Source organism: Diadema setosum, chromosome 21, assembly GCF_964275005.1.
Source record: "Diadema setosum chromosome 21, eeDiaSeto1, whole genome shotgun sequence".
NCBI lineage: Eukaryota > Metazoa > Echinodermata > Echinoidea > Diadematoida > Diadematidae > Diadema > Diadema setosum.
Window position 1 is genome coordinate 19,275,750 of NC_092705.1, and position 144,179 is coordinate 19,419,928.

Consider the following 144,179-nt stretch of genomic DNA (forward strand, 5'->3'; position numbering starts at 1 on the left):
ATGCTTTTTATCAAAATTCCTCCAAACTATCATTATTCCGCATTTCCCCTTATGGCTGGAAAAAGCGTTATAAACATTCTTACGTTACAAGTTTTCACATATGATATAAGTTATTTCCTTTACAAAAAAATGATATCAAATTCACATGTGGAATAAGGTTATAGGCCTACATTGAAAAAGCAGAAGCTTAATGAAAGGGTAGTACCACGTGTACAAATAACTGTCTGATTAATTTTCTTTGGCCGTTTTCTTTTTCTTGCTCTAGTTGCTGCAAAACCCTCAATGGAAGAGCATTTACTGGTCCGTGAAAAGTTACCACATCCAGTGAACTGATGTTTCTGAACATTACATTTTTACGTCGTAACCCGCATAAACCACGTATGACCACATCATTGTGATTTAATTTGATTCGATTTGATTTGCTTCGTGCATTTTGAAATAAATATGTATGATACTAAGGATTTGTAATAGATAATCAGTGGTCTATGTTCCAAAACGTTTAGGTCATATGAGATGCAAAAAGAACGAAATACATGATTACAATTTAGAATTTTGGCTCAACTAAACTGTAAAGTTCCGTTCGTTACTCAAGAATCTTTGGTGTAATGTGACGTACTGATGTAAATTCATTTATATATAATTATGTCATCGACTTAGATGCATAAGACAGCCATTTTAAAGGGATGGTATAGTATTGGTTGAGGTGAGGATTGGGCTTTGAACTTTTTGTGAGATACCAAAAAACTACTTATTTAATAGTACAGAGCATACCATTCTAAGAGGAATTCAAAGTTTTATTTCATGGAAATTGGTTTTGGAATGGCTGAGATATCCAAAAAACAAAGTAGAACAAAGCCATCATAATAAAAGGTGGGTCCCACCTTATATTCCGGTCGCTCTGTTTTGGGTATTTCAGCCTTTTCAGAACTAATTTTCATCAAATTAACTTTGAATTCCTCTTGAAATTACGTGCTCTTTCATATTTCATAAAAGGTAATTTCATTATCTCAAAAATTTTTTTAGAAACCTGAAGTTAGGTCTCAACCAAAACTATACGATCCCTTTAAAAAGATGCTTGGTGTGAAGTTGCACCCAATACAGTTATCACATCACACACTTCCTTCTGTAGAGAAAGAAGAATATCTATGTATATCAAATAAAAATGTATTCTGTTCTCCTTAAATCACTACATCGACGCCTCTGTTTTTCTCTCTCCGAGCACTACAACAAACGACAGGACTTTTCGTCTCGTATTTATACACCAAAATTCAAGCAGCTCCAAACCGTCTTTTTCCCGTCATAACTAATATGTACGATGTTTTAACACGAGACATTTTCACGAGATTTTCACTCTGGTCTAAAGGTTTTCAGTCAGATATTTCCCAGAAAACAAAAAGTAAAAGACATTCAGCATTAACTAATTGTAAATAAATATGAGACAAGGATAAATCAATTATTAGTGAACTCTATTTCGCTATTCCCAAGCTTCATTTACTACTGATTACAGTTGAGTAAATGGGAGCAGCAGACATCATATTCGTGTAACGTCAAGTGCTATGGAGAGCCTTATTGGTGGAGGAAAACTGATAACCCCGGGATTTGGCTATGTACATATTTTGCAATTACGTCATATATAGTACAAAACGTCTACCCAGCGTATAAACTTTGATGCCAATTTTAATCAACTAGCAGTATTGTTTTGCCCGTTGATCCTTTGCGATTCTCGATGTCCTGGTGACTGGCAATGACGTCATCCAACTTGAATGTCCCACCAATGTAAGGCTTCAACCAGCCATCCTCTGTACCCCGATAGAGAACTTCATGCATGGTGTTTCTTGCTTCCTGTCAAGGGGATGAAGTGAAATCACACGCAAATAATCAGGCTACATTGCCGTGTTTTGCTATAGGCTAGGAATTTCATTATAGCTTCGTAGCAGCTGGTCTTGCGTGTATGTTGTATAAGTGTGAAGGATGGGCTATTGTGACACTTTTGTGTAACATTATGTTTATATGTATATGATATACGTATATACCTCTCCTTGAGAATTGGGAGATATACCCATCTACTAATTGTTAAACAGTCTCATGATTCCACACATAGACTTGGCAAAATGGCCATTTTCAACCATCCGAAGGCAAACAAGAACATTTTCTCTTTTGTGTTAACGCACTCGCTATCAAGACTAGATAATGTCATTTCCATCCGTCAATCAGCCTTAACTGCAACTCCTGTATATTGTCACCTGTATATCAGCATATACAAGTAACCTGAAGAAAAATGGTAAAAAAGTACTATAAAATATATGGCACATATTTAGATATAGTCTTATATAATCACAGAACAGATGATCAGGGTATCATGAAACAATACAAGTCAACATACATTTGTACTTCATAGTCCCTTTACTCTACAAGTTCAGATTTGTCTTTGGGCCAAAAACGTCGTCCAATATTTTCAGACAAGGATGTTCTCAGAAATGACATTACTGTTAAAATCAGTAGACCTTTAACAAAATGGACCTCCAGGCATGAGCAAAATTTCGAAAGCTTTACCGTGTCGCAAAAGAAGAGAGCACTTCCGGTTACTGTGCTTTCCTTTGTGACCATGTCTTGCGGGGTACAAGTCGCTTTTCCTCTTTTGCCCACAATCTGTCCGGGAAATAAAGCATCACAGGAAAGGGAAATAGTTAGTCTATGGATATATCAAATTAATAAATTGCCAAAGTTGTTACAAATACCCTAAGACATTCTTTTCAGTGTCCAGAAAGAAACATAACATGGTTATTCAAAGTTATCTCAGAGCTATTCGTAATAGGCAACTCCATCAAGTTAGAAATTATGAATGTTGTAATCATTGTCACTATCTCGTTACTATCTAAATTTGTATCATATATGTGTTACGTAGATGCTAAGAAAGCAGTGACTTAAGTATTAAGCAAGCAACCACGGGACAGACGGTTGTAATTCCTCTCTAAATGCCCAAGCGAAGAGGATAAACCTACCATGCCCAAGGGCACAAAAGCTGCAACCAGGGGACTAAAAATACGAACTTCAGATTGACAGTATGTTTTCTTTTCAATTGACCCATAACAACTCCTCAAATCATTTTTTTTTTTTTTTTTTAGCTGAGACTATCAATTTGATTTTGCTTCTGTTGGTTTACCACTAATTACTGTCACTTTTTCGTAACCATGACAACGTACCACGATGTGACCATGCTTGCTGATGAGCTCCAGATCCATATCAAAGTTAACGTCGACATTAGTTTCAAGGATTACATGAACTCCCATTGGACCGATGGCATTCTGTGAAAGAACGGGTGTAAACAAAATCGTTGCAGTATTCAGAATCTGTCATAGCTCATTCAACTCAGTGAAACTGAAAATAATACTTTAGAATTTATTATGGATGGCAAATTATGCGTTGATAAAGATCAATGACAGTCTCGACATGCGTGATTCTTTCTGACTGATGATGTTCAAAGCTGTGTTTTACTGTTTCGCTTTGTGATCAATCGCACATTTTTGTTTTCTTGTGACAACCGCCACTAAGATTTCTGGCATATCCAGTAGAAAATTCTGGGACACCGTGTATAATTTTAGTCTTGACAGGTAGAAACAAGAGAATGTAGGGAATCAGCTTAAAACTTTGCAAAACCTGTATGTGTCGAGCATTACCCGTATTAAAAAGGCAAAGAGTTCAGACACTTCCTTCGTTAGTATTTTCTCTACAAAACGAAAGAATGACAATTAGTGGTATTATCAAAATTAGAGATACTTTGTAAAATACTGTCTTGATGGAGAATTTATTTGAACGAGAGGATTCAAAACAAAAAACAAAAGGATAACGTCTACATTAATCTTGAAAGAAAAAAATACACATTCCTGGCTCTCGCATTTATGTTGGAAAACCATCTACCTAATCTCAATGTTTCTTCACGAGGTAACATTTAACGCTGTTTTCTTTGGACATAGGCTAAATTTTAATTCATCTAGCTGCTAAGCCTTGTTCCCCTCAATGTGATTTACAGTCAAGAGAAACATGATGAGATTCTAGTCGAAGACTGATTTGTCGTGTCATGCAATTGGTTCTTTAGTGGACATGGGAAATGAATTCACATCAACAAAGTAATTTAATTATCTGTGTGCTACATGAGATTTATCTGTTTACTATATGAGATGAATCTCATTTTCATCTATACTCGTGATCGAGGAAATCTTGTATTGTTACTTTTCTAGGCTTAAAGACGTAGAGAATATTGTAATGATATCATATCGAAAGATATCAAAATCACAAAATACTAAATTTAAGCAGAAATTACGAAAAGTGAAACTGCAAGATCTTTCATTTGTCCATTACATTTTCTTGACTTGATGAGGAAAAGGCAGCTATATATAATAAAACGAAGTCAAATGAACAAAATGTATACCTTTATTTCTTTTCTGAAATCAATAGCCTTATAGTCGAAAACTTCATCTGCTCCCATCTCTTTAACAATCTGGCGCCCTCTCTCGGTGCCGGCTGTGCCGAATATTTTCGACGCACCAAGTCCACGCGCGAGCTGAATTCCAGCCAGACCCACCTGTGGGAGATAAACAGAAATCGGTGTATTTGTTGCATTGTCTAGTTCTCAGTACTCTTAACACATCAATTTTTATAAATTCATGACAAATTACTTATCAAGCTTTCTTTCCGAAGGACCTATATATTTGAACATTAAAAAGTACTCAATCAAAGTTAAACATAAGGTTGCTAAAGGAAATGATTTTATCTAAATATAAAGACGAATGTGTTACAAAAGAAAGCGTTATAGAAACGTTCTTACAACTGTCCTGAGAAATGCTACAAGGAATTACTATAGTCATCTGTTTGAAAGTCAAAAGAATACAAAGCAAACTTAGAATTCAATCAATGAGTGAAAAGTTCTATTGTCTCAGACGGAAATATGTGAAGCTTTTAATGGCTATTTTGTAAATGTTAGATCAGATTTAGTTGGGAAAATTACTCATAAAAATAGCACAAAATCTTTTTAAGAGAGAATGGGGGAGGACACAGGAGTGTTTATTGATTTCCGGAATCATTATTTTGATACTATAAATCATGATATTATATTGCGCAGTAAATTAAAACAGTATAGAGTCAGAGGCATACCTCTCCAGTGGCTGCGATGCTATTTGAGTAATAGATATCAATATCTTAGTTATGATGGGAAAATGTCTCCCAGACGACTTATTACTAAATTGTGGCGTTCCTCAGGAATCTATTTTGGCCCCAACAGTTTTGGGCCCAACGCTGTTTCTCAACTATATGAATGATTTGCCGGATTCAATTGATTTCTTTAAATTCGGGACTTTTGCAGATTACACTAATTTATTTCATACTTTCCCATTCAAAGACAGCAGAGTAGATATGTCTCAAGTCAGTATGAATGTTTGTGAGGTAGTTAACTGGTGTATATAATGAATTGACGATTAACTTATCAAAAACAAACTGTTTAGTATATCATTGCTAGGGGAAGACATCGATCGGTCAAGATCAAAGGGGAAATTAAAATATAGCAAATGATGTGATTACAGAAGTAGATGTTCATCATTTGTTAGCCTGCATGTTGATAAACATTTGAATTGGAAAACTCACATTAAAAAGGTAAACAGAAACATGAAAAGGGTTGGTGAATTATTTCGACTAAGGAATTATGTGCCAAGGTATGTTTTTACACTGATGCAAAATAAGACACTATTGCAACCTCATCTTGCATATGGGATAGAAGTTTGGGGGAGTACTTATGAATCAAATTTAAAGTGCCTGTATATTACCCAAAAGAGGACAGTAAGAGCCATATTTTCTTTCAGCCTTATTATGAGTGCATCAATGCCAATATCTAAAAATCTATGGCTTCTCAATATTTTTCAATTACATAACGATAAGCTGCAATATGCGTCTGTTCTTTTATATAATAATCCCGAGAATAATTACTGTATATGAGAACACAGTGAACACCAAGCTGATGATGGTTGCTGCTGGCGACTGCTGTGATAGCATCGTAACTTTGACGTTTGTTGGACGTTGGATTATTTCTATCAATGATTAGGACTTGTATAAAGGGTTCTCCTTGCTGAACTATTCCACTTGTAAAATAAATCGAACAAGAACAGCATCTTTTAGGGTTCACTAGTCAGTAATTATTTGGTTAGAAACAGTGTGCAATCGAACCGTACGTGAACAAAATATTTTACTTACCGCACCGCTAGCTCCTTGGACCAGCACGCTGTCACCTTTCTTAAAATTAGCTCTGCAATTTGATTAACAAAGCATGGAAATCAGTAAGCATGGTAAACAAAACAAAGACACCACTCAAACACATGTAAAACTCAAGCTTACTATCATATTATATCGTGACAGTACTTCTGAACATCCGATCCTACATGCAAATGCGTATTATTAAGTTATTTTTCTTGAGGATCAATGCTAACTTTCTGCAAACAGTAAAATCAAATCCTACTGCAATGTGTTCTCAGATCTGATTTTTTTATAATTTATGTTGATGTTTGATAATTCTAATTTTCCATTCATTCCGTTCTTATAATATCTCTAATGGTACCACAAGCATTATTTGGCACCAAACGTTTTCAAATAGATATGATTCGTCTTCCCAAAGCGCAGATGGATACGGGGATCCACTTTAACCCACCTCGTCAACGCTCTTAACGCACTGAAATAGGGAATTGGTAGAAGGGCACCCTCTTTGAAAGTCAGATCCTCGTGAAGTTTGTATACTCGGTCTGCATCTGCTAGGCAATACTGAGCGTACGTTCCCGTTATCGGTTGGCACACATAAACACGGTCTCCAGGCTAGTAAGAGGGAAAGGAAAGGAAAAGGGAAAGGAAATATCATAATTTCAAGTGACTTGGTAGGAAAAAAGCTTGGAGTGGTATGGCAGCAGAAAAGAGAATTACAAAATTCTGTTCCTCTCTGTGCAAGCTCCTAATATCAAATTTTTAAGAACCACCTTGGTAGGGGTGCAACCCTGAAGTATTCATGTTGGGGAAACGGTGTGTGCAACCATCCCTCCCATATTTAGGAATTGAATGAAATGTACGGATGTGCAAAGTGAAAACGAAAACAACATTTTCAAAAAAAAAAATGATCTTGAAATTAGCCAAGTTCTTTTCGCCCGATCACTTCTTAGTCGCACATCAACGTATACCAGATTGTGTCATTATTCCTTACCAATGGAGTAGATTTACAACCACATATCACAGACTTAGCACTAGATTTTATTCATCACAAGTGCACGTTGACTTTATTAGGAATATAAATAAGTAAAAAGATTTCCGCACGAAACGAGATATGGAGTAAAGTCATATAGATTACGTTACTGAGTATTTGCTAATCGTTAATCTTGTCAAAGGGCCCCGAATACATCAACTGAGTTTTGAAAATAAAAGACAACATCATTCTTAGCTCACTTGCTCTCGGAATATTCTCGGAATATTGGTGTTATCAACAGAGTAAAGTTTCACCTCCTAATTATTTCGCTGCTTATGCTGTATTCCTCTCTGATATTACCCTATTTACATAACGGTTTGTTGGCTTGGGGCAACACCCATCAAAATCTGTAAGATATATAGATTGCTGCTTCCGCAAAAAAAAAAAAGAAAAAAAAGTGTCATATTCAACTCTTTAATAAAATCTCACACAGATCCATTATTTGTTGTTTTTTTTTTAAAGAATAAGTTGATAAAAATAAAAGATTTATATTATTTTCAATTGGGTCAGTTCATGTTTAATTAAAAAAAAAACCGGGACTTTACCTCCTTTATTTACTGATATGTTTCATAAGAATTTGTCCATTCATAAATACCCCACCAGACGATCTGAAGAATATCATTTACCTTTGTTAAGGTCCATGTTAGCACAAAATACGTTCATATATGAGGGGACAAGATTCTGGAATGCAATAAGTTATAACATTAAAAATGCCCCACCATTAGTTGTATTTAAAAGAAAACTGAAGTGGATATTGTTGCAATTATTATGATGTAAACAAAATGTATGAGTGTAAGTTTATGGATTAGTATAATCAGTATTATTATTATCAAACCATAGCCTGCTCCGTGCATTTGAATGCCTCTACCACATGTCTTTCCTCTCTCCCTTCTTTCTTTTCTCCTTTCTCGACACCCGTCTCGATTTTCGTTGTATTATTGCCTTTGTAGTGTTTTGTTCGTACTTCGGTGAGTCAAAGACCCCGTTTACAGTGCGGGGCTGGGCCGAGCCGCGGCCGAGCCGCGGCCGAGCCCAGCCTCAATTGCGGGGCCGAGCCCCGCAATTTTGTCCGTTTACACTGCCGGGCTCGGCCCAAAGAGATTTTCCCCAGTGGGGAGGAGAAAAATCTCTTTGACCCTGTTTACAGTGCGATGCTCGGCCGCGGCTCGGCCGCGGCCGAGCCCACCTTCATTTCAGTGTAAACGCGCAAAAGGCCAAATGCGAGACCAAAATTGGCCGCGCATTTGGCCACGCTCTGGTGGTGGTCTCGGCCGCGGCTAGGCCGCGGCCGAGCCCGGCCTCTTCTTGGTGTAAATGCAAACTGGGCCAAATGCGCGGCCAATTTTAGTCTGGCTTCCAAACCATCTGCCTGTACTATTTCGCTATTCAGGATATGAACCCCCTCAACGTCGAAACCTAGTATAATCTAAGGTGGTTTTGCCCTGCAAAGGATTTTTCCTTCGGCAAAGGCCTTTGCCCCAACGGCGACTTCTTCGCCACGGAATTCAGTTGGCAAAGGGTCTGAAAACAATACCAAATTGCGTTTGTTTACAAGCAGAGCGCCACTACGACAAAATATTGCCGAGCCCGGGAGTGTAAACGGACAAAATTGCTGGGCTCGGCCCCGCAATTGAGGCTGGGCTCGGCCGCGGCTCGGCACTGTAAACGGGGTCTTAGTTCATGTACTTGTCTTGTATCTCGTTTGTGCTGTTAGTCTCGTCTCTGCCGGGTTTTTACGTTTCATTTAGTGTATCACCCCTATAAAACAATACAGACTTATGTATGTATTCATGTTTAATTTAGCTAATATTCTTCAATCAATATGAATTGAATTTGGTGACCATATGCATATCTTCCTTTCGTAAGTACATTGTATATTGCAACGGGGGGGGGGGGGGGGGGAGAGGGGCACAATCTACAAGCTTGGCTTTTCAGTGCCCCCCCCCCATCTCCCTAATATGCCCTAATATAGGTTTCCCCGCCCGATTTCATAAGATTTGCACTCGACTTAACGATACGATCATTCAAGTTCAATTGAATTTGAATGATCAATGAGATCAACATTTAGAAAGGTAACTAGTTCATTCAGTTTAATATCGTCAGCACGCAATTCCACGAGTTTCTCAAATAAACGTGTAAAAGGGCGTTCAAATTAAAAAACGCATGTTTAACACATTTAAATTCGCATCAGCACCGCCGTGAAGAACGTTAAGGAATTTAAATTCACGATAAGGCAAACATTTCCAACATATATTGGCAGTGTTTTTCGTTGTTGCTTATGTTCTTTGTACTTAGTCATCTGTTTGAATATGCAAACTTAATCGTACCTTGAAATGAGACTTTTGACTTATACTAGGTGTTACGAAAACATATCTCATTTTTTATCCTTAATAGTTCAAAAACTATATATCAGATAGCACTGTCATGGATGTGAGTAATTGCTGAATAGTGTACAATTTAGTTGGATGTGATTCGAATATGAAAGCATAAATCAGTTTCATGATATCCATGATTAATTTTGAAGTTAGGTTCCAGATTTTGGTCAAATTTTAACCTGTACAAAACTTGAATTTTAAGCAGGAACCAATGATGTATATGTGAGTGTGTGCTTACAATAGGCGTTTTCACATCAGCCCGATGTTTCGAAATAGCGTGCTATTTTCTGACTTGGGAAATTAACCCGATCACGAAATAGCGCGTTATTTGATAATAGGCGTTTTCACATCAGCCCGATGTTTCGAAATAGCGCGCTATTTTCTGACTTGGGAAATTTACTCGATAGCGAAATAGCGCGCTATTTGATAATGTGAACACAAATTAGTGCGCTAATTGTATCGCTCTGATCGAGAAAATTTCTCGAGTCCAACTTGGGAAATTTCTGAAATAGCGGGATAGTAGCGCGCTATTTGATAAATGTGAAAACGATTCGAGAAATTAGCGCGATGCATCCCATCATGCCTAGCGTGTGTGACCCGATCGATCGAGGCAAACTGCACTCAAATATGAGGAATTTTTGAAATTGCACACATTACTGATGCTGTTTGCACATGCTCAGCTGTCGAATTAGCTCGAAAAAAAATTCGGGTAATTCTCTTCGGGTTGATGTGAATAAAAAATGAAATAGCGCGCTAATTCGCAATCGCGAAAAATATCTCGAGCTTGGTTTTTATCGGGCTGATGTGAAAACGCCTGCTGTTAATACAAATTAGCGCGCTAATTGATCGAGAAAATTTCTCGAGTCCAACTCGGGAAATTTCCGAAATAGCAGGATAATTAATGCGAACTAGCGCGCTATTTGATAATGTTCGGGCTGATGTGAATAGGAAATGAAATAGCGCGCTAATTTGCGATCGCGAAAAATATCTCGAGCTTGGATTTTTATCGGGCTGATGTGAAAACGCCTATTGACTCTGAACATTGAACATGAATACCACCTGTTCAGAGCTTTGCTGACTAGGCTTCTGGTCTCTTGTTCCAAGGCACATGAATACTTTATTGATAATTCATGATAGATTGCCCCGGGCACTGCTAGTCTGAATTCATGGTAAAGGGTGAAATGAATACACATTGTAAGCATATGTGTCAATAGCCATGTTCAGACGTATTTCTAGTCGAAGTGAAATTTTATGGCACCGTGGAGGGTCGGTGTAACTTCCGGAAGTGTAAGCGCCGCGCACATCGACCATACGATTTTTTTTATTTTTTATTTTTTTTTTTACCAGCGGCATTTATCTTCTCTTTTCTTGTTGATGAGAATTTCTGAGCGCTAGCTTCTTCGTCGCGATCGGCTCGGTTAGAGTTGTACTGCACGCGCACGTGTACTCGCAAAATATCAACATTGCGATTTGACCCCGCAAGTTTTACCTAGGCTGTATGGTATGTAAGGTCATAGATACTCCGACTTGGTCTCCGAGGGCTTGTCCGCACGGGCAATTTACTCCGACCGGCTAGTCGTGGTAGCGAGATACTCCTGAGAAAACTCAGGAGTATCTTGGTCGGAGGAAGAGGTCGTGGTAAGTTCCCCCGACCGGAGGAAGTTACCACGACCTTGTTCAGACGGGCACTACTCCGCTGTGATAGTGAAATTCCTCATGAATAAATAATAAAGCATTCAATCCCTGGCCATTGCCCAGGACCATTGTCTGGGTGTTAATCACACACTCTCATACACAGCAATTGACCCCTGTGCAAAGTGAAGGTTTTGTACAGAGGGTTCAGAGCAAAATCTTCACCCTGACTTAAAAATTAATATTTAATTTAATGAAACTGATTTATGCTTTCATGTTCAAATTACCTCCAACAAAATTGTACACTATTCAGCTACTGCTCATATCAATGTTAGTGTTATCTGATAAATTATTTTCGAACTATTAAGGATCAAAAGTGGGAAATGGTTTTTTTTTGTAACACCCAGTACTAGCAAATAGTCCGTATAACTCATCTTTCATATACATACATGTACATGTTATTTATACACAACTTTAGCGGCTGCTAGAGCAGAGTATACATGAATATTTCGAATAAGGATAGAATTAGTGGGTGAAACATTTGACAATCAGCAAGACTATATCATTGGCGATAGTCTTGAATGAAACGGGTCTGTACAGCTGAGCTGATTGTGGCAACTTATGATACGGACACTGGGAAGGCAGGAATGGAATCAAGAATGCAAGTATGCATGTGGACATCTAACAAATTCTGAGATGTAGCCATTCCCTAGATGTTGCGTTCATACTGTTATGGGATAGATTAAAAGTGGAATAAAGGTTGACAGGAAAGAAATACGTAAAATACTATTGAAATGAACTGATTACATGAAACTTTGAAATGAAAATACAGGTATATAATCCAATATAACTGGGAAAACAGACGCGTAAAAACGCGTAAAAACTTAATTATGTTGATTGAATTCGAACGTTCATAGGGCGAAGTTGTGTTCCTGTAAATGAACCTGAAATAGGTACAAGGGACGCAATTGAATGCTCAAAGAATTAAAATGAACTATAACAGTAGAGTTGTGGCGAAAATCGCTTGAATTGAACAATGTTTTATTTATCAATTCGAATGCAAATCTTATGAAATTGGTTGGAAAACCTTTATCATCCCTGCAGTCACACTATCTTTAATGTGGTAGAACATTTAGGACATTATGGCTATGTTTGTTCAAATACGAATATTATCGGAGCATTATTGAAATACATGATTATGATAACATACGCCCGAAATGTCATCCTTTCAATTATCATTTGCCAAAGAGCTTTGATAAAAGAACTAAAACAGTCACATTTGCAACGGGAATAATAGATGGTATGTTCAGAAATGAGGTCGCACACTACACTGTTTCGAATACATTTGAAACATGACAGCGTATAATTATGATGAAGAAAAAAGAGGTACAGACTGCAACATCCCCCCCCCCCATAGTCGACAACGGCCGATTGACAATGAACAATTCCTGAGCTTGCACAATTCGCTCGCACTGATGAATATCTGCTCACTTTCGTTGTCATAAAACCATACACATGAACACTTGGATCGCTTTTTCACAGAAATTTGGAATATCCTGTCAGAGGAAACATTTTCGGAGCAGTATGAAATATAAGCAAAATACTCACCTTGACATTGATGACTCCATCGCCAACCTCGTCGACGACACCTGCCCCGTCCATTCCAAGGATGAATGGCGTCATGAATCCTCGCCATCCCTTCGCTCTGATACGAATCTCTAACTCGTTGACACCAGCTGCCTTAAGGCGGACCAGGACCTGAACGGTGATCAGACACACAAATACTGTCAAACATTTTGTTGGCAAAACATTTATATGTTATTCACTAAAGCCGGCCCCTGGGACCCGGGAGTTCCCGGTGCTGCAGAGCCCCTAAAGTTTTGGCTTAGGAGCGGGAGCATAGCACCCAATGCATGTCAAAAGTGAAATTGGGGGATGCACCACAATAGTTGCTTGTCCATGTAATTGACTGTATAGGTTTTTGCGGTCTATTTCGTAAATTCGCCAGTCAAATTGATACAGCGATCGTTCAATTTCGGGGGTTTTGGCCATACTGTTTTGTCGTACAAATTCATTTTCGATCAGTCAAATTTTTATTCCTGTCAATCAAATCTAAAAAGCTGTCGTGTAAATTCGTGGAAAGTAATCCAACTATGCGCAAAGCGGTCATTCAATTTCTCGCGAGACGGGAATGTGATTGCGTGGTGCAGCTATTCCAGCATTAAAATTCGCTTCGGAGCAATCTATTTAACATTTCGAGCAATCAAATTAGCACGAAAGTATTCTGACCAGCTCATAATCATTGGGCAATTGTGTGTCTTTATCCATTCTTTATGCTTTAAGCACTTATTGTCCCTGGTGGAAAGAACACAGTGTCCCACACAGTGTTCACACAGTCGGCTACAGGATGAAGATGATTTCACACTCACTGGTGTGGTTTTTCACAGAGTTGTCGCATAGTAATGTTCCGTTTTACACTGAATTGATGATTCACAGTATGTTCACAATGTTGAAACACTCGAATTCAACAATATGAAGAGATTTCTCACTGCGTTTCACATCCTGTTTCACACTGTGAGACACTGTGTTCTTTCCAGGAGACCTGCCCATGTCTTTTCTATGTTTCCTTTTATTTTTGCATGGATATACATGAATCTATATGTACACACTTCATGAAATCCCTTTCCATCATTTTCATTGTCACTCACAATTACAAGAAATGCCCATTTCCATTGATTTGAGTACTTCAAATACGCCAACCCTTTGCTACTGAAATGAATAAAAGAACTCCGAACTCGAATGTTCACGTGCTCGAAAAGACGCTCGCATTCCAACGAATTTAAATGCTCTCGACGGGCATGGTAATTTGAATGGTGTTACTGCTAAAATTGTTTGACCGAAGCGCAAAACTGATTGATCAAAAAGTAAAATTGAATGACTATCTTCATATGGCACTGTCTTTTTGCGCGAATTTGTATGATCTCAATATCAAATTGAATGAGAAACGCACGAGAATAATTGCAAAAACCTATAATGTGTGTACATTATGCAGTGTCTATTTTTCTCCTAAGTCTGGAAAAAAAAAAAAGTCGTTTCAGTGAAAATTTGGCCTACATGTTATGGCAGATACAATGACAAGAAGATCTAGAACTTTGACTGAGCCCATTGAAAAATGATGTGTGTGTGTGTGTGAGTGTGTGTGTGCGTGCGTGTGTGTGTGTGTGTGTGTAAGTCAGTTTCTTTTCGTGCACATTATTCTTATAAGTCTCTGTGTATGTGCCTGTTATACTGGAGCATGCCCTGTTACACCTATTATTCTATGCATAATTCCTGGTTTGACAAGAGCATGGCAAGGTTATGAGTAGCCCTATCCAAGCAGTATGAGTACGATGGTATTGACATAGACGTAGCCTACAGGATGCTGCGCCCCTGCCAGTATCAGCCAGCCGATGGTTTGCAAACAAATAATGTTTGTCTCTTACATGCGCTACATAAGGACTGTATTATTATTATTGTAGTTTGTTATCAATCTTTGGTAATAGAGGTGCTTATAAAGTGACATTTTTGAAAAGTCACCGACCCCCCCCCCCTCAAAAAAAAAATGTTATGTTGAAGGTCTTCATTGCTGAAAGTCTTTTTTCGAATGACATAAAAGATATCTAAAACGGTCTTCTGCTAATTTGGAGAGCACAAATCTGTTTTCATGAAGGCTATGAAAATTATGTTGTGCTGGAATTAGTTGTGCATTTTGGCTGTCACTTTTATTTTCATTATAAATTTTGAAAGACTTAGCCCATAGGCTAGTCCACTTTCATAGATACTCAGTATACAGTCTCTCAAAAACAAGAAAACTGCATGAGGACAATATAATATATATCATAGCCCAAGTACAAGGAGCGGTACACTCGAAGAAATTTTCATGAATTAATTGAAAAGTTGCTTTTCAAATAATTTACGCAACAAGAATTTAGTGTTTTTTTTTTGTCTTTTGGTTTGCTAATTACATTTCTCGCTACCCTATTGCGAGAATACCAAGAGATTTTTCTCCTCTCCATATAACCTCTTTAGAGAATACATATGACACTATCGTGACACCTGTTGCCACTCCGTGCTTTTACAGCCATTATTTTGTCACTGCTGGTGAGCTGTGCTACTTAATATTAGTCCTAGAAATACAAAGAGTCTCTCCATTCCCATGGGATTAGGATACATCCCCTCCCCTTTGATCCTCATCCGTATACTTCATGCACAGTGGAAAGATGCACACGCAAGTGAAGAGTCAAGATTTCACGATTTAGCCATTTTCCCCGGAATATCATTATTATTTTTCGCTATACACACAAACCATGCACCAAATCTTTGAATTTTATTTCTAAAAAGTAAAAACTTTCTTGTGCTAAAGGGAGGACACTCCTCCCACACCCTCCCTTTCGTTGCCCCGAATATTAATTTTCCTTGCTTTTTTATTGGAAACTGTCCAAATGTGCAATAGATCACTGGATTCGGATTGTGTAAGTGTAAAAGTGAATTTCAGTTTGACATATTCAAAAGTTCACTCGTGTGGGAGGGGGGATACACCCTCCCTCTCCGCTCCACTTCAAACTCGCACAAGCACACGCCATTCAATCAGTGACAAATACCTATTGTTTTAAGTTTTTTTTTATTTTTTTTTATGAATAGCATTGGAAAATTTCCGAACTTTCCACAGGTGTGCACCAGGTTGTTGAATTTTGCTAAAATGCAAGAAAAAATAAAATAAAATAAAATAAAATAAACATATCTCATATAGGGGGGGGGGGGTGGGGGGAGGGGACTCCTTCGCTTGAATGTTCCCACCCCCGTAGAAATTCCTGCATATAGCTATGCATGTATACATTAATCTATTTTTCATCATTAGGTAATATTGCATATTGCTTATATGGCACAAGCAGTGGCTCATATCACGAGCGCGATACCAACCAGTCATACTTTCTACAAACTCGACATTATATTCAATTAAAGTCAAATAAATCTAGATAATTTTATTTCCATGTACGTTAATACAAAGCAAGGTTTAGCAATGATAACCACACACATTCTCAGCTTGGACACGATATTTTTTTCTCTCCATTAGTAATAAAGTACAACAGCATAGTATTTACAAGTTGAAAAATATCAATGATATAATAAGCTGCTAGACCAAAATTAAGATAGTCTCATCACTGAAATATTGAATTCCGCATACACGCAAGAATATGAATTGATCTCTTATCTTATCAACCTGCGTCAATAATCACAAGCTGAAGTCATCATCAAATAATGACAGACTTTGACATTATTGCAGGAAATTAAAATGCGTTATTATGTTTGCTGACTGAGTTTATCCTCTTTCATTCCGGCTTTCCGGTGGGGAGCTGCCGCCTTGCCGCCACAAACCAAAGCCAGTCCCACTATAAGTAACAGGATTGAAAGGATCTTGGAACTCATCAGACTACAGTCTGCAACAGCTAACATCAGTATTCCGCTGTTTCATTTGCATATAACTTACAGAAACCCCCCTCGGCCACTTCTATTCCCACACCATAAAGTTCAAGTAGCAAGATAAACTAAAGGGATGTATCAGTTTATTCGCTTTTTATTATAATTATTCTTTCTTGCGCATGAATAGAAAACTGGGTGTAATCAAAGTTGACGCAGCAGTGATGCAGATTAATGATCTGATCTCATTAGTTATCAATATTTTTTTTCAAGATACTAGAAATTTAGTTCTCATCGGACGAATCAACTTCAAGTAACTTAAAAAAAAAGGTTTGCAAAGGACATGGGAGAATTCCAACTTGCACTTTGAAACTATACCATCGTTACACAGATAGAGTTGGTTTAATATAGACATGTGCACAAGCCAATTTAAGCGCCTGTCAACATTTAGGAGAGAACATTCGTGGAATTTAGAAGTGGTTGTGGAAGGGGTCTGTACTGCTGTTGTGTTGATTTCCACAGCAATTACATGGTGGATTTTATTTATCGATCACGACACTCATACTCGATAGGTCAGCAATAGTAGCAGTAGAAGAAAGCAAAAGCAGTGAAAATGGGCGAAGAAATTGTTTAAGCGTCTCAGTCTATATAGTGAGACATGGACGCAAAGTAGTCTCAGTTCACGTCATGACGACCATAAATGATAATGTTAAGAAACATCTATCTTACATCTTACATAGCCCGTAGTTGAGGAGACCATTTTTGTTATGGATGGTTCTTTTGTGAAGCCATTTTGATATCATAATGTGTAAAAAGCTTCTGTTACCTTCATAAACAGCTCTAGAATGGTTTAAAGATTACCTTACTGATAGAAAGCAATATGTTTATTTAAATGGTCATGAGTCTTTTATGAAAACTATTTCTTGTGGTGTCCCCTAGGGTTCCCTACTTGGACCGCTATTATAAATTTTGTATATTATCGACCTCCAAAATTCGTCACAGATTCCTTCTTTCATATGATTTCCTGATGACACAATTTTTTTTCACATCGTAATTCTAACACGCTTATACATATGTTAAACAATGAACTGAAACTTGTTCAGTCCTGGATCCATAAGTTATCACTTAATATTGCTAAGACGCATTAATGCTGTTCAGTAACTCTTTGCAATCTGTTCCTGATCATGTCAAGATTAATGGTCTCAATTTAAACCAGGTCGACAGTACCAATTAAGTTTCTCGGACTGCATATTGATAGCGACCTATCCTGGAAAACCCACATTAACTATTTAGATAAAACTTTATCCAGAAACACAGGAATTCTTAACAAACTGAAAGATTATTTTTCCACACATATATTACAAATTATATACTCAACAATGATTTCCCCATACCTCAACTATGGAATTCTAGCATGGGGCAACTCGTCCAAATTTTTGCTTGATTCACTTTTCCTTCTTCAAAAACGCGCTATCAGAATGATATTTATCTCATACAAATGATTTTTTTTTTCATAAGAATACAATTTTGAAATTGACTAATTTGTTTGATCTAGACATTTGTATGTACAACTCTTCCACGAACGATCTTCATGATGTTTTTCTTCACATATTCAAAAGAAACAACGCAGTTCATAACTATACCCTACCCGTCAACGAGACGCTTATCACCTTCCACGTACTCGAACAATTTTTGCGAAGAAAACTATTATGTATGCAGGACCAAAATATTGGAACGATCTTCCCCCAGAACTCACAGGTTGTTTATCATTTTCATCATTTAAATGCAAATTAAGACAGTATTTACTGACTAACTGCATCACGTAAGCTCATTTAAATTCTTTTCTATTTTGCTAAGGACTGTCCCTCTGTACTGTACTATATTGTTGTTGTCATGTTTATCAGGCTTGAGCCGAGCCATTTGCACTCTCAATTTCTGATATGATAGAGTGTATAATGATAATGATACTGTTTGGACATGTAAAAAAGCAACGAATACTTTGACATCAAACTTAATTTTCCTCACCTTTCCGGCGACGACCTTGGGGACAGGAACATCTTCTTTTATTTTCATTGTGTCCGCGTCTCCGTACTCCTCAATTATGACAGCTTTCATCGTCCGGCCAGCCATTTTCGGATTCCTTTCCTTGTGTGATTCTGTCGGTCAATCACTTCTTTCTCTTTTCATCTGTTTCAACCTCCTTAGGTTCACTATCAAAATTGTCGATGCTAAGCAACTTACCTCCTACAATATAATGATCAACAAGTAAAGAGCGAAGTGACTGAGAAGTGATACGTGTCGTGTGAGGAACACAAGTGCCTGCAACAGTGGGTCTGGCAAGGTCCAAGACATTCCTTTATACGATTACAGCATACCAGCAAATATCACTTAACCGATACTGACAAATGCAAGCATGTAATGACATTTAATGACACTACGTTCTGTGTTTGTGATGTTTTTGAGTATGAAGAGTGTGAGGAAACTTTTTAAAATTTATATCAAAACATCTATTCGAAGGTATAGAAGATACAATTTCCAGAACAGGCAAGAGTCTTGATCGGATATTGGCTCGTATAAGATTGCAATGTCATTTCCTATGCATACATATCATGGTGACGAAATGATAATACCAGATAATTTGGAGCTGTCCGTCACTGGAACTTGAAAATACACGAGTTGTTGGGGATTTTGCAAAGGGTATTATGGCTAGTTGTATACTATACAACTAGCCATATGATTTCTTTCCTCATTTAGCAATATTAGTAGGTAAATTGAGAGCAATTCTGACACACGCATTTACAGTGAGGTTCAAACATATTTGAAGAAACCAGAAAAACAACACTGTATGTACAAGTATTGGTTGTCACACACACAGCTGACATCACTAGAGGGGTAACGCCAATGAAGGGAAACAAGAAAATTGACATGGCGTATAGATATACTAATGATAAGGCCTAAGAAGCGGGATTTCACATGGACTGGTACGAAACAAGAATAACACTTTACGAACATGCACGGTACACGGTACGAAATACACCCTGCCCCTCCGTTGTAAGGGAGTTTTAATAGTACACTAAATATTGAAAGAAAACCATTCTTTTTATTTTGCTTTATGACACTAAAATCGTTTAATGTGAGATTTTACATCATTATAGAATCTGTTATGTCTGTGTTTCAGTCTCGGTTTTTTTTTTTTTTCCAGTGAATTCACCTACCAAATGCAAAGCTTACGTAAGCAACGAAAATCGAGAATGAAGTGACATTTCTTAAGCTGAACAATTGGACTGAAAAGGTAGAAAAGAAACGTGGAAAGTTACTAGTATTTTGAGCAGGTTAAACCAAATCATGTGGGATGAAATCCACTGCGACATTGAGGTATCTAAACTGGTCTTGACGTACTTGTAATTGCTGGGATGCAATTTTCAAGTTGGTAGTGGTGCAGATAGAGCATGCATTATCATATGCCTGCTTAAGTAAAGATATAAAAGATACGGGTACTGTCGGCTGTTTATGCGCTTACATGTTAAGGGTACATAAAAACCCGTGTTCAATCATGTCCATTTGTAACTAGTACACGTGTAATAGCGTATATACCTGCTCTATAATTTACACATGCAACTTGCAGCAATTCGCTTGAACTCAGCTTAAAGGGAAGACAAACCCCAAGAGCAATGTGGATTGAGTGAAAGCAGCAACATTAGTAGAACACATCAGTGAAAGTTTGAAGAAAATCGGACAATCGATGCAAAAGTTATGAATTTTTAAAGTTTTGATGTTGGAACCGCTGGGTGAGGAGACTACTAGAGGTTATGACGTATGAGTGGACAACAATACCAAGAAAATATAAAGAAAATTCTGCAAAAATCCATTTTTCATGAAAATTACAAATTCCATCAACTTGATATTGACATATGTTAAGGGTAGCAATTATTCCCCCTGCTTTCTGAAAGCGGTTGGTCCATTGCTCTTTCATGATTGTAGAAAAGTGAATATTTGTTGAATTTCCTTTATATTTTCTTTGTATTGTTGTCCACTCATACGTCATATCCTCTAGTAGTCTCCTCACCCAGCGGTTCTAACACCAAAACTTTAAAAATTCATAACTTTTGCATCGATTGTCCGATTTTCCTCAAACTTTCACTGATGTTTTCTACTAATGTTGCTGCTTTCACTCAATCCACATTGTTCTTTGGGTTTACCTTCCCTTTAAAGGAGACACAAATTATATCAAATTTCATGAGATAATGAAAGAATTGTAATAACCTGGAAACAAAGATTGGTATTAATGATTATTCTATGCACCATGTATTGACATTTTACAGTGCACGATGTTGACTGTTCAATGTTTTACATACCTTCCGTCCTTCCTCCATTTTGTTTCATTTCATGTATTGTATTGACCCAGTTGTCTTCTGCGTAAAATGCTTACTAAGAGTGCCTCCTATAGTCTGCATTAGCCACAAAGTTAATGCCATCCTTCCCCTTCTGCCTTTTTTTTCACTGTTCTCTCTTTGTTTACTTGATTGTTATTTTTTTTATTATGCATTATTAGTTTCGTTTAGATCTCTTTTGGAGGCCTAAGTTGCAAAATTGCACTGAGGTCAATTCATCTCGACTATTGTTAGATATGTCCTGGGTACGCATATGTTGTTGATATTTTATTTTAGTCGGTGTTGACGCTGTGATTAAGGCTCCAAATTTTAGCGCTCTTTTGCAGTATACTGATTACTCATCTTCACGATACATGTATTCATAGTTCTTATGTGTTCACATATTGCTCTTCCGCTCCTATTTCACTTTTATCTTAATGTTTAGTTCAATTATTCTAATCACTTCCCGAAAATTCTCGAAACCCCTGTCACTAATGCACTGAGGAAATCGAACTTGATAGAATACGAAAGAATTTAATTTAATTCAGTTCAATTTAATTTACTTCCATCAAACAAAAATGCATTATACGAAGTATACAATTTTTTATTCATATTATTGAGCAATTTGAACAACAAAAAATACAAGTGAAATAAAATACAAAATATAAGTGCGGATAATTACACTGAGAAACGACGTTTGTAAAACGTCGATCCCTAAAAAAACAAACAAACAAAAAACAAAACAAAAAACCCCGATAGCATATATATTCAAAATTATTCTAAGTATGTACCGTTAAAGCATTTGAAATTGATATACGCGTATATGATGCTATTGAGATAAAGTACATCGTAAACAGTATTTGTTTTAAATTACAAAAATATATATAAACTTAGACTAACATAACAATGTTACGGTACAGACACTATTCATTAAGTCACGTGTACCAAGAAAATATGGTGTCCAAACAACAGTACATACAGGGGCACACAGGCTGTCACGCAAAAAAAAAAAAAAAAATCACGCATGAAGGAAAGGCGAAATATTGTAACAAGAACGAGAGTGGAATGATATTACAGCACAACAATAGACGAGGAGAAAGAAGAAGGAGAAGAAGAAGAAGAAGAAGAGAAGAAAGGAAGAGGGTTCTGTGAATACGTCATTCCATCGCCAGGACAGATGAAAGTACAAATCTTATTACATAAACAATCTAATTATCTAATATATGTAGAAAAGTTTATATCGAAATGTAATAAGCTAAGAGGATTCTTGTAAGCTGTTATCTATCGTTCCAAAGTCTGGGTCCAGTATATACAAACAAATGTGTTTTAAGTAGGCCTGTGTACATTTCTCATTAGAAGGTGATGGAACTCATGGGATCGTCTTGTGTCGTCCTGTGTATGTGATTATTTTGATGAAATCATTCTTGAAATGTTTTAGGCAACTGATTTCAGTTATAGTCAAACATGAACTGACCAAGGTGAAGTGAATACAAATCTTTTGTATTTTCAAAATTGTATATGTTTAGACAACAAAGCATCAGTATGTGATCACGTATGGAGATAACAGATAATTCTGAGCGCCATCCTTTCCAAGAGAAAATGTTTTTATATTAATGTCTGATATGTATTACCCCAAACAAGGGTTGTATAATTCAAGTACGACAATACAAAACCTGAATAAAGTGTCATTAATGCACATGAAGAAAGGTGATGTTTAAATCTATTCATTACACCTATATTATGCAATACAATTTGTCAATAGGACTAATAGGCCCCTAAGTATGCAAGATTAACCTTGCTATACACTGTAAAATCCATGCAATAGCATAAATTATGTAAAAGATATATTCTAAAGAGAATCGAATCAGTGACATTAAACTACTCCATTTGTAACTTGTACTCGACCTCGAAATACAATGATAGACGGGAAGATGAAATGATAACACACTGTCATTCTAATTAAAGTGGTAATACCCAATACCAGCCTTTTAATGTCTTCCGGTGTAGAATTTCAGGTGAGGACTAGGTTTCTCACGTAGAAATGCTGGTAAGATGTGCAAGCATATCACAAGGCATGGTGCCAGTAATTTTCTCCAATAGACAAAGTGTTAACAGCATGGGTACAGAAAAATTTACTGTACTGCGGGCAAACACATGCATGTACATGAATTAGCTCTAAAATGTTTTTATCCGTTCTTGTACACTGCATGCACGTTTGTACGAAGAATATATTTTAACAAAACATAAGATAATAATATATCAACATTGGATACTTTTTCCATTGATTTTTCGAGACGAAGTGGATGTTATACACAGGAAAGCAATTTTTTTTTTTTTAATTTGAACAGTTTTTTTTTTCTTTGTTTAGTGAGTATATAAATTCACTGCATAAAAAAGGGGAAAAATTAGCTTAGAATTATAATGTCTTTGTCACTCCCAACAACGATGGCAGGAGTGGATGTCCAGAGCTCTTGTTCTATATTGATTGACATAAGTTATTTATACTCAATTTTCTCCTCATTTTTCTTTGATTATTTTATATCACTTTTGTGAAGGACACTGTACAAGAGGTTCACGTTTTTCCTAGTTTCTCCCAGTACCGAAAAAAGGGAATAACTCTTACTACTAGACAGGATTGATATGATACAATGTGTATATCTTTTGCTTCTCTTCCTCCCCATTACTCCTTCGCCATGTACATTCCAAATTGTGATTCGCTAACTATACGATTGGCACTCTCTACTTTAAAAAAATTGCTCTTTACCTTTTTTTTTTATGGATACATTGTTGCTTAACTTTCTTCACGTATGTAAGTCCTATAACTTTCCAACATTCAAACTTTTCTTTTGCTAACTGCCACGTGTTTTCGTGATGGAAACAAAAACATCACAATAACATTGCGACACGATATCGAATGATGACACGGAATTGTGGTGTTGGGCTATGATCTCAACCCCGCATCCAGGAATAGTCAAGCAAGCTCTTTCAGAGACATCAAAATTTCCCAAATTCTTAATTTTGCTACCAGTGTCAGGTTGGGAAAATCGAAATGAATATTGATACTCATTTTGCACTGATGGCCAGAAAACCAAATCAAACAAGATAAAATCAAAACATGTTGATGACAAAATGACAATGTTTATTGTGTTCACACAAGAATTCCATGTTTTGTAAGCTGAAATACATGTACAAAAATTTTTGGCTCGCTCGCCTCGCTCCCTCGCCAAAATTTATTTAAACAAGAAGATAAGAACAAAACGTGATGATGACGCGGACAAAATGACAATGTCTATTGTGTTCACACATGTCATTTTATATTTAGCAGGCAAAATGTTGCACGGAGCAGCGGCTGCAATTTCTTTCGTTCTGAAGCGATCGCCAATTGGATCAAAACAGGGCGCCAACGGTTTCGAACATAGCACGGGGGGGGGGGGGGGTGCAAAAAACAAAGCGTAATGATGACGCGGAAATATACAAATTTCGGCTCACTCGCTCGTACGGATTTAGAGTATTTTTCAAGTCCTCAGTTTCTTGGTATAAATTGTTATCTAGAAGGCTGTCACTATATATCTTGATTAGAATTGTAAGATTTAATAAGCAGAAAATGACAAGAATTCCATGTTAAGTATAAGCTGAAATACAAAAAAAAAAATTGTTGCATTTAAATCACCATCAAAAGACCCCTTTTAAGTGCTTGAAAAAGCATAATATTATCATGTGGACATTTTTTTAAAGTCCCTACCGGGATGGGGTTGGGATTGAACACTTTTTCAGAAATTAGGGGCGCAATTTTTGCGCTTGCCCCGGGCGCCGTTTTCCCTAGATACGCCACGGATATTAATAAGCAGCAGTCGGGGAAATGATGGAAACCAGTATGTATGTGTGTATAGGTGTGTCACGGTGTGTCTGTGTGCATTTTGAGTGTCATTTTAAAGTTCTTATGCTATGTCAGGAAATGTTTTCGCACACACACCCCCTTTAAATTACATCCTATCAAACCCGCCTTTGTTCTTGTGTTCGCACAGGCGTGTGTTCCTTTTGTTGAAATCGCAAGCAATTACCGGGTATTGCTTGTGCTTAGCTAGTCTCGTCTGGGATCCATTCCTTTTTCGTTGGTGCGATATTTTGCCAATGGCGACAAACCAAGAGAGGGCGCAAATTTTCTGATTGCGATATTAAATCGTGAGATTGCGCGCTCAACGAAAAAAGACGCGTCCGGTATAGGGCTCACACCTGTAAATGAAATGGAATATCCAAGACCCCTACAAATTCGTACCAAAGATACCAAAATAAATGAAGCAAAAAATTTAATTAAAAATCAATAATGCAATTTGCCAAAAAACTGAATAGCTGCAGATATTGGGTATGAATTCCTTTACACACTGCATTTGGTTGGAAGATGAAAGCTTTTCTCATGGAATTTGAAGGGACTATATTTCATTGGGTGCATGTACAGAAAAATAGGTGAATGTTTGAGTGAAAAGAACTTGTGGTCTGGCTTTGCAAACCCTTGGACAGAGTTTGAGCCGAGGAACCCCCCTTGGAAATTTGATGGATGAAAGGGTGTAGGCCTATCTCACGTACATCCAGGTTAGTGAAGATGAAACACTTCATTTCTCCCAGCTATTTTACAGAATTTTTTGAATTTTGAATTTTAACACACGTCTCTATGGGGAATTATTTACCCGTGTGAGCCCTGTAGCAGTGGAACGAATTCATTTCGTGATATGTTGCCAATTTGTGGCTTTGCTGCAAAAATGCACAATACACTGTACTACTACAGCAGAGACAGCGCTGGACCCATCATGCATATCCAGGTTGGGTCGAGCGACTTGCCATGACATCATGTAATCAGCTGCATAGCTGATCACAATGACGATGTCATGGCAAGTCAAGCGATTTTCTCCGAAACGGGAGTCCTGTGGAGACGGGAAATGTGCGGATGTCATCAATGGGAAATGTGCAAATCATTTTTCTTCACCGTTATCATGCATAAATATGGTAGATAAACTCAATATCAAAACTGCACCTTTAGTATTTTCTTGATAAAATCCTGGACAGATTTTCACCAAACTTGGCAGGTATCTCCATTATGGTGATAGGATCTCAATTTGTTTAAATTAGCCTCAAAGTCCCGGAACTATGGTTTCATTAAAAAAAAAAATATTCTTCTCTATAAATAAGATAGACCTAGGTTGGTGATATAAAAACATTAATGACTGTAGTTTCAAGTTTAATGGCAGATCCAGGGATGCCGGGCAAGGGGGCCGTTGGGGGGGGGGGGGGGGGGGGGGTCGGAGGTGTCGAAATGTTTACATTTTAGCTTCTTCGTGAAAACGCCCCAACACATTTTCACCAGATGAATTTGGCAGATAGCATCCATTGGAGTCAACGGCGTAAATCCATACTGAGGAGTGGGGGGGATGATCGGCGATAGTCACCATCACCACGATTACAAGCCCATAACCGAACCGGCGCAGCCTTGAGGGGGACGGGGGGGGGGGGGGGGTGAGAGAAGCAGAGCTTGGTAAACCCCCCCCCCACACACACACACACACACACACTTTACAAGGATCGGATGTCTCACTCTTTTGCATGAAATATAAAGTGGGAGGAGAGTGATATATTTCTGACAAACTGTTACAAGCGAGCTTGAAAATTTTGATATTTTACAGTCCCAAAACTGCAGTTTGTGACTGCATTTTGTCCGCTTTGGAAATTAAGGGGGGGGGGGGGGCACCGGGTGAAACTGCCGGCAATTACTGACAGCAACATCAAGAGAATGGCATAACAATTAAATGCGAGCGAGCGAAGCGAGCGAGCTTGAAAATTTTGACATTTTACAGTAAAAAAACTGCCGTTTTGGGCTGTATTTTTTCGCTTTGGAAATTAAGGGGGGCGCACAGGGCGCAACTGCTGGCACGTACTGGCAGCAACAACAGGAGAATGGCATAACGATTAAATGCGAGCGAGCGAAGCGAGTGAGCTTGAAAATTTTGACATTTTACAGTCCCAAAACTGCCGTTTGTAGCTTTTTTTTAGCTTTGGAAATTAAGGGGGAGCACCGGGCGAAAACCATTGGCAATTACTGGCAGCAACATCATGAGAATGGCATAATGATTAAATGCGAGTGTGCGAAGCGAGCGAGCTTGAAAATTTTGACATCTTACAGTCCCCAAAACTGCCATTTGTAGTTATATTTTTCGCTTTGGAAATTAAAGGGGACGCACCGGGCACAACTGCTGTCAATCACTGGCAGCAACATCAGGAGAATGCCATAGCGATTAAATGCGAGCGAGCGGAGCAAGCGAGCCTTAAAATTTTGACATTTTGCAATCCCAGAAAATGTCGTTTGTAGCTGCATTTTTTCGCTTTGGAAATTAAGGGGAGGCACACCGGGCGAAAACTGCTGGCAATTACTGGCAGCAACATCAGCAGAATGGCATAATGATTGAGCGAGTGAGCTTCAAGGGGGCGCACAGGCCGCAACTGCTGGCAGTTCGTACTGGCAGCAACATCAGGAGAATGGCGATTAAATGCGAGCGAGCGAAGCGAGTGAGCTTGAAAATTTTGACATTTTACAGTCCGCTTTGGAAATTAAGGGGGAGCACCGGGCGAAAACTGCTGGCAATTACTGGCAGCAACATCAGGAGAATGGCATAATGATTAAATGCGAGCGAGCGAAGCGAGCGAGCTTCAAATTTTTGACTTATTACATTCCCAAAACTGCCGTTTGGCTACTTTGTAGCTATATTTTTCGCTTTGGAAATTAAGGGGGGAGCACCGGGCGAAAACTGCTGGCAATAACTGGCAGCAACATCAGGAGAATGGCATAATGATTAAATGCGAGCGAGCGAAGCGAGCGAGCTTCAAAATTTTGACTTATTACAGTCCCAAAACTGCCGTTTGTAGCTATATTTTTCGCTTTGGAAATTAAGGGGGGGGGGGAGCACCGGGCGAAAACTGCTGGCAATAACTGGCAGCAACATCAGGAGAATGGCATAATGATTAAATGCGAGTGAGTGAAGCGAGCTTCAAAATTTTGACATCTTACAGTCCCAAAACTGCCGTTTATAGCTATGTTTGTCGCTGTGGAGATTAAGGGGGGAGCACCGGGCGAAAACTGCTGGCAATTACTGGCAGCAACATCATGAGAATGGCATAATGATTAAATGCGAGTGTGCGAAGCGAGCGAGCTTGAAAATTTTGACATCTTACAGTCCCCAAAACTGCTATTTGTAGCTATATTTTTCGCTTTGGAAATCAAAGGGGACGCACCGGGCACAACTGCTGTCAATCACTGGCAGCAACATCAGGAGAATGCCATAGCGATTAAATGCGAGCGAGCGGAGCAAGCGAGCCTTAAAATTTTGACATTTTGCAATCCCAGAAAATGTCGTTTGTAGCTGTATTTTTTCGCTTTGGAAATTAAGGGGAGGCACACCGGGCGAAAACTGCTGGCAATTACTGGCAGCAACATCAGGAGAATGGCATAATGATTAAATCCGAGCGAGCGGAGCGAGCGAGCTTCAAAATTTCGACTTATTACAGTCCCAAAACTGCCGTTTGTAGCTTTATTTTTAGCTTTGGAAATTAAGGGGGAGCACTGGGCGAAAACTGCTGGCAATTTATGGCAGCAACATCATGAGAATGGCATAATGATTAAATGCGAGTGTGCGAAGCGAGCGAGCTTGAAAAATTTTGACATCTTACAGTCCCCCAAACTGCCATTTGTAGCTATATTTTTTTTTGCTTTGGAGATTAGGGGGGGGGGGGGGGGCGCACCGGGCGCAACTGCTGTCAATCACTGGTAGCAACATCAGGGGAATGGCTTAGCGCTTAAATGCGAGCGAGCGGAGCGAGCGAGCTTTAAAATTTTGACATTTTACACCCAAAAAACTGCCGTTTTTAGCTATATTTTTGCGATTTGGTTTGTCCCACTTTTATGGGGGAACCATCCCCCCCCCATCGACGCCTCTGCATATGAGGGAGCTTTTGTTAAGTGAAAGATATGCTGCACACTCTTTGACAAATTAGGGAAATATACGTCAATCTCAACAGTGTACTTATCGAAAGGGATCCAGTATAGCGGAACTTTTGCATGTTTATGATTGGAATTCAACGATTTGGTGCATAGTTCTGGCGGTATTTGGACAATAATTCCATTAAGAAAGTTCGAAATTTGTCCTCATCTCGGATATTGCTTGGGGGATAAATGATTTGCCTGCCTAAACACTTTCGTAGGGGCGGGGCAAATGCCTTTGCCCCCCCCCCCCCGAGATATTTTCGACGCCCCTGATCTTCCCTGTGAATACCCATAGATGTATCTTGACTGAATTATCAGTCACTGTCGTTCCTCATGAATGATTCAGGAAATGGAGGGGGTTCAATTATGGCAATATAGTTTTGTTATTGATTGTTTGTTTGTTTTCGTACATATTTTGCAGATGGTCCCAAGTTACTCTCGTCTTAGCATGTTTACATGTAGGCCTACACTATTTGACGTTGTCAACGTCTGAGCCATACCTTACAGTGTATGTCCATGTCCGCGAGCGAGCGAAGCGAGCGAGCGCTTGAGAAAATTATGCATTCGATTTCCTACAAGATAGAATACTGTTCAGCTCTGTTACCTGTCTGAAGGCCGGCGTACAAACGTCATGCAATATGCCAAAATTGATACAATCACATTTCTGCTTCCTCCATTTTTTTTTTTTCAAAATTCAGGGGGGGATGATTGTACAGGCCATCCCCCCCTCCTCCATTTCAGGGGGGGGGGGGATATATCCCCCCCCATCCCCCCCGGGATTTACGCCCATGATTGGAGTTGTGGATCTCGATCTGTTTAGATAATCAACTCCCGGTTTTGGGAGGAGCCTGAAGATTACGGATTTTTAATCCATTTTTTTTTTATGGTACCATTGGTAGACTTATCATGGACACAATATTATAATAAGTTCGTGTTCACATTGCTGTCTATAGTTTTAAATGTGCTTCTGGTGGACTTCTGCATGTGTTTCTGCACAGGGCGGGGGGGGGGGTGGAGGTATTGTGGATTGTGGCAGAACTCTAACACTTTCAGCTCCTGGTTTAAAATCCTTCATCCGTATGAAGGATTTCCAACAACTCTGGAACATAGCATCCCTCAGGCAATATAATCTCAACTTAGCCATTAAGTATTCAAACCTTTGAGAATGAAGTTGTAAAGAATAATTTTCAGAGGTGCAGGTCTGCTGCGAGATCACTGACACCACATTCAGAGCCAGAGCCTGAAGGCTTTGACGCCATTCAGAGCCTTAGTTCGCCCTCTAGTGGTGGGGAGGAGAAAACTCGCGTTGGCTCTCTCTCGCATCGCATTTTATACACGCACTTTCTGTTGGCGAAGCGCAAAGCAAGAGCGTACACACATGTATGGTACAAACATGTACAGTGTACTTTTTTTTTTGCATTTTGTACGTACACGTACGTCCTTTGCACTTTGGCTTTTTTGCGCACACTGAATATTGAATCCGAAGAAGACCGGCCTGTTACCTGGGTGTCTGTCTCGAGATTGTCGGATTTGTGTGAATTTAAAAACCTTGTCAACGTTAAAAGTGAAGAAGATTTCTGTCAAAGAACTTTCTCATTTTCTTCTCAGGGATGTGCCTGTAAACTTCCTCGCACGGACAGCAAAGACACCATGTGTAGTCCCATGTGTTCTATTTACAGTCTGTTCGGTGTTCACGTAGAGTGCTAGAAAGCTTCTACTCTTGACCTCGCGTCGGCACTGGTCGGTGATGACTAATGTTACGTTAGTCATGTTGCTGATCATATAGATTTAGATTCAAGGTCTATATGTCGAAGGTGTAGGGCTTAGCTTGCCTTCTTCATGCAGTAGAAGGTATATCTCTGAAGTTAACACGCTGAGATTTTCAAGCTAAACACAACGTCGTGTTGCTGTTGTTGAGCTCGCTTGAATTGGATTGGACTGTGGACGCTTAAATGCTTTGTCAGTATGACCACATGACTTTACTGATTGTAAGCATACATGTATATCCAGATGCCCAACTCCCGTTTATTTGTGGTTTCCACTGAACTGTGTCACAGCAGATAAAACAACTGGCAACTTGCAAACAACAGCATCAGACGGTCAAATCATGGAAGAAGAATATGACAGTGGTAAGCCATGCATGCATGTCTTTGCATGTGTTTGTGGTGGGGAGGGTCATTTTTAACAGTATGTTCCACTTTTAATATAATGATGCTGTCGGAGCTGCATTAGGGCAAAAACGTTGAAATCGATATCTAAGCAACAGAACATGAACATGCTGGATGATGAGATAGATCTATTTTCATATTGATGATGATATTGTGTCTTGTGATAGTGTGATGATTCCCCCCCCCCCCCGGCCCCCCCACCCCCCCCCCCCCCCCAAAAAAAAAAAAAAAAAATCAGAAAGAGATGAGACAGTGCGCTGCCACTGAGCTGACACGATTTCATTATAGTCAAAAGTAACAATTTGGAAATGGGAAATCCAGCTTTCAAATGAATTTCTTAAAACCTGTTTTACATTTCTACTGTGTCCGTGTGTGGCAGATACAGGACATAGATGTAGAGTCTAGGGTGGGACATCCCATTAATGGACGCTTTTTTTCATGGCTTTGAATTTCGTATTCGGAGGATGAAATTTCGGCTAAAAATAACCACTTATTCGCAGACTCCTGGAAATTACGAATTCAGCCAACTCGTGTCGATTGTTCGTTCCAGTTTTTAGAAAATATGCTTCAAACATACCCCTCTAAAAAAGTTGTCTTCGAGTCGTCGTTCTCACCGAGCAGATGACAAAGAAAAAATTGGCAAATGAGGTTCAAATTTTGTATTTTACGGTAAAAAATGTCTGTCTTGAACATTTCGAACAGTTGCACGCAATAAAACCTTGTGAGAAATCGACAACTGGTTAGACTCTACTTCTAGTTTACATGCTTTGTCTATGGGAGCTGCAGGCGCGGGTAACAAGATGCGGGCCCCTTAGCGCACTTTGTAACTATTCCGCATCGTTCGCGTTTGAGGACGATAGCTGCAAATTTCTGATATCGATCAGTGAACTTTTGGTTCCATTGGCATCTTCAGCATTGTTCCTGTATGTGAGTGGGATTTCATAGAATTTAAGTTGTGAAATGTGATTCAAACATGCATAAATATTAACTATGTATGACGAGGTGTGGGTCACTCGACTATAAATTTGATGTAAAATGTGAATTTCGTTGTGTTTTTACATTTTATGTTGTGTTTTTAGCGATTTCGGTCCACACAAAGTTCTGTGAGGCTAATCTACGAAGTCTCGCGCGTACAGAATGTCAGTACGCAAAATTGTGCGTGTCTGGTAATATCATGGTGTCCGGTGACACCATGCTTGCCTGTGTACATTGTATATGTGTATGGTACACAAATCAGTAGTGACTGGCATTTAGAATACCGTATTCCTGTCCCTTGGGTGTTCTCCTTTTTAGTACACCATATACAATTAATGTTAGAATATGAATGGGCCATTTTGCCATGGTTGGGTATGTGTACTGTACAATGTACAAATGTGTGTCACAACTACATGTATGTACATTGTACATGTTAGATGCCCACACCTTTTGTAATTGTACATTTTTGAATGAAGAAATTTGGACCATTAAAGATATTGACTGTAAGTGATTCTTCAGTTCACAAATTCATTATTATTATCATTTTTTTGGGGGGGAGGGGGTGGGGAATAATGCCCTCACCCCTACTTACATGTATTTTGCCTTACCGTTGTATACCAAATCCTTGTTAGCTTTCGCATGGATGCATGCTTGTGCGCACATTTAGCAAGTGTGGGGATCTGATATGCATCTGTGTAAGCCAGCAAGGATAGGGTACTAGTAGTGTAGAGTAGTATTGATGCAATATTGATACAATTGATGAACTTTTATTTTCATTTAAAACCTTGTCTATCAGGAAGCAACGGAGGCAGCACACCAGTTCAAGATGAAAGAGAAGATGATTATGAGGTATGTAATCTGACACTGGTCATGACAGTGTGACTGGGAGTAATGTGTGCACACCCTTTCAGCTATATACAGACAACAATTCAGAACAATATTGGTGTGAGTGAAGAAATTATTACCAGTCCAATCGTCAAACATGTAAGGTTACATCAGTTTTTAAGCTACCTTTTTTTTTTGCTTTTATGTCATACATTGTAATGCCAACAATGTGCTGCCTCCCCTGCCATGTGGCAGGGGAGACGTTGCCCTACAGTAAGTAGAAACATAACTGTTGGCCTAATTATAGGAATGTGGTGATTGCCCGCTCTGCGTAACCTGTCCCAGTTTGTAACATCAGAGTAATTGAATTCAGCAGAATTTGCATTACATGATTACCAGTTAGTGTAACAATTACACGAGATATACTACAGTGTATACATAATGTACAATGTACTTGAGTATGTTGAATATTTGGTGTGACAGGAAGGAGAATACGAGTCCCCAGCTGAAGAAGAAGAGGGAGAAGCAAGGACTGTAGCATCAGATCAGCAGCAGGATGGGGAGGAGGAGAGACTGGCCAATGAGGAAGATTACAACAGGAGAGAGCAGAGACCTGAAAGTAGAGAGGACAGTGTAAATGAAGAAGAGGCAGAGGAGGAGGAGGGAGATGAAGATGGCGAGTATTACCAGCATGGAGAAGAAAGATATGAGGATGGGGAAGATATGGAAGAAAGAGACCAAGGCAGTGAAGGACATGGGGATGAGGGACAGTATGAGGGATCTGGTCAGGAAGAGATTGGAGAAGGAAGATACTTGGCTGACAGTGAAAGAGCTCCTAATGAAGAAGAAGGAGAAGAGTTTGATGAAAACCAGGGCTCACATGAAGAAGGGGTAGAACAAGATAAAGGACAAGATTTGGAAGAAGGAGAGGAGCTAGAAGAAGGAGAGGAAGTGGAGGAGGGAGAAGAAATTGAGGAAGGGGAGGAGCTTGAAGAGGGGGAAGAGTTGGAGGAAGGGGAACATGTGGAGGAAGGGAATGAAGAAAGTGACAATGAGAGAGAAAGATACAAGGCAAAAGGGGAAGATAAAAGGAATGTGGAATATAGGGATGATCAAAGTGATGGTGAACTTCCATATGAGGAGGAAGAGGCCGAGGAGGAAGAAAGCACTACAAGACTCCAGCAAATGAGTGATGTGGAGCAAGTTAGTGATGGCGATTTGGATGCCAGTGATGATGAAAGGAGGGAAGAGAAAGGATCAGAGGAAGGAAAAGATGGTGATGATGTCTATGAGCAACAGAATATGGGAAATGACTATGAGCAAATCGTTAGTGATGAAGAGCAGATCGAGGATGAGGAAAGTGAAACAAGAAAGGTGGATCAAGTTCAGAAGAGACATGATGATTTGTATGAACAAATGGAAGATGATGAAGATGATTTTGGAGATATTCTCAACGAAGGCCAACTGAAGACGGAGCGAGGGGCCTTGTCGGATGATGGTGCCCAGTTTAGTGAAGGAGAGCCAGAGGAGGTTGATGATGCCTCAAACAAAGTACCTCTCTATGAAGATCTGGATGATGATGAAGATGACGATCTCCACCAACCACAAACAGAAGAAAAGGATGGAAAAGACGGGATTAGGGAGGAGGCTGAGCAGGAGTTGGAGGAAGAGAGCTTGGACGGAGATGAACCTGAGCCAGAAATAGTTGAAGCTGGAGATGAGCAATTGGAGATGGAGGAAGAGGAATGGGAGGAGATTGTTGATGATGATGATGAAGATGCAGAAGTGGTTGAAGAATACATAGAATATGAAGAAGAGGAGGAGGGAGTGGATGGTGAGGAGGTAGGAGAAGTTGCAGAAGAGCTTCCAGAGGAAGGTGACCCTCACCCAGCAGAGAAAGATGCTGAAGAGGAAACTGGTGAAGGAGTGCTGGCCGATGAAGATGAAGATGAAGATGGAGAGAAGGATCAGATCACAGATGCTGGTGATAACTTTATGGCAGAGCTTCAAGGTATGTGCCTCTGCATTGTTGATGCTATTTACATGTATGTCATTCATGTGTCAGGGTTATTTTATAAATCATGTGAGGAAATAATGCCTATTATTACCCATCAAATCAGACATCTGAGCTATGGTTCTACAAAATTGTAGTCCCTCATATTATGCGTGGGATTACGCGCCAGCAGGGAGAAGAGGGATGAATTTTTCATATTCCCCTCTTTGGCAAATGCCTATGGGATTTGCGTGTTAAAAATGAGGGGTATATTGCATTTGGGCACTTGAGCTCCCTGTGATGAAAGTTTTCTGTTGACAGTTTCTCAAAGAGTGGTTTCATGACAAAGGGCAAATTCTCATACATTGACAATAAAACTAAAGGACAATTGCTGTGACTGCATGAGCTGGCTGTTAATGCGCTTCATACCCAAGTTTTTTGACATGATAAATATATATATTATATATATATATACACATACAAGTGTGTATATATTTATTTATGTCAATACAAAAGAACTCCAGGAATGAGCATGATGTCAATACCGACAATTTATTTGAAGAACACACAAATTTTTGGGCACCCTGCCCTTTTTCAAGCATGATACATACCCTTTTCTGGAGTTTTGTTCTACTACTGATATTATTTGACCAACACATGGACTACAAATTACTTCATTATATATATATACACGTATATATATATATACACACATTGTAGATAGGAGAATGACTCCACCAGGTGCAGGAATAGAGCTGTAAAAAAGCCTCCAAGTGTCCATTGATACGATCATACATGTATACATCTTTTCCAGTATATCACAGGTCAGTTTTGATTCCATTAGTGCTAGGTACATGTAAGCCAGATAATGTAAAAATTGGTATGATTATCTCGCTAGTAATCATATTATAAGATGTCTCATTAAATGCACTTGTCGTGCTTGGTTTTCTGTCTTATCAAGGTGAAGCTAGTGAAGATGATGATGATGACATAATTGGAAGAGCCAAGTCAAGAAGGATCGTCGCAAAAGACAGTGGGGATGAAAGTGAGGAGGAGAAGTAAGTGTCCGGTATATCCATACCGAGTGTTTTTTTGTTTTTGTTTGTTTGTTTGTTTGTTTGTTTTTTTTAAATAATGCCTATTTCCCGTAGTGGTACCAGAAGGGCTGATTATTGTCATGTCTACACTATATGCATTGAATGACAGCGGCAATTTGAGAAAATTATATGCTGCAAAAAAGGCTGTTGCCTCCAATTTAGGAAAACTTCATGCTGCGAAAATGTCTTGCTTTACAGTATGCCTACTCGTACCATTCACCATGAAAACACGAGAATGACCGAAGGTATCCTGGGAGTTGGTATCATATCTTTGTACAAGTGTATGACCATAGAAAAATGAAAGATGAACTATGACAGGTTTTGTCTGTGTGATCTAGGGTCAGTGACTTGGGCCAATGTCAAAGGCCAAATTCACATTCCAAGCAATAATTTTAGGAGTAGTGAATGAAATGCAATCAAATGTGACAACGGTGACCAGAAATGTTAAGAAAATTTAGGTGCATTTGTGCTGCGTCATTGTACCACAAACCATCACACACAGTATGCTGTATTCCTTGTGACTAACATAATTCTGCAGATGTATCAGTACAAAATGTAGTTTGTAAAACGTGTTACTATCATATCCTGGGTTAAGGCTTTGTGTAGCCCCATTGCTGAATGAAGACTACCAACATCACTGCAGGACAATGATATAATGAGAATAAATGAAGAATTAACATTTTTTTTTTTTCATGGCATAATGAAAGAACGCTAGAGTGACCTCTGTTAGAAAGCAGGGAGAATGATATACCCTCAAGATATTGTCGGCAACATCTGTACATGTATCATGGGAATGTGTAATTTTCGTAGAAAATGAAATTTGGCGGAATTATTTTATTATGTCATTGTCCTGCATTGATGCCACAAATTGTAGTCTTCTCATCCAGCAGTGGCAGCACTGAAACTTTACGAATTCATAACTTTTGAACAGATTGTCAGATTTTCTTCAAACTTCACTGATGTGTTTTAATACTTATATTACTGCATTCCCTCAATCCACATGTTTATTTGGATTTCAATTCCCTGTAACGTTATCTCTACTACAGGGAAGAAGCTGTTGGAGAGCTTATAGCTGACATATTTGGCTCAAGTGATGAAGAAGAAGATTTTGAGGTAGCAATTCATTTCTAATAATGTATGAAAGAAAACATTTCATAACTCCTGGTGCTTCATGTGCAGTGTATCTCCCAATCATAATGGATTATGATTGGAAGATACACATCATTAGATATCAGCTATCACAGATTGATTTCTAGTTGTAAAATCTCATTGCTTCAGCAGAAAACGACAGTAGTATGGATATCAAACAAGAAAATGGTAGTTACTAAGCTTAAGCAAAGGAATGTTGAAAGTGATATTTACTGTATCCCTCTTCACTGAATCTGATTTTACATTAGGAATTTGTTTGCATTTAGGTTCCATAATCATGTTACAACATGGATAAAAGCTTGGTTTTACCAAATGTTACACTGTATCATATTTAGTTTTTGTTTACCACTGATTTTATTTTTGAAGAGTGGTGTTGCCATTGTCATGATATATGGAGATTGTTATCATTATTTTTGTTCCTACTACATGTATCATTAAAATTGTACATGTTATCACATGTTGTTTTCAAATTGATTTATATATTCAGCCATTATAAAGGGGGAGCTGGAAGTGTATTACAATGGCAGTGGTGCAAAACATTTATATGTTTTGTTTTGTTTTGTTTTGTTTGTGGTTTTTTTTTTTTTTTTGTCATAGATGTCTCTCATCTCACCCAAGCACTTGCTCATATTTTCTTGATTACAGGGATTTGGCGAAGCAGAGTTACAGCCACAGTTAAAGAAAAAGAAAAGCACAGGTAAGTGTTGATATTTCCAAGTTTTAAAAAATAATGGTGAAATTGGGTGTAAATGTGTAGAAAGTTCAGGGGGTGCACAAACCATACCTGTCCGGTCATAATGGGAAGTTGTTTTAGCACATGGATCCAGCCGGGTACCCGCAAATTTCCCAAGAGATTTTCCAGTTTGTCAAGATTGGAATTGACTGCCTGTAATTGCTTTTCCGATAGTGATTTAAACTTGCTGCTCAACTGTTTTTCACCTGCCTTATCTGCCATTGCCGTTCTGCAGTCGGCTTGGCTAGGTCCAGGTAATTCATGACCTATGCACTCAGTCTGACTTTGTTATCCATCACCATGCAGTTAGATTTTTTTATTTTTCTCAGATTTTGTCTCTCGTTCCTCTTTTTTTTTTTTTTCCAAGGATGTCAATGATATTTTGATAATGAATTTATCCAAGCTGCTAAGAAAAAGGTCAAGAATTTTGATGAATTCTTCTTATAAAATGAGTGACATAGGAAGGGTCTTCCAACCACTCACAGAATGTGACAACAAATAGTTACACTCATGCAGAGCATGATCTCACTATCACCCCTGGAAAAGATGTAGTCCTGATCAGAGGCTTACATGCATGTAATAGAATTAACTCTTAAGTTTGGCTACTGGAGCTTGAATTTTAGTTCAAACACTTTATCACTTTAAAAATCTCTAAAATGCACTCGTAAAGTGGACTCCCATTATACAAAGTCCTTGGGACCGGCAGTATGCTTTCGTTACATTGAAATTTCATTATAAAACCGAACAATAAAAGATATAGAGCCACTGATTTTGCGACCTGGATTTTTATAGCGTTGTACACAGAATTCGTTATAACCGTTTTCGTTATAATGGGAGTGCACTGTATGTGAAATCCAAGACATTCGATGAAAAGGGTTTAGCACAAACGGCACTGACATTGTGAAAAACTCTCCCCAAAAACATTGGACATGATATAGATTTGGTTAGATTTAAATCCATGCTAAAAACTCACCTTTTTGATATTAAGTGAATATTATGATGATGCTATATGAATGTTGTTGGGCCAAATTCTTTCTTATATGATATACACTTACAGAAATCTTGTGATATTGTACGTTTCTGAGAACTGCATATTATCATCATATCATTGAGTACTCTCATGAAAGTTTCTTTTCTTAATTGGGGGCTTTTCAAAGTCTTTTTTATTTTTTAAATTAAGGTGTTAAATTAGATGTGTATCTACATACAGTAAACCTCGGATAAGTCGACGTCGAGTGAGTCGAAAATCACTTTACTCGAAGCAAAATAAAAAGTCCCGATTTTTCCCTATGTATTTTCTCGAAGAAATATTTGGATAAGCCGAAGTACGAGAGTCGAATTTCGGATGTGTCGAAGTAAAACATTCAGTCCCTTTCGTACAAAATACACGTAGTTTACATCACTTGAGCCGAACTTCGAAGAGGATTTGTCTGGCATTCTCATTACATTTAGAGGAGAACAAAAAAAAAAAAAAAATAAAAAATCGGCATGTCGCAGAACGTCGAACCCAGTCCCTGACTTGCTGCAGGTAAGCATGCACACTCACCATACCGCTCCGCACGCATGTCGAATACATACACATGTACCCTGTATACATGTATGCACACAGCACATCGATCCATACTTTATCCATACACACAGCACATCCACACTTTATCCATGTCAAGCCAGAACTCCTTGGTCAACCAATCGCTGCTTTAATATTTTAGTGACAGGCCAAGTGGGCGGAGCTTGTTTGTGCGTGCCCGGCTGGCTGTATAGTTTTGTTCAATGGAGGTGGGATGGGCCTGGGAGAGTGTTTGTCTCAGGGAAGGTTGACAGAGATGGCTACCTATGTTGCACCATAGACATAGCACATGCACATTAGCGCAGACATTCTCAGAACTACGTTTAACTACTAGTATTGATACAAATTCCATGTTCAATTTAGAACAAAATAATAACATTATCTTCAAGAACAGACAAATTTGAACGTAAACACACACACACGCACACACACACACACACACACACACATGCATGCAAATGTACTATAACACATGTACATATTAAGTGAGTCGAAAAAAAAAATCGACTCTCGCGAGAGTCGAAGTTCACTTAAGTCGACGCATTTTTGTCAGTCCCTAGAACTTCGACTCATGCGAGGTTTACTGTACTATATTTATGACTATGCTATGAAAGGTAATTTGTAACCTGTGGTAAATTTGGTCATTGTACAGTTATACTTTCAGTTTTGCAGCATGTAAATAGGAACGGTGGAATGAAAAATATTTTCACCCAATTGTAGGTTATTGAGGGTAGAACTGATATCAGTATGCGCTAGTTCACACTTTATGAACAGTGTATTCTGCTGAGGTAAAATGGTAAGTGCACTCATTTTTTACACACATTTTTTTTATCACATCTGCTTTCCTTCTCATTTTAGCGGTCCTGTCCAGTGATGAAGAAGACAACCCTGAGATGGATGCCTCTGCCATGGAGGATGCAATCCAGAAGATAAGGGATGAGCAGGATGATGATGAGCTAGAGAAGATTGAGGCACCCCCAGGTCCCCCTGCTGGAGACTCTGATTCAGATGAGGGTCTTGATAGGGCCAGCTCCAGGGTGTGAGTTTCCTTGTCTCCATGACATGTCATTCTACCATAATGATTTTATGAGTCCTGATGCAAGATGACACACAAAATCCTTAATCAGGCCTTAGTTGTACTGCATTCACATACAAAATAGCAGGTTACTGAGTGCGCTCAGAAACTCAAGTTGTTTTGCAACCGTTCAGACACTCTGAATTGGCCGGTAAGTGATCGCGCTCGGCATCTCAAGTTTTTTGCAACCGTTCACACGTACAGAGAAATAACCCACTAATTGCCGATCGAGATAACTGCCAAACTTACAAACTGGGTCACACAGCGCGCTTCAGTGCCTGCGCTTTCCTTTCCCTGTTGTTTTTTGTGCATCGCAAGTGGTGTTGTTGTGGTGTGCCAAAAAGTTTAAGGATCTCTTCTTTGAGCCCTCGCTAGTGTGATGTGTGCATTGAATGATGGGACATGAAAACTTGAGTTTCTAAACCCACCATTCACACGTACTGGCGGGGCAAATTAGAGTGCTAATTTAGAAATAAAACCAAGATTTCTTGAGTTTAGCATCGCGCTGCTGATCGTGCTAATTTTCGGGGTTTTTGTGTCCACACATGCAAAAACTCGAGTTTTTTTGGAACCTGCTAATTTATGTACATGTGAATCCCCCTATCGAATTGATGGATTGTGTGTGTGTTTGATTTTTTTGTGTGAACTGAACAATGAAATGCTAGTGGCTTTTAATTGTATATTATGTACACTGTGTCAGTTGTCTGAAGGTGAAAATGCCATGCAGAGGAGTTCCTTATAGCATGGTTGGATACAATGAGAATCTGCTTTTATTGAAGTAAATTGTAGGGTCCCAACTAACTTTTTATGTCAATGTAATGGAATTCGAAGTTTCTTTTATTGCAAAATATATTTCCGCCAAGAAACTGGGGGGAGAATTTGTGCAGATATAGCGAAAAAAATTTTGTTCTCAAACCAAACAGAGGAAGAATTGCATACCATGTCAAAACCAGCAAACTACTGTTAGATAACAACTCTCTATATTCCTCTGTATTATCGCTGCATGCTTGCAGTAAGTGACTACCCACAGTCATAAGCACCATGTGTACGCTCTGTATTATCTGAGCTCTGATTTGCCTAGTGGATGAGAATTATGAGGGTCTGTCCATTGTAGGTTGCATGTTTGTGACATGATTGTTGTCAAATCTGAAACATTTGACAAGCATTTACAAAAAGGATTTGTTCAGGTGTTTTTCGTTGTGCAAAAATATGTTAAAGCGATAGTACAGTATTGGTGGAGATGACAATTTGGCTTTTATCAAGGAAACACTTCTGATATAGTACAGAGCATACCATTTTAAGAGGAATTCAAAGTTTATTTGATGAAAATCGGGTTTGGAATGACTAAAACATCCAAAAACAAAGTAAAACATCCAAAAACAAAGTAAGACAAAGCGATCGTAATAAAGTGTGGGTCCCACACTTTATTAGAATCACTCTTTTTTGATATCTCAGCCATTTCAATACAAATTTTCATCAAATAAACGTTTAATTCCTCATAGAATTACATGCTCTTTCGTATTTCATAAGAGGTTTCTCATTATCTCACAAAAAAAAATGTTAGAAACCTGAAATTAGGTCTCAACCAAAACTATACGATCCCTTTAAGCTTTAACCTGTCACTTTTCCTGTTCATTGATGTTACATCCTACTCTGTATGTAACCCTACCATAGCAGAACGTGTTCATACAGTGAACATTTTTAGGTGTCTTTGCAATGTATGAATGCAACAAAGGTTTGGATATGATGAGGCATGTGAGCTTAACGGTAATAACCTTAATGACCTTGTTGTAATTGGATTCCTGTGTACTATGTGGGTTTGAATGTTGCATTGTGACTCTAGATTGAAAGAGTTTGTGCATTATGAGCCCATTCAATAGGATATCCATTTACATGCTCACGAGCATTTATCTACATGTTTGAGACTGTAGGAATTGAAAATTAGAAAGTGATGACTCCTACCTTCAGTGTGGCATTGAAGGTTCTCTGTAGTTCAGGTACCTCAGTAATAGTAACTGCTATGTTGTGTCATTAACAGGAAATGTATAGAATCGTATACCACTCCCCCCCCCCCCCCCTCCCACACACACACACACACACAAAGAATAACAGCATGAGAAATGATGTCCACAAGAATGCCTCTCAGAATGAGCAAGAAGGATTATGCAATCAACTAGATGTCACTGCAGGTAATACCAGATCAGTGACATAGTCATGACATGTCTCTGTAACAAAGGTTGTTCCTTAAAACCAGCTACCAGAATACATCAATTCTTGTGTAAAGAATTGGATTTATCTTCTGCTCATACAAATTGTTGGTGACATGTGATGAATTATGAAAAATATATATCATGAAAACTCTCAGCAAAACAGGTGTGCAAACTATATTTATACTTGTTGGTCTTCCTGAAAAATACTCAGTAATCTGTAGAGATGGCCAAACCTTGATTCTGCAATTTATTTTGTTCATCTTTTCACACATATACTGACTGTCATCCTTCCATACATCGTAGTCTTGAAGCAGAAAGGGAAAATGTCAGATGTGTGAAGTTACAAACTACTCATGCTTTAAATTAGAATGATATATCTTGACCCAAAATGAGGTTTGAATAAAAGCTGGAGCACATTAATATTAGACACAAATACATGTATCTTGATCAGTTTGAATGCATTACCTCGTATGTGAAATTTCAATGTGTAGATGTAGAAGTGGGGCAAACATAATTAATGTAAAATGATAGAGGAGGTGATTAGGTGTCTTCGTTGTTCAGTGCTTCCTCTTTTTTTTATTGCTCATGTTAGGTTGACCTAGAAATGCATTAAACTTTTTCTCTGGCTTTGTTACAGAGATTTTGTGTCAGACTTTGACCTGATGCTACAGCGGAAGAAAGATGAGAACAGAGGGAGACGGAGAAAACGTGGCAATGATGACTTCATTAGTGACAATGATGACATCATCATAGCAATGATCAAGCAGATGGTTGAAGCAGCAGAGGTACAAGTGTACACTTGTCTCTATATTATCTTTGATATGTACGTAGCATTATTCAGACATTAAGCAATAGCACAGTGCTGCAAAGATGTTTCTTGCCTTGTTGTGTTTTTGTTGTACAGCTGCCAAAAGAAATGTTCGTAGTGAGACTATGCAGAAATCCTATATAAGTCTGTACAGAGACTTGCAAATTTTAAGGTTGATTTGATATGAACTTGAAATGAAATGCTCAATAACATAGACCGTGAGTTTAACTATGAACATTGTTTCTTGAATTTAAACAGCTGACTCACTTACTTGTTGATATGTAATCACACAAGCAGCCATTTGATAAAGATAAGCCAAACTGTAAAGCATGATGCATATCAAGGGTAAGAGAGGTGCACATGTATGGAAGATTCTGTAGATTTAAGTTAATCATGACTTCAGTTAACTATCTCTTTTATTTGCGATGACTAACAGGAGGATCGAAGTTTAAACAAAGAGAGAAAGGCTGCCACTAAGAAGCTCAACATGCTGCCGGCAGTCCTGTCACAACTAAAGAAGTAAGTCGGAACCTTTAATACCATGTGCAGGTATTCCACAAAGTTAACATCATATTGTTTTCCGTTTTGGTCTGCATTGTCATTGCAGATTTTTTTGTTACTGAACGTCACAAATTTTTGGTGTTTCTTTTCACATATGGAAATAATTGATACTTTGCTTTATATTTTACTTGAACCAAGTGCAAGCATTTTTATTTTATTTATCTATTCATTTTTTTTGTCCCCGCCGAACGAGTTCGAGCAGGGGACTATGAAACGGGCTCCGTACGTGTGTGTGTCCGTGTGTCCGTCCGTCCGTCCGTCCGTGTGTCCGTGTGTGCGTCCGTGTGTGATCAAAATCTTCAATTTGCTACTTCTCTGTCATTTATGAGCCAATTTTGATTCTGTTTGCTTTATATGATAGCACTACATGGGAGCTTTGAAAATTCTACACAGAATTTCAGTCGTGACCTTTGACCTTGACCTTTGACCTATATTGTACATTTTGCTACAAAATGCTACTCCTTCGCCATTTCTAACCCGATTTCGATTCCGTTTGCTTTATGTGATGGCACTAGGTGAGGGCTTCAAAACTTCTACACAGAATTTTGACCTTTGACTTCTTTGACCTTTGACCTTGATTTTTGACCTGTATTGTACATTTTGCTACAAAATGCTACTCCTTCGCCATTTCTAACCCGATTTCGATTCCGTTTGCTGTATATGATGGCACTAGTTGAGGGCTTCAAAACTTCTACACAGAATTTTGACCTTTGACTTCTTTGACCTTTGACCTTGATTTTTTGACCTATATTGTACATTTTGCTACAAAATGCTACTCCTTCGCCATTTCTAACCCGATTTCGATTCCGTTTGCTTTATGTGATGGCACTAGGTGAGGGCTTCAAAACTTCTACACAGAATTTTGACCTTTGACTTCTTTGACCTTTGACCTTGATTTTTGACCTATATTGTACATTTTGCTACGAAATGCTACTCCTTCGCCATTTCTAACCCGATTTCGATTCCGTTTGCTTTATATGATGGCACTAGTTGAGGGCTTCAAAACTTCTACACAGAATTTTGACCTTTGACTTCTTTGACCTTTGACCTTGATTTTTGACCTATATTGTGCATTTTGCTACAGAATGCTACTCCTTCGCCATTTCTAACCCGATTTCGATTCCGTTTGCTTTATGTGATAGCACTAGGTGAGGGCTTCAAAACTTCTACACAGAATTTTGACCTTTGTCTTCTTTGACCTTTGACCTTGATTTTTGACCTATATTGTACATTGGCTACAAAATGCTACTCCTTCGCCATTTCTAACCCAATTTCGATTCCATTTGCTTTATGTGATGGCACTAGGTGAGGGCTTCAAAACTTCTACACAGAATTTTGACCTTTGACTTCTTTGACCTTTGACCTTGATTTTTTACCTATATTGCACATTTTGTTACAAAATGCTACTTCCGGCGGGGACATATGTTACGCACCGCGTAATTTCTACTTTTCCTTGTTTCTTTTTGGCTGTTGTTGTGCAGTGTCTGCAGGATTTCATGGTATTGTTAAGGTGAGACTAGTGTTGGGTAGCAGTGACTATGATCCATACTGCGTGCTGGATCTGACTGTTAGTGTTGTTTAGTTCAGTTTTAGGCAAATGTTTTTTGTTTTTTGTTTGTTTGTTGTTATTTTTTAAGATAGTGCAAGTGCAAGCACTTGCACCAAAACTTGAAATCTCCCAGTGTGCTCTGTGTATTGTGACAGAACCTAATAAAACATGTTATAAAATGGATTCAAGAATGTAGCCAATTGGAAGCGCTGAAATGAGTCACGTGTGCGTGCATTAATTTCTTAGTAAATGCACTAAGAAGAGTCTCTCTTCCACCTCCCTGGCCTGACGTACGTCACAATGTTTACACTAGCAGTGCGCACTCAATCAGTTGTTACAAGTGCGTCACACGCTACTATACGCGCTGTCAATCCTGTAAACAACTTCTAGTTCGGGCCGCGGGCTGCCACAACAGCCGGCAGCCTGCCACAACAGCTGGCGGCCTTTCTTGTGCATAACACGTGGCGTACGTATACTCTTATACGTACGTACAGTACTTATGTGCGGGATTTCCGAGTGCGACGTGCGTAAATGTTTGGGACGAACATCTTCGGACATCTTGACTTTTGAGCGAGTACTTCATGTAGCTGACTGGTATTGACCCACAAAGGTACGTGAATAATGCTGTTAGTTTTCGACCCATTTTATAAAACAAATGATGCACAGGATTATTTCAGCACATTCTATCCTGTGCATCATTTGTATATTATCAGTCAATGTGAACTAAGTTTGACTGTTGTGTAGCCCTTACATAGAACAGGACGAGCTGTCTTATTAGTGATTTTTTTTTTTTTTTTTTTTTTTAATGAGCTACAACAAGTTTATCCAATGGTAGGAAAGAGACAATATGTTTCATGTTGTTGGATGAGAAAACAACATGTAATGAGTGCACTGTGTTCTCATTTGATATCATTATTCTGTGCAGGCAAGACCTTCAGATGGCCTTCATGGAGTGTGGAGTTCTTGGTGCTATGAAAGAGTGGTTGCTACCACTGCCAGACAAGAGTCTGCCCCATCTCAGCATCAGAGAGTCCTTCATCAAGATCCTTAAAGGGGTTTGTACACAAGTGTCTGTCCCCTATAATTAATGTTCAAATGGACTTGCAGACATGCAGTCTTTATTTTGGTTAAATTTTACGCTTTAAGTCTTTTATTCCTTTTCTACAACAATGATTTTCTCCTATAATTTTCCACTGGATAACATTTTTATTTATATATATTTATGTTTTATTGTAGCCTTTCTGATACCAGGCTTATGAAGTTTACTGAGTTTTGCTTGTATACCACAGTGTACAATGTATCTTAGAGAAGAAACATGCCATTTGAGCATACTCTTTTGGAATGGGTAGACAAAAAACGGCAAAGGGAATCTAATACTTGAGATAAATGGCATGTTCATGCATACTGCGCATGATGAGTGAACTTGCGTGAGATGTAGTTTTTTCTATGCATGCTGGAAATGCTTTACCCGGTGCCCCTCTCCCCCCCCCCTTAAAATAAAAATGAAAAAATAAAGAAGATATTGATGCCTTTACAATGCGTTACTACTTTCCTTGGTTGAGATGCAACAACCAAAGACTAGATGCTGAGGTCAGTATCACAGATAAGCATAAATTTCCCTGAATGTGCATGTGTATTTTACACCTTAAAATTATATGTAGCAAACAACAACCAGAGAGGCAGAAGTGGGAAAGTCAGTGTCTTGTTAAAATTAGAATGTATGCTTTTATTGCGATCTTCATCGTTGATACAGTAACTTTTAGCTTCCAGTGTATTGAAGTTACCATGGTAGCAGATGTGTAACAGCCAATCAGCTGTGTGCACTTTATATATGGCTGTTATGGATGCATGTTAATGACACATATCTTCATAAAAAGAAGCCTTGATTTTAGGTGTCATGTACTGCCAACACTTCTGATGGATTTGCTACAAAAGTTATTGCACACAACAAGCAATAAAAATACAGGGAAAATGATCACTGCAATATGGCATTTTTATACCCCCACCCACACAGTGTGTAGGGGGGGGGGGGGGGTAAATGGGAATCACTGAGGTCGGGTGGCCGGTCGGGCGTTCGGTCGGGCGGGTGGTCGGTCGGTCGGTCGAGCGGGGGGCGGGCGGTTGGTCCGTTGCAAAATCTTGTGGATCGAACTCCTCTCTCATTTTTTGAGCAATTGACCCCAAATTTGGCATGTGTGACCACTGTCAAAGGAAGATGTGCAAGACACAGTTTTCGTTAGTATCGCATAATGCGTTGTCATGGCAATGGCATATTTTCATAAAAACTTGTGGATCGAACTACTCTTTCATTTTTGAGCAATTAACCCCAAATTTAGCATGTGTGACCGCTGTCAAAGGAAGATTTTTAAAAAATCTTACAAAATATTGTGGATCGAACTCCTCTCCCATTTTTTGAGCAGTTGACCCCAAATTTGGCATGTGTGACCGCTATCAAAGGTAGATGTGCAAGACACCTTTTTCGTTAGTATCGCATAATACGTTGCCATGGCAACGACATATTTTCATAAAATCTTGTGGATCGAATTATCTCATTTTTTGAGCAATTAACTTCAAATTTGGCATGTTTGACTGCTATCACAGGCAGCTGTGCAAGACATCTTTTTCATGAGTATTTCATAATGCGTTGCCATGGCAACGGCAGATTTTCATAAAAATCCTACAAAATGTTGTGGATCAAACTACTCTCTCAGTTTTGTAGCAATTTAATTTGAATTTGGGACATGCGATCAATGTACTGAGTAATGTATAGTTGTGCAAAATACATATGTGTGTGTTAATAAATCTGTTGCCATGAATCATACAAAAATGTGTGGATTAATCTAATTCCTTCAGTTTTTAAGCATTTGACTTGAAAATCGGCACATATGTCCACTATGGTACATAGATATACATACTTACTCTTTCGTCATTGTTGATCAATGCGTTGCCATGGTAACAGCATAATTTGAATGAAAATCATACGGAAATAGTGCGGATTCAGTTAACTCCCTCAGACTTAGAGCATTTGACTTGAAATTTGGCTCACATGACCACTATAGTTTATAGATGTGCAAACTTAATCTTTCGTCAGTGGTGAACAATGTGTTGCCATGGTAACAGCTTTTTTTTTTACCAAAAAGTGTACAAAAATCATTGCGGATTCTGCTAACTCCCTTAGTCTTTGAGCATTTAGCTTGAAATTTGGCACACATGACCACTATGGTATATAGATGTGTAAACGTAATCTTTTGTCAGTGGTAATCAATGTGTTGCCATGGTAACAGCATATTTTGAATGAAAATCATGCAAAAATATTGTGGATTCAGTTAACTCCCTCAGTCTTTGAGCATTTGGCTTGAAATTTGGCACATGTGACCACTATAGCATATAGATGTGCAAACTTAATCTGTCATTAGTGTTGAACAATGCGTTGCCATGGTAACAGCATTTTTTCACCAAAAAGCATAAAAAGATATTGTGGATTCAGCTAGCTCCCTCAGTCTTTGAGCACTTAGCTTGAAATTTGGCACACCTGACCACTATGGTACGCAGATGTGAAACGCAACCTTTTGTTTTTGTTGATCAATGCATTTCCATGGTAACAGCATTTTTTTTAATGAAAATCATACTCAAATATTGTGGATTTAAGTAACTCCCTCAGTCTGTGAGCATTTAGCTTGAAATTTGGCACATGTGACCACTATAGTACAGAGATATGCAAACTTCATATTTCATCATTGTTGAACAATGTGTTGCCATGGTAACAGTGCATTTTGAATGAAAATCATACAAACATTTTAATTCTCCTAACTCTCTCTGTTTTAGAGCATTTTGGCTTCAAATTTGGCACATGTTGCCTCTACATTACCTAGATGTGCAAAAAATCTTTTGTCAGTGTTGAAAATGTGTTGCCATGGTAACAGTATATTTTGAATGAAAATGATAAACTTATATTGTGAATTCAATTAAGCCCCTCAGCCTTTTAGCATTTGGCTTGAAATTTTGCACATGTGATGGCTATGATATAGATATATATAGTTGTGTAAACTTCATTTTTTCTTAATGTCCAACATTGTGTTGTCATGGTAACACAATTTTTAATGAAAGAAATTGTCAGTTTATTTATCTTGCTCACTCAGTTTTTGAGCACTTGACTTGGAATGTCTTTTTTTATGGACTTGGACTTGGGCCGGCCATCTTTTCAAGCAATGCTTACAATGGCGGCCCTCTGCATTATCATTTCTTAAATATAATATTGTTATTGTAATCCCAGCTGCATAGACATGCATACTGTAATATCATTAATTTCCTTTTATATCGTTGTTTATGCAAGTCAAACGACTCTGTTTCAAATATACTTTGTATGTTTCCCATGTTCACGATTATTCAATTTATGTATATATTGATTTGCAGAAAATAAAGTATCTATCAAACAATGTAGGACATTTGACTAACAGTGAGCAATACATTTATTCACTGTTGAACAGTGCGTTGCCATGGTAACATTTTTTTTTCCCATTAAAGAGTAAAAAAAAAAAAAAAAAAAAATTAATCCTGGTTGAGCTAATTCCCTCAGTTGTTGGTGGGGGTATATTAATCACAATGAGTGATAGTTCTAATTTTACTTCTTTTAATGTTGCAGTTTCCACCAATAGAGCAGCACATGTTAAAGACGAGTGGCATTGGCAAGGCTGTTATGTGTCTCTTCAGACACCCGAAGGAGTTGCGACACATCCGTGACATGGCCGGCAAAATAATCAGTAAGTTAGAATTTTGTATACAAGCTGTTGTCCCTGTGTGAGGACAGAGAGAAATTATGAGAAGGTGCTTTTATGTCTTACAGCATAGGATTAGGATTGCCACTGATGTAAAATCAAACCTATTGTACCAAGTGTAACTGCTTTCAGAGCTGTTTTTACCTCACCTGAGCCAAGGGCTCAAGTGACCTATTATGATTATTTTTATGTCTGCCATCTATCATTCATGAAGTGCTTACATTTTTGTATTTTTTTAAAACTCTTGATGAAAACCAAATGTGACAGAAATCATTCCTAGGGGTAGGGGTGCAAAATTATCAAAATGGTTCAAATGTTTGATGAGGCACAAAAGTGAATATCTTCAATGATCTTCCTCTCCAGAATTAGTGCAACTGAGTTACGTGGCATTTAAGATATTCTCCTAGTAAATGTAGAGTGTCAGTTGTTCACGTTGGTGGCATTGGTGGCACCCAAGGAGGGTGTAACACCACTTGAGGTAGCACCCTGTGATTAAATTCTTCATCTTCTTAAGCATAAAGTCTCCATACCGTCAAGCCTCGGCTTATTTTGGAGACCCTTCTGTTTAAGTTCCATAAGCTTGTATGTTTGTATTTGTCTTGTATAATTGTACTAAAAACTATGTGTCGATATACTGTTTGTCATAAATGACATGTACATGATCCTATCTGATGTAACGGAATTAAGCAGAAATAAATCAAATCAAAATCAAATCAAATGCATGATCAAATTTTCACCAAACTGAGCGGGATCAATCTTGGGGAAACAAGGATGCAAAGTTGTTGTAATAGTATAGATGTCCTCCTTAGGGCCCATAGTGCCCAAACCATGAAAATTTCAGTGATTTTTTTTTTTTTTTTTTTTTTTTTTTTTCAGATCAGAAGGGGTGTAAGTCAAATTGCATTTGGGTAGGTACTCTTAGAGGTAATATGCTGGGTACCTGGGTGAGGCCCAAGATTAAAATTTTCATGTCAATCTTTGGGAAAGGTTTGTACAAATGTGTAGATGGTCCTTACGGGGGTATAGAGGCACAGCCCACATGGCCAAATATGTGGAAATCTGAAACTCTCAGACAGGGTTACTGAGACCCAATTACAGTAGTTTTCACGTCAGCATAACAAATGAATTGTACTGTGTGTAGATACCCTTGTATAAAGAATAATATGATGTTATAGTTTGAAAAGGTATTCGTGATTCATGAAGGATGCTGTTTCATTGTTGAATTGTTTTGAGAGTCAACTCGGTCTCGTTTTTTCTGCCTATGAGGACCATCTGTCAAAGGCTGTCTTTGCAGTTTCTGTGAACTTACTACTTATATTTCTTTTCTCTTTTTTTTTACCAACTATGTGTTGCCATTGTTCATTTTGTCTTGCTTGTATTTCTTTCTAGATGAGTGGTCTCGACCTATTTTTGGGGTGGAGGCTAACTTCAGGTCCATGACAAAGGAGGATCGGCAGAAGAGAGACATTGAGCAGCTTGCTGCTTCTAAGAGAAGGAGACTTAGGTGAGAAGGATAGAGACAGTTCAGAGGTCCATAATGGAAAACATTGATGTAAAGTACAGGGACATTCTTTAATTCACCATGTCAAAGAGCAATATTAGTGACATTGATGGACAGGGGTTTGGATGTTCAAGTTTTGCTATAGTTTGGGCTCAATTTTGCACTTCTGTCTTCTTCTTGAAAATTCAAGGTCAGATTTTCACCAAACTTAATGGGAATTTTTTGCTAGGATAATAGAATATGTATTGTAAGAAAGGGCACCATGCCCTATGTTTGAAAAAGTCTTTTGTTTATTTTTCCACCTGAACAGAAGGCTCTAGTGAGCTATTGGGACTTTTCAATTTGCACGTCCATGTCCTGGACTGGGATGTATGATGACGTCAGTTTGCAAAGGCAATGCACATGGGCACCAACTGTCCACACGCTTTCTTCCAAAATCTAGAACGCGTTTTCCTCGATTTTCACGTTGTCTTCAATCTGCGACGGTGGCAGTGTCACCATTCATAATTCACTGTTTATCTGCCACAATAACTGATTGCACTGACTTAGAATATGGATTCAGTTGCCCTTATTCTGCAAAAGTGCAGTGTTGAAAAGGTAAATTTTAAGAGAAGTACACTGTATCCTAGTCTTTGAATACACGTAGAAGAAAATAATTTTGTCCTGCTGCAGAATAGTCCATCCAATCATAGCACTTTGGTGTTGCATCACAAACAAGCAATGAACACAATTTCATGTTGTATCCAGAGTGCTTGGCATCCTTCCTAGCGTCACAGCTACAAAAATATAATGAGTAGAGAAGAATGCATTCATCATTATATGCCACATGGATAAATGCAAGCTTTATCTATTCTGTTTTTCTTCAAAAAATCATTCAGTCTGTGAAGGGTGAAAGTGCCTGCCAAATGTCAGACTGCTTAACTGCAGGTCAAGTTTGTGCTTGTGACTGGCAGCTATTTATGGAGCCTGGCAGAATTATGTTCACGTCATGAACATGCATACAGAAAATCAAAATGGGTTCTGACTGGCTGGACGCAATGAGTGGACCACAACCATTTGGCACTGCTAGAGAACAAGAATGGCATCTTTGTTCACACAATCGAAAAGTCTTTTATGTGATTACTCATCGTCTGGCGTCTGTCGTCCATCATGCGTAAACTTTTTACATTTTAGCCGCCTTCTTGAAAACCCCATGACAGATTTTTACCAAAGTAGGCAGGTAGCATCCCTAGGGGGATAGGATCACAATTTGTTCAAATGAGAACCATGCACACCCCCATGCCCCTGTTCGGCCGTCCGTCCATCTGTCCGTCCTTCCATCCATAATGAATTTTGTGGACAATGTAACTTAAAATCCATTTAAGGTATACTAATGAAATATGTATGAGTGCGCAAAGTTGTTCCTATCAACTTTTAGGTGCATATGCTTAAGGTAAAAGGTCATGGCCAAATTTTCAAAATTGCACTGTTTCCCCCATATTTATGCAATGCCTGAAGGTATTTTCTTGAAACTTAGTGTATACATGTATTACCCAATAAAAGCTCTCCAGGGAAAGTTTGGGGTCATGGGGTGAAAGGTCAAAGGTCATGTGAAAATGCAAAAATTTCACTTTTTTCTCCATATCTCGGAAATGGCTCAAGGAATCTTCATGAAACTTAATACATATGCATGTACTGCCTGTCAGTGATTTTCTGGGAACTCTTTGGGTCGTGGGATCAAAGGTCAAGATCAAATGCTCAAAATTTCGTGATTTCTGCCATGTCCATGCAATGCCTAAAGGTATTTTCTTAAAATGTGGTGTGTACATGTATTACCAGATAAAGATTTTCTTGAACAGTTTTGGGCCATGGGGGCTCATAGGTAAAAGGTCAAAGGTCATGTGAAAATGCTCAAATCCCAGAATACCTGCCCTCTTGAACAATTTAGCCATCCATCCAAATGAAACCTACAGTCTAGTTCAAGGAAAGTCGACACTCGACACATTTGTGACAAAAATGCCATTTTATCTATTCATTAATTTTTTATTTATTTATTTTTTTTTTGCCAATGAAGTGAAAGTGTTGTCTTAACATCGTCAAGATATACTGTAGACTTATCGGAGAACCATCCATTATGGCGGAGGCATACATTTGTACCAGTAGCCATAGCGACATTTCTAGTTGTTTTTATCAATTTGGGCAAATTTTTTTGAGGCATAGTGAATACATCGGGGCAGTTTATACACAGGGGTGTTAAATGCACCTGCAAATACAGGACTTTGTTTAAAGTCAATGTTTACATTGTTTGTTTTTGTTTTTTCTTTTTTCCAAAGCTGCCTATATAGTTTTCATGAACATTCTTTCAAAGATTGCCTCTTTCCTTGTGAAAAGATATGAAAGTGTTTTGGGGATGTATACATAGATGTAGATTCTTCGTCCAGCTAGTATGATAACAATAGGCAATTTCATCTGTTGGACTGGACTTACTTGTCTGGACATCTAAATAACAAAAGCAGTAACATTGCCCATTCATCCCTCACAGGTGAATGCTTGCCAACCAGTAAGAGCTAAGAAGCTGACCCAGTAGCGAAACTGTTCTCTCTATGATTTTCACAAGTAAATCCAGCCAGAACAGATTCAATGTCTTGTTGTTTTGGCTGTGTTTATGAACTATTTATGTTTTTATGCCTCCAGTCATGCTTGAATTTACATCGTCGTAGAGAGATAATGGAACTGTACTGGTCTCTAAAGTGTTTCAATTCAAACGCAATCTGTATTATGTAGCAAGTTTGACAACTGCACTCTTCTCAGTATTATGTGTGCACTGTGCACTTGATTTATTTCTTGTTATCCCATTCAGTTCTGAGGACACACCAACACAGAAAGACATTGAGACTGCATTAGAAGGAGGAGAAGGGTGAGTGCAGTACATTGTGCTATATCCCCAACTGCTTGTTAATAATGTTACTCTCGAGGGCATTTTCCTTATTCATCCAGAGATGTGAATAGATGCAACATTTTCAGTGTCACTTTCTACCTTACATGCAGTACATGCAGTGATTGCAATTTGTATTGATTTGATAGGCATTTTAAATACCTAAAAGAGATATATGGAGAGACTAATAGTCTCTTGATATTTTTGTTTAGAAGTAAATCAAATGTAGGGGCAGTGATTTTCCGTTTCAAAAAATTGCCTTTTCCGTTTCAGGAAATCATGAATTCCGTTTCACAATGGTGAAAAAACGGAAATTCCGTTTTCCCATATGAATTGTACACACAAAAAATGCAAATTCCGTTTACATGTATTTGCATGCAAAAATGAACAAAAATTAAATGATTGCTATTTGAAGTTTGTGTACCTGTGTAATCGTGTATACATTCATACATGTTATGCATAGTGTATACCTGATGATTTTCCAACCTCTGTACTACACATCCATGAAGACAAATGAAATGAAACATCAGGATTACAATTTATTTATTTTGACTGTCAAAACATGCACAGGGCTCTCACTTAACTTTTTTCCTTGGTTGCCAGCCGGGCAACCTATAGAGTTTTTTAGGTTGCCAAAGGGTGGTTTAGGTTGCCATATGGCGGTTTAGGTTGCCACAGTGATAATGTTCGAAGAGTATTGCGTAATGTGTAAATCTGCGAGGTTAATTATGGCGATGATAAAGAGGGCTGTTTACACTGCTGTTTACACGACTGTTTACACTGCTGTCTACAAATTAAAAAAAAAATATACAAAGTGAAATAAGTCTCTGAGTCTCAACTAGTGACTTACTAGTCAAGTGTTTTTATTCCTTAGAAGCTGCAAACAGAATACATTATAATCAGTTTAATAAGCAGTGTTGATAAAAACTTCAGCACTAAAAGAACAATCAATCTATCTAAATCTTTCTTCAGTCAATACGTTGTAATCCAGTTAATCATGCAGTGGGACATTACATATTTGTGTATCACTATCAAAGTCTGGCCTGCAGTATCAACAACTATCATTATGTCCTCTTTCTTGACTTGCTAGTCAAGTGACTTATTACTGTCTAGTCAGGTCTTTTTATTCCTTCAGAAGGTCTAAACAGATAAAAAATTTCAGCACTAAAGGAACAATCAATTTATCTTTCTTCAGTCAATAATCCAGACAAGAAACTAGCACTCATTTCACTCTGATCTTTCCTCATTCTGGCCTCGGGTCCCCCCCCAAAAACAAAACAAAACAAAACAAAACAAAACAAAACAAAACAAAACAAAGAAAAAAAAAAACGAGGTGAGGTGAAACGACATGTTCAAATACAAGAAAAAAACAACAGCAGATATTGATTGAAACTCGACACCCATTCATGCCAGCCAGGCCAGGCTGCCCGACAGCTGGCTGGCAAACCACATGGCAGAGGAATTTGCGCGCGCGTGTAGATTGCTCGACTGGAGGAGGGAGGGCCTGGGAACAGCCCCTTGGTGATTAGTCTGTGAGTTATCAATAGCAGACCTTTTGAACAATTGCAAACGTCATGATACTATTTTGTCTTCCTTTTGGACTGAAAGAAAAACATCAAAGAGACGAGTTGAGTGTCACAAATTTTTACATAGCCATGCAAAAAGATTACTACACTCATGTCATGGCAAGAAATGAATCAATATTCCAAGACAAATACAAAGCAGCCTCGGGTACCTATAGACGGTGACATCGAGACGCCATGCATTCAACCATGCACGTTGTTGGGGAGCTACATGTTGGAGTTGGCAGGGAGAGGTGATCCTTGAGTTTGTGAGAACTTCCCGATATTCAGTGACAACACGCTGATCCTTGTGGTCTCACGCCCAGCAAATCTGCGTGCTACTTCTCAATTCGAAGGAACTTTATCTCTGATCAGTATTCTGTTGAGTTGTTTTTGCTGATTCTTAGGAACTTTTCATGCCTGAAGTTCAAATGGATGGTTGCCAAAAATTTCATGATTCACAAAGCTTCAGAATTTACTGAAATATTGCCTACTTTATTCATATGAAATGTCAAATTTAGAGGATACAAATCAATATGGACGATCATCCACATCTCATATTTCAAATGCATTTAGACAATATTTCAGTAATTTATTTTAGACTGTTGATGCTGCAGTAAAACATTAGAAATTTCATATGAACTTGGAAGTGTTGGGATGAAGACAAAAAAAAAATCTCGGCAGAAAACAAATACAAGTCTTTTTTTATTGTCACTGGTAGTCACACTTGTGTTTTACAGATTGATAAATCAATAGGTATTATAGTATTGTATTACACATCGTTACAATCTCATAAAAAAATGTGACATTCAAACACCTAAATTAAGCTCATCAAATATCGCAGGTGAGTGATTTTAAGGAGCTTAAACGAAAGAAATATAAAATCATTACATTTGTAATCCTGGGTCTTTGCCCTGGGGCTTCGACTTGAGCTATCTTTAATTACCGGTAAACATTCTTTCCCTGTTCATCTCCAACACCCCAGACAGTTCATGATCTCCAAGAATGCGCCAAATACGCGCGGTTTCTTCTGTTGAATGGTCTCTCTCTCTCCACCCCTCCCCATTCCCCAGTCTGGTATCTTGGCATCGTGGGATTTTTCTTTTTTTCTGCGTGAAGTTGGTGTTCACATCATGCATTGTGCTCTATACACACGACACATGTGGAGCAGGCAGGCATAGCAAGTCACCACTCGACTCCCCTGCTGGCAGCTTACCGCGAGCAGAAAACAGCAGTTTCTTCTATTGCCGCTACTTTTACTGCCAAAATACTGGCTTTATCATCACACATTATTCGGCGAGACACACATTGTGTTTTGGAATATAAATGGACTTTCAGTTGGTGTTGGATTGAGTAAGTGTTCGACAGTTATTGAAACTCAAGTCTCCGCAGTCTGTGAATATCGTGGACATGTAATAATGATTAATTTACAGCTTCTGTTGGATTTATTTTTACTTTTATGTGTTTTATTTTGTTGAAAAGTGATTTTCCGTGATTTTCCGTGTGGATTACTTTTTCCGTTTCAAATGGCCGTTTCCGCGTTTTCCGTCCGTTTTCCGCGATCGCGGAAAATCACTGTCCCTACAAATGTTTGAGTTTTGTTAACCCATATCGGGCCATCTAGGGGATATTCCGTAGTTTGTCCAAGCGCCGCAGGGGCCATATACGGAATATCCCGTAGTGAAAGAAATGACATATAAACGACGTCATTCCAAAGTTCTTTCACCTTCTAGCCTTTGACAACATATCCCAGAATGCTTTGCTACACTGTCTGCGATAATTCAAGAAGGATTTGTCAGTCGAACCCCAACAATATCGTAAAAATCGAGAAAAATGTGTGTTTACATGGAATAGCTCGAATAATCACGAAGCATCAGTGGGTGCTATCTACGGCTGTACGGAATGCTCGATTTTGGATTTTCTGCTGCAGTTTTTGAGGAGGTTTATACACTTGCCGGGCGATGATTCGACTGGGATAATAGTCACACATGTACATCTACATGTATATACAACAATTGTATAATTCAGTCGAAACTGACAAGCTGTAGAAGTGTATCTATCGTTCCGAGTTTCGCTTCAATGTCACGTGACAGTCACCTATCATAAATGCAGATACACATTCAACTCGAACTCCAATTTATTATGAACTCATTTGTGTCATATTTTGGTTGAAGAAGATGTTTGTTCACTGCAGTTAGTCTCATGTGAAAACACAAATGACTTTCAGTTCATTCATCTTTTCTGCAAGGGATATGGAATAAAAGCAGGTAGATATCAAGTCAAGAAGTGAAAGATTCTGACATACAGGTGCAGGCTGCCTTACTGGCTAGAAAGCCAACAGTGATGTTGACTACTTGTACATTGAGAGCTAGTAAAAAAAAAAAAAAAAATGTGCAATCATTGTATGCAATAGCTAAGAAATTATATGACTTTGTGTTTATTCTTCAGTGGTTTACGTCCAGGAATGAAGGGATGGGTTGGCAGAGCCAGAGTACCTCTTCCCTCAACCAAAGACTATGTCAACAGGCCAAAATGGAATGTTGAGAGAGAGTTCTCCAAGGTCAGTTTGTTGGGTTTTTTTTTGCGTCACTGTCCCTATCCTCTTCAGTGTTTCCACTGCTCTATCTTTATTATTACCGTAGCATTGCTAGGTATTCACACCTGGGTCAAGAGGGACATGGTGGGTAAAAACATCTTGTCCAAAAGGAATTAAGTACTGGGTGGAAATTGAACTTGGGTCCTGTGATTGGGATTGAATGGAGCAGCACAACTTTGCAGGACAACCAAGAAATTAAGTGAAAATAACATGGTGTACTGCATGGTATAGCAGAATAAAATATATTGCACGAGAAAGTCTGTCTATGTAAACTGTAGTGAGTGGGAAGTGTGAGCCAATTCTTGAGACAGCCAATATAAAGTAAAAATCAATAAAGAAACGACGTATAAAGAATCATTGTATAGCCGACAGACCATTCGGACGCTAATCTCGACCGTTCTGGAAAACGTATAGATGCACAGTTTCCAACTGCGCATGTTGTTATGGTCATGATGTTTCGCTAGTGAGAGGAATAGGGTCACCTTTCTCGCAAGCTCACATTAAGCCCCGGCCAGTTATACCGTTCTTTGATTGCCATACGTTCAGACGCATAACAGACATGATGAAATGCTGATTCGTTATTGAGTTCCAGTTCGAAACGATGCTCTGACCGTTGTTTTGTTATATGCCGTTTCGTTAGTTGTGTTTAGACGTACAAATTCGTTGTATAGCTATACCGTTTTGGTATAGCTACATGTATACCATTTTAATATATATATATATATATATACAGTCAACCTCGGATACCTCGACGTCGGATAAGCCGAATATCACTTACCTCGGGTGCAAAATGAAAGTCCCGATTGTTCCTATGGAGTTTTCGTGTATTAAAATTCGCGTAGCTCGAAGAAAATAACTCGAAGTTCGGTTACCTCGAACAAAATCTAATGTCCCGATCTTAATTAACATTGTTTTTCCCAGCATGTTGCGCGAATCGAAATTGCAACATCACTCAGAATCTCTGATTAAGCGCGCGTGGACAGCGGAGACATGTCACAAATCTTTTCACACTCGACTGTAAATATTCTTAACAATCGTGCGCCCAAAGAAATACCCGGTAGGCCTACACAGCTGACAAGAAAAACTCCCAACACCTACCTACTACACACGTACGCGATATGCACATAGCACCCGTGCCAATGGAGTGCTTACGTTAACACTACGCTCTTTTCTTTAACCACTGTGTTCTGATTTTTGATCGTGATACCGAGTAGTCATACCGTGCGCGTAGATTTCTTAACCGTCGTCGTGGCGCACCTGCTTAGGTGTTGACAGTTATATCTTTGGCATTAATCACGGTCCACTGTTCTAACATCAATCTCCTGCGTAGTGCCTATATTTTAACCTTTTTTCGGCCTTTCACGAAGTTTGTTTCATTTTTTCTTCCACGAGAACGCAAGCACGGGATTTTTTTTTTCCAGCAATGCGATTATGAAAATAGTGTTGTATAATGACCTGGAAGTATAGGCCGAGCATAATAAAGAATGGAATAGACAGGGCTCCACACTGACTTTATCGGGTCATCAATGTCATTGATTTTTATTTTTTGGTGGTCGAAAGTAAAATCTGCTGACGCAAAAAAAAAAACAAAAAAAAAAACGGGAAAAACATTAGAAAAACTAAATCGGTCCTACTAAACATAGAAAAATTAATATTAAACATTATTGAAGTGATGCAGATGCCCATGTCTTAAAGAAATGAATAGAAAATTCAATCATCTTATTCTGTGTTTTAAGATTTAGCAAATTTTGCATAGGCGTAGAGATTATTATAAAAGTTGATGCTTATACTAGGAGGTTAAAACTTACGTTTGAAGTGAGAAAGTGGGAGCATTTAATTTGCTGACATTTGTTAGCATCCGAAAGTTACCGTTATTCATTTCTTATTGTAAAAGCAATCATCCAACATATATTAGTATGTTAGCACCTTACGGAGCCGAATATAACCGTTAATCATTTTCAAATGTAAAAGCAAACAACCGACATTCATTTTACCATTTTGGCGAAGCTGAATGCTATATCCTTATCCATTTCCAAACGTGAAAGCAAACATTCGCTATTTGTTTTAGCATCTAACTGAGTGGATTAATACCGTTAATCATTTCCAAATGTAAAAGCATCAATCTGTTATTTATTTTTGCATCGTCCGGAGCAGAATATTACGGTTATTCATTTCAAATATCCGACATTTATTCTATTATCGTATCCGGAGCCGAAAGGTACTGCTGTCCACTTCCGAAAGTGAAACGAATCATCTGACAATTATTTTATCATTGTACGGAGCCGAATGTTACTGTTTTTCATTTTTGAATGTCAAGGCAAACATCAGACATTTATTTTACCATCAAACGTAGCTGAATTACCGTTATTCATTTCGAAATGTAATAGCAAATATTCCGTATTTTTTTAACATCGTATGGGGCAGAATGTTACCGCCATTCACTTCCAAACATGCCAAACGTAAAAGCAAACATTCGACATGTATTTTAATAACTTCCGGAGCTGAATGTTATTGCCATTTACTTTCTAACGTAAAAGCAAACATACGGCATTTATTTTTTCATCGTACAGAGTTTGATATTGTTGTTATTAATTTCAGAACATCAAAGCAAACATTCAACATTTATTTCAGCATCTTCCGGAGCTAAATGTTATTGCAATTTACTTTCAAATGTAAAAACAAACATCCAGCATTCATTTTATCATCGTTAGGAGTTGAATATTATTGTTACTCATTTACGAACGTCAAAGCAAACATCAAACATTATAATTTTACCATTGAACGCAGTTGAATGTTACTTTTATTCATTTTGAAATTTAAAAGCAAACATCAGAAAGTTATTTTAGCATCGTATGGAGCAGAATATTACTGCTATTCACTTCCGAACATAAAAGTGATCATCTGACATCTATTTTAGCATCTTCCGGAGCCGAATGTTATTGCTATTTCCTTTCGAAAGTATAAAGAAACACCCAAACCATCGTACGGAGTTGAATATTAGTTTTTCATTTCCGAACGTCAAAGCAAATATTAGACATTTATTCCAGCGTCTTCCGGAGCCGAATGTTATCCTTGTTCATTTTCAAATGCAAAATCAAATATCTGACATTAGTTTTAGCACCATACAGAGCTGAGTCTTATCGTTATTCATTTCCAAAAGTATTAGCAAACATCCGACATTTATTTTAGTATCATACCGAGTCGAATATTACCGTTATTCATTTCCAAAATTAAAAGCAAACATCTGACATTTATTTTAGCATCTTACGTAGCCGATTGTTACCGCTATTCATTTTCAAAAGTACAGGCAAACATCCCAATTTTTTTTTGTGGCGCGATCGGGCCACCAAAATCTTTATTTCTGAAATTTTAATTTCAATTCCGATTTTCATTCAATTCATTTATATAAAAGTTGATTCAATTCCAATTGACAAGCATGCAAACAATCAGTAGGCACTACAACATATACCATGTTGAACAACGATAAACTTCGGATAAGTCGAAGAAAATTCGACGTACGCGTACCTCGAACCATTTTCTTCAGTCCCGACGAATTTGAGGTATCCGAGGTTGACTGTATATATATATATATATATATATATATATATATAATTTTTTTTTTTTTTGCATCTGAATAACCTGTTAGTGTAACAGGGGGAAGGAAACCTTAAGTCTTGTTTTTTCCCCCTTTTTTCAGACAATTGCTAATTTTATGGTCAGACCAGTAAAAGTAGAAAAAATGGGTACCTACATTGTACTGGTCTGACAGGGACAGATTGGACCATTAGAAAAAAAAATGGGTTAGTGTGCAGCCCTGTATTGTATTTCATGTTTGAAATGGTCAGGGTTATTGAGTTACTATGTTGAAGAAATACGCTACACCTTTTGAATACACAGTTTCTATAGTTTATTGATTAGAGACAGAAGTTTCACAAATAGATCTGTACAGTTAGTATAGCACAGATCATTTTCCATGGCATAAAATAATGAATACAATAGTTCAGTAGTAATTAAATCTTCATTTATTCTAGGTAATCATTTGAGTGACATGCATGTTCATTGTGCTATTTTGATAGGTGTATGTACAGTTGTATGCTCAGTGTGACATAAAGATGATAAACTCATTGGTTTCTATGAATGCTGATACCTTTATGATCTTTGGTGTGAGGATTGCTGTGTCTCAAAAACTTTCTTGCATTCTCCCTCCTAGGCTACAAAGAAGGTGACACGACTAGACAAGCATTCGCGCAGGATGCAAAACATGAGGGCTGCTGGAAGGAACAAAAACCCACGAGCAGTGTCTATCAGCATTGAGGGACGTGGCATGTCCTTATAGAAGCATTATCTCCATTTGATTGCCTTCATTATCACAGTCTGACTAAGGAAAATGTCACAAGAGTGATGCAGGAATGAGATGTGGTATGCCGAAATGAATGGTAAAGTGCTGTTTGAGTACTTAGGCTTCATTGTGATGGAAGTGCATTGTTTAAAGTGATAACATGATTGATGCTGTACCCTCTACTCTTACAAAAGCATTGGCAATGATGGCAGCCTGGTTATTAAAGTACAGCACTACCACAATGGATAATGGTGTAGCCAAAAATACATTTCTGGTGGTCAGAAAACGACATCAACTCTGACTAGGTTAGGAATGTTGTGGTACAGTGTATTTCAAGAACTGGCTTAAAATTGAGAAGTCAAGTAAAGACTGAAAGCAATGGGAAGCTCTGTAGGCATGCTTTAAGATCCATCCTATGTCTGTAAAATGTGATTGCATCTCCCAGTTTCAAACAGTGTAGAAGAAATGATGAACTCCTTTGCCATAGCTTCACCCTTCTCATTTGACCAGTGCATTTGGCTTTGTGAAAATGGCACTACAGACAGTTCAAGTGCACTACAAGGACCGAATGCCAGGTGAAAGGCAGAAATGAAATGACTTTTTGCAATTTCATTGGTATTATTGGCCTGCTTTTCTTTTTGTGTTCACAAGTGTAGGTAGATATCATCTCATATGCTTGATCATGGTTTTCTGCTCAATGTATTACAGGAGAGTTCAAGTCATCTTCTTTAGTCTTTTCTTAAAGTTCATGTTTTCTCTTTCAAATAAGCACATTTTTGTTAAATCTTCCTGATTGTGTGCCATTATAATTTAGTTGACCAGTTCCTGTAATAACCTCCAACATAATGTACTGTAAAACATGATATATTCGCGAATTGGAGCCGACGGCCTTTTTCGTGGCATGAAATTTTCGCGAATTGCCACTGACGTTCAATGCATATAGTGTAGACAAGAACTTTCGCGGGCATTTTGATTTCGCGTATCTTGGCGCTCGCGAAATTCGCGAAATTAAAATGCACGCGAACATTCCTTGTTTTACGGTATGCAGTGGCATTGAGAGGTACCAATTCAATGGAAAGATGAAAATATCTACAGCATAATTTCCTTAGGGCCCTGATTGATTGATAACATGTTTTGCATTATCTTTTTGTATATTTTTTTGAGTACAGTCTGAGCCAGCAAGACAGTTACAGCACTGCAGTGTTGGTGAAAGAGATTATGCATGTTTGTTTTCATTTGTTATTTCTTATGTTGTGTTTAAAGAAATACAAATGTCATACTGAAATTTCTTGGAAAGGATGTGCAGGAAAGCAGAAAGAGTCTGTATTCTACTATTGACTTGGCTTAAGATGGGAATGTGATAAGTTCTGAGAAGAACCAAATACAAAAAGTGAGTTTTTATGAGAATCCTGAAGTTGACCTTCAAAGAATGTCTTTATTTAATGCCTCCTGCCCCTGTATTAGGGCTCTAATGTGGGCATAGCGATACATGTATCTGTCATATTTTGCAGGAACAGTGACACCTAATGTTTAATCCATGTTAACTTGTTTAACACCACCTGTTATCAAGGATACATATACGAAGTTTTTTGTTGTTGTTGGGTAATTTTCAGTAGCCTCACTTAAAAGTACTTTTTAAGTAAACTAAGTTTTGCTGTTGACCAAATTACTGACACTACTTGTGTAATCTCAGATTTGGCCATCATACTGTATCTTCATTTCTGTTGAAAAGGAAATGTTAGTACACATTCTTATTTGTGAGCCCCTATTCCTCTTTAAAGTCCACAAAATCATCTTAGACACTTCTTTTTCATGTGAAAAGCATTTGGCAAACTCAAATACATATAGTACAACAGCAATAAATCAAAGTACAAGTAGCTTTATATCTCCATCTTGTGCTAGAGGATGTATTATGTTTGTGAGGTTGTCATCTTTATGACCTCTCATATGCCCAGATTTCACTCACATAATTTAGGAAAATACCTCTGGTGGCTTTTCATGAGAATTGGTCCATGTATACATCATAAGGTATTAAAGCCCTGATTATATTTTAGGCAAAATCCCCACAAGGTCTGCATTCACAGAACTTATGCTAACCTCATATTTTCTAGCAATCAATTTAGCTGGAAATGTCCATTGATATGATGATTTGGTAAGAAGAGTGGAAATAAAGATGGCAGTTAATTGCATGAAATGATGGTAGTCATACTCAATTGCATCATGCTTAAAGGTCACATTACAGTGGATTTAATTCTCTTGGAAATGGGTTTTAGGAGTTATGTGTATTGTTCATGGTGAGTTTTGATTGATGTAGTATCACTAAATGAGACATGATGAAATGTGCTACAATTTGAAATCTAATCCCATCAAAGAAATTGGTTTATGAGGTTGGTCAATTCTGACTATTTCTTGGTAATGTATGCATGATCATATTGGTAGAGTGTCATACAGTGTACATGTAATTTAATGAATGAAAGAATGAAAGTTTCATAGTCCTTTTCTTTCCAGACAAAAAGACATGGACTTTTGTTGGCCCATTAAGATCTTCATCATTGCTCGGTATCGAACAGAAGGATAGAGCAAAACCTTTGCTTCTTTCTTCTATTAGTCGAAAAAAAAGTACTGCAAGATTTTGTTTTGCTTGGTTTTATTTATACAAACCTCTGGCTTATTGCAGTCATGTCATGTCATTGTCATTGCAGTCATGTAGCAGTCATGCAGTCATGCAGTCATGTCATGTCATGTCATTGCAGTCATGTAGCAGAAATGTGCTACAATTTGAAATCTAATCCCATCAAAGAAATTGGTTTATGAGGTTGGGCAATTCTGACTATTTCTTGGTAATGTATGCATGATCATATTGGTAGAGTGTCATACAGTGTACATGTAATTTAATGAATGAAAGAATGAAAGTTTCATAGTCCTTTTCTTTCCAGACAAAAAGACATGGACTTTTGTTGGCCCATTAAGATCTTCATCATTGCTCGGTATCGAACAGAAGGATAGAGCAAAACCTTTGCTTCTTTCTTCTATTAGTCGAAAAAAAAGTACTGCAAGATTTTGTTTTGCTTGGTTTTATTTATACAAACCTCTGGCTTATTGCAGTCATGTCATTTAAGACACGTTATTGTGTAAAATGCATTCCAGTGTGGCTCTAGCATGCAGCTCTTTATAATATAGAGATGTACAAGTTGAGAAGGATAATGCTGTCATGCTTTCTAATAAAATGCACCAAACACATCTATGAAGATATTTTCTCTGTTAGAAATACTGTACCTTTGGACTGTTTCATGAAAACCTGTTTTGAAATGCTGTTGTCCTGTAAGATATGAAAGACTTCAAAACATGGAAGGGGTAGGCATTATGAGTCTGTGCTTTAAAATCCCTTCATACATTTTGTAATAAAATGTATTGAGAGATACAGTGTAAAAAAAAAAAAATAAAAGAAGAAAGGTTGTTCAGAGTTGTATGTTATGCCTAGGGTGGTGAGTTAGCTCAGTCAGTAGCGCATATGCCTCGCGATCCAAAGGACCCTCGTTCGATTCCCAAGTCCCATTGAGCAATAATGTGTGTAATCATACTGTCCCTTCTAGTAAGAGGCAAAACACTCTGTCCCTCAGATAGGACATAAAGTGGAGGTCACGTGTGTGAGAGAGTCAGAACTCATTCATGTCAAAGATCCCACTTCATTTATTCATTGCAAAGAGCAGGGTGTTTAACCGGTGGAGTGGTCCCGTCTTACATACACCTGGACCCCATGGAAGACCAGCTATTGTAGCTGAATATGGGCTATCCAGCCATCTTCTCAGATGGAAATGAAACAAACAAACAAACACACACATATTCTATTGGACACACTACATAGGCAGTGACCAATATTGGTGAATTGGTGGTAATGACACAAACTTGTACACTGGAGGCCTATAATACATGTAGTATTAATACGGATACATGGAGCAAAATGTTAGAAGTTTCATTTGCTTGATCACTAAAAGTTGTGAATCTGCTTTTGAGATCGTTTCACCCATCATACACATTGATGTGCATATTTGAGACAGTTGCACTGTAATTTTTTTTTTTTTTTGTTGTTGTTGTTGCAATGTATGCATCTGGTGCAATGATACGTTATACCACATACAGCCAACCTTGCACAAGTCAAAAAATTGGATAAGTCAAAGAAAAACATATGAAGTGTAGAGTATTGAGCTGACTGGCGCTCCCAGAGGGATTAAATGGTGGTTGCACACACTGTAAGATTATCCAATAGAGACCAAATCTGCGGTCACTGGTCCTGTTGGGCAGGTGGACACTGTACACAGGTTCTTATCTACAAGGGTTTTTTTTTTTGTGAGGATTTCCGTGTGGTCATGATGGGCAGGTGATTGTTATAGACAGGTGGGTGCTAGAGCAGGTTTGACTGTACAATGAATAAAGTTTCAAATATGTAGCAGACACACTATTACACAGAACACAATATCACAACTTAAAACTGACAGACCTTGTGTATGCGGAAATAATTGAAAAGATTCTTGTCTTGACCTTGTTCCTGCAGCTGCAAACAAATGGATAGGAGTACACAGGACTTGATAGTAAATCACCACTTCAGTTGTCATCAATCTCATTATTCTCATTCAAGCACTCAATGGTCAACTTATATTCCTACATAGACTTCTCATTCATTGGGCACCATTCCTAAACTCTTCATTATCTAATCATGCAATACATACATGTACACTTGTATATATAATGTACACAGCTTTCAATAATTAGGGGCATGCTTGGGTTGTTTGAATTTATCTCTGGTAGAAATACTGCGGGTCTTGTCTCAAGCTTTTATGTTCCACATTCCACTTACATTTTGAATTGAACCCAAATCCTAAGATTGGCAAGCCTCATTTCCTGTTTTTGTTTGTGAATGTGTGTGTGTGTGTGTGGGTGTGTGTGTGTATGTATGTTTACCATGAAACATACACACATTATTTTGAAACGTACATTATTTTGATGGAAAAGGTATACGGCCGATTATTTTCAAAAAGCAGGGTTATGTAGTGAGGAAATTGAATATGTTTGAAGGATTTGTGATGTAATTTTGAAAGTGGACGGTTTAGTTTATCGTGGGTAAGTACTAAACCTTTTCAAGTGTATGATATTTGGTTAAGATTACATGGAAAAGAAATTAGGATTGGTGACATACCTTCGAGTACACGCATTTTTAAACTGATTTACAGCAGTTATATACATTGGAAGTACGAGATCAACAGAGTAATTTTGTCTTCTCCCCAAAAGTAACCCAAGATATTTTTCTCCGACCCAGAGTCACAACTCTTATCCCAAAGCTTAGGGAATTTCAGTTTAAACTTCTTCATGGTGCACTTTATACAAAAGTTAATTTGTTGAGATTTGGGTTTGTTTCGGATGATCTCTGTTCTTTTTGCAAAAAGAGCACTGAGACATAATCACATTTTTTGGGGGAGTGTATTAAAGTGCAGGATCTGTGGCAAATTATTATTCAGAAATTCAATTTAGAAGAACTAGGAAATATGAATGGGAAAGTTGTTTATACAGGTATATCCGGAAACTCGTTAAAAGTCAAAGAATGGAATACAATTATATTGATGATTAGATATATTCTATATTTAGCGAGATCAGAAGGGGAGGTACCAAATTTTAATGATGTTATGAAGTATTTTAAGATGTGTAAAGAAGAAGAAAAAAATATAGCGAGTAAAAGAGGAACAGTTGGAATGCATTTGTTAAAGTGGGAATATATGAGGTACACCGAGGATGATCTGTGATTTTCTTTTTTAGGTGATCCGAGTATCCTCTCGGATCACCTTCTGTATCTGTACTGATTCTTTATTCTTCTTTCTTTATTTCTCCTCAAAAGTTGTGCAGAGGTTAGCTCAGAAAGTCCTCTGCCTATCAATTTCAGAATTATACCATATATGTATCATGTCCCAAAGACAACAGATCTATTAAAATCATAGTGATCAGTCGACCGTGACGTCACTATGACGTCATTATATGAAAACACATTTTCATACAAATCTCATTACCGGAATGGAATTTTTCAATTTACGTCACATATAGTTCAAGTCATGTTGATTCTACACATATTCTCAAAACTCATCTATATCCTTAAAACGTGCGCGTATGCGCGCGTTGAAATATTTGTATGCTCCAATCGAGCTCAATCGCGCTTCAATGGCGATATACAGTGCAACTATGCCAAAAAACCGCCAATTTTAAATCCGATTTTACTCGTGAGGATGGACGGTGACCCCCCATTTTCTTTACATATTCTGAAAGCTGATGAGTTGTACATGTCATTTCATGGGTTGGCGATGCTGAAAAAATGATTAGAAATATCAAATTTCTTAAAAAATTAAAAAAGTAAATTTTCAAAATGACGTCATCAAATTTCAAGTTCACTCGAGCGTATCTCACTAATCCTTCGCCGATTTTCACCCAGATTTCAGTATGTTGTAGCTTATTAAATGCTCTTTCAAACATGTACAACAAAATTTTGATTGGATGACGGCATCACCTCGTAAAAATGGATTGAAAGTAATCTTGTCAAATTTGACCAGTTTACGTGTTATCTCTATGAGAATGCAGTTTTTCTGGAAATGAAAATTGACATGACTATCTTTTTCGAGCACTAGCTCACTTATGCTTCAGTGAATTTCTCCCAGATTTTAATATGTTGTAGCTGAGACTTGGGCTATCGTATTGTGCCCTCCGTTTTTTCATACAACGTCGGCATCATGTCGAAAAACTTGGTTGAAATTAAAGCTTATCTTCGATGTATTAAGATATTTCTTCCTTTCTGAAACTTTCTTTGTAATAACTCAAGAAAAACAGCCCCTATAACCCCCATATTTTGCACATGTTTAGTTCATGTCACGTACATTATTTCATAAAATAACTTGATCGGACACCATCTTGGGTATGTAAATTAGGGTCAAAGGTCATAAATGTTTCATCCTGTATCTTGGTGAATAAATGTCCTATCTTTCCCATATTTTGCACACGCAAAGACCATGTTACAAGAATCATTTCACAAAATAACCACTTTTTGCTCAGATGCCATCTTGTCTGTGCAAAGTGGGGGTCAAAGGTCATATGTACTTCTTTCTGTATCTTCGTTATGACGTGTTATCTCTATGGGAGGGAATTTTTCTATATGTGAAAATTGACATGATTGTCTTTATCGACCACTAGCTCACTTACCCTTCGGTGAATTTCTCCCAGATTTTAATATGTTGTAGCTGAGACTTTGCGCTATCGACAACGTGACCTCAGTTTTTTTATACGATGTCGGGATCAAGTTAAAAAACTTGGTTGAAATTAAAGCTTACCTTGATGTATTAAGATATTTCTTTCTTTCTTCAACTTTTTTTTTGTTGCAATAACTGAAGAAAAACAGCTCCTATAACTCCCATATTTTGCACATGTTTAGGTCATGTCACGTTCATTATTTCATAAAATGACAACTACTTGATCGGACACAATCTTGGGTATGTAAATTAGGGTCAAAGGTCATACATGATTCATCCTGTATCTTGGTGAATACATGTCCTATTTTTCCCATATTTTGAACACGCAAAGATCATGTTATAAGAATCATTTCACAAAATAACCACTTTTTGCTCAGATGCCATCTTGGGTGTGCAAAGTGGGGTCAAAGGTCAAATATACTTCATTCTGTATCTTCGTTAGTGTATGCGGAATTCGGTACCAAAGATGGCAGGCCTGACTCCCTTTTCTAAATGAGAATCCAAACATCACAAGGCCAATGTCCCCTCAACACAAATTAAACCGATATGGGCATGCCTATTGGGGTCAGGACTCAAATCATTGATTTCCGAATAGATCGGATCACCTAATTTGTCAGTGTTGACAAATTCTAAGTCTAGTCTGTTTTGAATTTGCCGTATCTGCGAGTTATTGTCATATCGTTGTCGGGTTTTTTTTTTTTCTTCCTCTTTATTGCTTCTACCATTTCCACATTATTTCCACATTATGATTAGGAAGTATTTTATTGTATGAGAAACAAATGGCAATTCACACGGCAGAGTTATTCAAGTGTGAATAAAACCTGAAACCTGATGGCTGAAGGCACGGGGGGGGGGGGGGGGTGCATGTTGGCGTTATGTGGGGATGTGTGTGTGCATGTGTGTATGTTTTCTCGCAAATGGCCTCGTTTTTTCTTCTTTTTTTTTTCTTTTGAGAAGCAGTGAAATATGCCCCGTTTTGTGTTTTAAGCAAATTATCTATAATGTTCCCGTTTTGCGGGCTTTTTGCGAGAATTGTGTGTTTTAAAAAACAAAAAGCGGATTTCGTTTCCTTGGTTAAAAGAATTAAAATGTAAGTTTGACATTGATTTGCACAATGGTGGTGTTACTGCATTTTGTCCTTATATAGTGTAAAATTGGCATTATTTTGTACAAAGTTTGTGTATAATGCAGTTTGTCTTTGTATGATGTTTTGTTTTGTTTCTGTGATATGAAATTGAACGAAATAAAAGAAAATAAAAAATAAAGAATTAAAAAAAAATGAAAGAGCTGACAGCAGGCTCAGACAGCATGCAAATATTCTACTATCCACTTCATAACTGAGCAGTTATTTTGGAATAAATCCAAGAATGAAATAGAGTAGTATCCATAAGCCAAATGTTAGATATTGAAGTAGGCAAGAGGTTGATTTGGTAGTAGTCAAATATATCATGGTATACAATGCATTAGACAAGGGAGATACAAAGCGATTAAGGTACATAATCTAGAGAAGAAAGTGAGTGACTTCAACATTGACTTTGATTTACCATCATACTGTTTTATATATCAAGCCTTAACAGTAACACACTTATGAAAATATACAGCACCACTTACTGTTGCTGAAATATATTACCTCATCTTTCTAGTCCCTGTACCCTTGTATTTAACCAATGCATTCAACAAGTAATGTCCATATTCCCTACGCATTTTCAGCCACACTTGTGGCTGGAAACAGCCAAAAAAAAAAAAAAAAAATCATTAACCCCAGCAAACTCAATCACTGACCTCAGTTTCCTAAATCTGACGCTCTGGTGGCACAGGCCTGTCTCCTGTATATCCCACTGACAATACATGTATGTTTGTGCTTCATAACTCATTTTCCTACTGCGCCTTGAGCACGTTAGTTATGTGGAATTTGGGCATTATAAGTACTCTGTATTATTATTATTATTATTATCATTATTATTATTATTATTATTATTATTATCATTATTATCTTATTATTCAAACACACAGCAAAACTGATGTGGTTAAAATATCTCTGCCTCCTGGCTCAATCCTGGTCCAATGGTATAAACATGCACCAAAGTGGACAAAGTGGAAAAAATAGGTTTTCCCGGTCAATTTCATACTTTTGTCATTCAAGTTCCCATTCCGAGCATTCAATTTCACGCATTCCACGCTCGCAGTACTGAATCAGCAATCAAATCCAAAATCCGGTCATTCGAATTCATCATCGGAGCATTCAATTTTAAGAGACAAGCACACATTTCAGCAATGAGCAATTGAGCATTCAAATTCATCTCAAACTGGCGACGGAATCTCGTCGGTCATTCAAATTCGTGAATAGGTAACCAAGTTCCAAATAACTGCATTCAATTTAAAAGAATTTAGTTAGTTTGGGGCCGTGTATGTGTGTCTTTTTCATTAGGATTTATGATGAATTAAGATTATTTATTTTGCAGTATAGGCCCACCTGTTCATTCTAATTTTTGAACTCGGGCTTCACGAGAAGGAATATTCAGGCACATTAGGAACTGTATATGTTCGTCCCTCGTTCTCGAGGATGACCGATGACATCAGTTGGCTTGATGGGTCCGGAGATGGCTGATGAGGCCAATCTGGGCAAGAAAGCCTCTCCCACAGGTAGGGCAGAGGTGGGTAGGGGCTAAACTGCTGGTATTGGCTGCTCTAGCTTTAGCTTGACACGCTGCTCCTCTGCTCTGCAGGCCCCTACAGCAATAGCCTGGCGCCAGGAAGGGCGATCTGCGGAAAGTGTCTCCCAGGACTCGGTGTCGATGGAGAAGTCTTTTAGATAGAGCCTCAGGTTGTCTTTGAAGCGCTTCTTCTGTCCTCCCACCTTGCGCTTCCCATCAGCGAGTTCTCCATAGAAGAGCTTTTTCGGGATGCGGTCGTCAGACATGCGGGAGACGTGGCCTGCCCATCTCACCTGGGCCTTGCGGATCTTGGTGATGATGCTAGGGATGCCTGCCCGCTTCAGTACCTCTGTGTCCGGAACTTTGTCCTCCCAGCGAGGAGATTTCGGAGGCATCGCATATGGAAGTGATTGATTCGCCTCTCATGTCTTCTGTACAAAGTCCAAGTTTCGCAGTCATAGAGAAGTGTGGTGAGGACAACTGCACAGTAGACTTTCAGCTTTGTTGAAAGGCTGATCCCTCTCCTCTTCCAAACATTTTTCCGGAGTCTCCCGAAAGCACTGCTCGCTTTAGAGATCCTGCAGTTGTTGAGTTCAGCATCAATTGTGACACAATTGGAGAGGGTGCTGCCCAGATAGGTGAAGGTCTTTGCTGCCTGGAGAGTCTGTCCATTCACCTGAATCTGTGGTTTGTGGTACTGGTTCCCTGGTGCTGGTTAGAACATCACCTCAGTCTTCTTGGTGCTGATGGTAAGGTCGAAGTTGTCACAGGCAGAGGAAAATCTATCCATCTGCAGCTGCATCTCGTGCTCACCATTGGCATTGAGTGCACAGTCGTCGGCAAACAAGAAGTCTCTAATAACGGTCTCCTTCACCTTCGTGATGGCCTTTAAGCGCCTAAGATTAAAGTGCTTTCCATCCGACCTGTACCTAATGTTGATGCCAAGTTCGCAGTCTTTGAAGGCATCTGAGAGCATTGCCGAGAACATCATGCTGAATAGCGTCGAAGCCAGGACACAACCCTGCTTGACTCCATTTGTCACTGGAAAGGCCTTGGAGGGTTCACCATTGTCTAGTACTTTGGCAGTCATCCCATCGTGAAACTGGCGGACTATTGTGATGAACTTGCGTGGGCAGCCAAACTTTCCCATGATTTTCCAGAGTCCCTCACGACTAACCGTGTTGAAGGCCTTAGTCAGATCAACAAAGATTATGTATAGGTCACGACACTGCACAATGCACTTCTCCTGAAGCTGGCGGGCAGCAAATATCATGTCAGTGGTCCCTCGACCTGCACGGAAGCCGCACTGACTTTCAGGGAGATGACCCTGCTCCAGATGTTCCAGTAAGCGATTGAGGAGGACTCGGGCCAGGATCTTGCCTGATATAGACAGGAGGGAGATGCCTCGATGGTTGTCGCAAGTCTGGCGATTTCCTTTCCGTTTGTAGATGTGGACAACTCTAGCATCTCTAAACTCTTGTGGTAATTGTTCTTTGCTCCACATGGATTGGTACAGCTTGGTGAGCTTAATGAGGGTAATTAGGCCACCCTTTTCGTACACTTCTGCAGGGATGGAATCAGAGCCTGGGGCTTTCCCACTTCTCTGAAGGGGGCACATCAAGCTTGTGATTTATGGGCACCTGGGGGAGGCGATCGATGGCTTCTTCGTTGATCTGGGCTGGTCGATTTAATACTCTGTTGAAGTGTTCAGCCCATCTTTCTAAGATCAGCTTCTTCTCTGTCAGCAGCGTAGAACCATCAGCACTGAGAAGCGGGGATGATCCGGACGGTTTTGGTCCACAGACTGCTTTCAGGGCATCATAAAAGTTCTTCATGTCGTGTCTGTCGGCAAAGCTTTAGATCTCATCGGCCTTGGCACTAAGCCAGGAGTCTTTCATGTGGCGTAGTTTTGCTTAGAATTGGACCTTTCTGCGGGCGTTGGTGAATGCAGCCTTCTTTGCCATGCTGGAGGGATCATTCTGATGTACACGTAGAAGGTTGTGTTTTGTATCTAAGAGCTCCTAAATTTCTGTGTCGTTTTCATCAAACCAGTCTTGATGGTTCCTAGTGGCTGGGCCAAGGCATTCAAGGGCGACAGAGTGAGCAACATCCCTAAAGGTTGCCCACTGATCCTCGATGCTAGACTGGTTTAGCTAGGTGGTTATGGATGTGTTCTTGGAAGTCTTGCAGCTTCTTGGGGTCTTTGAGTTTGTTGACATTCAGTTTCTTTTTTACTTTCTGGCCCTGTGGCCTTCTCTTGGACTGGATTAGGAGGTTCATCTTTGAGATGATCAGGCGGTGATCCGTCCAGCAGTCAGCACCACACATGGCCTTAGTCACTCTCACATCCTGCCTGTCCCTTGCCCTGACGATCACATGTATAGTCGATAAGATGCCAATGCTTTGAGCGAGGGTGCATCCATGAAGTCTTGTTCCGAGTCGGTAGACGAAACATGGTGTTGGTGATTACTAGGTCATGAGAGGAGCAAAATCTGAGGAGGAGGTGCCCGTTGCTGTTACAGTTCCCAATGCCATGTTTTCCTAGTACATTGTGCCAGGCATGATGGTCGGTCCCTACTCGAGCATTTAGATCACCAAGGATGATGAGCTTCTCAGACTTTGTAGAAGCGATGAGAGAATCAAGTTCCTCATAAAATTTGTCCTTGACCTCATCAGGGTTTGTCATGGTCGGAGCATAGGCACTAATGATGGTTGCACTTGTCTTCTTTCCAAGTGGGAGATGCATTGACATCAGAAGGTCATTGAGTCCCACCGGGATGCTTGCCAGTTTCTGCACGTGGATGGATTTGACAGCAAATCCATCACCAGCCTCTCTCCTCTCTTCACTGCTACGCCCACTCTAATGTGTAGCCACCACCAGTTTCAGTTAGCTGACCTTTTTCTGCTAACCGTGTTTCGCTAAGAGCAGCTATGTCAACATTGTAGCGAGCTAGTTCTCTGGCGACCAGTGCAGTACGTCTCTCTGGCCTGTTTGCTTTGGTGTCATCAAGTAGAGTTTTCACATTCCATGATGCTAGGGTGAGCGCTTTTGTTTTCTTTTTTCTTGTGTTTCGACCGCTAAGGGGGGATCCCCGCCAGCCGCAGTGTGCTGGCCAGGGTGAGATGAGGCAGGCTATGTTTAGGGCACCTTTTCTAGCCCCGTCCTCTTGCTGAGGAGGCGAGCAGAGCGGTCCTGAAGAGGGCTGCTCGGTCGCTCAGAAGGCTGCCGAACTCCACTGCTGCCTCGGTCCATAGCTGCAGTGAAGAGCGACCACATGTCCTAAACCGCCTGTGTGTAGGTTTACGACTACAGCTCTCAGTGTATCCGCACCTGCTGCTTCACCACTCCCCTATTGCCACAGGACTTGAAGGTTGCCAAGTTGGCGATGTGACTTGCGCTGAACTTTGATTAAAGTGAAGGAGACTTGCGCAGGATCAGCCTCACTCTCTCGTCCTGAGACGCCGGGTACAGTGGCAAGACGAAGTCGAGACGGCTGGAGGCGAGACAGGATGCAGGAGCTGCCGGAAGGTGACAAGTATGCCAGCCAACCGCCTAAGGGGCCCCACTCCATTGATTCCCATCGAGCACTACACAGTCACCAAGAATCAAGCGCCGTGCCCTTCAGTTGTTCTGTTCTCCAGCCGTTTGGGGGATCTTCACCCCAGCCGGAACATGACTCACAAGAACTCTAACTTTAGGACAGCCGGACATGACCCAGATGACCCCCAGCACTCATGGGAAGGGCACAGGTGTGGCGCTGGATTCCATCCCAGTATTCAAGAACAAGGTTCTTGCCTGTCGCCAGATTAGGAACTGTATAGGCCTACAGACGAGCATAGTAGGGAAGATTAGGGAGGTAGGGAAGGAGATCATTGGTGCCAATTTGTCTTATTGATGCATGGTCATTGTGTATATGCAAGCCTTAATGGGTTGTGTATACCTTTTCTCCTTTCTTGAAAAAAGTCTACTCCATTTTCTTCGTTAAACTGATTGCACAAAGTAGGAATTTGATCTTCTGAAAATGAAATTCAGGCGATCAAGTTCCTACTTCCGGCCATCAAGTTCCTACTTTGTACAATCAGTATAACGAGGAAAATGGCGTAGACGTATACAATGTTCATGTTATCAGTTTCAATGTAGTTTTTTTTTTTTTTTTTTCCCGAAGGTGTCAAGCAACCTTCACTTTTATGCGAGACCCCATTTACCGAGCGGGGCTGGGCCGATCGAGCCGCGGCCGAGCCCAGCCTCAATTGCGGGGCCGAGCCCCGCAATTTTTACCGTTTACACTGCCGGGCTCGGCCGCGCTTTCAATTCAAACCTTTCAATTATCATTTTGTCGTAGTGGCTCTCTGCTTGTAAACAAACGCAATTTGGTATAGTCTGGTTTTCAGACCCTTTGCCAAATGGATTCCGTGGCGACGAAGTTGCCGTTCAGGCAAAGGCCTTTGCCGAAGGATAAATCCTTTGCAGGACAAAACCACCTTAAACTATGCTAGTTTTCGACGTTGAGGGGGTTAATATCCTGAATAGCGAAATAGTACGGGCAGAGGGTCTGGAAGCCAGACTAAAATTGGCCGCGCATTTGGCCCAGTTTGCGTTGGCCGCGGCCGAGCCGCGGCCCAGCCCCGCACTGTAAACGGGGTCCAAGTCTGTAGGCCTATACAGTTCCCAATGTGCCTGAATAGTCCTTCTCGTGAAGCCCGAGTTCAAACTTTAGAATGAACAGGTGCTGCTAATAAATAATCTTCATCATATGTCCCAGTGTATTCAAAGCTGAATGAAAAAGACACACATACACGGCCCCAAACTAACTAAATTCAGGACTTCTTTTAAATTAAAAGCAGTTATTTCGAACTTGGTTGCCTATTCACGAATTTAAATAACTGACGAGATTCCGTCACCAGCTGGAGATGAATTTGAATGCTCAATGCTGAAATGCGTGCTCTTCTTTTAAATTTGAATGCTCCGATAGTGAATTTGAATGCTCCGATAGTGAATTTGAATGCTCTGATAGTGAATTCGAATGACCGGATATTGAATTTGGTTGCTGATTCAGTGCTGCGAGCGTGGAATGCGTGAAATTGAATGCTCGGAATACAAACTTGAATGACAAAAGTATGACATTGACCGCGAAATAATATAATAGACAAAAGTACACCTATCCATGAATTCTTCACTATCCAATTCAAACTTAATTTTCACTATTTTGAATGAACCAAGTCACATTGATGATTAGAGGCATTATTAGAAATGAATGTACAATGTGCATGAAAATTGAATTAAATGTCATTAGGTTTATGACTCCACCGATTTGGCTGACATTCAGGTCTGAACACATTTTCTACAGAACCTTTTAAAGTTGAGCGTGCCTCCACACAAAGAATTATCAATGTTCTGTCAATTACTCTATCTACAGTAGAAATATTTTGATATTTTGTTACATCGTTTGTGTATTATTATGTCAATCATGTCAAACATATTTCCATATTACATTTTGTACAGTCTTTTCATCCATTACTTTTACATGTCTCGTATGATTTTATAGGCAAAAGAGTTCATTATCACAGTACTCCGTTTTAGACCAACTTAGAGCTTTGGGCAGTCCTGTCAAGACCATCAGACTATATGCTTAAAAAGTAGCAACCGCTTCAAGGCAATTTCTTCAGGCACAAGCAAAACTTGTTAATATCAGCCTTAAGGATTTGCTCTATATGGATGTTGTTGTAACTTCTTTACATGCATCTTTCGCCTTTCTGGCTTCTTCACTATTGAAAGGTCTAGGTCTGATATAAGATTTGACAACATGGTTGACATTCTCCTGTGTATTTGCGAGATATTATTCATAAATTCTTAGCACGTTTATCCCAACCAGCTAATACATCCCACGAATTCTGTCTCTGAACTATGCATATAATTGAAAAAAAAATGTTTAAATGACCACTGGAAAATGCATTATGAAAGAAGATAATATTTACAAAGATAAAAAAAAAGACCCTAGAATTTATTGAAGGGAAGATTCATTACACATTAACTCTTATCGAGTAGCTCCCCCCCCCCAAAAAAAAAAATTCTCTTTTCTCTTTTCGAATACTGACAGCCATGTTTTTTTTTTTTTTTTTTTGGGGGGGGGGAGGTAACACTGCACATTACGCTGTTTGCATTATGCTGGGTTTTATTTTCTCATAACTTTATTTGCAGTTGGATGAAATTAATTTGAATATCTGTGTATGACTGCATTCATTTCCAGTTGCTGTTTTTTTTAATCCAATACTTATTTATTAATTTGAAAATATCTAAAGACTTTTAATGTATGAATTATATATAATGAATATAATGTACATTGTATGTGAGGGTGTGTGCAATGGTTACAGCTCGTTATTCCGAAGGTTCGTTATTCCGAAGGCTCTTCAGTCCGAAGATTCGTTATTCCGAAGGTTCGTTTTTCCGAATTTCATTTTCGAATGAACAAATCTTCGGAATAACAAACCTTCGGAATAACGCCACTCAAAATGTTCGGAGTAACGAACCCTTTTTCATTTTCGGATTAACGAACCTCTAGGTATGGGGAATTTGCGTGTTTCGGATTAACGAACCTTCGGAATAACGAACAGCACCCGTGTGCAATATCTCTTCTGTTGATGCCTTATCTTTGTTGTTAAAGTTGGTGTTATTGATTTTTATGATAATGTAATTATAGTGTGGTATTTTTTTTTCGGGGGGGGGGGGGTTGTCAATATGAATCAGTTGTTGTGTAAAGTGTCAGTTTGTTTTATTTCTTTTCTTTATGTCTCCCTGGAAAGTTGTAAAGCTGTAAAGTGAGATGTAAACCAAATATGGTTAGTTTTCGGACTTTTATTTGGTGTTTTTTTAATAAAACTGAAATTGAATTGAATTGAATTAAAAGACAAAGTGGGGGGGGGGGGGGGGGAGTAGGGCCCGGGGAAGTTTGCACATAGTAATTATAAGCCCTAATACAGGTGGTATTTTCTCTCTCTTTTTTTTTTTTTTTTTTGCCATCCGATATATATAATACATATATATTTATACACAATTTGGCCCTCAGAAAAAGAACATTAAATCTGTAAATAGAAAATAATGAGAAAGCTTTAAAAACAATTGCAAAGAACACAAATGTATACAAATAATTGGTTTCTCCGCCAATTTCATTGTTTTGTCATCCAATTTCATATCAAAAGCATTCATTGTCGTAAAATACAACCATAATAGATAGACCGTCATTTACTTGTTCAAATTAACTAAATGGCGCAGCATTTTGCATTTGCGCATTCTAATTCATTGAATGCTCATACAATTTCGGCAATATTCAACTTCGTCTCAACCTGTTGCTGGCTCTTTCAGAATATCCAAATTCGCATATAGGCAAAGAAGTTCGCATTACAAACGAAACCCAAAGAGAAATGTAGATTGAGTGAAAGCAGCAACATTAGTAAAACACATCAGTGAAAGTTTTAGGAAAATCGGACAATCGATGCAAAAGTTGGACCGCTTGATGAGAGACTATTAGAGGTTATGACGCCAAGTGTGGACAACAATATATAGAAAATAAAAAGGAAATCCACAAAAATGACTTTTCTAGCACAATGAAAGAGCACTTGACTAACCGCTTTCAGAAAGCAGGAGGAACAATTGCTACCCTTAACATATATGTCAGTATCAGGTTGATGGAATGTGTAATTTTCATGAAAAATGAATTTTTGTGGAATTCCCTTTATATTTTCTTTAAATGTGCACTATATCATGATTTTCTGTTGTCATAATATGCCTATTACACACCCTCACACACAAACACACACGCGCGCGCGCGCACACACACACACACCACACACACAGTAATACACATATACAGCGTATGTATATATTATGGGTCACTGTTGGGAATTCGTATAAAAACATAATGAATCTCACAAATACACAAGAGAACGTCAATTCAATTCAATTCAATTCAAGTCATAGATCTTTTAAGCATGAATAGTGAAGAAACCAGAAACGAAATGCGATTTAGAGAAGTTACAACGAGATTCATGAAGAAACTAATCTTTCAATCTACAATCAATGTATGAATAATAAATTTAATACAATATACAATTATATCGTTTTATTCATGTACTGTATGCATGTAAGTGCAGTGATAAATGAAATGCACTGGTTATGAACAAGAATTCCTCATGGCAAAATTTAATGTTGCAACACTAGGTCACGTACGGATGTCCTCCGGTGCTAACCTGAATGCATTATGGCGAATTCCAATGCCAATCGTGCATTTTGTGGCTACCCTTTGGCGATTTTTGAATGACTATTTGTATTTTTGGTTGAACTGTGGCGAAATTGAATGACCTATTGATACTCTTGCACGCAATAAGTGCGAAATTGACGGGGAAACCTACATACTTGTATATTATTATTATTATTGTTGTTATTGTTATTGTTATTCAGTGGCGTATCTAGGGGGGGGGGGAAGGGGGGCACGTGCCCCGGGCGCCACTCCTTGGGGGCGCAAAAAAAAACGAAAAAAAAAAAAAAAAAAAAAACGAAGAAGAAGAAGAAAAGAAAAAAAAAACTCGCCCGGAAGGGGGAGGGAGAATGGTGGGGGGGGGGGGGGGGGGGAGGAGGCAGAAAACCAAATCAACAAGATAAAAACAAAACATGATGATTGACGCGACAAAATGACAATGTTCATTGTGTTCACACAAAAATTCCTGTTCTGTGAGCTGAAATACAACAATTTTCGGGCTCGCCTCGCTGCGCTCGGTTGCCAAAATTTTATAAAAAAGAAAGTAAGAACAAAACGTGATGATGACAAAATGACAGTGTCTATTGTGTTTACACATGTCATTTATATTTAGCAGCAAAATGTTTCACGGAGCAGCGGCTGCAATTTCATTCGTTCTGAAGCGATCGCCAATTGGATCAAAAGAGGGCGTCAAGGGTTTCGAACATACGGGGTGGGGGGGGCGCAAAAAACAACAACAAATCAAACAAGATAAGAACAAAACGCAATGATGACGCGGAAATATACAAATTCGGCTCACTCGCTCGTACTAATTTAGAGTATTTTTTCAAGTCCTCAGTTTGTTGGTATAAATCGTATCTATAAGGCCGTCACTATATCTGATTAGAATTGTAAGATTTAATAAGCAAAAAATGACAAGAGTTTCATGATGTTATTTTGTAAGCTGAAATACAACAATTTTCGGCTCGCTCGCTGCGCTCGCTCGCCAAAATTTGTATAAAAAGAGAAGAAGATAGAACAAAACGTGACGATGACGCGACAAAAATGATAATGTCTATTGTGTTCACTCATGTCATTTTGTATTTAGCAGGAAAATGTTACACGGAGCAGCGACTGCAATTTCATTCGTTCTGAAGCGATCGCCGGTTTGGATCAAAAGAGGACGCCAACGGTTTCGAACATACGGGGGAGGGGGCGCAAAAAAATCAAAAAGGATAAGAAAAAAACGTAATGAGACGCAGAATATACAAATTTTGGCTCACTTCGCTCGTACTAATTTAGAGTATTTTTTCAAGTCCTCAGTTTGTTGGTATAAATTGTTATCTATAAGGTCGTCACTATAATTGTGAGATTTAATAAGCAAAAAATGACAGAATTCCATGTTTTGTAAGCTGAAATACAAAATTTTCAGCTCGCTCGCTGCGCTCGCTCGCCAAAATTATATAAAAAAAGATAAGAACAATACGTGATGATGACGAGGACATTTACAAATTTCAGCTCACTCGCGCGTGCTAATTTAGAGTATTTTTAAAGTCCTCAGTTTTTGGTATAATCGATATCTATAAGGCTGTAATCAACGGCGTAAATCCATACTGAGGAGTGGGGGGGGGGGGATGGCACCATCACCATGATACAAGCCCATAACCGGACCGGCGCAGCCTTTTTTTTTTTGGGGGGGGGGGGGGGGTGGGGGAGAAGCTTTGTGCCCCCCCCTCCCCCCCCCACCACACACACAACACTTTACAGGGATCGGATGCCCCACTCTTTGCATGAAATATAAAGTGGAGAAAAGTGGCAGCAACAACATAAAGACTTTTTGTTCTTGTTGCTTTTTTTTTTTTTTTGCTGTGAGACGACTTTCGGCGGAAAATGAGACCTTAAAAGTATGAAAACATTTTTTTTTTTTTGAAATATCTGTGAGAGGGAGCGGAAGGACCGAACGGGGGAAGGGTGTGTATGGGGGGGGGGGGTATCCCTCTCCCACACGAGGAAGATTTTGCATTTTCAGAAATTCAGCGATCTGGTGCTCACTTGTGGTGAAAATTTTCTTTTCTTTTCTTTAAAAAAACAATAAGAAAATGAAATATTCACAATATATTATTGAATGACAAAATCGTGGTATTTCAGCTCTTGCTGTGCGACATCACTGTGAAGGCCTACTAAATAATGGGGCCTATCATCGGCGTAGACAGGATTTGATCTTAGGAGGAGCGGTTATGTGAGGGAACGAATCAAGCGAGGGGGGAGGGTATGGTAGGGGGGTTTCCCCCTCCTAGGGTGAAATCTCTTTGCGTTGAAAATTTTGACATTTTTTCAGTCCCAAAACTGCCGTTTGTAGCTATATTCTTCGCTTTGGAAATTAAGGGGGGCACACCAGGCGCAACTGCTGTCAGTCACTGGCAGCAACATCAGGAGAATGGCATAGCGATTAAATGCGAGCGAGCGGAGCGAGCGAGCATGAAAATTTTAACATTTTACAGTCTAAAAAATGCCGTTTGTAGCTATACTTTTTCGCTTTGGAAATTAAGGGGGCCGCATCAGGCGCAACTGCTGGCAATTACTGGCAGCAACATCAGGAGAATGGCATAGCAGTTAAATGCGAGCGAGCGGGGCGAGCGAGCTTGAAAATTTTGACACTTTACAGCACTGGCGTAGCCAGGGGGGGGGGGGGGGGGGCGATGGGGGCGGTCGCCCCCCCTAAGATTTGGACCGGCGATTTGGGAGGCGGAAAAAAAAATGCGTGTATACTGTATGCATGCACATAAAGCGGGTCTCCTTTGCAACCTTTCATCAAATAAGATATTTTTTTGAATATTTCACTCAAAGTGTGCACCAGATCGTTGAATTTCAATTCAAAATATGCAAAATCTCTCGTGCTTGGGAGGGGGTATCCCCTCCCAAACCCTCCCCCTCTGTGCCTCTTTCCCTAGCTTAGTACACTTTTTAGATTTACAAAAAAAAAAAAGTATGAATAATTCTGAGTGCACAAGACTTATCACTTATATTCCGAAAAATCAAGGTTCCCTCATGTATAAGGGGAATTTCTCCTTTTAATCGACCCTTTCCTCCCTCAGCCCCCCCCCCCCATCAGTTTTTTTTTTTATTTATTTTTTTTTTATTTCCCAAATGTTGATTCCATCAAATATGCGTATACGAGATATCTCAATTTCAGGCAAAAGCTCCATCGGAAGGGAAGGGTGGAGATAACACTCGCCCAAGCCTTCTCCCTGCTCGCCCGCCCCTCTCCCCCCCCCCCCTTCCGCCATGCATAGAAGTAGACTGTTGCTATACCCAGATCGCTTTATTTCAATTTTAAAAACGCAAAAGCTCCGCGAGCGGAAGGCGGAATCCCCCTTCCCCTAAGCTCTACCTCACTAGACTTTATACATACACACAGATGGTGCACATTCGGAATAAGAGCTAAATTCCGTGATTTTAACACATCGATTAAAAAAGTATTGCACCAAAAATTTGCACCAGATCGCTGAATTTCAGGTCTGAAAACGCAAAATCACCTTCGTGTGGGAGGGGATATGCCCCTATCTACACCCTCGTGTGCATGCTTTTTCTGTTTGATTGCTGAACTGCAGACAGCGTTCATGATATTCAGTGTAAGAATTAATACAAGAAGATTATTTAAATGATATACCACTTTATAGGCAAATTGTTCAATAATAATCTACACTAAAATATACTGCAACCTTAAACAAGTGGGACTGTTTCAACTCGTTAAAACACGCAAAAACACGCATCAAATTGCACCATTTGCAACATCAAAATGCAAAAAGTTCTCACCGTGGGAGGGGGGACACCCCCCTCCCACACCCTCCCCTCCCCCTTCGCTCGCTGCGCTCGCTCGGGTTCAGTCGCGTTCATGATATTCAGTGAAAAGAATTAATATTGAGAAGTGTGTTTAAATTATACCATTTTATAGGCAAATTGTTCAATAATAATCTACACTAAAATATACTGCTACCTTAAACAAGTGAGACTGTTTCTCGTCGATAAAACGCGCAAAAACATGCATCAAATAGCACCATTTACAACATCAAAATGCAAAAAGTACTTACCGTGGGAGGGGGGACACCCCCCTCCCACACCCTCCCCTCCCCCTCTCTCGCTCCGCTCCCTCGGGTTCAGTCGCGTTCATGATATTCAGTGAAAAGAATTAACACAAGAAGTGTATTTAAATTGTACCATTTTATAGGCAAATTGTACAATGATAATGTACATCAAAATATACTGCTACCTTAAACAAGTGGGACTGTTTATCGTCGATAAAACGCGCAAAAACATGCATCAAATTGCACCATTTACAACACCAAAATGCAAAAAGTTCTTACCGTGGGAGGGGGACACCCCCCTCCCACACCCTCCCCTCCCCCTCGCTCGCTCCGCTCGCTCGGGTTCAGTCGCGTTCATGATATTCAGTGAAAAGAATTAATATTGAGAAGTGTGTTTAAATTATACCATTTTATAGGCAAATTGTTCAATAATAATCTACACTAAAATATACTGCTACTTTAAACAAGTGGGACTGTTTCACGTCGATAAAACGAGCAAAAACATGCATCAAATTGCACCATTTGCAACATCAAAATGCAAAAAGTTCTTACCGTGGGAGGGGGGACACCCCCCTCCCACACCCTCCCCTCCCCCCTCGCTCGCTCCGCTTGCTCGGGTTCAGTCGCGTTCATGATATTCAGTGAAAAGAATTAGTACAAGAAGTGTATTTAAAATTATACTATTTTATAGGCAAATTGCTCAATAATAATCTACACTAAAATATACTGCTACCTTAAACAAGTGGGACTGTTTCACGTCGATAAAACGCGCAAAAACATGCATCAAATTGCACCATTTACAACATCAAAATGCAAAAAGTTCTTACCGTCGGAGGGGGGAAACCCCCCTCCCACACCCTCGCTCGCTCCGCTCGCTCGGGCTCGGTCGCTTCGCTCCATCGCAGACTAACCGCCCCCCCCTAAGATCAAATCCTGGCTACGCCGTTGCTTTACAGTCCAAAGACTGCCGTTTGTGGCTGTGTTTGTGGCTGGGGCGCAACTGCCGGCAATCGGGCAGCAACATCAGAATGGCATAACGATTAAATGCGAGCGAGCGAAGCAAGTGAGCTTGAAAATTTTGATATTTTACTGTCCCACATGTCCTTTGTGGCTGTACTAGTATTTTTTCCCTTTGGAAATTAAAGGGGGCGCACCGGGCGAAAACTGCTGGCAATTACTGGCAGCAACATCAGGAGAATGGCATAATGATTAAATGCGAGCGAGCGAAGCGAATGAGCTTGAAAATTTTGACATTTTCCAGTCCCAAAAACTGTCGTTTGTGGCTGTATTTTTTCGCTTTGGAAATAAAGGGGCGCACCGGGCAAAAACTGTTGGCAATTACTGGCAGCAACATCAGGGGAATGGCATAATGATTAAATGCGAGCGAGCGAAGCGAGTGAGCTTCAAAATTTTGACATTTGACAGTCCAAAAACTGCCGTTTGTAGCTACATTTTTCGCTTTGGAAATTAAGGGGGCGCACCGGGCGAAAACTGCTGGCAATTACTGGCAGCAACATCAGGAGAATGGAATAATAATTAAATGCGAGCGAGCGAAGCGAGCGAGCTTCAAAAGTTTGACATTTTACAGTCCCCAAACTGCCGTTTGTAGCTATATTTTTCGCTTTGAAAATTAAGGGGGCGCACCTGCTCACAATCACTGGCAGCAACATCAGGAGAATGGCATAGCGATTAAATGCGAGCGAGCGGAGCGAGCGAGCTTGAAAATTTTGACATTTTACAGTCTAAACACTGCCGTTTGTAGCTATACTTTTTCGCTTTGGAAATTTAGGGGGCACACCGAGTGCAACTGCCGGCAATTACTGGCAGCAACATCAGGAGAATGGCATAGCGGTTATATGCGAGCGAGCGGAGCGAGCGAGCTTGAAAATTTTGACATTACAGTCCAAAGACTGCCGTTTGTGGCTGTATTTTTTCGCTTTGGAAATTAAGGGGGCACACCGGGCGCAACTGCCGGTAATTACTGGCAGCAACATCAGGAGAATGGCATACTGATTGATTGCTAGCGAGCGAAGCGAGTGAGCTTGAAAATTTTGACATTTTCCAGTCTCAAAAACTGTCGTTTGTGGCTGTATTTTTTCGCTTTGGAAATTAAGGGGGCGCACCGGGCGAAAACTGTTGGCAGTTACTGGCAGCAACATCAGGAGTATGGCATAATGATTAAAGGGAAGGTAAACCCAAAGAACAATGTGGATTAAGTGAAAGCAGCAACATTAGTAGAACACATCAGTGAAAGTTTGAGGAAAATTGGACAATCGATGCAAAAGTTATGAATTTTCAATTTTTGGTGTTAGAACCGCTGGGTGAGGAGACTACTAGAGGATATGACGTATGAGTGGACAACAATACAAAGAAAATATAAAGGAAATTCAACAAATATTCACTTTTCTACAATCATGAAAGAGCAATGGACCAACCGCTTTCAGAAAGCAGGGGGAATAATTGCTACCCTTAACATATGTCAATATCAAGTTGATGGAATTTGTAATTTTCATGAAAAGTGAATTTTTGCAGAATTTTCTTTATATTTTCTTGGTATTGTTGTCCACTCATACGTCATAACCTCTAGTAGTCTCCTCACCCAGCGGTTCCAACATAAAAACTTTAAAAATTCATAACTTTTGCATCGATTGTCCGATTTTCTTCAAACTTTCACTGATGTGTTCTACTAATGTTGCTGCTTTCACTCAATCCACATTGCTCTTGGGGTTTATCTTCCCTTTAAATGCGAGCGAGCGAAGCGAGCGAGCTTCAAAATTTTGACATTTGACAGTCCAAAAACTGCCGTTTGTAGCTATATTTTTCACTTTGGAAATTAAGGGGGCGCACTGGGCGAAAACTGCTGGCAATTACTGGCAGCAACATCAGGAGAATGGAATAATAATTAAATGCGAGCGAGCGAAGCGAGCGAGCTTCAAAAATTTTACATTTTACAGTCCCCAAACTGCCGTTTGTAGCTATATTTTTCGCTTTGGAAATTAAGGGGGCGCACCTGCTCACAATCACTGGCAGCAACATCAGGAGAATGGCATAGCGATTAAATGCGAGCGAGCTTGAAAATTTTGACATTTTACTGTCTGAACACTGCCGTTTGTAGCTATACTTTTTCGCTTTGGAAATTTAGGGGGCACACCGAGTGCAACTGCCGGCAATTACTGGCAGCAACATCAGGAGAATGGCATAGCGGTTAAATGCGAGCGAGCGGAGCGAGCGAGCTTGAAAATTTTGACATTTTACAGTCCAAAGACTGCCGTTTGTGGCTGTATTTTTTCGCTTTGGAAATTAAGGGGGCACACCGGGCGCAACTGCCGGCAATTACTGGCAGCAACATCAGGAGAATGGCATACTGATGAAATGCTAGCGAGCGAAGCGAGTGAGCTTGAAAATTTTGACATTTTCCAGTCCTAAAGACTGTCGTTTGTAGCTATATTTTCGCTTTGGAAATTAAGGGGGGCGCACCGGGTGTACCTGCTGTCAATCACTGGCAGCAACATCAGGAGAATGGCATAGCGGTTAAACTTTTTTGATGCGAGCGAGCGGAGCGAGCGAGCTTTGAAATTTTAAAATTTTACACTCCAAAAACTGCCGTTTGTAGCTATATTTTTCGCTTTTGTTTGTCCCACTTTTATTTGAGAACCATCCCCCCCCCCCCATCGACGCCTCTATACATATTAGGTTGCTTTTGTTAAGTGAAAAATCTGCTGCACACTCTTTGATAAATTAGGGAATACACGTCTATGTCAAAAGTGTACAAAGTTTATCCCTTATCCTGTATAGCGGACCTTTTGCATGTTCATGATTGCAATACAACGATCTGGTGCATAGTTCTGGCGATATTTGGACAATTTTCCATTAAGAAAGTTCGAGATTTATTATTTTGTCCTCATCTCGGGAATTGCTTGGGGGATAAATGATTTGTCTGTCTAAACACTTCCTTTGGAGCGGGGCAAATGCCCCTTTGCCCCCCATAGATTCGACGTCCCTGATCTTCCCTTGGTATGCCCATAGATGTATCCTGACTGAGTCATCAGTCACTGTCGTTTCTCAGGAATGATTCAGGAAATGGAGGGGATTCAATAATTATGGCGATAAAGTTGTTGTTATTGTTTGTTTGTATTTTTTCGTACATATTTTGCAGATGGTCCCCAGTTACTCGCGTCATAGCATGTTTACATGTAGACCTATACTATTTGACGTTGTCAACGCCTGAGCCATACCTTACAGTGTACGTCGATGTTACTTTCTTCGCGAGCGAGCGAAGCGAGCGAGCGCTTGAGAAAATTATACATTTTCCTACAAGATAGAATACTGTTCAGCTCTGTTACCTGTCTGAAGGCCGGCGTACAAACGTCATGCAATATGCCAAAATTGATACAATCACATTTCTGCTTCCTCCATTTTTTCCCCTCAAAATTCAGGGGGGGGGGGGGATAATTGTACAGGCCATCCCCCCCTCCTCCATTTCAGGGGGATATATCCCCCCATCCCCCCCGGGATTTACGCCCATGGCCTGTAATTATATCTTGATTAGAATCGTAAGATTTGGTAAGCAAAAAATGACAAGGATTCCATGTTTTGTAAGCTGAAATACAAAATTTTTCGGCTCGCTCGCTGCGCTCGCTCGCCAAAATCTATCACAATTCATTACATTTAAATCACCCTCAAAAGATCCCTTTTAAGTGCTTGAAAAAGCATCATGTGGACTTTGTTTAAAGTCCCTACCGGGATGGGGTTGGGGTTCGACACTTTTTCAGAAATTAGGGGCGCAATTTTCGTGCTTGCCCCGAGCGCCGTTTTCCCTAGATACGCCACTGTTGTTATTGTTATTGTTATTATTATTACTAATACTACTACTACAATGTATTATTATTATTATTATTATTATTATTATTATTATTATTATTATTATTATTATTATTATTATTATTATTATTATTATTATTATTATCATCATCATCATCATTATTCATATCATCATCATTATTGTAGCTGTTGTTGTTACCTCCGAATTTGAATGTAGGAATACATAGAATGAAAATGGGTGACAAACTCCTACGAATTTGGCCGGGAAAACCTATTAGTACCCGATAGCAAAATAGAATGCCGACGCCAGAAATTGTTGCCTGACAATGTATATCGAGCACACAATTAGGTGTCTTACCTTAATACCACTGATCCATGGTCCTTGACTCTGGATACACAACATTTGCTGGATCTTTAAGTGTATCCTTACGTTGACTATTAACTCACCACTGGGGACTTCTTACAGGCCCTACCAGAAAAAGATACGATGCTGCTTCTCTGTACTCAGGTTATATTTTTACCATATTTTTGCCATATTATTATACAAACTGCATAACATTGCTGGGATCGTTTCAGGCATGCACGTGCCTCAGTGTTTCATTTACTGGAACTTTGCGATGCAGATGCATGTTAAAATTGACGAGTGCTGATTCATAAGTTATACTCTTAACATCACTTACAGTCACGTTGCCTAACGTCAAATTTTGAGATGACCTTCACAGGGCGGATAAAAACACCAAATTTGGAGGGATGATTCCTCGGGACCTACTCATCGATATTAGGTAGGAGCCCTCTGTAATTTTGTAATATTTATGTTACGAAATGCTGAATTTCATTTTCCAGAAACTTTCGCGCGCATGAAACTTTCGCAAATTTCGCGAGGAGCCAAGATTCGCGAAACGGTGTTGAGGTGTCACAGTGTGATGTAGGCCTATACTACTCCCAAAAAAGGGCTTTTCTTTTCTAATGTGGGGTAGGGGGATTGTTCAAAGGTTATTAGTGATCTCCCCCTCCCCCTTCACATAAGAAAATGTTTCCAACCCAAGCCCTTTTGATACATACTTAACTCTGAGGTGGGAATAGCACATCACACTGTGGCACCTCAACAACATTTTCAATTTATAAATCGGTAATTAACTCAATAATAATAATTGTATTTATATGGCGCTTCATACTGACATACTCAACCACCCCGCATCTTTCAAATACTTTGTTGATCATGGAATTCAAGCTTAGGTTCATGTTTTCCCGTTTCTTATTTTTCACATGAAAAAAAAAAATGAGAACAATTACAACAAATCCGGAATGCTGTTTTGTTACTATACTCCCTCAGACATAGGCCTACATTATTACATAAATGAAGTGTTACTTTCGCGGGATGACACTTTCGCGAGTTGGAGCCGACGGCCTTTTTCGCGGCATGAAACTTCTGCGAATTGCCACTGGAATTAAATGCCCTGTGTAGCATCGCGCGCATTTTGCTTAAACAAATCTTGACTCCTCGCGAAATTTGCGAAAGTTTCATGCTTGGTCCATAGAAGGCACTCGGTGTAAAGATGTGTAGACGGTGTTGGCTGGAGAGTGAGTTATGCGTATCTTTTATATCATATTTTCTACCCCCTAATAAAGAAGAAGAAGAAAAAAAAAAGAAGAAGAAGTAGAAGAAGAAAAAGAAAAGAAATACATGAAGACTGCTAGAACATGTAGGGTCTACATAGTACATGGTAGGGCCTACCTAGTACAAACGTTGCATAGTCAAATTCATGAAATTCTTCCGTCGAGATGTTTTCATTGCAACTGATTCACAAATTGCCCTACATCGACGTAAATAAGCACTGAATTGATCAGTGTTTAAGTAGTAGCCATGAAAAAAAATAATGGGCGTACGTACTCGAGCAGGATTCGAACCTACGACCTCTTGATCTCCGGACAGGGGTCATCTCCACTAGACCACCGAACTTTTGCCTGACAGCAGTGTTGGTTCTAATCCTTACAGCATGCAGCGGGTACTGCGTAATTATTCAAATTCATGAAGTTCTTCCGTCGATATGTTTTCATTGCAATTGATTACTAAAACACTGACTGCTAAAACACTGATCTATTCAGTTCTTATTTACGTCGATGTCACGATGTAGGTCAATTTGGCAATCAGTTGCAACGTTGCATATTGCTATTAAAAACATGCTTCATGATTCGGTTTTGCGCGAGATCCGTTTCCAGAGATAATGCCGACATTCACTTCTGATGATATAAATTAATACAGCTATATGATGTTGTGATGTTTAATAAGTTGTCTCCTCACTGAGGAGTGTTTTTTTTTTCCACGAATTGTATGCATCATCTACTGACTCGGTAGCGAGCAGGTCAAGTTGATCACAATTATCCGCTTGCCGTAGACCATAATGAGAAGGAGCGATTCTATATCCACACCCTCTAAAAATCAATCAATCAATCAATCAATCAATCAATCAATCAATCAATCAATCAATCAATCAATCAATCAATCAATCCATCGATCCATCCATCCATCCATCCACCAAGCAATCAATCAATCAATCAATCAATCAAGTTGTACTGTATAAAACTCCCGAGATCACCAAATAAGTTCTTTCAAACAGTCTTTGTCTTTCGATGATCTCAGTGATGTCTTGCGTCTCCTGAAGACCAGTGTCCATCCAGGTAAATCCCAAATAAGTTGACTTAATTGTGTCCTCCTGGGTCTCCTTCTTCTTTCATAGGACCTATATCTATGGAGAGGCTCTCAGAGAACCACCGAGCGTAGCTCCGAGTTTAACTACTGATTTCATTAACCATGCGAACGATTTGCGAAGGACGAGAAAGTCGGAAAAAAAAATGGCAAAGTCCAACATTTCGGGTCCTCGCACACATCGTCTTGATTTGGAAATATGATTTTGCCGTCCTCTAGAATAATTTCAAGTGTATTCTGTGATCTTGATCTGAAATTTCGCTTTCTACACGGGTTTTTAGAATTTTTGTTACTATTATTTGATGTGTAGATGTATGTCACGTTTTTCATTAGAAAACCTAATATATGAAATGAAATGACAGGAAATGAGGTCATTGTAAAGTCGGACACCTGCCTCGGCCACGAGCTTCATAGAGGTCAGACGACAAAGGGTGTGGATTAGTCCTTAAACATGCGCCAAACGTTCCTGGGAATGCATCAAAAGGTGTGCACGAAAAGTTTGCGGATATGCCCGATATAAACTGTCGGGATTTGCTTGGGGTTTCACGAAGATTTTACGAACATCGCGCACGTCTCGCGAAGGTCATGTGCATATGACAAGGCTTTCGAGACATTTTTCGAGAACATCACGAGCAAATCAGTACGCGGAAAACGTTTGCAAGAAATTTCAAGATTTTGTTTGTTTGTTTGTTTATTGTTTAAATTATAGCCAAACTAAAAATGACACCCTTGAAATGTGTTGACGACGCTTCCGCATCCCTGCCCAGGTTTGGCGATATTTAGCAAACTAAAATAGGAATGGTGGACTTTTTTTCGGCCAGTTTTTCGGCATTCACATCCTTCGCAAATCGTTCACGTGCTCCATGAAATCAGCCCTTAATAAAAGGGCCTAATCTTGCTGGAAGAGACGTGGCAGCCACTGCCGCGACTGATTCGTGCGACTGGAAACACTAAAAATGTTTTTGTTTTTTGGCTCTCACCGAGAAGGCAACTACAGGGCATCACCCGAGACGTCTTCAACTAATAATGTCATAACCTATTCGCCCGGACGCCACATCATCGGCGGGAGGACGTCGCCACATCATCGGCGGCAGGTCGTCATGGGTCTCCGCAAGGTTACGGAGAGGTCTCGGAGACGTCGCGGACAAAATCGGTCTCTGCTACGTGGCTTCAACTTGAAAGAGACAACATCCATCAGACACACACCAGAACCAAAGGGGGAAAAATGTACAGTAAATGTACAGTATATCACTCTTGTTTCTTTATAATTTTTTGATTACCAAATATCAGATTCCTCTCATCAAGGGGGAAATTGAGAAAATAAACTTAAAGTTCAAATAACATGTGCAATACATCGCAACTATTTATTGATCACAGTTACAACTAAAGCCACTACGATTGTCACTACAATTACTATGTCTTAATATTACACCCTCTATATATTAACAAATTAAAGAAACATGTATAGCCATAACCAGCACTTCCTCATTGAGCAGACATTAGTCATACATCAGTGGTGATTACACAACAGTGAGTACAAACAAGTTTAGAACTGAAGATTACCAAATAAATTAATCCACAGCTAAAAGTGGTTTATCTAACAAGTTATAAGCAGACATATACCATCAGTATTCTAGTATTGCTATAATCAGCAATTTGTACATTTAGTTGGTATTCAAAAGACTACATCCCAACATACATAACATGCCCATTACATGTTCTTTCAGTTACATATACCACACAAACGTTACTGAAATAAATGTTGAAACAATACACTTTTAAAAAATTTTGTTACATATGTCAAGGCAAAAGAAATAAAAACAAAACACATATCCTTGCAAGTTTCACAGTTTAAATAAAAAAAAAAATACAAATACTGTAAATGAAAGTATAAAGGCAAGCAATGGAAGGGAATATTTCGAGTTGAGAATTCAGTGTTCTGACAAAATTCTGCCATCATGCAGCAAAATAAAGTTGATACATACAATTCAGGAAATACTATCTTTTCGATAGTAGAACTAGATTGACACAATAACAGCATTTTAGGCTACATACATCAATCACAGACAAGTATGTTTAGACCAACATCTACAGATATGTAACTGCTCTGCCACGCAATTCAATATACCGGTATTCACGTCCTATGACTATGTCTGCTGAAAAAAAAAAAATATGTGTGCATTTAAGGGCCTGTACATAAATTTTGGCACTAATCTGTGAACATTTAAAATTTCAATCCATAGAAACAGAAATCTGATGGGAAACATACCTCTAACATGAGCCACAGCTAGTCATTGGTGGGCAATTAATACAAGACATTCCATGCAATACTGTGTGATGTATATATAGTACAATAAGGTAGGGTCCAACATATTTGTAGGTGAACATGGATCATGCTTGTCACATGGTATGTATGCACTGACACAATAAGACATGCAATAATGCTTGTGATGTTCATACTGTGGGTAAAAATATCACTTGTGCCACTTAGTAGGCAGCTGCGTATACATTAATTTACTGACACAATAAACTGAAACAAGATTTGTAAAGATAACTAAAACATAAAATTGTACCTCTAATACATTTCCACAAGACATGCTCAACTCATTACACTCTTACTGAGCAGCTTTTTGCAAGAATATGTTCTATGGCTTTTTGATGTAACATGTTGGCAAGACTGTATCACTGCAGAACATTAAAACATAAATATTGTACAAAGAATACTGATAGTTGGGATAACTCCTCAAGACAAAATCCACCTGCCTTTTTCTCCATACCAAAAAAATGACAAATTTGAAACAAACACAACAAAATCCATCCTAATAGAATCACGTGGTATCATGGGCTATCCATATGTCGAAAAGTAACATAATTTCATAAATTCATGTATTTAATGCATGTATTCAATCATTTTGAGAATGCTATATAAAGATGGTTCAATCAAAACTTTGTATTCGCTAATATGCCCAGTATTACATTTTTTATTTTGCTTGTATATCGTATAGTGTACTTCTTACAGTAGCTGCTTACTATTGATTTTCATACAATTACAGCCTGTTTTTTCATTGGCATATGCAAGTTGAGTAACATATGTTACAAAAAGCAAGAACTTTTGGAAGCACATGACAGTAGCCAGGTTGCCCTGATGTTTTTTCTAACTTTTTTAAAAATTCCATATCTACTATACAGACAGCCCTATCTACCTTCCTTTAGTGTTACTGTGGGCTTCGAGTGGGATAGATAGTTTATATATAAAAATTGATATACATAATAAAAGGAACAGATATTGTAATTCATTTTTAAAAGCCATCACAATGGGTTGTTTTTTTCCTTTCATTTCCAAAGTCCAAAGATTTTATTGACTAAGAAGGGCCATCAGAGGAAACAAAGTTAGTGTCGAGCCCTGTATATACATAACTAGTGAGTATATGTGTGTGCATATATATATATATATATATATATATATATATACACACATATATACACATACACACACATACAAACATATATAGACTAACACATACAAATGCCAAAATATAAATACCGAATTGAATCAAATTGACATCTCACTCCATACAAGAAAAGCAATAAATGGGCTTGAATACATAAAACGCCACATGAGTTTTACATCAAAAAGAAAGAAAGAAAAGAAAATGTGGTTGGCATGGTAGCTACTACTGACATGGAAGAAGAATCATACATGTACATCGATGCCGCACATGAGATATTTGTAGGATTCTTTCTTTTTGTGTTTTTTATTGCAATATGAGAACTGACACATACCTGTAAAATTCTATACATATTCCACATAGAGTGGCTAATGTAGCACGCAAACAGATTTTTCTGCAGCTGCAAAATTTACACGCACATTAAGTTTGTATGTCTGTCAGACCAGATGATTAGGCAAGTGAGTACAAATTCCTATATCTACCTCTGAAAAAAAAATACCATAAGACATGATTAAGTCTATAAGAAACACTGCATACTTGTCCTCTTTCATTTCAAATCCTGCAATCATCAGCACAAAGACAAATAAACCATTCACCCTGTGTCCACTCATGGAGACTTACAGTCTCCTTGATGCTTGTCAAGCATTCAAACATATTTAGCCTTTGAGCTTTCTTAAAACACAATTCTCAATTCACAATGACAAAGAAGAACACCACTTTCACAAAAAAAAATGACATGGCCTACACTCTGACAAAAATCAAGAAGATATCAAAACATTTTTGTCTATTTGGAAATTATGAAAATACTTCTTTGATATTTATTTCTACTGGACATGTTATTGAGCTACATCAATCTAGACAGGAGCCTAAAAACATAATGTTTGGTGATGTATGGATTTTGTGTAGCATAATGTGGAAAATACACCTTGATAGCAAATCTTTCAAGATCACTATGTATGTGATGCATGGTCTTTTGTTCTGTTTTGTTTTGTCCTGTAAAGCTTGTACATGCTGGAATGGACCCTTAAAGGACAAGTTCACCTTCATTAACATCAGGATTGAGGAAAATCGGACAATCCGTTCAAAAGTTATGAATTTTTGAAGTTTTTGTGCAGTCACCGCTGGATGAGAAGACTACTGCAGTGTATGATGTCACATGCGTACAACAATATAAGGAAAATATAAAGAGAATTTCACAAAATTTCATCTTTTGAAAAAAGTACACATTCCCTTGACTCGTTACTGACATACATATATGTTATGGGTAATTTTATTCCCATTGCCTTTAGAAAGAGGCAAGTCAAGTGCTCTTTTATTATGCGAAAAAAGTGAAAATATGTTGAATTTTCCTTACATTTTCTTTATACTCATATGACATCACGAGCCTTAGTAGTCTCCTCATCCAGCGGTTCCAACACAAAAGTTTTAAAAATTCGTAACTTTTGCATCAATTGTCCAATTTTCCTCAAACTTTCAATGATGTGTTCTACTAATATTGCTGCATTCTTTCAATCCTTATGTTAATGAAGGTGAACTTGTCCTTTAATCATCAATCATGATCCAGCATGACATGCTACTACAGTGAAATTCTGTCACTACAAGTCAATTTACATATTAATGCTGTACTACTTTGCTTGGCTGGCACAGTCAGTCATTGTTGATGTCTTTTCCTTTTATTTTGAAAAGAATACTGACCATCTTTCCCCTGTTACAATCCATGCCAGAATCTTTAAAATACTGTACTTGTTTCAATTGCTATACAAACTGACATGTGAGCTAATACATTAATTGGCACCTCAAGCACGACTGTTGTGTTTGTAAAAAATATGATATGTAAATACTGATGACACAATGTACATAGTCCAAAATGCTACATATGATTAAATGCTACATAGTAATTGAAATTCATTGAATATTTTCCTGATTGCTCTATGATTGTTATGGGATAATTGACAGAGTGCACAATTTCAGATAGTGGTTACCTATATGAAAAAAGGAAGACATGTACCTACAAAACTCGGTTGGTCCTTTCATCTTACTAGTCCTTCTAACGCTAAAAACAGTTAGCACATTAAAAAAAATGAAGAAAATATCAAAATTTCAGATGATCATTTTGAAAATGGGAAGACTTACATTTACAGTAGATAGAGAAATTATTTCGAAAGACAGTAAAATTTCCAAAAGAACACCAGAATGTCATCAAAGCACTTAATTAAGGGCAATAGCATGTGGCACAAATCACTATGAGTTGGTCTCATGATCACTGGGTCAGTGGAAAGAGAAGGTACTTCAAATGGTATTGGTCCTATAAATGTAATACTTATCAATCATAAAAAAGTGAGAAACCGATACTGCAGTTATAACAATAGCAATTATATACTTAACCTCAAACTCCTTAACAGCATTGACACACATTTTTTCAGGCTGCTGTTGACCATCAAATAATCATAATGAAAACCTACACTGAGGAGTAATGAGGGCACTTTTGACAGAAGCTCATGCTTTCAAAGGCATTACATTTCTGATAGAAGAGATTTTCATCCCACATGTGGTAAGCTTTTAAAGGAATATCACATGCAGTGCTATGCCATAGCTCTCTGGACCATCAAAATAGAGATGCTTCATTTTCCCCTTTCATGTATGCTGTTTAAATGAAGGATGCCACCAGTATATGATCAGCAAGAAAATCACTGTGCAGTATCTCCAGCACTCTCTTCTGGTGCCTCTGCTGGTGTTGTGTCTTCTGTCTTTTCATCTGATTTGTTCTCTTTTGCATCTGATATAAGGAAAGATACAAATAACAAAGAAATTCAAGCATAAAAATCAATTCAATCAAAGCCTGCTTTAGAATCTGTAACATGATTCTTTGCTACCCACTGAAAACAAATCAATATGCATGAACAAGTACCATACCTTTCTTCTCAGAGGCAATAATGTGAGGATTATCACTAAAATGGCAAACTGCAATGAGTCACTGAAGAGATAGCTGTTCCCCTCATTTAAAAGCTTCTACTTCATGATCCAGTTCACTAAGAGGTTTGCAGGTATTGCAAGTTGCAACAATTGCAGGTACCATGGCAACAGCAACAAACAACCAATCCAATGTGTTCAAGTTCAAGTTGTTGCTGCAGTATCTGCAATTATTGTCACTGTGGTTACAAACATCTCCATGAAATGGGTCACAGTATACAGCTGTTCACAAACATTCTGCTTCAGATTTATCTTGTGGAAAAGTAGAAATGATAGTGTGTGAAGTGGACTCCCCTGTAGTGATAAACTCATGTATAGGTAGGTACTAATCATCGATGTACATATGTATGCATGTATTTATGTTTATGTATGTAAATGAATAAATTAACATATGACATATATAGACATATTTACAAAGACATCGGTGCAAGACGCTAAAATTCATAAACACGGTGGGGATAGTGTCTTGACTTAAACCACTTTATCTACAATCTATATATCTATATATAAAGAAACAAACTGGTAATGCATTTTTAGCCAATAAATTATAAATTTATTCGACTCAAATTTTCAGCGTCCCACATCTTCTTCAGGAGTCTTGACAATGATGGTATCAAAACAAAGCAAAACAAAAATTGAACATGTAGAGGCGTGCACTAACAGACAGACTTACAATAGTTGCTACGAGACCTGGTTGGGAGTGCACATATTAATGTTACTATGACTTGTTATATTGTACAGAATTGTGTTGCTTTTTGCAGTACATTGACAGGAATGTTGCTAGCTAGACAGACAACAATTTAAAGAAGATAAACTTACTTCAAATAGGAAAAGAAATCAGTTACGTCAGAACCGGCAAATTGACAAGACCACAGTGTGTGCTCTTGTATCTGGATTCTACCTGAGTTGCATACGTAGGTGCCATGAAAAACGACCATATACATCAATCAAAAGAAACTGTGACTAGCCTTCCGTAAGCTGCCCCTGTGTGTGTGTGTGGTGATCTCTCACCATCAAAATCTCTTCAGGAGGAAAACACTTCCAAGCTTGCAGCTAGAAAATGTCCAGGCTTTCAGCCAAATAGCCATAAACAATGGTATATATGCAGATACTGTAAACAGCTAGGTCCTAGTCATCATCAAAGTTAATCATTGGTCTCCAAAGAAGTAATTCTTCACCGACATTGACCTTTGACTTTAGACATCTGTAGGCAATTATGTCATACTTTGACAAGAGTTAGTGTCATACCTGCAGGTGCAGACTCTGCTGGTTGGTTGTCCGTAGCAGCCGGAGCACCCTCCGCAGCTTCAGACTTCTCCTCCTTCTCTGTTTCTGCAGCTGGTGCTGCAGCCTCTTCGGCTGGATTCTCGTCTGAAGCTCCTTTCTCCGCTGCAGCCTCCTTGTCTTCTACCTTGCTGGATTCTGTGTTATCCTCAGCTGTATCTGTCAAAATCACAAATGGAGCCAGCAAAAGATAAGGGATGACCAAAAAATAATATATAAAGAGAGACATGGAAAGGGTGAAGGGGAAAGAAGCATTTAGTATGAAGACAGACACAAAGAGATAAAAAACAATGTGGGAGATGCAACACAGATAGAGAAAATAATATAGAATTACAAAAAGCAAGATATTTGACATTTCTATTAAAATGGAACACAGCAAACATAAGATGGTGTGGAACATAGGATGTGTAAGAGCACAGGATTTCCAAGAATTCCTTGCCTATAGGTCACAGCAAAACTAGAAATATTCATTGCATTGCAACTGAAGTATATAACCTGGGTAATTACAGCTGCAGGAGTTAAAAGCATACGATGACAACAGTCAAAAAGTATGGCCAGTAGAGTGTATACAAGTCACTGAGGGCAGCATCATCAAAAACAGCAGGTTTACAGATTTGACCATTATGCACACAAGTACTACATTTCAGCAATAGCCCTCACAAATCACAATCTGTATATTGAGTAGTGCACATAAGACATCCATCAATATATGACATGTAACCCCATGAAAGGCAGAACATTGGGATCAGCATCACCAGAAACAATAGGGGTCTAAATCTCACCATGACGCAAGTCCACACAGGGTCAACAGGAGTTTTGAAAAATCAATCAAGAAATATGGGATGAGTGGAGCACATACAAGAATCATATAACAGCGTCATGGCCTTTGACCAAATAAAAGGTGGAACATTGTGGACAACAAACCAAAACTAGCAGGGCCTACAGATATCTTAATACTCACCAAAAAAAAAAAAAAAAATGAAATGGCAACAGATTTCTCAATACTAACAAAAAAGGTTGTCTTGCACAACTACACATTACTGTCCCGAATTTTGACTGAATTGTTTCAAAATTGAGAGAGAAGTTCAACCCACAACATTTTGTATGATTTCTATGAAAATTTGCTGTTGCCATAGCAACATATTACTCGATACTGATGAAAAGGGTGTTTTTTACATCAACACATGATAGCAGTCCCAAATGCCAAATTTCAGGTCAATTGCTTCAAAACTGTGAGAGTAGTTCAATCCACAACATTTTGTATGATTTTTATGAAAATCACTGTTACCATGGCAATGTAACACTCATCCTGATTAAATGTCTTGCATTATCTTCCTATGATAGTGATCACAAATGCCGAATTTCAGGTGCATGCTCAAAATATGAGGGAGTAGTTAGATCCACAAGATTTTGCAATGGTCAAATCGACTGACCGACAGCCCGGCCACCCAACCTCAGAGTGATTCCTATATATACCCCTATACACAACATGTGACGGTGGGGGTATGATAAAATCTGTCAAGAAACATTTGAATGGTGAATGATGTCTGCTCACCATGTGTTTTTGTCTCCTCAGCTTTTGCCTCTCCATCAGTGGTGGGACCATTGGAGGTGGCAGCAGGAGTGTCTCCCTCCCCTTCTGCTGGTGAAGCAGCAGCAGCCTCGGCTCCACCAGGCCCATGGTACTTGGGCTTTTTCTTCACAATGCCTGCTTCGATGAGACTGTAGCCCATTTCAATAATGGCTGTCTTCAAGTCCCTTGGTTCAATTTTCAGCACTTCTTTCATCTGCATGAACAAGGAATTCAACAGTCATCATTTTTATTTGTTGTACAAGAAGTCTCCGATGAAACAGAACAATACAAAGTTTGGAATTCTAATTTATTTTGTTTTCAACTAGTCCAGGCATATAAGGCCACTTTCATGGTATTAAAATCACCACATCACTTTTTATCTGTCTTTCTATGCACTGCAACACTCTTGCAGATCTCGGCCACCGTTGCCATGATCGCCGCAAAATTTTGCCCGAACATAGAGCTGGATTTCAACTACAAGATTATATGGTTATACAATAGAAAAATATTGATTTTTTATTTTAAGTGAATGAATTATCAAATTTATGCATGAAATCATAATTTCACTTGTAACTCCACTGAAAAGGCTGAAGGATTGCTATTTTTTGTGTCAGAATTCCTCAAGACACAAACAATTTTCTTGCAAAAGAAAAGGACAATCAAAATTAATTGCTTTTGTTTTTATTGTTTTGTTAATTTCTCATGTACTTTGTTTTTTGACCTTTTGTGTTTAATTGTTTTTTGCCAAAATATCTTGCAGAAACTTTTTCAAGCTTATCTACAATAGAATTAATTAATTTCAATGATTAAAAGTTAAATTATCTAATTTATATCAATTAAAAGAAACGACACACACAATTTGCATTGGATTTGCACACAATATCACAAATTTGAGCTGCTTTTTGGCCGACATGCATGTACAAAGCATTACGTAACTTCAGAATGGTGTACCCGGATATCACAAATTTTGTCTCATAATATGCGAGAAGCTTTAAAGAAAAAATTCGTGAAATGGCGGGGAAAAATATTTGTGCATTGCGGATTCATCGCATGAAATGTCGAGTTGGGGGTCAATTTGCTTTCTGTCAAAAGTGTGTTATTGGCAAAATTGCACATGAAAAGATGATTTAAGTTTAGAGTGAATGTAAACAGATTCCGTCATGATTGATGGTAAATTTTCACAGATCAGTCATCATACCCAGTGCAAACTAACATATTTTGCTATGTGACTTGCTAGAATAGAACTGGTTTCTTAGTACATATAGCTGGATAAAGTTAAACTTAGTTATTGAAAGGGTGCTTTCCAAATACACAAATTTGCATGTTGATATTATTGCATGTTTGTTATTTGATAATATTAACAGATGTGATTAACACACATTTGGTACAGCCATTCAGTATTCTTCCATTCACACCCACAGTAATGACTCATGTGCGGGTGGGGTTGTAGCTGAGAATTCATGCACTTTGAATCTATCTATAGATAAATGATTGCAACATCTGGAGTACTATGTAATGGAATCGACATAAACATGATGGAGTTTCACTGACTGTATTAAAAAAAATTGCCTGTTTGAGGTGTACACCATATAAGTCTACTTAACGACAAGTTTGCCATTGTATTCCCCTGCCTGACCTGATAATTTACTAAGAGTTCAGCTCTCATTTGAACACAATAGTTGACAATACAGCTGGCTTGAACAGGTGCATAATGAGAAGGAAAAGTGAGTTACGGAGAAATGGGTGTGGTGTAACAATAAAGCCTCGAGTGGATTCTCCGATAACTATGCCAACTTTGCCTTACAGTCACTGACATGTAAAAAGAAGAAATCATCTCATAAGAGTGACAAAAAGGTTGTGCACAAAATGTTGAAGAACAAAGCACCACATTGAGAACCATGTCACAAATGTCATGAATTAAAAGTGATTTGGAGAATCCAACATACACAGGTGTGCATGATAATATCAAATAATAAAAAGCAAAGCAGACTTATACAATATTTACTCTGAGCACATTATGAGAGAAGCACTGGATTTGATTTTTTTTCTGGTGGCATTGTTGTTTACAGAGAAATGTTCACAAAATATCAGGTTTGCTAATGACACAACCCTGACATGTATTTTAAAGGTAAACAATTCTTCTGAAAAGATAAAATGAATCAAGGCCATTGGAAAGAAGTACGTACAAACTACTAGTAAACATGAAAAAAAAAAAAATCATGGTAATTGACAGAGAAAAGGATAAATGAAGAGGATTTCATTCTATATGGGGTTAAAACTGAGAAAGCGCAGGACTTTGTCTTCTTGGGATCACAGCTAAACAATGAGAGCACCATGTAGCCCTGAAATCAGGGGGAGAATAGTTAGGGGAATGGGTGCAGCGAAGAAAGTGGAAACTATTTGGAGAAGCAAAGTCATCAGCAACCATATATAGTGCAAATTTTATAGGTCATATAGCATTTTCCCATTGCAAAATGCTGATACATGGCTTATGCAATGAAACAGATTGATTGCATGAAGTTATATGCATTTAAAGTGTGCTGTTACCACAGAATATTAAGAATCTCTTGGAAAGCACACAAGATAAATGAATACTAGAGAAGATTGGGTCAGGACTAGTACTACATGAGGGGATGTCAAGCAAAAGCTTCAACACTTGGGCATATCATTAGAAGAAATTGTTTGAAAAGGATTCTTATTCAAAGGAAAGTGAACAGAATAAGAAGGCAAGGGAGACCAATAACACTTGGAGTGAAAACACTTCAGAAATACACAGGAACTGCATCCCATCATGCAACAGATAGGGAGGATTGGTGTGAGCTCATACATGTCACAGCAGTGCATCTTTGTGTCAGCTGAAATGATGATGAAAGCACACACGCAAGAAAAGATATACACTCTGGGCATGAAATTGCACCAGACAGAACATTTACATGGAGGGTAAAGAGGACAGTGTAGTTGCACTGGAACTGATTTGATTTGCTTTGCTTTGCTTTGCTTTGCTTTGCTTTGCTTTGCTTTGCTTTGCTTTGCTTTGCTTTGTTTTGTTGGTGCCCAACTATTCCACCATCACATTGGGGGTGAGGTGTGTGTGTGTGTGTGGGGGGGGGGGGGGGGGGGGGTGGAAGAGGCTTACCCTTGTGTTGTCAAATTTAGACTCCTTGTTCCAAACTGACAAGATCATCTTTGCATCCTTGTTGAACCAACCTGCCATGCGGATGCAGAACTTTGGTGCCAACCTAGTTGGCACATTGTAGCCTGTGTGAAAGGAAATAAAATAATCCATATGAACTTCCTTTACAGCAAAACAGACATTGCAACATATATTTTCATTAACTTCTTTTCTTCTGGAACACTTAGAATATTGATCCATTAGACATCTTGCAAGACTTATTATTTTTCCATATTTTGACAATCTGTCAACTTTGTTGAATGACATATAAGAATGTGGTGAAATATACACCCATTATAGACACACTATGTACTTTTTCTACCAAAAGAAAAAATGAAAATGAAATAGAATTATGAAAGTTATCTAAAGTAAGACAGAAGCATAGATAGTTTGAGAGATATTGATATTGATATGGAGGAGAGGAGGTAAGTTTGCTTCATAAAGAAGAGTGTCCTGAGACAATGGTATGACAGCAGAGAAAACATGGAACTGGTTATCTTTGAATTCGCACACAAATAAAAGATCTACAAGTCATTGATTCATTCAAAAGCTCCATGAGCATCTTTTTTCAGAGAATGTAAAGATATTAGGACATATTTTCATTAATGTGCATTCATTAGATATGTTTGCAGTTTGCTTTTTTGTTTTTTTCAATTGTGTTCACATGTACATGTTGCAGGGATTGACCAGATTACTGGAGAAGTTTTTATTTGTTAATGCTACATTTTATATGCCTGTGTACTGGGTACATAACACTTCCATACATGCTGTGGCCAGGTGTTATGCATTAGCTATTTTCAAGAATGATGTCATGTACATCAACAGATAATGAGTCAGGGTATGTGGAACGGTCTGAAACTTCTTACAAGTAGCCTACAGTAGCTCTAGGTTGAAGATTATCAGAGAACATTCATGAATGGCTGCAGGAACCTATATAAACCACAGAAATTATGAAGTAGGCAGAGACCTCCCACACTTTTGCTCTGATAGTAATATCACTTCTGGCTCTGAAGCAACTTTTTAAAGTTAGTCCTGTCGTACCTCCTGACCTGTCATATTCTGAGGAGATAAGGCCTGGAGACATAATGTCTGTGGAGAGCTGATACATCAACATCTGTGGCCAACTCCATTTCATTTAAGTGGACATTGCTACATTAAAGCTATGACTTGCTGGATATTGCTGGATTATCATGTGCACATGACTGGATGCAGTCTTCATGACATCTGCATTCTACATGTATCACCGTGGAATTATACATTAAAATATGTGCCCATTGATTTATATCTGAAAGGATCATTCATCTGTGCATTGAGCAATATTTGGGGGGCATTTTCTGGGAATTATAAGGACCTTGTTATCACTACTCTATATGGAAGTACATGATTTTACTATACATATTACTTATAATCCACCGGAAAATTAATTCATAGCTCCTTGTGCAATCCTTCTCGGTGTGGTTTTGGTCATAAATCAATATAAGGCCAAGGGTATGATGTGAAACACTAAACAAACATACTAAAATACTGCTCACATATTTCTGTTGTCATTGTAAAATGGTATAATATCACAAGGACAACTACAAACAATAAAATAATCTTCCAAATGAAATAAAGACATGCTTACTCACATTTTCTTTGAAACCTCATATTTTCTTCAACATATCGTCGCCGGTCACACGAACCGACGAATCACTCGATTTTGGGTCAAATTTTCGATTTTGAGATGTTCAATCATTTCGATAGTAGATATTCCATACTACATATTCTGAAATTCTCAGTGTGTAATTCGGTGTAATTTTAACGTAGTTATCACTTTTGTAGAAGTATGTAATTCCATTTGTGAAAATTATTTGTTTTCCCCCCATAGACGCGTGTGTTAAAACAATCAGGCGATTCGACGGTTCGGTGACCGCGCATATGCGCGGTCATCGAACCGACGAATCAGTGCGCATTGACTTGCGTGTAATTTTTGAGATTCAACAGTTCATTGACCGCGCGCACAGTGCGCGTACTATGTAATACATGTGTTGACAATGACAACGCTCAATGTACATGTACATATGGACACACATGGAAAATGACAAAGTTCTTTGCAGACCGAAAATACATGCATACAGCTCTTTGACGATTTCCCGCTTATTTGTTAACAATACAATTCGATAAAAACTTCACAAGTTAGAGCAAGAGTTGAAGTCTGATGTACTACAAAAATAATTGGAAATTATAGACACGAAAGTGTAGCAACCATAAGTCAAAAATGGGTTAACTTCAAACGCGATTTTCTCGAATTGTCATTCTTACGCAAACCTGAGGGATTCGTCGGTTCGTGTGACCGGCGACAATATATTCATATCGGGGTCTTCTTTGGTAGAGGTAATGTATACATGCATTTGACCCTATTGTGTGTTAAAGCACTTGGCTCAATTTGTTTAGTTTCTTTTTTCCCCACAAGCATTCAGTAATCTCTCCACACTTGGCTAGTTGTTAATTCAGCAAGCCCATTCAGATGTAGGAATGTGAATGAGGTCCAATAGGAAGACCATGGTGACACAGTAGGGATTAGGGGTATTAGATAATCTCCATTCATTGACAATTAGTTTCCAGACATCTGTGCCAATTGGTAAAGAAAATACTCTCCTGACTATCGTGGAATAATAGTTGTAATTAAAACATTTGGTTAGATATTGCTTGACAGCTGCCATAGTACCTCTGATTATTACATGATAAGGTGCATGCACTTTAATATCAAAGACAGTATGAGTAAACTGCACCATCTAGTCATGAATTGTTTTAGTTCAATCATTTGATATCAAATGATCACTGTATGGTTTTGGGGGAATAGAACAGTGCAAGGTTTGGGGGAATTACCTCTAATGATAATTAACCTGTTGAATATAGTTCAATATTCACTTATGTGTATGTTAAACCCCAGCAACACTGTGAATGATCACAATTTTAAACACATTGAAAGGCTAATAATGACTTCCATAATTAAATTACATGTGAATATATTTTGTTTACCACTTCAATTAAATGGCAAGAAGTAAAGCATTTTTTTTTTTTTTTTGTGTGTGTGTATTATAGCTCATGCATGTCAAGGGCATTTCACTCAAGAAATTATTGCCACTTGGATTATCTAACATGACACCCTCACTAGCAACCAGAAAGCCTGCTGTAGCACTTTGTTTCCTTACTCCGGTCTCATACACTACATGTGTCTGATATCTTCCCTGTCTCTTCTCCATAAAATGTACAAGAATATCACAAATTTCTATGACTTTCATATATTTCCTTTCTTCTTTTAAAGCTCGATCCTTACAGTTCAAACTCTAAAGGAATTTCCATTCATTAAGATGTTTCTTTGACAGCTTGTAAAAGTTGTTACTCATACAAAATGAAACCCACTTAACTGAACATTTATCTTTCATGCATCCCTATACTCCAAGTTTCCACCTTCAATCCACTGAGGACGAGTCCCGAGTATACTCGGGCAAGTGTCTATGGGAAATGCCTGTTGTAGCCAAGTCAGTCCATCCTCAACAGGTTAACCTGGCAACAGAATTAAGCCTGACTAAAAATAATTCAGCTATCATCACAACGTGCTGTGAAAGGCACAACACATGTAACCTGTTTGGCCACAGATCTACAGGTGTCCATCACACTGGTTATCTAAGCCTTCCATTCAGGGGCCTTATATATCTTGCATCAGATATCCCCTAGAGTAGAGCCAACAAACCCTCCCTGATCTCCTGTGTGGAAAGTTGGATTGCTTGCAACTCACCTTGTGGATAGAATTCCTCCCTCAGCACTGACGCTATCTCGGTCCACCACATGTTGCCACCACACAGGATGTGGCGGTTACCTGCCAACAACAAAAGCAATGAAAATGAGATTTTATAATTTATGAAAGCATTACAAGATCCCTGAAACAGATGAGTCATTTTTATGCAGTTGCATCAACATTGAAGCTTTGTATGGTATTAGCATCGATTACAGGAATTCATTTCCTCTGACAAAGAACTTGGGTATGATGTGAGCTGTTCAGAATTTTCTTCATACAGGCTATTACACTTTAATTTCGATCACATGAAAAGCAAAAGCAAACAAACAAAATAAAAAACAATAATAACTTCAATGTTATCACAATATCTTTCCTCGCTCTACTTTCTTTTTCCAAATACAAACACTAGAGGTTTGATACTTTGTATCTAAAAATAGTACTTGTTATTTAATACTTGCAGCTATTTTGAACTGCTGTGATGGATGCTAAACTTGCATTCAGTGCATATTTCTTCCTTAGTTCATGATGTACCACTGTGAGCAGTGATCTGCACTCTTCCTTGTATTCCAGTGCATTTGTTATCACATTTGCAATATTCCATAGAAATGTGAATGTTTTGAAAAAAAACTGATGTTTTTATGCTATTAAAGGTTAATTAAACAGTACAAAGAATGAGTAGAGAAAAATTGAAATTCTTTATTCGAATTTAAATTCTGAAATTATACAATTTTTAAAATCAAAAGTGGTTTATTCATTTAATTTCACTCAGATAAGCAAAGTAAATTAATCAATAGCACATGTAGAATATATATCTAGAGGATTGTGAAAGTGATTGTTTTGTAACACAACAAAGATAACACCCACTTCATGATGACTTTCCCATTGAACATATGTGACCCGCTACAACAAAATGATCCTAAAGTCGGGCGAGGTCGATTATTTGAAAATTGCATGATATAATCTCCTAATCTTTCTGCTTTAAATTGATATATAACACATTTTATAAAAAATAATCGGCTGCGGAGATATCGATGTTTAAAACAGAGCATGTCGAGACGTCTGGAAAAGCACTGTTTCGAGAAAAGCGCCCTAAAAGTCTTCCTTTCGACGCAATCACGATCAAGGGACACGCAAGTCAGTTTTCACCTCTGGACAATAGAAGGTAAGCCCTAGCAACCCCTGAAGAGTTCATTCAAGCACATCAGCGTCGGCGGTCTCCTCATCAACCAATCAGTGACCAGGATGTGAGAAGCGGCTGAGCATAGCGCACCCCGCCCGCACGTGCACCAGTTGACTGGGCAATGTGCGAGCTTCACGCTTCGGTTAGCAGCAAGCAGCAAACTGACCAATGAGATCACTCTGGTCGTTGTTAGGGGCGGAACCTATCTGTGGCGCTCAATCCAAATTTTCGAACCAGTTTCTGCTTCGTTGAAACGCCAAAAAACATGGCTCAGAAAAACGCTATTTTTTAATCTTTACTTTGATCATTTTGCTTCAAAATTTTGACAGATGATAGAAGACATGTTAGACTCCAATAATATATCAAAATCAGAAAATCATAAGTTTTGACCAATTTTAATGCTCTGACTTCAAACTCGATTTTCACGGCTTCGACAGTGCACGACTTTAGGACCTTTTTGTTGTAGCGGGTCACATATATCTTAAAAAGTTTAATTTTACAAATTGATGAATATGTATTTTGGAAAGAAAAAATCTTGAATTGCTGTTATGAATTGATATTTCCCACCTCCATTACATTCTATTCTGATGCCATTCCAGAGCAGTTTCAAGCTGCTAATTCTAACCCTACAAAACATTACATTGTCTCTTGTGTTCTGTATGCACTTCTGTATGACACTTGCCCTTTTTTTTTTTTTTCATTTCCACAATGCAATTTAGAAAAAAGCAGAAAGAAGGCAGGAACTTTCCTCATTTATCTGCACTAAATGTGAATATGATGTTGCACACTATCAAAGGGCCGTGATATGTTCCAACGCAGTTTTAGCAGAAGTCGGGCAAGTTCTTTCATAATTGTTGTCTTCTGTCACTCTTCACTTGATGTCCCAATGATGATTTGCTTTAGGGTGGCACATGGTGTAGAAATAACATTTATGTTGAATCTTAACTCAAACTACTTCTGTGTTTGGCATAGGAAAAATTGTTTCTTGCACATACATTCATTTAGTTCAAATGATTAAAGCATCTGTAACTTGCATCACAAGAGAAGGATCTGACTTAGTGAATCATTCTTATTCAGCCCACAAAGTCTAATGCTTTCACAAGTGTTTTTTTTTTTTTCAGTGGAGTTGTCAATAGTTTGCAATGAATAAACAGAATCTTTGTTCAGGTATTTAACAATGTTGGCAAAAATGAGTTAATAACTTTCATGTCAGCTTTAGTCTGGTAGTACAGTTGTGTTGTTTCAATGTTGGATACACCTCATAGACTTTCTGCATACTGCCTCATGAACTGGTCTCATGACCTGCATCATAAACCTTTCAGTGTGTTTTTGTTGTTGTTGTTGTTGTCGTCATGTTTCACTGTTACAGTTGTGAAGAAAGAAAAAAAAAGAGGTAAAAACAAACCAACCAACAAACAAGACAAACATTTCCTGTGTTGATCAATATTTCTCTTTTGACCTAAGGAATGAATATTATAAAGCACTGATCCTCTACTTACTGTCTCAACTTCCTTTCCTACGTTTCTGTCTAATATGAAAAATATCACTTTTGCTTTCAATGTGAACAGTGGCTTTATCGTGAGAAAATATCACACTTTTTAACTTAGCAGGAGTTCTACTCATATGAATTGGCCCATTATTCACGACTTGAGAGCTGACTGCAAGCACAAACAACATATAAGGATGTTTATTCATGCCAATAATTTTTAACATCAAATTTTCTACCTTCAAGCAACACATCAAATTTGTATCTATTAAAAGGCTTCAAGTCATTTCTGTTTCATAAACATATTTGAGAAGTCTCACACAAGCATGAGTCTGTACATTAATTGGTGTGTTCTAAATGTTAAGAATTTACTTATCATCTTAGTCTTCAGACTTGATGTTGGGCATCAACAAAGGAAAGAAAAGCATGTCACCTGCAAGGAGATCATTGTTCCCAATGCAGGTGAGATGCTCTGCTTTTATTTTTTATCAATGCATTACTGCCCCAATCAAGAACTGGGGTATTTTAATGTAGAAATCATCATCTTGCTGTCATTGGCACCTCTACCATTTTACTACAAATCTTATATTGGAGAAAGATAAAATGGAACTGGTTAAATTCATGTAATGAATTTGGACAAAATCAGAAAGAAATTCAGAATTCAGAAAGAAAAACTTGCCAATTTGAGAAAAGAAGAGAAACCCTTATCTTCTATGCTGTGCTGCTCGTTTAAGAATCAACCATAGAATATGCAATAAAGAGGATTTTGACAATTCCCTAACCAAAATAACTAACTGAACACAGCACGGATCAAGTAAAGGAAAATGTTTTCACTCTACCTTATAAAACACTAATAATAAACAGTAATCTTTACCATTAATGAATACAATATGAAATCCTTCACAAATTTGGTTTCTAGAATTTGATTGGTTAAACACTTTTTACTATCTCAATTTCAAACTGATGCAAACACAAATAAATTTTTACTCACCTCATCAGTATCATCTCAAATGTATTTGTCAATACATCACAATCTACACATCAGAGAGCCTGATCTACCTCATGATCTTCCTTACTTTAAGGAAATCCATCATACTTTTACAAACTGCTTATAGCAACAATCTTCCCCACATTACCGTGGCAACAGCATCCACATGCGCTGCTAGATGAGCACTCACCTGCAGCCTCGGGGCACTTCATGGCAGCGATGTGGCCGGCTGCCACATCACGCACATCAACCAGGGGCAGGTTGACCTTTGGCACCATGGGTGGATTGCGTTTGAGCAGCCGCTTCAGGATTTCAGTGCTGGTGGACTCATTGGAACTCAGAATAGGACCCACCACACCCACTGGGTGCACCACCACCAACTCAAACTTTTCATCCTCTGTCAAGGGAGAGAAAGTGAGAGAACAGACTATCATCAAATCATTCTCTTTCTATTTTCACAAAGAAGATATTTTCCTTACATGTAGCCACTCTCAATATCACTATAGAATATGTTTCAAATTTCATAGCAGCAAATAGATAAATAAATAAATAAATAAAATAAATTAATTAATTAATAAATAGACAGAACTTGAATTCAGTCTTTTCTGGAGGGTGGCAGGCATATTCTCTCAGCTTTATATCCAATGAAATTTTGCAAAGAAAAAAAAAATAAACACAAAACCACAAAACTCATTTCTGTAAAGACTAAATATCAAACAAACTAATTGACAATGTCATCAAATTTAATATGGAAAACATGAGCAAGGGAGGCCTGTGTCTCATTACATTTACCTAATCTTGATCATTCAAATACTTCTCTTCTTTTTTCCTTTTTTATTTAACAGAAACATCAATACTTCAATACTATATTTGCCATGGTGGTTCCACAATTATTATTACTTTTTATTCATTTATTTATTTATTTTTTGGCAGGCTTTGAGGAGTTCAGCGTAATGCTGGGAAAATATCACATTCAGGGTCATGCCTAATACGTGCAGTTCTCAATGTTGGCTTGGATCCAACTGACTCCGGGAAGACTTGGTCAAAGTTTGGCAGAGATCAAGTGAGATAGAATCCAAGATAATTGTGGCCTGATAAAAAAAGGACAAGATTTTGTTTATTCTCCATGGCCTACAAGCATGGTTGTGCTCTTAAATCATGAATCCACTGTTTGTTCAAATTTTCTTTAATGATGAGAGCAAGAACAAACACTGAAAAAGGTATACAATAGAAAATGACAAAATGAAAATGTGCTAAATGTTACCTTCCACTTTCAATACTTTATGGGAGTTTTTAAAATGATACTCTCTTCAACATACCACTGTATTTATACAACTCTTCATTTCAGGCATGCAAATGGGATTCCCTACCTTTAAATCAAAGTCAACCTTATACTGTTCTTTTGTTTGATTTTGCCTCACTTCATCAAGTTAACATAAACAAGCAAATTAAATCCTTTATATATAATATGTGTATGTGTGTGTGTGTGTGTGAAATACCAAGTGCACTATATTTATCCAGGTTTGCCATGAACATTTCAACATAAAACTCACCAGAAACTTTATGATTACTGGTACTTCACAGTGATTTCAAACAAGCTGAGTCATTCCCACATAAATTCCTAGTTCCAAGCTATGTAGTTATACAATTTAGTAAAGTAAAACCCTGCTCTATTACACCAGTGCAATGAGTAACTTTTAAGATATTTCTTGCCGACAACACATATGACAGCATAACTTAAAGCTTTAGTACAAGGTCATAATTGTAATGGATAGTTTTAGGAATTTATATGGCTTGGGAAAAAAGCAAAAACAACGGATTAAAAAAAAAAATACTGGTATCGATCAGCCTTGATGAGTGTTTAGGCATAAGATGCAAGGTAACCTTTGAGATTCTCCACAAAGTCCCATGCTGCCTTCTCTGCTAGTGTCTTGCTCTTTGGGTACGGCGCCAGTTGGTCCACATCAGCTGGCCAGTCTTTCTCTGAATATTCCTGGTTGGCCAAGTTGCCTGCACAATAATAAATGGGAAAAAATGGTGAAGAATTGTTTTCTCCGCTCATGCCACTATACCAAACGTTAACAGTGCGCCCACACTTTAATTGTCTAGATCCTTCACAGAAATTTCCTGTGGAGAAACCAAACCTCTTGAAAGCATATACGCACATATATAGTATAGGATGCAGAAAGAAGAAGTTTATTGCTCAGCAATACGCATACTGGTATGTGACTGTACATAAACAAGGTCATTGTTTATGCGCAAGTTTGCTCAGCAATACACATGTGGCTGTACTAGCTGTACGTAAACAATTAAGGTTGTTTGTAACTCTGTGCACGAAATCAAAGAGGTGAGTCTAGATTTAGTATTTCTAGGGCCTAGACCTATGGAAATGCATATAGATTGGGGGCCTCCATACTACGTTGTATAACAATTCATGCATGTTTTCAATGGATGCATATTGGAACATAGAATTCCAAATATTATTCCCTCATTCAGTTCTATTCACCAAGGCCGCAGGCCGAAGTGAAACAAAACAGCACTTTTAGTATTGTCATTCTCTAATCCAGTATAGTGCATGATATAGCATGCACTATCTGTATAATAGTAGGGGCAGATATATATGTAGCAAAAATTGGTTGCAATGCTCACATTTGGCAGAAAATGTGAAATTTTTCACATAGGGGTATTTTGGGGCACTGATTTCAAAAACTGCTAGCTCCAAGAGATTTGACCACTGCACTAGTAGGTCGGCCACCATCTTGAATTCCAATACAGCCACTATCACAAAACATTTAAAGATCCTTATCTAAGATCAAAGTAACCTATAGCACCAATATATTTGGTACACAAGGGCTTTTTGACATGCTAAATTTAATGACGGATTGATTTGAAATACCAATGAAAGAATGGTACTGGAATTCAGTGTAAAAGGTATTTTAACATGCTGGCCCCAAACGTGTGCTCAATCAGGTAGCCAAATTTTCAAACCCAAGATAGAGATTCAATTGTGGAACCACCATGGCAACGCTCCAATATATCGCAACCATGCAGGAAAAAAAATCAAACTGGCTGCCATGCACCTTGTTAGACATTTCACATCAATCTGTCATTGGAGTTAGCATGATACCATACTTTTTTGTACCAAATTTCAATGATCTATGTCATTCAGAACTCAAGACAGGGATCTTTTAATCTTTCATCATGGCGGCCATATTTGAATTCACAATGGCGGCTGTCCCAGTGGTCAGATCTCTTGGATCAGGCAATTCTTGAAATCAGCAGTCCCTCAAAATACCCTTGGCCTTATATTCAAAATTTCACACTGTCCGCTGGAAGTGAGCATTTTTTCATATATCTTCTCCACTATAAATGGATCCACACAAATGCTCACTTTTAGAAACATTTCAGAATTTTGTATTTGTATTGCTTCATGACATTTCACCTTCTTGTACAAATCGTTAATTCTACTTTGCAGTAGATTCTTAATTGCATAATTTGGATATGGAACTTGAAATGATTGAGAAAAATAACTGATATTGAAAACCACCTTTAACCAGATTTTTACCTCCGCCTTCAGGTGAAACCTACAGTCAGCTAAGGTTATGTTTTCGATTCTGTATGTTTGTCTGTCTGTCTGTTTGTGTACAAGATAATTTGAGAACAGATGAACAAATTTTCATCAAACTTTCAGAGTGTGTTCATAATGAGGTAGGATATAAATAAATAGATTTTTGGGTCATGAGGTCAAAGGTCATAGGGGTCATAAGGGACGTAAAATAAGCTTAATCTCTCCCAATAACTCAAGAAAGGATGATTAGATTTTCACCAAACTTGCAGGGTGCCTTTGTAATGATGTGAGAGAGAAACTATTAAATTTGGGGGTCACAAAATCAAAGGTTATAGGTCCACAGGGTCATTAAGGTCATAAACTACGCTTGATTCCCAATTAAGAATGGATGATCAGATCTTTACCAAACTTGCAGGATGTCTGCATTATAAAGTATTAGAAAGTAAGAAATTTAACAATTACAATTCGGTCATGAGGTCAAAGGCATGGGATTATAGAGGACAAGCTCCCAATAACTGAACAACGGATGATCAGATTTTCACCAAATGTACTGTGTAGATGTCCCTGTACCTCTATGATTGCATTTAAGATACTGCCTATAAAATGGCAATATTTCAACCATGGCTGCTTTATATATAGTGGCAGAGGTCTGCTTTCTTGGAATGCTCTTGTTTTACATGAATTGTGCACATTGCAGTATTAGAGAACTGCTACACGTATGTAGCATATGTACAACCATATTTAAATCATTAAAAAATGAAAGTATTGTTATGCAATGCTTCTTTTTTAAAATCTTGCTGTCTTGTCTTTCCCCTTCTTCTCCCCTATGTACCGGCCCTCTTGTACATACACATAAAATGTCATAAATATACATCAAATACATCCAAAATGAAAAAAAAAACACCCCATATTACATCCTTAAAATATGTGAAATTCATTTAATTCAAAGCTATGTGCTTGCATGCTCTCTCTAATCAATTACTTCTTGAAATCATAGTGCCACATATACACGTGTAGTGTAATCAGAGAAACACACAATGTACATTGTTTATGTGAAATTGAAAAGCTAGTATGGCAATTAGTTCTTCAAGATCAGGATGCACTTTGTAAGTGACAAGCGTCAAATATGCATGATACTCCCCATCACGTTTAATAGCCCGCGGCTCTTGAATGGAAACCAACGATGTGAAGGAGACAAATTAGCACTATGGTGAATTGGACAAAGCTTATACAAAGGAGTGAGAGAAAGAGAAATGAATGACAAGAGAGAAGTAAAAGAAGACAAGAGCATTTAAAGAAAAGGGAGAGAGTTGGGGGAAAGACATTAAGAGAGTGAGAAAGCTTATTAATCATTAGATAGAGGGAGTGAGACCATGAACATATAGACTAATGCTGTCAAAGTGAGGAAGAGATGGGGAGAGAGAGAGACAGACATAAAAAATGCACAGTGCAGGGACATGTACATTGTTCTTCAAGGACATAATTATGCATGCACTGACACAAGGAATATTAATTAATCATGAGGCTCCCTAAGTAGGCTGGATTATTCATAGCATCATGCATCTGCAGCATGTTCAGGACTTATCCTAAGTGTGTACAGCCAGGGTTCCATGGGGACAAAATGATAATGTACTTTGCCAGCATGTGAGGGTGGCTCTAAAATGAAAGCTGCATGGCTGCACTGACTATATCAGACACCAAAAACTTGTAGCATCAAGTAACAGAGTTACATGCTGGCTTGACAAATTTTGAAAATTTGACTTGTGGCTTGTATTCCACTCTGACTTTCACAAGGCATCAACCTAAAAGGAAACTCTATGTCAAGCTGACTTTGATAATCAAAGGAAGTAAGGGGAACAGAGTAATGGAAATTTCTTTTCATCAGATTCCCCCCCCCAAAAAAAAAAAAAAAATGAATAAAACAAACTCTAAAATAAATGGAAATCATCAAATCACACCTGTTCTTGCATAACACTGTTGAAAGGTTCCATCATATTTTGCAAAGTCTATGAGCTACTGATACTATATTTTCCAAAAATTTCAAAGATCATCAATGCAAAAATCAGTCTCGTCATTTTTTTTTCAACAGTTTTTCTCTAAACATAGGCATCAACACTAATTCATTTTTTTTTCATTAATTATTTCATTTATTGATTCACTTAAGGAATAAGGAAAAAGTGTAAAGATATGAGTACAACTGTAGATGGAAGACTTGTAAATCAAGGAAATCATCACATCTTATATAATTTGCATGTATGTAGTTGGGACTGATATCACCCCTTCATCAAACCATGAAAATTTCAATTTCCATTACCCTAATCTCTTTTGTATTGATCATTTTAATGACATTTTCCTAATCTATGTTAAACCAAATTTACACTATTTAATGAAGTCACTGCTAAAATTGAGTACCCGCAGAGCTTCCTTTAAATCTTTGTTGATACCATGGGAAGTCTTATCAACTAGTGGTAATGGTAAAATTTAAACTTTACAAAATTGTAAGTTAAAGGGAGTGAATAAAAAATAAGCTTTAGAATAAAGCCTTCTTTCTCAGCTTCCAGGGAACCAACTTGTTTCTTTACATGGTATATATTGGTAATAGACTTTGTTAACATGTCCTATTAAAATAAGAAGCAAAGAATGCATGTCCAGAGATTTAGCCATCACAGTAAATGTAGATCCTGGAAATTTAACAATTATACAAGCTAAGCGCCTGTACCTACTGAACAACACAGGACATTTGTTGTTGTTGTTGGTTGTTGTTGTTTGTTTGTTTTTTTGCTGAAGCTACTTTCCTTTCACTTGATAAATTCTGACTTCTAAATGAAAGGGATTTGATATCAAACCTCTTTGACAATACAGCTGTGGACAGATCACCCGCTCTTTTAGACTAACATACAATTTTTGCCTAGAGTGACTGTGTGCTTCTTGTTACTAATGGATTTAAAGGACAAGTTCATCTTCATAGACATGTGGGTTGAGTGAATGCAGCAATATTAGTAGAACATATCAGTGAGAGTTTGAGCAAAATCGGACAATCCGTTAAAAAGTTATGAATTTTTGAAGTTTCTGCTCAGTCACGGCTGGATGAAAAGACTACTATAGCTTGTGATGTCACATGAGTACAATGATATAAAGAAATAATAAAGAAAATTCAACATATTTCCATTTTTCTCGCATAACAAAAGAACACTTGACTTCTCTCTTTGAGAATGCAGGGGGAATAATATTACCCTTAACATACGTCAGTAGCAAGTTGAAGAAATGTGCACTTTATTCAAAAAGTAAAGTTTTGTGAAATTCTCTTTTTATTTTCCTTATATAGTTGTACGCATGTGACATCATACACTGTAGTAGTCTTCTCTTCCAGCAGTGACTGCGCAGATACTTAAAATATTTGTAACTTTTGAACGGATTGGTCAATTTTCCTCAAAATTTCATTGATGTGTTCTACTAATATTGCTGCATTCTCTCAATCCTTATGTATATGAAGGTGGACTTGTCCTTTAAGTTTGCAGTATGGAAATTCTGTTTTTAATTTGCTTGATCCAATAGCCAATGGCTTCTTCAATAAGATTTTCACCCTTGCAAATATCTCTGAAATTGCAGTTTAATAAGATTTAAACCTTCTCTAGGCAGAGAGGGATAGCAGACATTCTAAAGTATGTGGACTTCACAGATGCATGGAAGGATCACTGATACACCACTGCACTGTCATGAACACACAGCTATCCTAGAGTCCTGCTGGAATGTTTGTCTGGGAATTATATTGTGGGTCTGGCGCACGAAAAAAAAGGCAATAAAGAAGAAGGAAAGAACATGAAATGATGATGTATATGCCAGCCCATTTTATGGCCTGAAGGGCATAGACAGACATCATCTGGTCTGTTTGAGTGTACTATGCAACATGAGCACCCTACACTGAAGAGTACGTAAATGTTGGTGTCAAGTGTGAAGCATTCACTGGATTGCTGACTCTGACGAAAGCATATCCAGTCAAGAGATGCAAAACATAGTATACCCTGAACAAAGTTGCACAAGAGAACAGAGAGAGAGAGAGAGATAAGAGGGTGGAGAAGATATGTCTTAAATAAAATTTACAATTTTCTTCCACTTGGAATGATAGATTTGGAATAATTACAATATAGTTATAGAGTCAATCTGATATTACACTGAAATGAAAACAAGGTTATATCATGTTGTCAATTATCAAAGTGATTTTTTTTCTCACACTGACATATTATATCTATGCCTTTGACACACTACATATTCTGCTTTCTATTTAAGAAATCTTGGGGGAACAAGCTTTTGCTCATACAGATCCACCAACACTATGGATTTTACTTCCATGTGAGCTGAAAGACTCAAACTCTAAAATGTCTTATAGGAACCACCTAAAATTGTACTTGTTTAACCATGTGTTTTGAAGAAAGACATTCATTTCTTCTTCTTTTATGTTATTTTTAGTCTTTTTGCTCAAGTACCTTAAGCATTTAATCTGAATGGAAAATGGAGCTATAGAATTATACATATCATTATTATTACTACTACTTTACCATCGATGGATATTTCCATGTTTTCTATGTGTATAAGAATACTTTCAAATTGACATTCACTACCGAAAAAAAAAAAAAAAAAAAAAAAAAACTTTATCAGTACCTTTTGTGCTTTCTACCACACATCTGCCATGTCAGTTTAAGGTAGTCTATTCTCTTAGACCTCATTGGATATGAGTTAGTGGGAATTAAATTTCCGATCTTGATTTATTTAGGATGATATTGAGAAATTAATGCAAGAGATCAACAATATGGGTGATATTGGAGAAAAGATGAGAAACTTGAAAACTACCTTTAATGTCAGTGAGTCATAGAAACCTGGGGACCTCAATATGGTAACAAGATCACAAGAGATTCACATACATGTGTAGGAGAAGATTCTATGATCATTATGTAAACAAAGAGATCAAAAACAGGATACATCTTATATAAAGGGATCAGTTTTCTGTTATTCACGATATGCATGAACATTATTTCCTTATTACAATCTAATAGAGTTAGCATGTTCCTTTCAATTGTGAGAAAATTTTGACTTTAGGGACATACTAAAAGCAAAGCATGTCAGAAAAATGCTGCCTTTATTTACTTGCAGCCCATCCTTAATTAAAATTTCATGGGAGCTGGGGAATTGTGGCTGTGATACTATTGTATGGACACATATCATGACTTGACAGGTATAGAGATAGACATTTGTTAATTACCCTATAATATAATATATTGCTGTGAGAAATTCATCAATGCTGTATGCCATGAACTTCTTTTCTTTACCTGGTTGTACACTGTACAATGAGTCCCAGTCATGGCACAAGAGTCATTAATGGTCTTGAACCAGCCCACCTGAGTTTGCAACACTATAAGAGTAATCCTGGCTAGAGGGGGTAGGAATACTAAATATTACTTTGAAAGATAGATTTGTAGCTATAAAAACTGCAAAGTGTCAAGTAGCAATGCACAGATGGCACAAATTGTATTCATGATGCTGAAGTTCAGAGTTGTTTGTTTGTTTGTACCTCTTCACTTTGTTCTTAATTTTACAGTTATTGCTTTGCCACAGTTCTGTGGGACCCAAACTCAGCACAAATGAAGGTTGAATTGCACATTCTAATGTGGGATAAGAGACATCTAGACAAACCCACTTATGTGACAAACACATCTTCCACTTTGCACTTCTCACTGTTCTAGGTCAGAAAGAACACATTTTCATAACATGACAGCTTAGATAAAGTTCATAACAGTCATTCATTTACCAATAACTGCACACATGGTTCACCAATGCAAAGTTTTCAGTGCTCCAATTTCTCTATCTGCTTCACATAAACAAGATATGCTGATCTTGTGCGGAAAGGCAGTAACGTCAGAGAGCATTTTTGCACATTTCCAAATGAAAACAAGGAGACAAAATATCCCGTCTTCTCTCAGAAATGTGTGTTTGAATCATCTCATAGAGTCAAGAATTTTTTCAAATAATACTGTGACAAACAATATAAAGGCCTAGTCAGTTTGGGCAGACAAATTTCTACCTATAGTTATTCTTCAAGATCAATTTGAAGTTTTGAACTTCAGTGATTAGCTTGTACATGTATTTTAGCTGGACTGAAAATTGGTGATCTTCAAGATTCATCATCAATGATTAAAACTACTTGATTCCTCGTTGGTTATACTTTATCCATGAGCCAAGGGGGGGGGGCAGGGGAGATGGCTCGGGTAGGGATTGGGACTCACCACAGATTGCAAGTCCAGCACTGGTCAGAACCACTCGTTTTACTTTCCCATTGGCCACCACTGCCTTCAGGACATTGGTCACCCCTTCCACTGCCGGCTTGATGACCACATTCTCATCCGCAGGAACAGACAGGGGGAAGGGGGATGCTGTGTGAATGACATACATACAGCCATCCACTGCACTGCATCATGGAAAACAAATATAACAAAGAAAAGCAGAACTGATAATGTTAATGAACATGATGAGGTGAAAAGTGAACACAACAATACAAATAATTCTACCACTGACTACTCCTCCTATGATACTCCAACTAATTTTGATAGTGGTGATGATGACGATGATGATAACGATGATGATGATGATGATGATGATGATGATGATAATAATAATAATAACAGCAACAAAGAGACATCAAGGAACAAACATCATGATCATGGATGTTTGGCACTAATGATCGCATGCTTTAGATACTAAATCTTGCTATTTTGAGAAAAAATACCAATCCTGCAACTTCACAAGGTAGGCAGTTATGTCAATGAATGAATTCATGATAAAAATTCTCTATTGCAACTGTTACTTGTCTGATAAACTGACATGGGAAAAGAATATGCCTGGTTTAACAGCGCGGCCTGCATTCCAGCTGAGCAATAAGCATCTTTGTAACTATTTTGAATAATAATGAATAGTGAACCCCTGTTGAAACCATCTCAGTTGGTCAGGGTTTTCCACCACATGATGTGGACATAAATTCAGTTCAATTCAATCCAGTTCAATGGTAATTTATTTCCATAAAAACTCCTGAATTTGTTCCATGTTACATATCAGGACAATTACCCCCCCCCCCCCTTGAATACAGGTTAATAATAGGGTTAGAGTAAAGATTAGGGTAAGGGTTAGGTTTAGGGTTAAAGGGTGTGTACACTTCTGGTCGAGGTGAGGATTTAGCTTTTAACGTTTAGCGAGATATTCAAAAACCACTCTATGAGATGTCAAGGAGCATGCAATTCTAAGGGGTATCAAAAGCTTATTTGATAAAAATCGGTTTTGAAATGGCTGAGATATCTAAAAACAAGGTGAAACAAAGAGATCCTAATAAAAGGCGTGGCCTGTCGCCTTAAACATAACATAATATATCATAATATAACAGAACATATAACATAACATATAAGATAAGATAAGATAACACAAAATAACATAACATAACATAACATAACAGAACATTACATAACATATAACATCATGACCATGTGTGCTGAAATCAGGTGATGGGAGTTGTCATTTCATTAGTCAGTAGCTGAGCCAAATTTTTAAGAGCCAGGCAAAAAATATAGTGAGCGTATTTTAAAAGCATATTCTCTTTTTCTGATGCTCATATTCCAGATGAGTTAAAAAACAGAGCAGATGTGCAGGTGATCTCCATTTCTGTCTCATCTTTCCACTCCAGTGGAATCTTTTACAGGGCTGTGAATGCCAGCATCTCAGACATGGTCCAACAGACTTGCACGATTCAATGCTCCAGGGCTGATCAATCATGCAAGTGTGATGCCTCATATCAACCTAGTCATAGCTCTTATGCTTGTACCATTACAAATTATACTAATACACTAAAGCTTCTTCAGATGCCACCATTGCTGGTACAATTACAACATGCAATGATATAATACATTTATGGAGTGCTTCACAGCAGTCTACGCATTGTCTATACCCCTTTAGAGTACTCGCAGACACACAAGCAGGATGAACAAACAGTTTTGATGTGTGTTATATTTACCCCACAATCAAGTATGCATTTTAGTTAAATGGGCAGAAATTTTTTAGACAAACCTGGTCTATTTACATAGTTTCAAGCAGAAGTCTTTAAAATGGGTGTAAATGTAAAATTCTCAAGAAACCTTGAGGTCCTGAAAGACGATATAGAGCACTTAGGCTTAGCATGTTTAATGAGCAGGACGTACACGATGGATTCATCACATCACAGCTAGGCCAGCAACTAAGATTTTTTTGGATGGAAAAGTGGACCTTTTGATAAAGATGTACATACATACACGGCTTTCAAACACGCAAAAAAAAGATATTCCTTTTATGACATTTGTGAATCAAGACCACATTAGAAAGGGTGAATCACCCGAAAATTTGTATGTCATAATAAACTGTTGGTATTGACAGCATGAACTTGAGTTCTGTTCTATTATTTCTATGTTATTGCACCAACACGTGGACTACTTAATATACTTGTTGGGCAAAATAAACAACAGTGAATGAAGTGCTGACAGATATCAGGAAAATGCCAAGTGGACCCTGCTTGTGAGTGAGAGGCTCGATCAAACCCCCTGACCCCTCTTCAGTTACAAGTCTGTATCAGTACAAGTAAATGCATACAATGTATTAACTTGTAATAAATTCTGTGCATGCCCTATATAAACCCTAACACGAGCAACATACACCCTACCCTAATTACAAGCACAGTGACACACTAATCATTTCTACATAAGTCTAGCCAGCTCTCAAGATAAACAAAGAATACACTAACTCCACTGAGACTCTAAACCTGTCTTCATTCTGTTCACTGAAAAAAAACAACTTTTGGTTGCAGTAGAATTGCAGCAGTATGTGGCTGCATGCCAAGAATAAGAGTCTAGCTGCACATGACACATTATGCTAAGTAGCAATAGCAAAAATCGTGCATGGGGCTTGGATGGCATGATGTTGGGGCTACATTCATGCAGATTGTTTACAAAATTATGCTGCACACTCATGTAAATGGAAATAAAAGAAAGAGTGCGAGAGAGAGAGTAGAGTTAAAATCTTGTTGACAAGTCATATGACAATGTATATGTATGTCCCCACTGCATAAAGTTAAAATAATATGAAAGTCAAAAGAAAAAGATAAGTTTAGGTTTGGTTTTGTTTTGTTTTTCAACATGATCTACATAACTGCACCACCATAAAAGTGGCATTAAGTGCCGATTGCATTTTTGTGATGAGCATTGGCATGGTCATGTGACTTGTGCACAAACCAATAGGAGAGTTGCAGGTGATGACATCACTGCCTCTCTTTATTTCCATGTTCGGTGAAAATATCTGAAGCTTTGAAATCCCATAATTTCAATCTTATGATTGACTTTGTTATTAAAGACTTCTTTCATTTTGTTTATCTGATTATACTCAATTCATTCTCCTGAACTTAAAGGCATAATTCACCATTTGCAGATGAAACAAAAACCCAATATTAGTGCTTCAAAATAGTTCTAAAATGTAAGTTTGGGATAGAAACAGCCAATGCAAAAATTTGAACCAGTATAATCAATGTTAAGTACTAGTATTGTTAGATATACAAAATGCGAAAATTTAAATAAAAATGTTTCCAGACTAAACCGTCTACAGTTATGGTTTAATTAGAAAAATAGTGATATCCCCTTATATTTTAGGCTTCATTGCCAGAAATTAATATGGTAGGATGTTTTGTGATACAACTGATCTACACAATTACATCAAAAATGATATCTTGAACATTTTAAAATCACTGCTCCAAAAGGTAAACAGAACCTTTAACATGGTGTGAAATTTACACTTTGAAGTAGTTTAATATCTTTTGAATTGCATTAAATCAATTTTAGTGCAATTAATGTACTTCATATTTAGCATTATTTCATCTGAAATTTGATTTATAACATACATTTCATTTTGTAGAAGACAAATAAACATCTACTGTATGAACTTATAAAGCATTATATTGTATTATGTTATACAAAACAAAAACAAAAACCAACGTTTGTAAGCTTTAAAAATGCACTTGACTAAAACTGTTAATAGACAACTTTTCTGGCTTTTTTTTTCGCTTTGCATGCGCTTCTCTCTCGTTATCTCCTCTCTCTCTCTCTCTCTTTCTGTGTGTGTGTGTGTGTGTCTCTCTCTCTCTCTCCTGAACTCTCCTTTGTTTTCGTCTCTTTCATTTTGAACTACGGCGATGTACTTGTATAGTAATTGTACATGGTTATCTTTAACTGATCATGTTTGTTTCTGTCGAAATGTGTGCCGTAGTTTCATCACCATGTTTTTCTGTTTTCTATGTCTTTGTTGTTTTTTATGTATGAGTTTTGTTTTTCATTTCTGTATATCTATGTTGTATTTCATCCACACGGACCTGCGGAAGAACAGTCTTTGGACTGAAGTATGTTGCTGTGATTACATAAATGAATTATGAATGAATGAATGAATATTGCATTGTATTGTTTTGTTTGGAATTGTACCATTCACAAGATGAGAACATGATACAGATTTTTTTTTTCTTTTTTGCAAGCCACTGGGGACACATTGCATCATTATCTGACAACATGCTATTAAGGCAGATGAATTTTTACAGAGATTCACACAATTTTTGCAAATCAACACTCAACCACTCATGAGCATGACAGCTCTGAATGAAATTTGCACATATTGAACTCATTGAAGACTAGTCTCGAGTATAATTGGGCAGGTGTCAATGGGAAATGCATGTTGTAGCAAACTCTGTTCATCCTACGCATGTAAGTTTGAAAACAGAAACATAGAAATGACAAGTTGTTGAAGTAGGAACCCAGAATTTGAGGAAGTTAAAGCCGCAAAAATCAGGAAATAATATCTCTGCAAAGTAGGAAGGTAACAGAATAAAATGTAAATATGAATAGGAAGAAGGGAAACAAAATGAAAATGAGGAAGCTGGGATAATACTATAATAACTGTTTACTCAAATTCTGTCATGAGCTTGACACTTTTATTTACTCGTGATAGAGCTTTTTGACTTTATCTTATAAAGAGACTGTTTCTACTGAGCGATACAAATTTGAGGTGGTGCAAGGTGATGCAAGATGATTTGTGGTGATATGCGGTGACGCGTGGCAATGTGAGGGATTATTTTCAGTAGAAACACAGCAGGTAACTAAATTTGCAGTGTACCGGAAGTCTTTAAATATTGGGAGATTTCGCCCACATTATTTAATTGATCATCAAGCACCTAGCATATAAAGTTAAAATACTAATACGTGTTTTGTTTCTTGACCTAGTTTGTGCCACCTTGATTCTTGTTTTCCTTCCCATATGGCAGTGCTTGCACTGTGACCTAAAATGTGACTTCTACCACAAGTTCCCTTGTTCTCGATCATCCCGCATTACTGTGTACTTATCAGTAGAAACAGTTCAGGTACGCATAAAATACGAGGTAATGCCGAGGACAAAAATTCACAATGATGCAAGGTGATACGTGGTGTCCAGCAGAAACATGCTGAAAGGCAGGGCCTTCAGAGACAACACTGATAACACTGAAAAGGCTACCCATGGTAAACTAAACATTGCAGGTGCTATTAACTATGTAGGATTTTTTTTTTTTTTTTTTGGGGGGGGGGGGGGAGGGGCTCAAAAAAAAATGAAGCAACTAAACAGGGGCACAGAATGGGAGGGGCACGGCCTTATGCAGGATTTTTTATTTTTTTTTATGTGGGGGGAGGGGGGGGACATAGAAACAAAGGAGCATAGCGACCATTAATTAAACAGCAATAGCTCACTTGAGCCTTTGGCTCGGGCAAGCAAAAAGGAAACACCCCCAAATTCTTTAATTGATGCGGCACGCCATAAAACAACCCAGGGTAACATGATGCCCATTTTACAGCATTGTGTAACTCCATCTCATGTTTGTAAGATAGACATTGCTATATGACAGACAAATTTTAGCAATTAGAAAGAATTGATCCCTTTGCCAATTCAGTACTGGTATGACATGTTTAATGCAATTACAATGAAAAAGTTAACTAGTAAAGCACTCAGAGAGCGTAGACCTCCGCTAAGATAGACACTCATTTCCACCTATTCATGAAAGCTGAAAATCACCCTAATTTCCCAATAAGTCTTTTGTTTATGTCATCAGCTGTCAGTAGCTGCACAGTGCCTCGCCCCAGCACACCACGCGCCTTCGTGCACGCATGTAAATCTCAAATATGTGCAGCTTGAACTTCATTGACCCTAGATGCCAAAAGATAAAAAATCCTTCAAAAATTCACAAAAATTTCTGGATCACTACCAAAATTCAATCATCTGTTCCTTGTGTCATTATCAACTTTTCCTGCAAGTTTTATTCAAATCTGTTCACAACATTGTCAGTTATTTTGCACTTGGACAAACAAACAAACAAACCAATGCCAATGAAAGCATAACCTCCTTCCATGGCATAGGCAATGAATACCTATTATAATCATTGAGGGAATGACTGGGAAGAAGTTAAACTGGCTCATAGGACTTGCACAAGAAATGGTCCTAGATAATTTCTGATCTTTCCTACAGTATCATTGATTATAATGGCAAAACAAAAAGCTTGACAAAGTTACAGGGTTTTGAGGGAGTGCACTCACTTTACTAAAGCATCAATTTCTTAAATGAAAAAACAAACAAACAACTGACACTTGGAATTATTACTATTATTCTTTTTTATAATAGGCAGAATTTAACTTCCAATGATTTACATTGGGAGACCCAAGAGTTCAGAGGTTTTTTTTAATTTTTTTTAAATTTTTTTTTACTTAAGTGCTACAAAAGTTTCTTGTATAAAAGCACTACAAAAATTGCTTTTATACATTTTTTCTTTGGTAACCCAGGGTACAGCACTGAAAAATGGTGTCCCAGGGTACAAAAATCTGCATCATTTACTGCTCAAATCATTTTAAGATATAATATCTAAGGACAGCAGCTGAGTGGAGAAGGGTTTGAACAATGTGTGGAATTTTGATTCCTATTGCACTTTAACTCCTAGAAATAGGTGGCACTAAATTATGCTGAAACTATGTTCATTTTTGAGAGTGATAAAAGTACAAAAGAAATATCCCTACAGTGACTTTTTTCTTTGAGGTAGAATTGTCACGGAAAGTCTACATGCATTGTTATCTGAACATCATTTTCCCATATTAATGACTGTTTTTAACATTTGGAAGGATTGAAGAAAACTGTTTACTTCATGGCTGATCTGAAAGCTGATCATCTGATTGAGTTAATGCTATACCATGTACCATCTGTTCAAGTAAGTCACCTGAGATTGTGTACTGAGGATAAAGTATTTCTGTTTAGTTCTGTTTGCAAGCCATGGAAATTAGCATAACGTATGGTTGACTACAATATGATTACCATAAGCATAACATTATTTATACCAATGTACAGTTCCTGCGTACTCTCTTAAGCAAAAAGAACTGAAACCAACTCTAGTTCCTCTCAGTTCACATTAAACTCTCGGAGTTTTCAGAATATCAGTAGTCCTCATTATCATAACATTTGGAGTAGGTAGGGATAGTCTAAAAGACAGAAGAAAAAAAAATGCCACTCCAGCTTACAACATAAGTTGCAAGAATTCAAGCAGCTTTCTCAGTTCCTAGTTTTTCAATGCAGTTAAACACCATGAAGATCTGACCATCTGATGGCTTCTACATAATAATTCAGTCGACTTTTCTCAGATGTGCAAAACAGTACTATACACAGCTCTTAAGTAAGCTCCCCATTGGTCATATCATAGCTGGTTAGATTTCCGCAGGTGAGTGTGCAACTTCAGTCCAACTGAAATTTAAACCAGTCAAATATCATTCAAGTTTCATTTAACATTCTCAGCAGTTTCTCCCTATGTCACTAAATCTAAACCTAACAGTATTTCACTTTCAATTAAAGTGTATTATAGCTCCATCATAACAACATTCTCTAGTCCTATCATGCTGTGTGTCCTCAAGATGGGAATGTTGTCATGCAGAACTATCCAATAAAGGGAAGACTGTTCATTTTAATGGCAGGCATGGGTGGGTGAAAGAAAAGAGGAAGGAAGATACTTCCTTGCAATCAATCTGTGCTGTTGAGGAGACCATGGAGAAAATATATGTGGACATTTTCCTCTCAAACATTGCCAAATGCACAACATCCGTCCTCACCAAATGCCCAAGTCCTGACTAAGGTTTCATTGGTGTTGCCCTGTCGTAACATGAGGAGGGCAACTCCCTAAAGAGTTTCTTGAACTTAAGTCATTAAATCAGCTTTTCCACTGACACTTTTTTGTTGTCGTGAGACAAATCAAGATGAATAATGAACACCAATATGCACTGGGTTCACAGTGAATACATAAAAGAACTAGAAATGTCACTACCATAATGCATGGTCCTCCTAATAGGTCTATAGTACAACGTCTTGACAATGCGTGATGACAGTTTCACATAATTGGCAAAATATTAAAATGACAGGTTTGTCACAAATGTATTGGAGGTTCACTTTCCTTGAACTAGGTTCAATTGGACAATTGTCAGAGTGCAGGTATTTGGGGATTTGAAGATTTTTACTTGACTTTTGACCCTTTTATAAGTTTATGCGTTGAGTAATTTTCAAGGTATGGAGAATAAGTGTAATTTCAGTATTAAATGGTAAAATATTAGCATTTAAACCTGGCCTTTGACCCTTGACCTTTGACCTCAAAGTTCCATGTAAGAGAATCACTGTTGGGTAGAACATATGCTGTATATGTAATAAGTTTCATGATGATACCTTGAATTACTTTCGAGATATGGAGGAAGAAGTGAAATTTAGCACTTTCATTTGACCTTTGACCTTTTGACCTTTTTCCTTTTGGCAAGAAACTTCCCACAGAATATCTATTGGTAATACATGCCTATATCAAGTTTTAAGAAAAATCCTGCAGGCATTGCATAAATATGAGGGAAGTAGTGACATTTTGAGGAGTTGACCCTGACCTTTAACCCCCTGACCTTTGACCCATCACCCTACCTTCCCTAGATAATCACTGCCCGTTAGTACATGCATAACACTATAAGTCCCACAAAGATCCCTTGAACCATTTGCGAGATACAGCTGTATGGAGAAAAATGTGAAATTTCAACATTTTGACTTGACCTTTGACCTCAAGACCCAAAATTCTCTCTGGGGAATCTTTATTTGGTAGTTCATATGTACATCAAGTTTAAAGAAAATACCTTCAGGCATTGCATGGATATGGGGGAAATAGTGACATTTTGAGCATTTGACCTTGACCCTTTGACCTTTGACCTTGAGCATGTGCACCTAAAAGTTGATACGCACAACTTCACCCACTCATGCATATATATGGAAAGTTTCATTAAGATACCTCAAACATTTTTTTAGTTACGCTGTCCACAAAATTAATTAAGGACGGAAGGACGGACGGAAGGACGGACGGAAGGACGGACGGTCGGACGGACGGACAACCCAAAAACATAATGCCTCCAGCACCACTTCGTGGCGGAGGCATAAAAACAAAAACAATCTACCTTTCATTGAATGTGACAGTAAAGAGCATGCATTTACCATTAGCAGTATTATGAGTTGATGTATTTTACATACATTACACTAACAGATGATCTGGTAAAAATTATGTTAGCACATCAAGAGTAATAGGGCATTCAGACGCAAAAAATTTATACTAGAATGGTATAGCTACACCAAAACGGTATAGCTATACGATGAATTTATACGTCTGAATGCTGACTAACAAAACGACGTATAATGAAACGACATACAATGTATAGCGAAATGACAGTCAGAGCATCGTTTCGAACTAGAACTCAATAACGAATCAGCATTCCATCGTGTGCATTGTGCGTCTGAACGTATGGCGACCATAGAACGGTATAACTGGGCGGGGCTTAATGGGAGCGAGCACGAAAGGTGACCTTGTACCTGTCACTCATGACCACAACAACATGCGCAGTGAGAAACTGCACATCTATACGACGTTTTTCCGGAATGATCGAAATTAGCGTCTGAACGTCTATCGGCTATACGATGATTCTTTATACGTCATTAGTGTGCTGTTTGTGCCTGTAGCCTCGTCTGCAGGACCTTACTACATTTGTAGATTTTTAACGTTGCAAACGCACTGTTCATATACACGCACAGTCAGAATCTGAATCATAACACTTGTCATAGACGCAGTCCTTTGCTTTCCACTGGCTATTAAAGTGACTTTATTCAGTTATCCAGCTCATGCAGCTCACCACAGCATAATGTCATCTGTGTGACATGAGTATAGCGATGTCAAGCGACATGTAGTGAATTGTAGTGCAGTGTAGTGCAGTGTACAACTAGTGTAGTGTAGTGGTTCACTGTGACAGAAACACATGAAGAAACATTCATATTAATTACACTTGTATCAACTTCAACCAAATTGATATACACCAATTTAACATATTACTTAGCGCTCAAAGACTTAAATGTAGCTTGCGCTCTACGACAAATTGTTCATTATTATTACTGTTTGAGTAATATTATCACAAACCTGTTAATTACATGCAACATGCATTTTAGATATATTCAGTGTACAGTAGTCGATCTGAATATGACATATATCTGTCAGTATATGAATTCCAAACTGCTGTCAAACTTTCATATAACTTTAAATTTGTGGCAATTGTGTAGAAGCCTATCCATTCAGGCTGAATAAAACAAATTAAATACACTGTTTGATTACCACTGCCAGTGCTGGTACAACTACAATGGGCAAAAGCCCCTAAGCTTCACTGGGCAGTTTGTTTGTTTGTTTCAATACTTAACTTCCTTATTGAACTATATAGTACAGCTGTACAGGGTTCTGGATTACACCCCCCTACCAAACTATCCTGTGCACCGCACAGCTAACTACACAGACCATCTCACTGTTCTGGAGTGGTCTCCATGGCAACTATCTCTACTTGGGGCTGCACTGCACCCACCACTCTCTCTCTCTCTCTCTCTCTCTCTCTCTATCCCCCAGCCATGCTCTGGGTCCTAAAACACACATAGGCATATATACACTATATACAGTGAACAAGTGCAATGTACTACACTTTGAATATCCATGCTCAAAACAAGTTAATCTACTTTGTATGTCATTGTAAGTTAGTCTTCCAAACTGTCTAGGAACACTTTAGAAATACAACACCTTTCCATCACATATTATACATTATGTAATATACCAATCAAAGTATTCTTCTCATACTCATGGAAAGTTGATTCCAATACATTCTCCCCTGTGTGGGTTGAATATGTCTACACATCGACATGGAGCATGAAACAAAGAGATTTTACTCTCATTCAGATACTCATTAACAACTTAATTATATGCTCTCAATTAATGAGGAATATATGTGTATACACAAATCAAAGAAGGATATCAATATGAATTGGACTTACCAACTGTTACGTATCCTGGTCACTAAATATAACTCTCCTCATTGCTCTTAGAAGACACTGCTTGTCCTCAAAGCTTCCAAACTCACTCTGCTAACAAAGACTGTGCACTGCCTTGGGGGTGAAGGCATGTGCTCTATGCAAATTAGTTTGGGTGTTCTACTATGCAAACTAGGGTACTGAACAGAGCATGCATTGTTTTGGGGTTTGGGGTTGCTCTACTATTTTGGGGGTGTTAATGACTACCTATTGAGGGATAGTGTTGTCAATATTAAACTTCTTATGCCGCTACATACCGGCCCCCAATGACCTGACTACAGGAAGGTCATTTCTTACCTTCATCTAAAAGCGGCATTCTTTACTATGGTACTTAAACTTTTGACAACACTTGAACGGTTGAACATCAAACATAAACAATACTTCACTTCTTGCTAAACTATCACGTATAGCTGTGAATATCAACATTGACAATGTCATCACTTTACTGGTCATCTGCAGCTTCCAGCATACAGAGTTTGGAGATCGGTCTCCTAAGAAATATTGACCCTACTTTGACTTCCGCCTGGCGGACTAGTCCGTCTTTACCCGGGTACACCTGGGACACCTTTCCAAGCGGCCACTGGCCTCTTGGTGCACGTTCATCTGCCACGAGGACTAGATCATTCACAGCCAAGTTCCTGCGCGGAATCAACCATTTCTGTCGTTCTTGTAACAGAGGAAGGTACTCTGCTTGCCATCTCCGCCAGAAGACTGTCGCCAGGTACTGTACTTGTCTCCATCGGCGCCTTCCATAGCAGTCTCCCTTGTCAAACTTGCCGAGTGAAAGGCTGGGGTTCTGTTTCATCAACAGCAAGTGATTGGGGGTCAGGGGTTCTTTCTCCTGTGGGTCCATACTCAACTGTGTAAGGGGGCGTGAGTTTAGAATACCTTCTACTTCTACTAGCACAGTGGACAATACTTCGTCAGACACCGTCTGTTGTCCGAGCAGGCTGCCTAGAATCTTTCGAATTGATCTTACCATTCTTTCCCACACCCCACCCATGTGACTCGCTGTTGGGGTGTTGAAAGACCAGTTTACTCCTTGGTCTAGAAGGTAGTTGTTCACCTTGGTCTGGTTGAGGGAATGTAAGCTCTCACGTAACTCTCGTTCTGCACCCCTGAAATTTGTCCCATTGTCACTTACTATCTTCTCCGGCTTGCCTCTCCTAGCAATGAATCGTCGCAAGGCATTGACGAATGAATCTGTATCGAGCGAGTGAGCGACTTCTACATGAACTGCTCTGCTGGTCATGCAGGTGAACAGACAGCCATACCTCTTTACTCTACTGCGGCCTTGTTTCACCAGAATCGGCCCAAAGTAGTCGACTCCTACATATGTGAAGGGGGGCTTGTCTGGTGTGACTCTCTGCAGTGGAAGCTCAGCCATCATCTGTTCCATTCTCGGTGCGTTCCTCCTCTTGCACTTGAAACATTTTCCTACAACCTTCCTCACCGCAACTCCTCCTCTCATCACCCAATACCTGGTTCTCAGGGAGGACCACGTCATGCCTGCTCCAGAATGTCCCACCAGATGGTGATGGTGCAAAATGAGGAGCCTCGTAACATGATGATCATGAGGCAAGATGACAGGATGTTTCTCATCGTAGTCAAGAGGAGCATTGCCGAGCCTGCCACCGATTCGGACGATACCGTCTACTACGATTGGATTCAGCTTTTTCACAGCACAGCTTTTCAGTTCCTTGCCGTCGAGATAATCACCAAACACACCTCTTTGCATGATTTTGATGATGTCTTTCTCCGCTTCTATCAGCTCTTCTGCTGACAATGAAGACTTCATCTCGCCGTTCCCTTCACCCTTTGCCTTTGCGAGAAGCCACTTCTTGTACCGGAGAAGCCATGCCATGGCTCGCTTCAATTTATTCCATGAGGAATATCTGCTGAAGAGGTCTTGCATGTTACCTCTTACAGATGTCGCAAACACATGAATCTCTTTCTTCACTTCCGGGTCACTTCTTGGAACCTGGAGCACTTCTGGAGGTGAAGGCCAGAACTTCTCTTCCTTTGCAAGGAAATCCGGTCCAATAATCCAGCGCTGATCTTTCAGAAGCTCTGATGCTTTCAGGCCACGAGATCCATCATCTGCTGGATTTGATTTTGTGTCGACATGTCTCCATTGCTCAGGTGCAGAGGACGTGTGGATTCGTGCGACTCTGTTCACAACGAATGTCTTGAACCGCCTGCTTTCACTTCGTATGTACTGTAGGACGGCTGTAGAGTCAGTCCAAAAGACAGTCTCATTGATTTTGATTTCGAGCTCTCCCTTGATGCATTGGTCCATGGTCACTGCAAGGACAGCAGCCATCAGTTCCAATCTTGGGATTGACACCACCTTCATTGGTGCTAATCTTGCCTTCCCTAGGACAAATGCACAATGTACTGCGCCTGATTTGCTTGTCAGGCGCAAGTAGGACACAGCCGCGTATCCAACTTCAGACGCATCACAGAAGTGATGAAGTTGAGCTGATTCAATTTCCTGGAATCCCTCCGGCTTCAGACACCTACTTATTTGGATCTTCGTGAGCAAAGGCAAATCATTCAGCCACTCTTGCCACCGTTTTTCTTCTTCAGGTGATATCTTTGCATCCCAAGTCAAGTCTCGTCTGCATAAATTCTGTAGGAGTACCTTAGCTGGTAGCACGAATGGGGCAAGGAAACCCAAAGGGTCATAGAGGGAGCTTGCAACAGACAAAATCCCACGCCTTGTTGCCGGCTTCTCCTTTACCTGGACTTCGAACTTGAAGGAGTCTGTTTCCATGTCCCACAGGATTCCAAGTGTCCGTTGAACTGGCAAATCCTCGAGATCTAGATTCAGCGCTGACTCAGCCCTTTCCGACTCAGGAATTGAAGCAAGGACGTCTCGATCATTGCAGAGCCATTTAGTCAGTCTGAAACCTCCTTGGGCCAGAAGACATCTCAGATCTTCCACTAGACTCATCGCATCATCTCGGCACTTTACTGATTTTAAACAGTCATCAACGTAGAAGTTGTTCAGGACTGTATCGATGACTTCTTTGTTGAACTGTCCACGAGCATCCTCTGCAGTCTTTCTTAGTGCGAACCCCGCGCAACTTGGTGAAGATGTCGCACCAAAAAGATGTACTGTCATGCGATATTCTGTAGGCTCCTTGGACAGGTCACCATCCCTCCACCACAGGAATCTCATCGCATCTCGGTCTTTGACTGGAACCTTGACTTGGTGGAACATCCCCTGCACGTCGGCAACAAAGGCAACTCTTTCCTGCCTGAATCTTATGAGTACTCCGGCCAAGTTGTTGGTTAGATCAGGTCCTTGTAGTAGCTGATCGTTGAGAGCTGTGCCACGATAGCGAGCAGCGCAATCAAAGACTACTCTCACCTTCTCCGGTTTGTGAGGATGCACGACTGCATGGTGTGGGAGGTACCACTTCAAATCCTTGGGTTCCTTTGATTTCTTTTCTCCACCATCTGAACTCTTGGACTGGTGATCAGATTCGTCTTTCACCTCTTCTGCGTAGCCATTGGATATGTACTCGCCTAAGGTGGTTGTGTACCTGTCATGGAGTGCTTCATCTTTCTCCAGCTTCCTTTTGAGGTACTTCAATCTGACTTCTGCCAGATAGCGATTGGACGGCATCTCAGGTGGCCAGTATCGCCATGGTAGGCCGACTTCATGATGGTTACCAACCTTCCTTGCTGTATTTTCCATCATCTTCAAAGCCCGCTGGTCCTCGATTGACATGCCCGTCTTCTCCTCCTGGAGATAGCCTCCAAAATCCAGTTCCCAAAACTGTTTGAGTTGGCTGTGCAGAGCGTCTTCTTCTTGTTGTACGAAGTTGACACTAGCTGATGAGGATCTGCTCTTAGATGACGTCGGTCCCAACAGACTCCATCCCAACGGCGTGCGCACAGCATATGGCTCCTTAGGATTGCCCCTACGTTGGTCTAACACCCAGAAAGCTTCCGGGGTGTCTCCTCCAATAAGAAGCTGTACATCTTCTTCATCAATGTAGGGTAGTGTGATCCCCTTCAAGTGTGGCCATCCTGCCAAGTCTGCCCTTGTAGGAATACAAGCGTGTGAGATGTTCATCTCCCTGACAGTCCAAACCTTAGGAAGATCGATGGTCTTTCCGTCCGTGATGTTGCTCACCATCATCCCAACTTCCAAGCCCCTTTGGTTACATAGACTGTTACCGACAGTAGTCAACTGGAAGTCCTTTGGAGCTCCTTGTATGCCTAACTGCTTCACCAGTCTGTCGCTGCAGAGAGACACATCGCTTCCTTCATCCAATAGTGCCCAAGTTTGGATTACTTGGCCATTTCCTGCAACATTTACAGGAACAACACGAAGGCAGACCCTTTTCCTCGATGAAGAAGTACTGAGACACTGACCTCCTTCTGTCTTCGATGTTGTTGGATCACTGGTTGCAGTCGCCATGCTGGTCCCTGTTGATGATGTAGGTGTGGATGAATCATTGCGTCTTTCTTCCTTCTTTCCGCTTTGTGGAGGATGAAGAAGAGTGTGATGTTTCTTGTTGCATCCAGCTTTCTCACACTGTGGTTTTGCTGAACATCCAACAGCAAAGTGGGAAGGTTGAAGACAGTTATCACACAGACGTAGTTGCCTGGTCAGTTTGATGCGCTCAGAAAAGGGTCTTTCCTTGAATTTCTGACATTTCTTGAGTCCATGCTGCTGGCTGCAACAGGGACATTTCATACCTTGTGGGTGTGCAGTAGAATTTTCACTCCTCATACTTGCCTGAGTGGTGAAAGTCATGCGTTGAGGTCCCTTCTTTGGCCCACTTCCTACAGCTGGTTTTGATGACTTCCTTATGTTCTGTCCGAACATGTTGCTTGCAAGCTTTGCAGACTGCTCGACGAACTCAGTCATGCTCTCGAAGGTTGGGCAGACCCCTTTGCTCATCATCCTGTGTGCCTGCTTGGCCCACTCAGATTGTAGGTGCATTGGTAGGAGGTCTTGGATTTTGAGAAGATTGTCAGAACTATTCATATCGGCTGAATATCCCATCTGGGAGAGAACCATTTGACACCTGCGCATGTCCCTTGCCAAGTCCCACAGTCTCGCTCCATCATTCGGCTTCACCTGTGATCGATTCAAAACCTGCTGTATATGGGAATGAGAAACAATGTATGGTTGGCCGAACTGCTCAGCCAAAATCTCTCTGGCCTTACGATAACCTTCCTTTGCACCCAACAGAACACAATTCTCAATGCTTTGTCTAGCTTTACCAGTACAATATTGTATCAGGTATGTTAATCTCATACGATCATCACATGCCTTATCTGCTACGACTACATCAAAATTGTTCATGAAACTCCAGTACTCTATTGGATTACCACCAAATGTCACCAGTTCTGGTTTTGGCATATTTGTTGCCAAATTAAAGGCCTGAAACATGTGAGACCTATTATTCTCAAGAGCAGCAGCATCATTTTCAGATTTGACTTCTCTACTTGTGAAAACTGGGGCATGTGGATGAAGCTCTTTCTTTACTGCTGGAGAAGATTCAAGATTTGTACTCTCTACCTGAACATTGTGATTTTGCACATCAACTTCTTGAAGAGGTTCACCTGAATGAAGTTCTTCATTTACTACCTCTTCTTCCCACAACTTTTCTTCTACCTCTGCATTAGTTAACTCATCTTCGATCTCCATCCTAGCTAACTCCTGACCTAACTTAAACTGTTCCAGTTTCACCCTTTGTGATCTTTCAAACTGCACTTTCTTGAGTTTGGCCAGTTCCCTTTTCACTTTCGCCTCCCTCAGCCTTGTAGACGATGAACTCGCGCTGCTCCTTCGAGATGACCGGCTGCTAGTCGTGGTCGCAGACCTCACAGAAGCGTTGTCGTCATGTCGAACCGATTCAGCGCCACGCCTCTCACCAGCCTCCTTCCAGTCCTTCAGTCTGCCACGAAACTCCTCTATGTTCTGTTTGCTCTGTTCGAATTTCTCTAATGCAGCTTCTGCATCAACACCAACTAGCTTGCTATGATATTCTCTGAATCTGCCTTCATACAGCTGGAACACACTTTCAAGCTGATTGTACTTCTTCAAAACTGCATCCTTGTTATCAAACGTTGCCATAAGAACCTCGAGTTCCTTGTACATTTTAGTAAGGCTACCCATGTAACCTTGACAGGACTGTCGCAATGTTTTAACCTCATCTTGAGCTGGTTGAGAGATTTCAGATTCATGTTCAGTGCTCTCCATCGTGAAACCATCCATTTAGTTTCAAGAGAGCGACTTGAGTTGGAGTTATAAAGTTGAGCTGAAGAGTTGTGAACTTAAAAATGTAGCCTCGTCTGCAGGACCTTACTACATTTGTAGATTTTTAACGTTGCAAACGCACTGTTCATATACACGCACAGTCAGAATCTGAATCATAACACTTGTCATAGACGCAGTCCTTTGCTTTCCACTGGCTATTAAAGTGACTTTATTCAGTTATCCAGCTCATGCAGCTCACCACAGCATAATGTCATCTGTGTGACATGAGTATAGCGATGTCAAGCGACATGTAGTGAATTGTAGTGCAGTGTAGTGCAGTGTACAACTAGTGTAGTGTAGTGGTTCACTGTGACAGAAACACATGAAGAAACATTCATATTAATTACACTTGTATCAACTTCAACCAAATTGATATACACCAATTTAACATATTACTTAGCGCTCAAAGACTTAAATGTAGCTTGCGCTCTACGACAAATTGTTCATTATTATTACTGTTTGAGTAATATTATCACAAACCTGTTAATTACATGCAACATGCATTTTAGATATATTCAGTGTACAGTAGTCGATCTGAATATGACATATATCTGTCAGTATATGAATTCCAAACTGCTGTCAAACTTTCATATAACTTTAAATTTGTGGCAATTGTGTAGAAGCCTATCCATTCAGGCTGAATAAAACAAATTAAATACACTGTTTGATTACCACTGCCAGTGCTGGTACAACTACAATGGGCAAAAGCCCCTAAGCTTCACTGGGCAGTTTGTTTGTTTGTTTCAATACTTAACTTCCTTATTGAACTATATAGTACAGCTGTACAGGGTTCTGGATTACACCCCCCTACCAAACTATCCTGTGCACCGCACAGCTAACTACACAGACCATCTCACTGTTCTGGAGTGGTCTCCATGGCAACTATCTCTACTTGGGGCTGCACTGCACCCACCACTCTCTCTCTCTCTCTCTCTCTCTCTCTCTATCCCCCAGCCATGCTCTGGGTCCTAAAACACACATAGGCATATATACACTATATACAGTGAACAAGTGCAATGTACTACACTTTGAATATCCATGCTCAAAACAAGTTAATCTACTTTGTATGTCATTGTAAGTTAGTCTTCCAAACTGTCTAGGAACACTTTAGAAATACAACACCTTTCCATCACATATTATACATTATGTAATATACCAATCAAAGTATTCTTCTCATACTCATGGAAAGTTGATTCCAATACATTCTCCCCTGTGTGGGTTGAATATGTCTACACATCGACATGGAGCATGAAACAAAGAGATTTTACTCTCATTCAGATACTCATTAACAACTTAATTATATGCTCTCAATTAATGAGGAATATATGTGTATACACAAATCAAAGAAGGATATCAATATGAATTGGACTTACCAACTGTTACGTATCCTGGTCACTAAATATAACTCTCCTCATTGCTCTTAGAAGACACTGCTTGTCCTCAAAGCTTCCAAACTCACTCTGCTAACAAAGACTGTGCACTGCCTTGGGGGTGAAGGCATGTGCTCTATGCAAATTAGTTTGGGTGTTCTACTATGCAAACTAGGGTACTGAACAGAGCATGCATTGTTTTGGGGTTTGGGGTTGCTCTACTATTTTGGGGGTGTTAATGACTACCTATTGAGGGATAGTGTTGTCAATATTAAACTTCTTATGCCGCTACAGTGCCCATTCAATACCTCTTCCATGACTCCTCATTCTCCAGGTCTGCCTCTACGAGCTCCAATTCATGAGCAGCGTCCGCACAGAGTCCCTTGAGGTGCTTGTTCCTAGCCTCATTGGCCAGGCTCCTGACCGTGCCCCTCACTGCATACCCTTCCTCCTGCAGCTGCTGTACAATGTGGGCTGCAATGTATCCTGATGCACCTGTCACCAAAACTCCTGGATGCACAAAGCAAGGCACAGAGGACAAATCAGGCAATGATAAATCACAATAAAGTGACACCATGCGACATCACCATATCAATCAAGTGACAGGAATGTGTCAGAGCTTGGGCACAGTAAGAATTCTTGTGGATGGATATTTGCATTTAGAGAGGAAAGGTGTGACATGATGGATGGGGATATGTGTGTAGATTCTATCCTCTTCTCATCCATTCATTCAAGAGATGCTATATTCAAATCATTTGTCTTTGAAGAGTTGTGAGGCAGCATTACCCTGTGCATGTGGTTTTTTTTAAATAATACCAAGTTTCTCAGATTTTCATTTGCATGGGTTAATCATCATCATATACTCATGCATCAAATTCTTTGATGAATCTTATTTTCAGTTCAGCAGCTAAAAATTTATGACATGAGAATTTTACCTCATTTCCTCTTACTGCTTTAATTGCATATGTGCCCCATAAAGAGAATTACCGGATATATTTTGCAAATGCTGAAAATTAAAGAGAAAGCTAAAGATCAACACACACTGCAGATAAACATTAAAGGGGTTTCAGTAGTTCAAAGCCAGCATGTAATCTTCTGTGTATTCAGGGGGCACCTATTGTCATGGGGAGTCCATTCATTGGACTATACCAGTAAAGTCTTTTTACCAATCATTTCATAAAGAGTGTAACATTCTTTGTATTTCACACTTTAATAATGACTTTGTTCATAAATCTGGGCAAGATACATGGTGACTTCTCACCATTACATATCCTCTGAGAAAAAGGTAGTTAATTCTTTAAAGGGGATGGCTAGTTAACAGCCCGTTAACGATTGCCCCGTCACTGTACAGGCATACTAACCTGGAAACATTGAACTGCACATTACTTGAATATGAGACCATTCTGAAGCAAATAATTTTCACACAACAACAGATATGTACTCTTAAATGAATCCCACAAGGATTGGAAGAATCATCCCCAGCATTCCCACTGATTCCCACTGATCAGTTTATATAGCCATCCCCTTTAAAATAAGGATAAAATACTGTATTTTCAGAGTGCACACAACAAATGAATTTTGGTTTTTATGCAACAAATGGCAGTTTCTCGAACTGGACAAAATTACACCTTGAGTGAGGTACATACAGGATATCATGTGTATTGGATAAAATGCAGACCCTAAAGCTGTTGCAGATTGCTATAGATTATCATTAATCTAGTCTTGTTTTGCACCACATCATTGCCTTTCTTTCACATATTTAAAATCATTTAACTGTTTAATGGAGGCTATCTCAACCTAGTCACCTAATAACAAAATATTAAAATACAGTTGATATCTTAGTTGCATTATAGAGAGTAATGCGCTAAAGTCACAATTTTGCATGATAGGTAATTATTTCAATGTATAATTTCAAGCTTAGTGCTCCACCCAACAAAACAACTTTGACGATGAAAGCTCACACTTTAACTTCTATTGAGGAAGATGATGTAACTTCCTTTGCAGTCCTGACATGGAGGATAAAATAACTATCCATATTTTTAGCAACATTTTGAGAGGTTCTGAAGTTTATGAAAAGATTCCTAAAAAGAAACTAATATAGATTTATCTATAGTCATGGGTTCCAAACAGGAAGCTATAACCATGTGAATGTCAGAGGCCAGCCAAAATAGTGATTGGTTGATGATTTAAATCTAGCAGCAATATTCATCTGATTGTGGAAATGTATACATACTCTGTGTACTTGTGCTCCTTACA

The 144,179-nt window shown here is 38.6% G+C and overlaps 4 protein-coding genes across 5 annotated transcripts in view; 1 reads left to right on the forward strand and 3 right to left on the reverse strand.

Annotated features, from left to right (window-relative positions):
* Positions 1-1,182: 1,182 nt before the first annotated feature.
* On the reverse strand, positions 1,183-18,913 carry LOC140244660 (quinone oxidoreductase-like). Of its 2 annotated transcripts, none has more exons than XM_072324280.1 (8): positions 18,760-18,913; positions 12,886-13,035; positions 6,692-6,852; positions 6,241-6,292; positions 4,430-4,582; positions 3,204-3,305; positions 2,554-2,649; positions 1,183-1,842 (listed from the first exon to the last, which is right to left on the reverse strand). In XM_072324280.1, the coding sequence occupies exons 1-8, from the start codon at positions 18,862-18,864 to the stop codon at positions 1,678-1,680; spliced, it is 984 nt and encodes a 327-aa protein (XP_072180381.1). In that variant the 5' UTR covers positions 18,865-18,913; the 3' UTR covers positions 1,183-1,677. The 2 variants fall into 2 exon arrangements, with proteins under 2 accessions (XP_072180381.1, XP_072180382.1); XM_072324281.1 differs by lacking the exon at positions 18,760-18,913 and adding an exon at positions 13,567-13,697.
* Positions 18,914-30,592: 11,679 nt separating this feature from the next.
* LOC140244758 (uncharacterized) lies at positions 30,593-66,948 on the forward strand. The gene is made up of 15 exons (XM_072324376.1): positions 30,593-31,259; positions 33,070-33,122; positions 33,582-35,109; positions 36,053-36,149; positions 37,235-37,301; positions 37,983-38,034; positions 40,496-40,676; positions 43,560-43,707; positions 44,167-44,249; positions 46,766-46,895; positions 50,483-50,600; positions 52,005-52,119; positions 54,956-55,012; positions 59,041-59,152; positions 63,399-66,948. Exons 1-15 carry the CDS (start codon positions 31,238-31,240, stop codon positions 63,522-63,524), a joined length of 2,889 nt encoding a protein of 962 aa, XP_072180477.1. The 5' UTR covers positions 30,593-31,237; the 3' UTR covers positions 63,525-66,948.
* A 6,524-nt stretch (positions 66,949-73,472) lies between these two features.
* On the reverse strand, positions 73,473-73,856 carry LOC140244376 (uncharacterized). The gene has a single exon (XM_072324014.1). It carries the CDS (start codon positions 73,854-73,856, stop codon positions 73,473-73,475), a length of 384 nt encoding a protein of 127 aa, XP_072180115.1.
* Positions 73,857-98,121: 24,265 nt separating this feature from the next.
* Positions 98,122-144,179, reverse strand: part of LOC140244968 (uncharacterized) — a 76,651-nt gene continuing 30,593 nt past the window's right edge. The window contains exons 2-10 of the mRNA XM_072324575.1: positions 142,232-142,433; positions 123,035-123,216; positions 115,073-115,198; positions 113,379-113,585; positions 109,535-109,615; positions 105,718-105,839; positions 102,564-102,795; positions 100,973-101,167; positions 98,122-99,530 (exon numbers count right to left, since the gene is read on the reverse strand). Of these exons, the coding sequence (XP_072180676.1) occupies positions 99,442-99,530; positions 100,973-101,167; positions 102,564-102,795; positions 105,718-105,839; positions 109,535-109,615; positions 113,379-113,585; positions 115,073-115,198; positions 123,035-123,216; positions 142,232-142,433 (1,436 nt within the window). The 3' untranslated portion in view covers positions 98,122-99,441. The remainder of the gene's footprint in view (positions 99,531-100,972; positions 101,168-102,563; positions 102,796-105,717; positions 105,840-109,534; positions 109,616-113,378; positions 113,586-115,072; positions 115,199-123,034; positions 123,217-142,231; positions 142,434-144,179) is intronic.

What these genes read in the sequence shown, in the direction of transcription:
- LOC140244660 (XM_072324280.1), bottom strand. Translation starts at nt 18,864, where the DNA reads ATGGCTGGCCGGACGATGAAAGCTGTCATAATTGAGGAGTACGGAGAC. An exon ending in GCAAGCATGGTCACATCGTG is followed by an intron (nt 2,650 to 3,203) that starts GTACGTTGTCAT and finishes TTTCCCGGACAG; the next exon opens with ATTGTGGGCAAAAGAGGAAA. An exon ending in CTCTCTTCTTTTGCGACACG is followed by an intron (nt 1,843 to 2,553) that starts GTAAAGCTTTCG and finishes TCCCCTTGACAG; the next exon opens with GAAGCAAGAAACACCATGCA.
- LOC140244758 (XM_072324376.1), top strand. Translation starts at nt 31,238, where the DNA reads ATGGAAGAAGAATATGACAGTG. An exon ending in GATGAAAGTGAGGAGGAGAA is followed by an intron (nt 36,150 to 37,234) that starts GTAAGTGTCCGG and finishes TCTCTACTACAG; the next exon opens with GGAAGAAGCTGTTGGAGAGC. An exon ending in GTCCTGTCACAACTAAAGAA is followed by an intron (nt 44,250 to 46,765) that starts GTAAGTCGGAAC and finishes TATTCTGTGCAG; the next exon opens with GCAAGACCTTCAGATGGCCT.
- LOC140244376 (XM_072324014.1), bottom strand. Translation starts at nt 73,856, where the DNA reads ATGCCTCCGAAATCTCCTCGCTGGGAGGACAAAGTTCCGGACACAGAG.